The sequence below is a fragment of the Triticum urartu genome, chromosome 7A (genome assembly GCF_056163025.1).
Source record: "Triticum urartu cultivar PI428250 chromosome 7A, HENAU_Tu73, whole genome shotgun sequence".
Classification (NCBI taxonomy): domain Eukaryota; kingdom Viridiplantae; phylum Streptophyta; class Magnoliopsida; order Poales; family Poaceae; genus Triticum; species Triticum urartu.
In genome coordinates, this window is record NC_141879.1 from 443,126,011 (window position 1) to 443,270,189 (window position 144,179).

The window sequence follows — 144,179 nt, forward strand, 5'->3', positions numbered from 1 at the left end:
AATAGATATCAATGTGAGTGAGTAGGGATTGCCATGCAACGGATGCACTAGAGCTATAAGTATATGAAAGCTCAACAAAAGAAACTAGTGGGTGTGCATCCAACTCGCTTGCTCACGAAGACCTAGGGCATTTTGAGGAAGCCCATCATTGGAATATACAAGCCAAGTTCTATAATGAAAGATTCCCACTAGTATATGAAAGTGACAACATAGGAGACTCTCTATCATGAAGATCATGGTGCTACTTTGAAGTACAAGTGTGGTAAAAGGATAGTAGCATTATCCGCCCCCCTTTTTTTATTTGTCCTTTCTTTTTTTTGGCCTTTTTTGGGACAATGCTCTATTGAATGATGATCATCAGACTTCTATTTATTTACAACTCACTGATACAACTCGATAGTAGAACAAAGTATGACTCTATATGAATGCCTCCTGCGGTGTACCGGGATATGCAATGAATCAAGAGTGACAAGTATAAAAGAATCATGAACAATGGCTTTGCCACAAATACTATGTCAACTACATGATCATGCTAAGCAATATGACAATGATGAATGTGTCATGATGAACGGAATGGTGGAAAGTTGCATGGCAATATATCTCGGAATGGCTATGGAAATGACATAATAGGTAGGTATGGTGGCTGTTTTGAGGAAGGTATATGGTGGGTGTATGGTACCGGTGAAATTTGCGCGGTACTAGAGAGGCTAGCAATGGTGGAAGGGTGAGAGTGCGTATAATCCATGGAATCAACATTAGTCATAAAGAACTCACATACTTATTGCAAAAATGTATTAGTTATCGAAACAAAGTACTACGTGCATGCTCCTAGGGGGATAGATTGGTAGGAAAAGACCATCGCTCGTCCCCGACCGCCACTCATAAGGAAGACAATCAATAAATAAATCATGCTCCGACTTCATCACATAACGGTTCACCATACGTGCATGCTATGGGAATCACAAACTTCAACACAAGTATTTCTCAAATTCATAACCACTCAACTAGCATGACTCTAATATCACCATCCTCATATCTCAAAACAATTATCAAGCATCAAACTTCTCATAGTATTCAACACACTCATAAGAAAGTTTTATTATTAATCTTGTATACCTAGCATATTAGGATTTTAAGCAAATTACCATGATATTTAAGACTCTCAAAATAATCTAAGTGAAGCATGAGAGTTCATCTATTTCTTCAAAATAAAACTACCACCATGCTCTAAAAGATATAAGTGAAGTACTAGAGCATCGACAAACTACTCCGAAAGATATAAGTGAAGATCAATGAGCAATTTAATAATTATGCAACTATGTGAAGACTCTCTAACATTTAATAATTTCAGATCTTGGTAATTTATTCAAACAGCAATCAAAGCAAAATAAAATTACATCCTAAGAATGGCAAACATCATGTGAAGAAGCAAAAACTTAGGATCAACCGATACTGACCGATAGTTGTTGAAGAAGAAAGGTGGGATGCCAACCGGGCATCCCCAAGCTTAGATGCTTGAGACTTCTTGAAATATTATCTTGGGGTGCCTTGGGCATCCCCACTCTTGAGCTTTTGTGTCTCCTTAATTCCTCTCATATCAAGGTCTCCTTAAATCTCAAAAGCTTCATCCACACAAAACTCAACAAGGACTCGTGAGATAAGTTAGTATAAACCATTGCCAAAACCTTATCATACTCTACTGTAGCAAATCACTAAAATTATTATTCAACATTGCATACTAAATTCCTCTGCATATTTAATAGTCCTATCCTCAAATAGAATCATTAAAGAAGCAAACATATGCAAACAATGCAAACATAACAGCAATCTGCCTATACAGGATAGTCTGTAAAGAATGCAGCAACATCCATACTTCCCTAGCTCCAAAAATTATGAAAGAAAATTCCCACTGTAGTAAATTTATCAGAGCTTAATATTCAAAAGAATTCAACATTTTATCACATTCTGACTTTTCTAGGGAATTATTGCAACAGCGGTAAACTCTCTGTTTTCAAACAGCAAGCAAATCCTAACAAAATAAATTGACACTCCAAGAAAAACACATATCATAGTAAAGGCTATCAATGCCACTTTTATTGAAATAAAAGATGCAAAAAATTATTCTAAATAACAGCAAGCAAATCCTAACAAAATAAATTGACACTCCAAGAAAAACACATATCATGTGGCGAATAAAAAAATAGCTCCAAGTAAAGTTACCGATGAACGAAGACGAAGGAGGGGATGCCTTCCGGGGCATCCCAAGCTTAGGCTCTTGGTTGTCCTTGAATATTACCTTGGGGTGCCATGGGAATCCCCAAGCTTAGGCTCTTGCCACTCCTTATTCCATAGTCCATCGAATCCTTACCCAAAACTTGAAAACTTCACAACACAAAACTTAACAGAAAACTCGTAAACTCCGTTAGTATAAGAAAATAAAACACCACTTCAAGGTACTGTAATGAACTAATTCTTTATTAATATTGGTGTTAAACCTACTGTATTCCAACTTCTCTATGGTTTATAAACTATTTTACTAGCCATAGATTCATCAAAATAAGTAAACAACACAATGAAAACAGAATCTGTCAAAAACAGAACAGTCTGTAGTAATCTGGATCAAATGTATACTTATGGAACTCATAAAATTCTCAAATAAATTTCTGGACCTGAGGAATTTATCTATTAATCATCTTCAAAAAGAATTAACTAAATATCACTCTCCAAATAAAAATGGCAGCAATTCTCGTGAGCGCTAAAGTTTCTGTTTTTGACAGCATGATCAACAAGACTTTCCCCAAGTCTTCCCAAAGGTTCTACTTGGCACAAACACTAATTAAACACATAAAACCACATATAAACAGAGGCTAGATGAATTATTTATTACTAAACAGGAGTAAAAAGAAAATAACAAAAATAAAATTGGGTTGCCTCCCAACAAGCGCTATCGTTTAATGCCCCTAGCTAGGCATGATAATGACAATGATGCTCACATAAAATATAAGAATTGAAACATAAAGAGAGCATCATGAAGAATATGACTAGAACATTTAAGTCTAACCCACTTCCTATGCATAGGGATTTTGTGAGCAAACAACTTGTGTGGACAATAATCAACTAGCATAGGAGGGCAAAACAAGCATAACTTCAAAACTTTAAGCACATAGAGAGGAAACTTGATATTATTGCAATTCCTACAAGCATATATTCCTCCCTCATAATAATTTTCAGTAGAATCATGAATGAATTCAACAATATAACTATCACATAAAGCATTTTTTTCATGGTCTACAAGCATAGAAATTTTATTACTCTCCACATAAGCAAATTTCTTCTCATGAATAGTACTGGGAGCAAGCTCAACAAAATAATTATCATGTGAGGCATAACCCAATTGAAAACTAAAATCATGATGACAAGTTTCATGGTATCATTATTTTTTATAGCATACAAGTCATCACAATAATCATCATAGATAGCAACTTTATTCTCATAATCAATTGGAACCTCTTCCAGAATAGTGGATTCAACACAAAATAAAGTCATGACCTCTCCAAATCCACTTTCATAAATATAATCATCATAAATAGGAGGCATGCTTTCATCATAATAAATTTGCTCGTCAAAACTTAGGGGACAAAAAATATCATCTTCATCAAACATAGCTTCCCCAAGCTTGTGGCTTTGCATATCATTGGCATCATGGATATTCAAGGAATTCATACTAACAACATTTCAGTCATGCTCATCATTCAAATATTTAGTGCCAAACATTCTAATGCATTCTTCTTCTAACACTTTGGCACAATTTTCCTTTCCATCATACTCACGAAAGATATTAAAAAGATGAAGCGTATGAGGCAAACTCAATTCCATTTTTTTTTGTAGTTTTCTTTTATAAACTAAACTAGTGATAAAACAAGAAACTAAAAGACTCGATTGCAAGATCTAAAGATATACCTTCAAGCGCTAACCTCCCCGGCAACGGCGCCAGAAAAGAGCTTGACGTCTACTACACAACCTTCTTCTTGTAGACTTTGTTGGGCCTCCAAGTGCAGAGGTTTGTAGGACAGTAGCAAATTTCCCTCAAGTGGATGACCTAAGGTTTATCAATCCGTAGGAGGCGTAGGATGAATATGGTCTCTCTCAAGCAACCCTGCAACCAAATAACAAAGAGTCTCTTGTGTCCCCAACACACCCAATACAATGGTAAATTGTATAGGTGCACTAGTTGGGCGAAGAGATGATGATACAAGTGGTATATGGATAGTAGATAAAGGTATTTGTAATCTGAAATTATAAAAACAGCAAGGTAACAAGTGATAAAAGTGAGCGTAAACGGTATTGCAATGCGTTGAAACAACGCCTAGGGTTCATACTTTCGCTAGTGTAAGTTCCCTCAACAATGATATCATAATTGGATCACATTACTATCCCTCAACATGCAACAAAGAGTCACTCCAAAGTCACTAATAGCGGAGAACGAACGAAGAGATTATGGTAGGGTACGAAACCACCTCAAAGTTATTCTTTCCAATCAATCCGTTGGGCTATTCCTATAAGTGTCACAAACAGCCCTAGAGTTCGTACTAGAATAACACCTTAAGATACAAATCAACCAAAACCCTAATGTCACCTAGATACTCCAATGCCACCTCAAGTATCCGCGGGTATGATTATACGATATGCATCACACAATCTCAGATTCATCTATTCAACCAACACATAGGACCTCAAAGAGTGCCCCAAAGTTCTACCAGAGAATCATGAAGAAAACGTGTGCCAACCCCTATGCATAGGTTCATGGGTGGAACCCGCAAGTTGATCACCAAAACATACATCAAGTGAATCACGTGATATCCCATTGTCACCACAGATATCCACGGCAAGACATACATCAAGTGTTCTCAAGTCTTTAAAGACTCAATCCGATAAGATTACTTCAAGGGGAAAACTCAATTCATTACAAGAGAGAAGAGGGGGAGGAGAAACATAAGATCCAACTATAATAGCAAAGCTCGCGATACATCAAGATCGTGCCAAATCAAGAACACGAGAGAGAGAGATCAAACACATAGCTATTGGTACATACCCTCAGCCCTGAGGGAGAACTACACCCTCCTCGTCATGGAGAGCGCCGGGATGATGAAGATGGCCACCGGAGAAGGATTGCCCCCTCCGGCAGGGTGCCGGAACGGGTCTAGATTGGTTTTCGGTGGCTACGGAGGCTTCTGGCGGCGGAACTCCCGATCTAATCTCTGTTCTGGAAGTTTTAGGGTACGACGATATATATATGGGTGCAGGAAGTACGTCGGAGGAGCCACGGGGGCCCCACGAGGCAGGGGGCGCGCCCTAGGGGGGCGCACCCCCCACCCTCGTGAGCACCTCCCGTATCTCCTGACATGGAGTCCAAGTCTATCTGGTGGCTTTCGTTCCGAAAATAACTTCTCCAGTTGATTTCGTTCCGTTTCGACTCCGTTTGATATTCCTTTTCTTCGAAACACTGAAATAGGCATAAAACAGCAAATCTGGGCTGGGCCTCCGGTTAATAGGTTAGTCCCAAGAGTAATATAAAAGTGGATAATAATGCCCAATATTGCCTAAAACAGTAGATAATATAGCATGGAGCAATCAAATATTATAGATACGTTGGAGACGTATCAATGCGCCAGGCATCTTCCAATTATTCGCCGGCGTTGCCATGTCATTTGCTTGCGTGTTGCATCTTGTCATGTCATCATGTGCATTGCATCATCATGTATTCAAAACTTGCATTAGTCTGGGTCTCCTAGTTCCTTCCGTTGTCCGTTCTGAGCCCAGACACACTTGCACGCGCCCGCGGCATGTCCGAAATAGTATTTTATTAGTGGCCGGAAAATGTTCTTGGATTGGGTTGAAAATTTCCATGCGGTCTTATTATAGTGTAGATAGACCGCCTGTAAAGTTTCATCGCATTCGGAGTTCGTTTGATAGCCCAACCGTTAAACTATATCGGCATTATAGCCGGTCTAACGTCGGACGTTTTTGGTCTCCGAAAATAGTCGCCGGGCCTCCCTCCCTTCTCTTCTCTCAGCTCAAGACCATCTACACAGTCCACTACCTACCGCCAGGCCTAGCCGAAGCTCTCTCGTCAGCCCGCGGACCTCCTCGCGCGCGCGTCCGAAAGCTGTCCCGGACCCGACCCAGATAGTCGTTACCGTTGTGTTCGGATTATCCCCAAACATCTACAAAACGTCTCCATTTTGTTAATTGGACTTGCTAACATATTTTTTCCCGTCCGTCCAATTACGATCGGAGGGACGAGATAGCCCCTAGCCTAACCTACCCACTATATATACTAGTCTAAACTGAGACCAAATCCCTAATTTCTAGGGATCCTACCTAGCACCGCCGCCACTCTCTCTGGTTCCTCTCGGGATCACTAGCGAACCAACCAGCGCCTCCCCTGGTCTCCTCCTTGTTTTCCCCATCGACCCAATTCCCTAGCACCGCCGCCATCTTCCCCTTGTTTTCAGCGCCACCCAATCAGCAGTGCAGCCCGCTCCTGTCCGATCCATCCAATCAATCGAGCCGCCGCCGACCTCCTTCGTCTCGTCCCAACGTCGGACGTGGAGCCACGACTCCCGCCAGACCTCCTCACCGCCCGAGGCTGCTGCCTCCCCATTGTCTTCCTCGAGTAGGAGCTCACGCCCGAGCTCCATCGCCACCCGTTGCCCCTCGCCGGAGCAACACCACCCGGACCCCGTCCCTCTCTCGATTTCGCCATGGCCGTCCGTCCATGGAGATGAGTCGCGCCGTCCTGTTCACCTGCGACCACGGGTCGCCTCTGTGTCGTCCTCACCGCCCGCTGGAGCCGAGGCCGTTGCCTCCTCAGTTCGTCACGCCGCCTCCAGTTCCGCCGGATCTGCCGCCTCCAGGCCCTTCCTGGCCGGATCGCGCCGCCGCGCTGCCGCTCCTCGCCCACAGCTCCGCCCAGCCGCCGCCATCTTCTTCCCAGAGGTCCACCGACGTTGCAAGTCCCACTGCCGCCCGCTTCCTCTCGTTAGAGACGAACGAGCGCACGCCCGCGTGCGTTGACCGCGCCCGCGCGGACCAGGCCTCGATCGCCTCCAGCCCAGCAGCCCGCGTCCTGTGCCAGTAGACCAACCCAGTAGCGACCGGGCCAAGAGCCCATGGTGAGGCACTCACATCCTGTGCCCAGTCTACCCAACCAGATCCGGCCCGTATTGTGTCTTTTTCATAGAACACTTTACTATTTTTCCAGGGAACGTCATTTTTGCAAAAAAGCCCCTAGAGTCCATGCATTTAATAAATCACCAACCAGGCATCTTTTGTAAAGACTTAATTTATAAAACTTGCTTAGAATTTTGTGTAGATTAATAATTTGCAACTTTCATCTATGTTGAAAATGGTTAAAATGATGTTTGCCTATATTTTGCCATATTGCCAGGTAAAATGATTTAATTCATAACTAATTAACCGTAGCTCCGAACTTAATAATCTTTTTATGTAAATGGGGTAGAAAAATGCCTAGTTTATCATGGTGGTTTTACTTTGCATGTTTATTAACTCTAAAATTGTGTTTAGGGCAGAACAGTACCAAACCTAAAATATTGCACATGAGGTTTTCCCAGACTTGTTGCTTGTTGTTCCGGCCTCATTTAAACATGCCTAGATAGTTAGTTTCATTATGCTTCACCTCTTGCCATGCTAACAACTTTTAATATTGTTGGGTACATAAACAAGATCGAACTAAATAAGTCACATGGTGTTTCGTCAATATGCAACAGAGTTGCATATTGAGCTCCATTTAATTTGTAGGATTGTTTGTGCATTTTGCCATGCCATGCCTCATTAATCTGGACATGCATCATATTTGGTTGTGCATCATGTCATGCTTATGTGGTGGTTGTTCACTATGTTGTTTGCTTTCTTTCCGGTGTACTTCTTCTCGGTAATCCGGTAACGTTGCGTTTGTGAGGATATGTTGGCTACGTCCGTTTGTCTTCTTCATGGACTCGTTCTTCTTCCTTGCGGGATCTCAGGCAAGATGACCATACCCTCGAAATCACTTCTATCTTTGCTTGCTAGACGCTCGCTCTTTTGCTATGCCTATGCTACGATACCTACCACATGCCTTATCATGCCTCCCATATTGCCTTGCCAAGCCTGTAACCCACCTTGTCCTAGCAAACCGTTGTTTCGCTATGTTACCGCTTTGCTCAGCTCCTCTTATAGCGTTGTTAGTTGCAGGTGAAGATTGGAGTTGTTCCATGTTGGAACATGGATTGTTGTTGGGATATCACGATATCTCTTATTATATTAATGCATCTATATTCTTGGTAAAGGGTGGAAGGCTCGGCCTTATGCCTGGTGTTTTGTTCCACTCTTGCCGCCCTAGTTTCCGTCATACCAGTGTTATGTTCCTTGATGTTGCGTTCCTTACATGGTTGGGTGTTATGGGGACCCCTTGGCAGTTCGCTTTGAATAAAACTCCTCCAGCAAGGCCCAACCTTGGTTTTACCATTTGCCTCACCACCACCTACTTTTTCCCTTGGGAGTCACTCTCTCAAGGGTCATCCTTATTTTATCCCCCCCGGGCCAGTGCTTGTCTAAGTGTTGGTCCGAACCGGGTAGCCTGCGGGGCCACCTCGGGGAAACTCGAGGGCTGGTTTTACTCATAGCTTGACCTATCCGGTGTTGCCCTGAGAACGAGATATGTGCAGCTACTATCGGGATGTCGGCGCATCGGGCGGCTTTGCTGGTCTAGTAACCGGGATTCCGAGACTGATCGGGTCTTCCCGCGAGAAGGAATATCCTTTGTTGACCGTGAGAGCTTGTGATGGGCTAAGTTGGGACACCCCTGCAGGGTTTTGAACTTTCGAAAGCCATGCCCGCGGTTATGGGCAGATGGGAATTTGTTAATGTCCGGTTGTAGAAAACTTGTAACTTAACTTAATTAAAATGCATCAACCGCGTGTGTAGCCGTGATGGTCTCTTCTCTACGGAGTCCGGGAAGTGAACACGGTGTTGGAGTTATGCTTGAATGTAGGTTGTTCTAGGATCACTTCTTGATCATAGTTGCTCGACCGTGCCTTTGCCTTCTCTTCTCGCTCTCATTTGCGTATGTTAGCCACCAAATATGCTAGTCGCTTGCTGCAGCTCCACCTCATACTTTTACCCTTCCTATAAGCTTAAATAGTCTTGATCGCGAGGGTGTGAGATTGCTGAGTCCCCGTGACTCACAGATACTTCCAAAACCAGTTTGTAGGTGCCGATGAAACCGTGCAGGTGACACAACTGAGCTCAAGGAGGAGCTCGATGAAGTTCTTGTTCTTTGTGTTGTTTCATTCCAGTTGATCAGTAGTGGAGCCCAGTTGCGACGATCGGGGATATATGTAGCATTCGGGGTAGTCTTCTTTTATTTTGGTTCCGTAGTCGGACCTTGTTTGTATCTGGATGATGTAATGCTTTATTCATGTATTGTGTGACGTGGCGATTGTAAGCCAACTATGTACCTCTTTTCCTTATTCATTACATGGGTTGTGTGAAGATTACCTCACTTGTTACATTGCTTACAATGCGGTTATGCCTCTAAGTCGTGCTTCGACACGTGGGAGATATAGCCGAATCGTGGGCGTTACAAGTTGGTATCAGAGCCTTCCCCGACTTAGGAGCCCCCTGCTTGATCGAATCGTTGGCGTTGTTGAGTCTAGAAAAATGTTTTGAGTCATTTAGGATTATATATATTGGTGAGTAGGATTCTTTTTACTCCTCAGTCCCTTCGCCGCTCTGGTGAGGCATCCTGACGTAGAGTTTTGACTCTTCTCTTCTCAAATTTCACTAAAAAAATTTAGGATCACGCGGGTATCTTGGAATCGTTTCGATGGTTTTGTGACGAGAACATTGTTCTTGGTACATCCTGACATTTAGGGGTTGTGGCAGTGTCCCGGGGAGTTGAGCTCCGAGGTGTTGCTGTCACAATTTTATCGTTGCAGTTCTGGAATACCTGAGTTTCGCCGACATCGAAAATCTCTTTTATGCAGTTGTTGATGAGATAACCTCGACGCCACCCAGTACTGGGGCGGGAGTTCGGGAGTATTGCCATAACTTGTATAACGGATGCTTTTCGAAGGTTGAGGTAAACGATTTCCGAAGGTTTCTTGGTTATGTGTTGAAGGATGGATACAGCTGGATGTAGGATTTGCTAGTTTTGGGTGAGATATTATGCTTCCCCTGTATCCCCAACACCTGATTGCATAACCGGGAGAATTCTGGGAGTTTATAAGTGGGAATTCAAGTAGCTCTTAGGATATCTTTCCGACAGATGTATGATATGAAATTGGGGTTCGACGTCTAGTGGTCCGCCTATCCACGGTTGGTTTTACAGTGGTCTCGTTGTGTCTTAAAGAGTCCTTGGCTATGCTGACTCGGGGACGCTTCGTATGTCATGTGCACTGCCTTGTACATGATGGTGCTGTACGATCGAGGCCGTGTAGGCCCCACCACGAAAACTTCGGACAAAATCTCTATCATATGTTTATTCCGGCTTATTCTGCAAGCCAATCCTTGTTTTTTTTTTGAGTTGTGGTATTTGAGTTGCTTCGAAGTCAAGTGTTGATTCCATACCTTCCCTAAGCGGTGTTCTCATACTTCTTTGTGGATGCTAATCCTTCTTGATCATCGAGTTTGTCATTTCAATTTCTTCTCAACCGGTGTGCTCCTCTTCAAGTGGATCCGTTCATTTCAACATCCGCAAGATCAATTCTAAGTTTCTCAACGGTGTTCGTTTCATCCATTCCAAATTGTCTTTGTTTTCCCGCCCTCCCTCCCTTTGTTTCTTCAAGGACTCAGATTTCTTATTCAAGTATACTTTTATTGATGGGAACCCAATCCATTCTTTCCGTCAATGTTCTTATCCGGTGATTCTCAAGAAGATACTAACGGAGCTTCAAGTTATCACTATTCATTCTCTTTCTTCTCTGGTGGATTCAATTCAAGCTTTGTTGATCATATCCTTTCCTCGTTTCAAATATTTTCTCATGCCGGTGCACCTCATAATCATACATTCTCGCCATTCATTTGTTCTGGAGTGTTGAAGATATCTCAGAAGATTCACGTTTCCATTCCCGATTCATTCAAGTTATTTCGAGGTTGTTATCTCATTCAAGCCATCTAATTCATTTGGTGCAATCTCTATTTTCAAGAAATCGTTCAACGGTGTATCTTTTGAGTGGGCCCTAACCCACAGGTCTTTTTCCAGGATCTTACCTGACTCTTCTTATTTTACCGGAGCTTTTCTCAAATCTTTCAAAGTGTGACATAGGAATGAATTTTCATCAGTCATATGTGTTTCTCCAAGATCTCTCAATTTCTTTTCATCGTTGGCTCAACCTCTTCGCTTTTGATTATTCCGGAGTGCCTCAATAATTCATGGTGGTGTTTCTCGTCGTAATTCGCAGATTTTGAAGACCGAAGAAGAGTTTCTCTTAAATCTTCCTCCATTATCGTGAAGATTCATGGTGCTAGACTTATGCCATCCTCTCATAATTGTTTTTGATTGTGAGAATTCTTCTTACCCATCCGGTGCAATTCAGGAGTCTTTTCAGTTTGATTCTCCGGAGGCCATCATCTCATAATTATTCATTCCAGCTTTCAGCTCTCGTTCTCTAATTCTTACGGGTGATTCATCCCTTTACTTATTTTATTTTCAATTCCCATGGTGGTTCTTTCAAGATTTTCTTCCTTCGTTATCATATCAATTCATTTGTTCTTTCCAATTCTACCGGTGGATCGTTGAAGACCATCTCAAGTTTATGCGATATCTCTCTTAATCCTTTCCAACGAGATTAAGTAGTATGCAAATTCCGTTGCTTGGCATCAATTTGAATTGGTGAAGGATAAACATAATGTAATTCTTATTATTGTTTCATCGAGTTTATTCAATTTCTGCTTTCCGGAGTGGTTCATCATATCACATTCTCGGTTCGAGATGCTTTATCTTTCCTTCCAGAGTTCCAAGTTTCCACTTTATCTCGTTGCAAAGCTTCATCCAATCTTTTCACGGATTCACCTTATGGTTTCAACTTCTCTTTCCTTTCATTTGATCATTCTTTTGTTTACCGGAGTTCTTCATGAAGGTTCTACATGATGGTTCATCAAGGAGTTAATTCCTTCTCGAAGTGTTCATCAACATTATTTTCAGAGGAGCTCAAGCATTCTTCATCTTGCAATCCGGAGTGCAATTCCTTCTACCGTATCATTGTAGGTGGTATTATGTCATTCTTGATAATTTGAGTTCATGTTTCATGATTCACATGTTGTCAAGAATGAGATATTTAAATTCATCAACCTCTTCGTTGGAGTTATCTTGTGTCATGTTTCACCTAAAGCCTTCCCTAAGGATTGTTGCTATTTATGGTGCTTATAAATGATCCAAGTTCTTCATTTATCCTCCTGGCGAAATAAGTTTCTCGTCTCCTTGTTCATATCAATCCAATTCTTTTTCCCGTGAGTGGCAGGTTGTCACCTCATAATTGAAGAAGTATTCCATAAGACCATATCAAGCTTATTCTTTTCGTTGTTGGATTTCCAACAACTCCGTTCGACCCTTCTCCTAAAGATGCTTTTCAAGCTCATTTGAGGTAGAAGATGTTGCTTTCATCTCCGTTCTTTTGATTACATTCTTACATTCGTTCCGGAGGCATGGCATTGTTGCTATATTAAACCATCATCTCGTTTTGTCAAAGATCATGTTCTTTTTGTGCTTATCCATTTAACCGGAGTGTCATGCCCTCTTTTCAAGTTCTTCCCATTCTGTCAAGTTTTGGCTCCCTTCTCAACCGTAGTGCCGTCTGAAATCGTTCTTACCCATTGTGCCGTTCTTTCAATAGTTCCGGAGGTAATGTGTTGTTGATTTCATCAAGTATCATCCAATCTTCCCAAGATCATGCTCGATTCCTTCCATTTATAGTCGGAGTGCTGTCCAAATTACATCAATCTTATTCCTTCTCTATCTGGTTTTAACCGGAGTGTTATCGTAATTGATCCTTATTGTTCCTTGTACATCTCGTTTCTACCGGAGTGCTTGGATGTACTTCTTGTCCATTGCAACCCTTTTCTCATGTCTTTCAACCTACAGGGTTCTCATGATGTTCCTTGTTCCTCGTTTCCAACGGAGGTTTTCAACTTTATTCACCTTCGTTGTATTCTTTTCTCAAATTTGTTCAACCTCGCAAGGTTCGTGGTTTCACTCGTTTGTCAAATAAGCAACTTAGTTTTACCTCTTCTCTTTCTCTTCTGTTTTTCCCTCCGGTGCCATTCTAGATCTCGGGTCGAGATCCTCTCATAGTGGTGGAGTGTTGTGATGCCCCGAGACCGATGCGCCAGGTGTCTTCCAGTTATTCGCCGATGTTGCCATGCCATTTGCTTGCGTGTTGCATCTTGTAATGTCATCATGTGCATTGCATCATCATGTTTTCAAAACTTGCATTAGTCCGGGTCTCCCAGTTCCTTCCGTTGTCTGTTCTGAGCCCAGACACACTTGCATGCGCCCGCGGCATGTCCAAAATAGTATTTTATTAGTGGCCGGAAAATGTTCTTGGATTGGGTTGAAAGTTGGCATGGGGTCTTATTATAGTGTAGATAGACCGCCTGTCAAGTTTCATCGCATTCGGAGTTCGTTTGATAGCCCAACTGTTAAACTATAGCGGCATTATAGCCGGTCTAACGTCGGATGTTTTCGGTCTCCGAAAACAGTCGCCGAGCCTCCCTCCCTTCTCTTCTGTCAGCTCGAGACCGTCTACACAGCCCACTACCTACCGCCAGGCCTAGCCGAAGCTCTCTCGTCAGCCCGCGGACCTCCTCGCGCGCGCGTTCGAAAGCTGTCCCGGACCCGACCCGGATAGTCATTACCGTTGTGTCCGGATCATCCCCAAACATCTAAAAAATGTCTCCGTTTTGTTAATTGGACTTCCTAACATATTTTTTCCCGTCTATCTGATTACGATCGGAGGGACGAGATAGCCCCTAGCCTAACCTACCCGCTATACACAGTAGTCTAAACCGAGACCAAATCCCTAATTTCTAGGGATCCTACCTAGCGCCGCTGCCACTCTCTCTGGTTCCCCTCGGGATCACTAGTGAACCAACCAGCGCCTCCCCTGGTCTCCTCGTTGTTTTCCCCATCGACCCAATTCCCTAGCACCGCCGCCATCTTCCCCTTGTTTTCAGCGCCACCCAATCAGCAGTGCAGCCCGCTCATGTCCGATCCATCCAATCTATCCAGCTGCCGCCGACCTTCTTTGTCTCGTCCCAGCGTCGAACGTGGAGCCGCGACTCCCGCCGGACCTCCTCACTGCCCGAGGCTTCTTCCTCCCCATCGTCTTCCTCAAGCAGGAGCTCACGCCCGAGCTCCATCGCCACCCGTTGCCCCTCGCCAGAGCAACACCACCCGGACCCCGTCTCTCTCTCTATTTTGCCATGGTCGTCCGTCCATGGAGATGAGCCGCGCCGTCCTGTTCACCTGTGACCTCGGGTCGCCTCTACGTCGTCCTCACCACCCGCTGGAGCCGAGGCCGTTGCATCCTCAGTTCGTCGCGCCGCCTCCAGTTCCGCCGGTCCGCCGCCTCCAGGCCCTTCCTGGCCGGATCCCGCCGCCGCGCTGCCGCTCCTCGCCCATAGCTCCGCTCAGCCGCCGCCATCTTCTTCCCGGAGGTCCACCGACACTGCAAGTCCCGGTGCCTCCTGCTTCCTCTCGTCAGAGATGAAAGAGCGCTCGCCCGCACGGACCAGGCCGGGATCGCCTCCAGCCCAACAGCCCGCGTCCTGCGCCAGTAGACCAACCCAGCACCGACCGGGCCAAGAGCCCATGGTGAGGCACTCACATCCTGTGCCCAGTCTACCCAACCAGATCCGTCCCGTATTGTGTTTTTTCCATAGAACGCTTTACTATTTTTCCAGGGAACGTCAGTTTTGCGGAAAAGCCCCTAGAGTCCATGCATTTAATAAATCACCAACCAGGCATCTTTTGTAAAAACTTAATATATGAAACTTGCTTAGAATTTCGTGTAGATTAATAATTTGCAACTTTCATCTATGTTTAAAATGGTTAAAATGATGTTTGCCTATATTTTGCCATATTTCCATGTAAAATGATTTAATTCATAACTAATTAACCGTGGCTCCGAACTTAATAATCTTTTTATGTAAATGGGGTAGAAAAATGCCTAGTTTATCATGGTGGCTTTACTTTGCATGTTTAATAACTCTAAAATTGTTTTTAGGGTAGAACAGTACCAAACCTAAAATATTGCACATGAGGTTTTCCCGGACTTGTTGCTTGTTGTTCCAGCCTCATGTAAACTTGCCTGGATAGTTAGTTTCATTACGCTTCACCTCTTGCCATGCTAACAACTTTTAATATTCTTGGGTACATAAACAAGATCGAACTAAATAAATCACGTGGTGTCTCGTCAATATGCAACGGAGTTGCATATTGAGCTCCATTTAATTTGTAGGATTGTTTGTGCATTTTGCCATGCCATGCCTCATTAATCCGGACATGCATCATATTTGGTTGTGCATCATGTCATGCTTATGTGGTGGTTGTTCACTATGTTGTTTGCTTTCTTTCCGGTGTACTTCTTCTCGGTAATCCGGTAACATTGCGTTTGTGAGGATACGTTGGCTACGTCCGTTTGTCTTCTTCATGGACTCGTTCTTCTTCCTTGCGGGATCTCAGGCAAGATGAGCATACCCTCGAAATCACTTTTATCTTTGCTTGCTAGATGCTCGCTTTTTTGCTATGCCTATGCTACGATACCTACCACATGCCTTATCATTCCTCCCATATTGCCATGCCAAGCCTCTAACCCACCTTGTCCTAGCAAACCGTTGTTTGGCTATGTTACCGCTTTGCTCAGATCCTCTTATAGCGTTGTTAGTTGCAGGTGAAGATTGGAGTTGTTCCATGTTGGAACATGGATTGTTATTGGGATATCACAATAGCTCTTATTATATTAATGCATCTATATTCTTGGTAAAGGGTGGAAGGCTCGGCCTTATGCCTGGTGTTTTGTTCCACTCTTGCCGCCCTAGTTTCCGTCATACCAGTGTTATGTTCCTTGATGTTGCGTTCCTTACATGGTTGGGTGTTATGGGGACCCCTTGACAGTTCGCTTTGAATAAAACTCCTCCAGCAAGGCCCAACCTTGGTTTTACCATTTGCCTCACCACCACCTACTTTTTCCCTTGGGAGTCGCTCTCTCTCGGGTCATCCTTATTTTAGCCCCCCCCCCGGGCCGGTGCTTGTCTAAGTGTTGGTCCGAACCGGGCAGCCTGCGGGGCCACCTCAGGGAAACTCGAAGGCTGGTTTTACTCGTAACTTGACCTATCCGGTGTTTCCCTGAGAACGAGATATGTGCAGCTCCTATCGGGATGTCGGCGCATCGGGCGGCTTTGCTGGTCTTGTTTTACCTTTGTCGAAATGTCTTGTAACCGGGATTCCGAGACTGATCGGGTCTTCCCGCGAGAAGGAATATCCTTCGTTGACCGTGAGAGCTTGTGATGGGCTAAGTTGGGACACCCCTGCAGGGTTTTGAACTTTCGAAAGTTGTGCCCGCGGTTATGGGCAGGTGGGAATTTGTTAATGTCCGGTTGTAGAAAACTTGTAACTTAACTTAATTAAAATGCATCAACCGCGTCTGTAGCCGTGATGATCTCTTCTCGGCGGAGTCCGGGAAGTGAACACGGTGTTGGAGTTATGCTTGAACGTAGGTTGTTCTAGGATCACTTCTTGATCATAGTTGCTCGACCGTGCCTTTGCCTTCTCTTCTCGCTCTCATTTGCGTATGTTAGCCACCAAATATGCTAGTCGCTTGCTGCAGCTCCACCTCATATGTTTACCCTTCCTATAAGCTTAAATAGTCTTGATCGCGAGGGTGTGAGATTGCTGAGTCCCCATGACTCACAGATACTTACAAAACCAGTTTGCAGGTGCCGATGAAACCGTGCAGGTGACGCAACCGAGCTCAAGGAGGAGCTCGATGAAGTTCTCGTTCTTTGTGTTGTTTCATTCCAGTTGATCAGTAGTGGAGCCTAGTTGGGACGATCAGGGATATGTGTAGCATTTGGGGTAGTCTTCTTTTATTCTGGTTCCGTAGTCGGACCTTGTTTGTATCTGGATGATGTAATGCTTTATTCATGTATTGTGTGACGTGGCGATTGTAAGCCAACTATGTACCTCTTTTCCTTATTCATTACATGGGTTGTGTGAAGATTACCTCACTTGCAACATTGCTTACAATGCGGTTATGCCTCTAAGGCGTGCTTCGACACGTGGGAGATATTGCCGAATCGTGGGCGTTGGACCCCATGGAGAGGGCTGGTTGAACAGTAGCCAGTAGAGGAGCGGTGGAGGCTAGATGAACAGGAGCCCGTGGATGAACAGTCGCAGGTGGAGGCTGGAGCAGGTTGATGGTGGATGAACAGTAGCCCGTGGAGGCTGGAGGAGGTCGACGGTGGATATGAACAGTATCTTGTGGAGTCCCGTTTTGTAGTACGCCACACCCCTCCCGATGAAAAGGACCCCCGTTTTGACCATGGCACTCCAACACAAGTCCGTTTCCTCCGTTTTGCGGTACGCCAGACCCCTCCCAATGAACAGGATCCCATTTCGACTGTGGTCGGTCGAACACAAGGTTGTTTCCCCCGTTCTGCGGTATGCCAGGCCTCGTTTCCATTGGCTATTCCATCCAAGCCGGTTGGCTCCCGATGAACACCACGTATTCCGTTGCCTCCCTATGAACATGACGCATTCCGTTGCTCCCCATGAACACGACGATGACACAGTTTCTCCATTCTGACCCGGCGATGTACACCAGCCCTGGCCGTACGTATGTGCAAGTAGGCGTTCGAGACCCCACCCGTATGGACGTACGTGGCCGTATTTACTTTCTTGCACCCTGGCGCTGTACGTACGTGTACATGCTACGTGTGCGCCTTTACTATGACATGTGCCCTTCCTTACATGGCCACGGTTCATCGCTGCAGCCTGCAGACAGACCGATCGTATGTACGAACACATTCGCGGCCAGAATGACAACGCTACGTATGCTTCCACCAGGTGGGTCCTGACTGTCAGGCACTCCCTTCCATGCGAAGATGTAGCTGGTGGGTCCCAGCAGTCAGAGGGGAAACATTTTTTTCGTGAAAAACAGTGGCCCGTGCTGTGGGTCCCTGCTGTCAGGTGGAGGAATAATTATTTTGCACGTAATAAGGAGGCACTTCCTAGCTGCTGCCGTGGACCCAGCTGTCAGCCTCTCCATGTACAGTACTCTTCCGATGGAAGTCGTTCCTTGACCATGTTGACCACGCCACGCCGAGAGAACCAGGGCGGTAGACGACGGCGAGGCCCAGGAAGGGTACGATGTGGAGCCGGGGAAGACGTGATAGTGGATGCCGACGCGGAGGGGAGTACGTGGGTTGACTGCTTTGGCTGTGATGTGAGGCTGCCGTTGCCGGAGAATAACAGGAGGTGTTGGTGCGTATAGAGGGATGGCATGGCCAGTGGTGGCAGCACAGCCGGACATGGGAGACAGGAGCAGGCGGCACGGCCGATGCTTGTTTGGGCGGCTGGAGTAAGAAGACCAGAGATTGAAGAAGCACTACGGTCGTTGGATGGACATCGTACGGTCACTAGAGCTAGAATCGTTCATATTGACTAAGTTGACAAAGCCCTCCATCCACATCATCTTAGTAGGCCCACAAGTCAGCCTCCCACTATGGTGGGTCCCAGCTAGCAGGGGGAGTATTCATTTTTTTGTGCGTAATATGGAGGCACTTCCTTGCGTGCGAAGATATAGCTGGTGGGTCCGACCTGTCAGCGGGGGGAACGTTTTTTCGCCAAATACAGAGGCCCTTCCAGTGGGTCCCAACTGTCAGGTGGAGGAATCATTATTTTACGCATAATAAGGAGGCATTTCCTTGCGTGCAGCCGTGGACCCAGCTGTCAGCCTCTCCACGTACAGTCCACTTCCGATGCATGTCGTTCATTGACCACATTGACCATGCCGCGCCGAGAGCACCAAGGCGGTGGACGAAGGCGAGGCCTAGGAAGGGAATGACACGAAGCCAAGGAAGACTCGGCAGTTATTTCCCACGTGGAGGGGAGTATGAGGGTTTACTGGTTCGTCTGGCGTCGCCGGGATGGCTAGGCCAGCGATGGGAGTATGGTGGGGTGGTGAGGCCTACGCGGCAGCACAGCCGGCCGCGGGAGGAGGGAGTAGGCAGTCCCGGCGGCGCTTGTTTGAGCGGCTGGAGTAGGAAGAGCAGAGATTGTAGAAGCACGACGGCCGTTGGATGAACATCCAACAGCCACTGCATGTGCGTCAACCTTTTTTAGGAAAGCCTCAAATCTGTGGAAAATAGCATACAACCCATCTGCCATTATTTCTAATAATTTATAGCCCATTTGATAATTCTTAAGGTTTTTTTGGAGCCCATATTCTTTTTGTTAGCATTACAGCCCATATTGTGGCCACGGTTAAAAAATTATACGAAATTTTGCATATTTCGGTGCGGTCCGAACTGTTTTTAATCCCGAAATTTTGAGTCACATTCAAACTGATTTTTAAAATAAATGTATATCAATATAAAATCCAACAAATTGTCCACGCATAAAAATCAATGCAATTTAAAATCTCAAAATAAAAAAATAAATTTGAAACTAATTGCCAGTTTGATGTGTTTTAAAAATGTACAACCCATTTCTCATTACTGGTAGGCCATTTTCTCGGCCAGCCGAATGAAGCTCTCCTCGTCTTGAAAGATTTGCAGCCCAACAGGCCTGGCAAAGTGACTCACTTGACAAATCACAAAAAACTGGGCTAGCCATTTTCAAAAAGAAAAGGAACTACTGGGCTGGTCTGTGGTAAACATAAAAGAAAAGGTTGTCTAGACAGGCCAGAGTGCCCCGCAAAGCCCAGTTCACACCATGCTTCCGTCCCAAAAACAAATTAGATAAATGCCACTCCAATTATGGCGATTCATAAAAATGCCACTGCAATTTCCAAACTTTGAAAAATGCCACTCCATTTTTTACAAACTTTGAAAAACACCACTGTAATTTTTGCAAACTTTGAAAAACACCACTCCAAAATTCGAAAAATGCCACTGGAAATGGCATGAAATGGCATTTTTCAAAGTTTGGAAATTGCAGTGGCATTTCTCGGAATCACCAGATTTGGAATGGCATTTATCAAATTAACCCAAAACAAAAATAACTGGGTGAGCTACTGGGTCCCTGGTGTTAGCCGCTCATTGTGCAATTCTCTCGTTTATTGACTACGTTGACAATGGCATGGGACCCAGATGTCAGAAATCCATTAGGAGGAGCCATTTTTCCTATTGTTTTGAAATAAGGAGGCACTTGCTTGTGTACTGCCATGACCTTGGTGGGTCCCTGTTGTCATCCTCTCCACGTACAATCATCTCCTGATTGTGTACGCGTCAACCTGGTAGGCCCACAAGTCAGCCTCTAAACCCGTGGCGTACAAATACAACCCATTTAAAAAAATAACAGCCCATTCCATACGTTCGAACGGAAAGTTTAACAGTCAGAGCAAAGTAACAGGTCTGATCCAGATATAGAGTACTGAACTTCCACGTTGACAACCATCATAGCCAAGTTAACTATCTACTCCCACTAATACTCTAGTAGTGTACAAGTACTAACTTACTCTTACCTAACTAGACGATGCCGACTGCCATCTATGGTACACGCTAAACGCCAACACCGGCGTCCTCCGCCTCGCCTGACTTGCCAGAGGTGCGATAGGGCGCGTTGCTCGCGCGCGTTGGCCCTTTCCATGCCGGCGTGGTCCACCAAAGCTTCAGCTTCTAAGCGGGAAACCCACTTGACGAGCTGGTAGTAAAATTCAGCGTCGCGAACGCGTGCGTGCCCGACAGCCTCCAGGGCTATTTGCCGGGCGCCGGCCTCCACGTAGTCGGCCTAGTTGCGGGCGCTCTGCTCGCGACTCAGAGCGTCGGTGTGTTGCTACTCCATGTCCCGCTGGCGGCGCAAATCGGCGATATGCTACTCCTCCGCCAGGCAGTTGTGCTCCAACAACTCCTCATACTCCGCACTGCCATCTAAAGACCGATAGAATGCCTCCTCCCTCTGTATGCCTTCCGGTGAAAAACCGAACACTAGTTCCGATGATAACCGCCTCCGGCGTCGCCTATCGCGGACGGGCGGGGGCATGGCAGACGTGGCGAGAGTGAGGATAAGTGGCGAGCAACGTCGGGCCTATGGGGGCTTATGAGGATATGGCGAGTTGGGTGATGGTGCCACCGGAGAAGGCCGAGAAATAGTAATTATAGGCGGAAGGTAGGCGAACCAGCGTGTCGCGGGAAACGCAACTGTCATCGCGGTCATCAAAATTCAATGTCATCGCGGTGGAAAACTAGAAAAAGTGAAATTATGACTATGCCATCCCGTCCCGTCAGTGGTGCGTCCCGTCCGTGCTGGGTCGCATGCCGGCATGACGGTCAAACGAGTGCACTCGAATCATCCAGATGAGGTACTCCCTCTTTGCCAAATCGGAAAGGAGGTAGTATGTGCGTGATCCGCTATTTATCCCTGTAGGATCGAGTAGGTCGGATAGTGTACGTGTAGGATCAAGTAGGTCGGATGGTGTGCGTGTAGGATCGCATTAGCTGATGAACGTTCGCTGGGAGATAAGCCATTTGCCAACGTTTTTGCTGGCAGTTTCTTCAGATTTGCATGGCATTTTCTTCAGAGCAGCTTGTCAGTTTCTTCAGAGGTAGGCATTTTTATTCAAAAAACTGCCACTTCGGATCTTGCGTCGCAACTAAAACTGCTAGGAGCGCATTAGTAGGCTAGCTAGTGATCAATGAGTAACTTGTAAACACTGAGCGGACAGAAATAAGGAACTGTTAGTAACTTGTAAACATTGAGAACACGGAAATATGGATCATGTTGTGCACAACAGTAAGAGCCGATCCGTTCGAAATGTTCACACGAGACTCACAAGCCTGGCATTGTAATATGTTCACATTAGTAGCCCAAATTCAAAACCAACTAGTACGATTCCCATACATAAGATCAACATGTTAATGCATCTCAATGATTCACAGATCATATACAAATATGTAGCTCCAAAAGCAAAGTCCTGAAAAAACATATGTTCTTCCTACTAACATGGATGCTTCTCTCGGCCAACATTCAGTACAGAGTGAAAGACAAATTTGTTTGTGAAGTCTACAATTCCTCTTGCAAACGTTAGTGGTTTCACCAACAGCTGGAACCATGAGAATGAACCACACATGATGGAGGAACATACACTACAATATGATTTGGTCTGCTCTCGATCACACGGCGAGACTATTTTTGGAATACAAACTTTAACTTAGGCAAAATGATGCCCATTGTATAATCAGACCAAAGCAATGAAACACCTAGTGTTGGCCAATAAATAGTATAGTACTACTTTTCTGCAGTCCATGAAGTGACTATCCAATCTTTTTGTGTCAATTTTGAAATGGCACTACATGCAGTGACTATACTATTCTCCTGTGCAGTTCAACCAAAATTGTGGTCACTTTGTTTGTTTGCCAAATAGCAATGGGCAGACATCTCTGTCTGCAAAAATCTCAAGCAGCTAGTAAACATATACCCCACCTTGTATTTTCGGTTTAAACATGTCTCTTCCGCTTAGCATGTGTCATGTTTTGCACTGGACAATTTGATACAGTCATGTTTTGCCCTGGACAATTCCATACTGAATTGATTTGTTGGTCCAGTGTAGACGCATATTCTTCATTAGACCAATGATATCCATGTTCGCAGTGATGGAAGAGGTGAAATCGATACAACCAAAATTGAGCATCCAATCATTGAATCATGTCCTGCACCTCCAATGTAGGTCCACCCTGCGAATAAATTCACATGCAAACCACTAGTATTCCTATCTAATGACAGTACAAAAAGAGTAGCAAGATAGTAGCAAACCATGTACCTTCGTAATGAACAGCTCATAGTGCCACCAATTGGATATAAAGGTTTGGAAGAAAGCATGCTCCTAATGTTGAACCATTTGGACTTTTCGTGCAGTTCCACTAAAATTAAGCATCCCTGTTTGCATAGATATTGAAAGTGTGGTTACTATAAAAGTGGCACTAGTTGAAGCATAGACTCACAAATATAAGCATTCCAATTTCTTAATGGGAAAAGGTAGCAAGACTGTTTCTAACCACCTGTTTGAAGGAATAAATAAGGCAACAACGGCTGATGTGAGGAAGGCATACATAGTTTTTTCTGAAAAAATGAGCCATTCCTGACTTTTCCTCTTCTTTTAAGCATATTTTATGCAGTTTAACTAAAATAAAAATCCATCACCGCCTTGACAATTCAGTGACACTATACAAAAGGAAATGACTTAACATTACATCATGATGTCAGGTATGTAGTCGACAGGCATTATAGACAAACATACAGACCTCCTCTGATAACATAATGAACATTAATTTTAACAAAGATGTGACTAGCTTTACCGGGATAAGAGCATCTCCAATAGCATGTGTATATTTGGATGTCTATATATTCATATAGACAATGGTCTAAAAAGATTCCCTTATATACACGTCCAGGTTTGCATCAGAACATCTATATACAGGGACCATGACAGGTGGGCCGTCACTGGGGAGAGGAATAAATCATGACTACAGCTGAGTTTAGACGACGCCTTCATAATGTCCAGGCGTGGACATTGTCGAGGTAGATTTAGAGGATGTGTATATTTGGACGACCATATACACAAGTTGTTGGACGCCTGTTTTGGGCTCACGTCGTGGAAAACGAGTATAGACATCCATATAGACAAGCTATTGGAGATGCTCTAATTTGAGTGAACTCTACACCCTTTGTTCCTTAATATAAGACGTTTTCACAGCTCAATTTAAAGTACCCAAACGTCTAGTATTTAGAAAAATAGGTAGTAGTTTTCTTGAGCACATATCTGGGAAAGCTTGCCACACTTTATATATGTCTATACGCTAATGCAACACCATTCGTAGTACAAATATACACTAATCCAGTGGCTAGTGCAATAGTAAAGTAGTTATTTTATTACAGGGTACAGTACAATGGTTTTACTGAACATATTTCCATAAGCTCTAGCACTGGAAGATTTCTATAAGAATTAACAATACAAAATGTAAAGGTAACAAGTTTTAGCATTGGTATACTAGTTGTGCAAGAGCATTAAACCAAAAAAAAGTTTGAAGGTAACTAGCATTATTAACTAATGATAGTATAAAAAATTGCACACCATGTACCTTCAAGGTAAATATCATTTCGAACTCGAGGGGGCCTAAAAATTGTTATCCCAATCTTGATAATCGATCAAACATAAAAACTTGATCGAACAGATCAAGAGAACAGCCGGAGGAGGAGGTGCCCACTCTTGACCTTTCCTCTTGACACTGTACAAATTTTTTTGGCTTATCTCATGAAAGTGAGGTATGTAATCTATAAGCATTAACAATGCAAAAATCTGAAGGTAGTAACAAGATTCATCGTTGGTATACTGGTTGTGCAACATCATTAGAATGCCTTAGCTGAAAAATCTTTAATACATCCACAATCAATAGCTAACCCTGAAATAATCTAGTGAAATTAAATGGCAATGCTTAAATTTATCGGTGGCATTAGACTGAGTGCGCCATTAGTTAAATGTGGCATCACTTTAGCAGTAGCATTGCTTGACTTGACCGCTGGTGTTATACTAATAGCAAAAAAGTGGCAATAAGAGCATGGGAGGCCCATTCAGACAGTGGGTGCACTAGTACGATGTACCTCCACAGACAGATAGATTGGAGAGGGAGGTATGGTTGCCCAGAGCAACAAATATCCAGGCAGCATATGTGGATTACATCCCATTTTTGTTCTCTTTAGCCACCCTTTTCCTATGTGAGGACAACAAACTGATCAACCTGGTCTTTCTCTGTTGTGTTGTCATGCCTTTCTACCCTTGTTCAACCAAGAGACACGGGACTCGTTCCTTAGCTATTGATTTTCCCCTTTTCAACCTAGATGCGGGTTCGATGCCTAGTCTCTTGGACAGTACAGTCTGCCTTCCTTTCCTTATTCAACCCAGACATGGATTAGTCTTCATGAAGTAGGGTTTCCTTTAATAGTGCAAGTTAAGGTTTTCGTCTGCGTGACCAGCTGGGCAGAGGATAGCAAATTGGGAAGATGGTGGAGTGGAAAAAGATCCACATGCAGCAACGTGGCAGATGGGGCAATAGAACAAGGGTATGGTTCGAAAAGGGGTAGCATACCTGAGGGTCGGCGGGAAGTGGCTTCGCTCGTGGTCGTCGTCCTCTGCACACGCTATGGTAGCGAGCTTGGGGACGGAGGCCATCCTGCGCGGGCGCTAGGTCTGAGAGGACGGCCTTTTCGTTAGTGCGTGACCTCGCTCGCCACCGACGAGTGTGTCAACGCTGCACGCCCTTTTCTTCCCCGGCGGATCTGTGACCACCGGTGAGGAGGGAGAGAGAGGCCGTCTTTTTAGATCTGGAGAGAGGGTGATAGTGTGAGAAGCAAGTGGGCAGCCCTTAGCAAGAAAGTGTTGAAGCTCCGGCCTATATATCTTTTTTATACTACTAGTACTAGAGGTGGAGTAGTGGTAGAGTAGATTATATTTTCTCTGCATACAGTACCAGTTAGTCATGCTTCAAAACTGAATGGCATGGCATTAAAAAAATAAAGGTCGATAACTAATGCGGGACCTGTAGGATCGAAAGTATGTCTAGAGGGGGTGATTAGACTACTTGACCAAATAAAAATCTAGCCTTTTTCCAATTTTAAGTCTTGGCAGATTTTAGCAACTTAGCACAAATCAAGTAATCAACCTACACATGCAATTCTAAGAGTATAGCAGCGTAATGTAAAACAATTGATATTAAGGTAAAGGGAGGAGTTTGGAGGGAGCAAATGCAATGTAGACACGAAGATTTTTGGCGTGGTTCCGATAGGTGGTGCTATCGTACATCCACGTTGATGGAGACTTCAACCCACGAAGGGTAACGGTTGCATGAGTCCACAGAGGGCTCCACCCATGAAGGGTCCATGAAGAAGCAACCTTGTCTATCCCACCATGGCCATCACCCATGAAGGACTTGCCTCACTAGGGTAGATCTTCACGAAGTAGGCGATCTCCTTGCCCGTACAAACTCCTTGGTTCAACTCCACAATCTTGACGGAGGCTCCCAAGAAACACCTAGCCAATCTAGGAGACACCACTCTCCAAAAAGGTAATAGATGGTGTGTTGATGATGAACTCCTTGCTTTTATGCTTCAAATAATACTCTCCCCAACACTCAACTCTCTCTCATAGGATTGGATTTGGTAGAAAGATGATTTGAGTGGAAAAAAACTTGGGGAAGGCTAGAGATCAAGATTTATGTGGTTAGAGTGGAATATCTTGACCTCAACACAAGTGTAGGTGGTTCTCTCTCAGAAAATGTATGTTGGAAGTGTAGGCATGTTCTGATGGCTCTCTCCATGAATGAAGAGTGGGTGGAGGGGTATATGTAGCCTCCACACAAAATCTAACCGTTACACACAAATCACCAAACTCGGTGGGACCGAATTATAAAACTCGGTCAGACCGATTTAGTTCAAAATGTGAACGTTAGGATTTTCGGCGGGACCATATGTCAACTCGGTGGGACCGATTCCATTAGGGTTAGGGCATAACGTAATCTCGGTGAGACCGATTACACAAACTCGGTGACACCGATTTTGGTAATAAGAAAACAGAGAGTTGGTCAGGCAAACTCGATGGGACCAATGCGCTCATCTCGGTTAGACCGAAACGTTACGAAGGGGAAACAAAGAGTTTGCATTGCAATCCCGGTGGGACCGATCGCTCATCTCGGTTGGACCGAAACGTTACGAAGGGAAGCAGAGAGGTTGCAATCCCGTCTCAGTGAGACCGAGATCCCTATCGATGAGACCAAAGTGACTAGGGTTTGTGGCAGTGGCTATGTCAAGAGAACTCGGTGGCGCCGGATAGAAAGTTTTGGTGGGGCCGAGTTTGACTTTTGGTTTGGGACATATGTGGATATGAGAAAGTAGTTGAGGGTTTTTGGAGCATATCACTAAGCATTTTGAGCAAGTAACTCATTAAGCAACACCTCACCCCTTTTCAATAGTATTGGCTTTTCCTATGGACTCAATGTGATCTTGGATCACTAAAAGTAAAATGTAGAGTCTTGTGCTTTGAGCTTGAGCCAATCTTTTGTTCTTAGCATTTTAAGGGGTCCACTTTCTAATCCATGCCATGCCAATCATTGAGCTTTCCTGAAATATTTATCTTAAAATAGTATTAGCTCAATGAACTATATGTTGTTCAGAATTACCAAAACCACCCAGGGATAGTTGCACTTTCAATCTCCCCCTTTTTGGTAATTGATGACAACATATAGATCAAAGCTTCGACAAATGATTATAAGATTGAAATACATCATCGCTTTGAGAAGTATGTGATAAGCAAGAGCTCCCCATAAATTTGTGCATTATTTAAAATTTCCTTTTGAATGCAAATGCACAATCGATTAGGATCATGGGTTACTCTTCCATGTCACATACATCTTGGTGGAGCGCTCAAAATGATATAACTTAAAAGCATGCACTCATCACCAAGCAAACTGAATGATCATATAAGAATATAAGAGATAATATTATCCAAGCAAGTATTAAGGTAGCATCTAATCAAACAAGTATCTCACACATACAAAGACATAGTGTATCAACCAAGCGCATAAAAGGTTCAAAGAAAAAACAAGAGAGATAAAAAGCAACACTCTCTCTCTCCCTCGAAGCCTATGATCTATACATATTTCTCCCCCTTTGGCAACAAATTATCAAAAAGTTTGAAAATGCATAGTGCTATGCGTCTCTCAGGCTCGGTCTTCGGGAGGTGGTGTAGAGAGAACTCCAAGGACGAAGGCCTCCGGTGATGTAGTGGCTGCTGGAGGTGGTACTGAGGCTGTGGCTACTGGTGCTGATGTTGTAGCTCTAGAATCTGTCACTCGCACGGCCATAGACCTCTGTCCTCTAGGCACTCGCTGAAATGCATCTGTGGTTACCTTGCCTCGCTTCTCTTCTGCTTCCTCCTGGATCTGCTCGACGGCAATCTGTATCTCAGTTACCTTGAGGTCAAGATCATAGAATTTTGTCTCAACAATCCTCTCCAGTCTCTCTTGATTCTGAGTCAGGGTGGCCAAGCCCTTCTCAATCCTCAGTGTAGCTTGAATCATATAGCCTAATTGATCTTGTTTTGACTTGAGGGAAACTTGAGATGCTTCTTCTGCACTTGGCATCCTTGCAGCTTTCTCTGCCTTAGCTTTGGCTCTCTTCTCTTGTGCTTGGACTGAAGATGGTTCCTCCTCGTTCATCACAACTATGTTGTCTTCAAAATCAGGATGTAAGGGTAGATGCTCCTTATCCAATAGATATGTTCCTGCTCCCATCTTGGAGTTGATGAGCTTCTGAATGTGTGGAGCATACCCTCAACTTCTCTTCTGGTCAGCAGCAGTCCTCTTGATTGTCTCTACAATCAGACTCATGACCTTGAACTTCTGAGGGACATCAAAAAGCTGTAGTAGGTTGATAGAATGCCCTCTGTTCATCTTGTGATCTCCTGACTTGGGTAGCAATGTGTGCCAAAGGATCCAGTTGATGGTAGGAAGACCAGACAACAAGAAATGTACTGATCCAAGCTTGTGAGTCTCCAAAGCTTTATCTGGGATCTCATTGTACATGTTTGCCATAGTGTTATGGTCTTTCTTCTTCTTGGCATACACATCCAAGTCATCCTCGTGTTCCTCTGGGGCATTTATCAGCTTGGCCCACTCCTCAACTGTGGATTGGTACCTAGTACCTTCTGACATCCAAATGATCTTCCCATCTGGGTAAAAGCGAGGAGTGGAGTAAAACTGCATGATCAGCTCATCATTCCATTTTGTTAGCTTTTGTCCAACAAACTCATCTACTCCACATGCTTTGAAGCTGTCATAAACTCCTGGAAAGTGATCTTCATCCTCCTGGATGTATTCCCAATCAACCCATCTCATGTCACGCACAATGGGCTTCTTGTCAAGCAAAATAGTTTCATAGAAGTCTTGTTGTTCCTTTGTGTGAAACATGTAATCAACTGTTGTCTTCCTCCTCACAGCATAAGGATTAGACTGTCTCCACAATATCATTCCAACATCCTTTCTGATACGCATGTCTTCAGCTACTGGATGAGCATCATTATGGTCAGGAATCTTGGGCTTCAACTTCCTCAAAACAAGTGAATTATCTTCCTCTTCTTTAGCTTGAGGCACTGGGGCCTTGTTCTTTTCCTCAGCAGGTATACTTCTAGTGTTCCTCTTGGGCTTAGGAGGCTTCTGAGCTTAAGATTTTGGAGCAGCTTTGGGCTTTGATGTTGCAGCCCCTGACTTTAGAGCATCTCCCATAAGCTTCTGAGCTTTGGGTGCTGGAGCATCCTCTTCTTCTTCTTCTTCATCTTCTGCGGGATCCTTGAACATGGATGATCTCCCTAGAACTCTGGCAGTGGTCTTCTTGAGCCTCTCCTTTCTCTTCTTGCCTTCTCCAACCTCTTTGGGTTCAATAGTGAACTCCATAGTTTCTTCCAAGGCTGCTTTCCTAGGCTTGGATGTTGGCATTCTCTTGGCAGGTGCCTTCTTGTGCATCACTGGCTTTGTTGTAGCAGCTGAGCCATACTCCTTCTTCAACACTTTCTTCTTTGAGGTAGCCTCATCCTCAACAGCCACATAGTCTTCATCCTCAGAGTCTGAGGTTTTCTTCTTCCTTGTCATGTTGGCTGCCTTGGGCAAGTTACTAGGTGTGATCCTGCTGCCATCATCTGAGGTGCTTGATGGATCTGAACCCTCACTCATCTGCACCTATTCCTCTGACCTGTTCTGACTGTCACTTTGATCAGACATCTCTGCAAACTTACTGAAAGCAGACCCTATGAGAGCATCACAAAGTGCAGAGTTTTTGCAAAACAGATGACTTAAAAACTTAGTTTTAGTTCTCCACAGAAAGCATTTCGGAGCTACCGATTTGTAAACTCGGTGATACCGAAGCAGCTTTTGGAACCTAAACTAGTGAACTCGGTCAGACCGAGTCACAGTTCGGTGGCACTGAGACTGCTAGGGTTTCACAAAGAATCGAACTCGGTCACACCAATTTGCAGTTTTCGGTCAGACCGAAAGTGCAAGTGTAATGGCCTAAGCCAAATTGGTGAGACCAATTTCTACAATTCGGTCGGTCTGAGATGAGTTTGCTGGAGACCTAACCCTAAATCTTCAAATCAAATCTAACCTAAAGGATGTTTTCAATGGATAGAGTGTTTGCATACGTGGTGATGATCATGGCAAAACAATGTGCTACGAATCAGAGGTAAAAGAATAGCACAAAGGATCGAACTCGTACCCTAATTCAGAGCTGTTCGCTACGGTGGCAACAGAGGGGCAGAATTCCGTTGACGCTGATGGAAACCAGTGGCGGGAGGTCGCTGGCAGCGACAAGACGATCTGGAGACCTCAGGCGGCAGAGCAGGATACGCGCGGGCTGAGAGGTTTCGAAGAAATTTCCAAAATCTCACCTATGGGTTTATGTATCCCAACCCTGACGTTGTGACCGAGTGGAACAACTCGGTGGCACCGAGATGCAGAATCGCAAGTGGTTACTGCAACTCGGTGTGGCCGAAAAGTTCAAATCGGTTGCACCGAGATTGAAAACCTAGATCAACTTAGTGATCTTGGTGTGACCGAAATGGATGACTCGATCATACCGAAATACACAAAGACGTTTTGGAAGTTTAAGTCTATGATGAATCGGGGACTCCGAGTGCTCCTCACACAGAGTGGTTTGAATGTGACTTGATCAAACTTTGTGATGTAGCATGAATAGAGTTTGAGACGAGAAAAGCATAGATAGCTAGAGGGAGTTCTTAGGCACTCTTGTCCATCCATTTGGCAAAAGAGAAAAAGCCAAACAATCAAAGCAACAAATGGATGTCCTCGAATGAGTAAATTATGCATCCAACATGCTCACACAATAAAGTGACAAATGAAATATGTGACAAAGCATGCACAATCACTCTAGCATCTATCAAGCAATTTGCGATGACTAGGTCATCTATATATGAGTATATTGACTTAGGAGTCAAATGAGAACATTTGATCATAGGCCATACTCATCGTTTAAGCACGAGTGGGGTTGCCACTTTTACATAAAGTATTGTTGTGTTCACATCATTAGAGTTGATTTAGCTCAATTGATTAGAGTAAAGCTCCCCTAGATGTCATATCCCCCCTAAGAGGGATGAACTAACCTTCGGTTTTGTCGATGATGACTTCATGTAGGTGTTGAAGATGTAGATGCTCAATGTTGATGTATATCATTTGGAGCTATCCATTAGAGTGAGTTGAACTTTCAATACCTACACGGGTTAGTCCCACAAGGAACAAACAAGGATATCCATAGACATAGAGTGATGTTCACATAGGATGATGTCCATGAAGGCATTAGGTTACCTTGTCCCTTGTCTTACCAACAAGAGGGTTTGTGACTCCTTGAACTAGTGCAAGATGTGGAAGTTGTTTGCACCTGTCCTTGCCAAAATGATATGAGTGAAGTATGTTGGCGGAGTCACCCTCAAGAACTCTCTAATTCTTCTTCTTCGGGATCCACACCATCTTGATGGGAATCCTTGGAGTTGTAGTCATACTTGATGAAGTAGAACTTGATGTAGTCTTGGGAACCCACTTGACCAAGGCTTTGGGAGCTTCCTCAAATGCATCAATCTCCTCTTGAAGCTTGTCCTTGCCTTTTTGCTTGTGGTCTTGTGGTGGAAGATCATCTTGAGCTTGTGTCCCTTGGAAAGAAGTAGGATCATACTTCTCTTGTTGAGGAACAAATTTCATCATGGGGTATTGATCTTATTCCCACTCAACTCCATTGGCATTGAATTTTTGTTCAAAACCAACACCTTGATTCTTCCGGTGTCTTCCTTGCTTGCGTACAATTTCCTCAAATTGCTTACTTCCTGCAAGGCTCTTGTAAACACCTTTCTCTATAATTCCCTTCAATAAGCTATTTTCTTGCTCAAGTGTAACTTGGCTAAGAGAATCATTACTCGAATCAAGAGAACGACTAGAATCAACAACATTGGGTTTAGCATGAATATTGTTACTACTAGAAGAAGAATCTTTCTTACTCTTGTTGCTAGGTTTAACTTGTGGCATCTAAGTAGATAAGAGTAAACGCTTGGCAATGTAAGAAGAACTTTTCTTGCGAAGATCATCATTGATCGCTTTTAAGAGCCCATGCTCTTGCTCAAGGTTGAGATTTTCGAAGCGTAACTTCTCATGAGTCTTTAAAAGCTCTCGATGATTTTCCAAGGTAGTTTCATGAGCTAACTTAAGAGTGTTTACTTCTTTAGTTAGACACTCAATCGCCTTCTTATCATCGTCATTCGTTTTGTCTTGATTAGCATGATTAATAGCAGGTTCATCATAGTTTTCATCACTAGAATTGTCAGCAAGTAAATCATCATCACCTAGCAATTCATCTTCATCACTATTGAAATCAACATACTTGGGGGTGTGATACCTTTGGGCCTTTAGCCATGAAGCATCTTCCAATTCCTTCATTTGGTGACTTAAATATGTCGTAGGAGTTGGTTGACACAAGTGCTAGACCGGCAACACCTTCATCTTGAGTATATTCGGAGTTGGAGTGATAACTTCTTTCGGAGTGATTGTCGGAGTCGGAGCCGGATACCCATTCACCAACGTGAGCTTGATGTCTTTTTTTGTGTAGCTCCTTGATGATTTGTCCTTCCTTTCTGAATCCTTGCTTCTTCGTGATGTTCTTCGTTCATAACGGTCATCTCTACTCGTTCTCTCTCTCGGTGGTGATTCTTCTCTCCTACTCCTTCTTTTGGGAGAATCTTCTCTTCTTTTGTAGGGAGCCGTACACTCATTGGAGTAGTGTCCGGGTCTTCCACAATTGTAGCAATTACGTTCATGACTTGAAGATCTTTTGTCATTGTAGGACCTTGACTTGGAACTTCTTTCCTTGCTTCTACTCTTGTAGAACTTGTTGAAATTATTCACCATTAGGCTCAATTCTTCATTGAAGGCTTGTTTCTCACTTGATGATGTGGGAGCATCACATGAGGCTTTGTAAGCACCACTTGACTTGTTGTGAAGCTCTTCCTTATCCTTGAGTGACATCTCATGAGCAAAATTCTTCCAGTGACTTCCGTTGGCTTGAGATCTTTGTAATTGGGCATCATTTGGATTAATGTGCACACGGTATCATATTTTCCATCCAAGGCTCTTAGGATCTTCTTGATGATGAATCTATCGGTCATCTCTTCACTCCCTAAGCCGGCAATCTCATTTGTGATGAGAGCAAGCCTAGAGTACATTTCAGCAATACCTTTACCATCCTTCATTTTGAACTTGTCAAGTTGACTTTGAAGCACATCCAATTTGGATTCCTTGACGGAGTCGGTACCTTCGTGCATATCAATCAAAGTATCCCAAATTTCCTTTGCATTATCAAGACGGATGATTTTGTTGAATTCTTCGGGGCACAATCCATTGAATAGAATATCACAAGCTTGAGCATTGTATTGCAGCATCTTCAACTCTTCCACGGTAGCTTCACGGTTCGGTTCTCTCCCATCAAAGAACTCACCTTGCAAGCCAATACACACAATAGTCCAAACGGCGGGGTTATGTCCAAGAATATGCATTTTCATCTTATGCTTCCAACTAGCAAAATTTGTACCATTAAAATAAGGACCTCTACGGTGGTAATTACCCTCGCTAGACGCCATACTCTCCTAGGTTGTGAAACCAAGGCTATGATCACCAAAATCTATGGAAATCAAGGCAAATGGATACCAAAGCTCTGATACCACTTGTAGGATCGAAAGTATGTCTAGAGGGGGTGATTAGACTAGTTGACCAAATAAAAATCTAGCCTTTTCCCAATTTTAAGTCTTGGCAGATTTTAGCAACTTAGCACAAATCAAGTAATCAACCTACACATGTAATTCTAAGAATATAGCAGCAGAATGTAAAACAATTGCATATGAAGGTAAAGGGAGGAGTTTGGAGGGAGCAAACGCAATGTCGACACGGAGATTTTTGGCGTGGTTCCGATAGGTGGTGCTATCGTACATCCACGTTGATGGATACTTCAACCCACGAAGGGTAACGGTTGCGCGAGTCAACGGAGGGCTCCACCCACGAAGGGTCCATGAAGAAGCAACCTTGTCTATCCCACCATGGCCATCGCCCATGAAGGACTTGCCTCACTAGGGTAGATCTTCACGAAGTAGGCGGTCTCCTTGCCCGTACAAACTCCTTGGTTCAACTCCACAATCTTGACGGAGGCTCCCAAGTAACACCTAGTGTCGGTGTCAAAACCGGCGAATCTCGGGTAGGGGGTCCCGAACTGTGCGTCTAGGCCGGATGGTAATAGGAGGCAGGGAACACTTTGTTTTACCCAGGTTCGGGCCCTCTCGATGGAGGTAATACCCTACTCCTGCTTAATTAATATTGATGATATGGGTAGTACAAGAGTAGATCTACCACGAGATCAAGGAGGCTAAACCCTAGAAGCTAGCCTATGGTATGATTGTTGTGTATGGACTTGATTCCCTACAGACTACAACCCTCCGGTTTATATAGACACCGGATAGGGTTAGGGTTACATAAAGTCGGTTACAATGGTAGGAGATCTTGAATATCCGCATCGCCAAGCTTGCCTTCCATGCCAAGGAAAGTCCCATCCGGACATGGGACGAAGTCTTCAATCTTGTATCTTCATAGTCCAGGAGTCCGGCTGAAGGTATAGTCCGGCTACCCGAACACCCCCTAATCCAGGACTCCCTTAGTAGCCCCTGAACCAGGCTTCAATGACGATGAGTCCGCGCGCAAATTGTCTTCGGCATTGCAAGGCGGGTTCCTCCTCCAAGTCCTTCGTAGAAGATTGTAAACACCAAGAGTAGTGTCCGGCTCTGCAAAATAAGTTTCCACATATTGCCATAGAGAGAATAATATTGACACAAATCAAATTTGCCGACGTATTCCGCTGTGCGTCATCACACTACGGCCAAGTCCTTTACTCGAATCGTTTTTACTTTTCCACCTCAGCATGTTTTGCGAGGCGGTTTCCTTGGCACTTCTTGTCAAAGCAGAGATCGTGTACCCTTTTTACGGGATTCTCATCAATATGGACGTGGGTAACCCTAACCGCGCCATTTACCATGGCGCTTGGGAGGCAAGCGAGTTTTATTAGGCAGGTGGGGACGCATAACCGCATCCGCCCATATAAGGGGATAAGGATCCACCTTTTTACCTACGCCTTCTTCCTCCTTTGCCTATCCATCTCCTGCGCACTCGAGCTCCAGCGCCCAAGCCCGCACTTCCCACCTCAACCTTCTCCAGCAATGTCCGGAGCGGGAGGCAAGTGGATGGTCTCCTCCGTCACAGAGGGCCATGTTAAAAAGCTAAGGAAGGCCGGATACTTGTCCAAAGACATCGCGCACCGGCTTCCCGAGGAGGGGCAGCTTCTCCCCACCCCAAGGCCCCATGAGAGGGTAGTATTCCTTCCCCACTTCCTCCGCGGACTGGGTTTTCCACTCCACCCATTTTTCCGGGGGCTCATGTTTTACTATGGCTTGGATTTCCACGATCTGGCCCCAAACTTCGTCCTCAACATCTCGGCGTTTATCGTCGTGTGCGAGGATTTCCTCCGCATCCACCCCGATTTCGGCCTCTGGCTCAAGACCTTCAATGTCAAGCCCAAGGTGGTGCGCGGCAGCCAGGCGGAGTGCGGAGGCGCCATGGCGGGCAAGATAGCCAACGTCCTATGGCTCGAGGGCTCCTTCGTGGAGACCCTGAAGGGGTGGCAATCGTGGTGGTTTTACATCACCCAGCCGCGCGATCCGAACTGGATCGTAGCCCCCGAGTTCCGATCCGGACCCCCCACGCGGCTTATGTCCTGGAAAGAGACGGGCCTGTCGTGGGGTGACGAAAAAGAGGTGACCGGATTGCAAACATGCATCCAGTCCCTGGTGAACAAACCAATCCGGCTTGTTAATGTAATCCAGGTAATGCTCGTCCGCCGGATCCTCCCATGTCAACAACGGGACTTTAATCTGTGGGAGTTCGACCCGGCGCAGCACCGAACCCTTAACAGGCTCTTCGACACGACGTATGAAGACGTCTGGAGGGTGCTAACCAAAGGCGCCGAGGCTCCCACATCCGCTTCCAAGGATTGCGGATACAACTCGCAGTGTCACGCTATCAAGGTAAGCTAGTTTCACCTTTTACAGGATGTTAAGTTTTTTTCATAGTTTAACTCTATGCGGGATCTAAACTCCCTTACCTTTGACAGGCTTGGCGGGCGGTATCCGGACCGATTAACTGTCCGGCTCCGCTGCCCGAAGACCCAGCCCCAGCTCTACTAGTGAAGCTGCTGGCTCCGGCGCCATATGTGGTGCCGGAGAAGAAGGCCAAGAAGAAGAAGACCATGGGGACTTGAAAGAGTTCCCGGCATATGGTAGTGTCGGACTCGCCATCCGACGAGTCCGAGACGCACTCCTCCCGTGAAGACGAGGAGGAGGAAGAAGAAACCTCTCCCCCTCCAGCGGGGGGAGGAAAGAAGAGGAAGGCCGCCCTAGTAGGGGAGGCCGAAGGGTCCAAGAAGAGGAAAACCCCTCCACCGGACTACGCCCCCGACGCCGACGAGGACGAAGAGGAGTGGCCGGACAGGGCCAAGCGTCCGACGAAATCGTAAGTGTTCGGATATCAGAGTAACTCATGACGTTCCTTTGTCACACAGCTTTCCCTAATGTCGAATGTAATTATGCACTCCGCCCCGGGCCGAATTCAACGAGTCGTCGAGCGGCTCCCTGGATTCATTTGACGTGAACTTAGTTCCGCCCGCTGTCTCCCCCTGCACTGCGGACGACGCCGAAGTGGCGTCGAGGCAGGCTCCGGGGCAGGAGGAGGTGGTCCTGGAGGAGCCGCAAGGCAACCTCCCGGACTCCAGGAGTAAAGGGGACAAGACCCCCCAGGGCTCCAAGTCCGGCTTTGAGCCGGACACCATGCCGGAATCTTCAACAATTCCGGACCGCGGCAGGCGAACTCATTCCAAGAGGAGCAAGCCTTCTGAGCCGGCGGCCTCCGTCCAACCGGAGGCGCCGGACAATCTGCTGGAGGTGCTTGAAGGCACCTCCATCGACGAGGAGCACCGTACTATTATGAGTACGGTGATCCAGAAGGTTCAGTCCGCGAAGAGCGGACTGACTGAAGTTTGCGCTAGCCTTCTAACAGGCTTTGAGGTAAGTAAAAATATATAAAAATAGTACCGCATAGACAGTAGCCCCTGATGCTCTGTTTGGCGTTCGGAAAGAAAAGCCGAATAGAGGATCTAGTAAATTTCGCAGGAGTCTAACAATAAAGAGTCAATATGCGTGTGCAGGCTTCGCTGCTATCCATCGCCGCACTGACTGCGGAGGTGGGTGTCCTGAAACAGGACCTCAAGCGGACCGAGCAAGAGCTCGGCCTTGCCAAGCGGCAGCTCGAGGAAAAAGAAGGTAGGAAATACCTTACAGAAAAAGTGCCTATAGAGAGGCGTGATTGCAAAAAATAACAGGATTGCACTGCTTATTATAGGGGCCACGACTGAGGTGGCGACCCTCAAGCAGGCGCTGTTCGAGGCCGAAAAGAAAACGGCCGCGGAGCGCACCGAGCGAGTGAAACTTGGGGCTCAGGTCGGCGAGGTGCAGCAAGAGCTTCAGGCTCTCATGAAAAAACATGAGAGTTTGGAGCTTGAGTCAAAGACCCAAGCGTCCGAGCTCGCGGCGGCCCTTGAGACTGCCAAGTCTGCGAAGGCCGAAGCCCAAAAGGCCCTCCAAGAGTTGGAGGAGGTGAAGAAGATAGCAGCGGGTAAGGCATTCTTTATCCAAAGCAGAAATATAAGAGTAAACTACTTGTTACTTACCCGAATCCGGAGTTCTCCAGGGGCATTCGCAGATCTTCCCCGCAGCGTATCCGATGCCGCCGCATTCTACCGAGCTGAAGAGGGCAGTTCAACGGAGAAGGTGTTCTGGTCTCAGTATGCTGAGGCCGGACACCCTGTGCCCTTGAGCGACCAGCTGAAACAGCTGATCGAGCTCCACAAGGCGGCCGAACAGGCCATGAAGGGCTTCATAGTTCGGCTATGGCCCGGAGAGGCCCTGCCTGGGAGCTACTTCGGGCTGGTGCGGCGGCTGGTGGAGGCCTGTCCAAGGCTCGAGATCATCAAGCGCTCCGTCTGCATTGAAGGTGCCCGCCGGGCCCTTGCCCGTGCAAAGGTGCACTGGGGTAAGCTGGACGGTGAGAAGCTTGTGAAGGACGGGCCGCCGCCGGGGAAGGAGCATCGCAAGCCCGAGAACTATTACATGGATGTTCTTGCGGGTGCCCGCCTTGTGGCGGATGAATGTACCAAGGATGTAATTTTTGAATAAACTCGCTCGTTTTTATCCTGTGCGCTGAAAACTTGTTCATAGGCGCTTTAAGCAATGCATATTGAATTTAAAATATTATTTTCTGTGCGGCCGTTTATCAAAAATTGAGAAATGGCCAGTCGTCGGCTTCTGCCCCCATGCCACTAGTGCTAGGGTGTTCGGTGATAAACCTGAGCGCTCTTTTTCCCATGGTTGGGTCCTTCGAGGGAGGCGCTCAGCACGACGAACCAGGCAGTCGGACTATAATGCTTGAACACTCTCACTTAGCCATAGAACTTCATAATTTTAAATTTCGGCGAAGCCCCTAGTTCGGAAGACCGAGTTCGGGGCGCTATCCACGCCTTGGCCGGACAAAGCCAGCTCCTCGCTCGAAGCGGCATAAGCCTTTAAGGACTCGAAAAACCTCTCGAACAACGACCGGTCTCTCGCCACATCATGACAGTCAGTTTTAGCTTTCTCCACTGAGGTGCTTAACCCAGCACAACCGGGGCACAATCGCAGTGATTCTCCTAGTGCTACCTTAGCCGATAGAGTGGAACGTAAGGCACCAAAACATAGGAGCTGAGCAAACCAACTATTGACCCAAATCATGATTCGGAGCCGATGCATATAGTGCTATAAGTTCGGGGTGCCGCACTTGTGAAAGTGTACGGACTTCTCACGCCATATTGAAGGGTACTGAAGCCCCTGGCTTACTTGCCGTACCACAGTGTACGGGTGCAACATGTCATTAATGAACATATATAAAAGAGAGTAATGCAAAAAATAGACAAAAACTATGCATTGTTTATAGAGAGGCTATTTATCAAAGCCGAACGATACAAATGGTGCGGTAAGCAAAAGATATTGGACTATTCAGTATGTCCTGACCAGGGGCAGGTCGCGGAATTGTATTTAAAACAGGTATACTGCTCGTAATAGAGACCACCTGGGAGTTCCATAATGCGGCATGGCTTGTCAGCCTCCCTGGATCTTGCATCGTTTGTGCGGCAGTCGAATTGCCGAACAGGTCGTCCGAAGTATGGAGTCCTGAAAGTAAGCAAAAAATTAAAAAAAGAATCCGGCAGCCCCTAGTACGTTTTAAGCCGTATTTTGGGTGTGCCGTTATTGTGCCCCTTCCCCTATGCCCATGGTATTTCAAGGGCGTAGTTATGTACGCGAGGTACTGGTTTCGCTATGTCGCGAAAGCTGGGGTTGGGGCCGCATTGCTACGCTTGCTCAGAGTGTGCCAGGCGGTCCTGCTGTGGGTTACTCCGGGCGCACTTGGTAGTGTCTGGCTTTTTAATGGCCGGACTGGAGAATTTCCTGAGAAGGCTACTTTGTACCTCCGCTGCGAGAGCCGTCGTATGCTCCTCCGTACGGAGGGAGCGTTCGGTGTTTCCGTTGACCGTAATTACTCCTCGAGGGCCTGGCATCTTGAGCTTGAGATATGCGTAGTGCGGCACCGCATTGAACTTTGCGAATGCGGTTCGTCCGAGCAGGGCGTGATAGCCACTGCGAAACGTGACTATATCGAAGATTAACTCTTCGCTTCGGAAATTGTCCGGGGATCCGAAGACCACGTCAAGTGTTACTGAGCCTGTACAGTTGGCTTCTACACCTGGTATAACACCTTTAAAGGTCGTTCTTGTGGGCTTAATCCTTGAGGGATCTATGCCCATTTTCCGCACTGTATCCTGATAAAGCAGGTTCAGGCTACTGCCGCCGTCCATGAGGACTCTTGTGAGATGAAATGCGTCGATGATTGGGTCGAGAACCAATGCGGCAAAGCCGCCATGACGGATGCTAGTGGGATGGTCCCTTCGATCAAAAGTGATCGGGCAGGAGGACCATGGGTTGAACTTTGGGGCGACTGGCTCTATCGCGTATACATCCCGTAGCGCACGCTTCTGCTCCCGCTTGGGAATGTGGGTTGCCTGTATCATGTTCACCGTCCGCACTTGTGGGGGAAAGCCCTTCTGTCCATTGTTGTTCGGCGGCTTGGGCTCCTCATCGTCGCTGTGCAGCCCCTTGTTTATGTTTTCGTCCCTTAACTTGCCTGCCTGCTTGAACACCCAACAATCCATGTTAGTGTGATTGGCTGGCCTTTCGGGGGTGCCATGTATCTAGCACAAGCGATCGAGTATTCGGTCCAAACTGGACGGGCCCTGAGTATTCTTTTTGAATGGATTTTTCCGCTGACCGGATTTATAGCCTTTGAATCCGGCATTGACTGCCGTGTCTTCATTGTTGTCGCTGTTAACGCGGCGTTTTTGCTTATTCCGACGTGTCCTGCCACTTTTGTCCTTGGTATCCGAATTACCAGGGTTCTTTGATAAGTTGTTACTGCGGGCTAGCCAGCTGTCTTCTCCCGTGCAAAAGCGGGTCATGAGTGTCGTGAGGGCTGCCATGGATTTCGGCTTTTCCTGTCCTAGGTGCCGGGCAAGCCACTCGTCGCGGATGTTATGCTTGAAGGTTGCTAGGGCCTCTGCGTCCGGACAGTCGACTATCTGGTTTTTCTTTGTTAGGAACCGTGTCTAGAATTGTCTGGCCGATTCTTCTGGCTGCTGAATTATGTGGCTTAAGTCGTCGGCATCCGGCGGTCGCACGTAAGTGCCCTGGAAGTTGTCGAGAAATGCGGCTTCCAGGTCCTCCCAAGAATCGATTGAGTCTGCTGGCAAGCTGTTAAGCCAATGCCGGGCCGGTCCTTTAAGTTTGAGCGGGAGGTATTTGATGGCGTGTAGATCATCGCCGCGTGCCATGTGGATGTGAAGGAGATAATCCTCAATCCATACTGCCGGATCTGTTGTGCCATCGTATGATTCGATGTTTACGGGTTTGAAACCCTCTGCTATTTTGTGATCCATTACTTCATTCGTGAAGCATAGCGGGTGTGCGGCGCCTCTGTATTGGGCTATATCACGACGCAGCTCGGAAGAGCTATGTCTGTTGTGTTTGGCCCGGCCGGATTTGTTGTATCCGGAGTGAAGATCATTGTCACATGCCGTAGGGCGCCTGCGCGATCCGTAGATCGATCTTGTTTGTCTTGCCTTATCCTCCAGTATGTCTCGCAGGTCGGGCGCGTTTTCCCGTGCCTTACTTGAGCGGCGTCGGGGCATGGCTTGGGTGGAGGGCCGAGAGGCCTCTTTGTCGCGGCCGCGAGGTGGCCGGTCTGCCATGTCATGCCCTGGTGATGTAGGTGCTTCCTCCTCTGATCGGGGTAGCAGCCTGCGCTTCGGGTAACTCTTGGAGAGGCGTTCGAGTCCATACTCTTCGGCTGCAAGGACTTCAGTCCATCTGACAGCTAGCAAATCTTGGGCAGCTCTAAGCTGTTGCTGCTTTTTCTTGAGGCTGCTTGCCGTGGCTAAAAGCCTGCGTTTAAAACGCTCTTGTTCGGCGGGGTCTTATGGTATGACGAATTCGTCGTCATCGAGGCTTGCCTCGTCTTCGGAGGGAGGCGTATAGTTATCATCCTCGACCTCTCGGTCTGCCGCTCTCTCATGAGGGCTGGCTTCTCCATCTTCCTGTGCCGAATCTTGCTGAGGTGGGTGTTCTTCGGCGCTATCCGGGGTAGTATTATCTCCCGTGCCAGAATCACCATTTTTGCTTTGGCGGGATTTAGAGCGGCGCCGCTGACACCGGCGCTTTGGCTGTTTCTTGGGGGCGTCATCCCCCACTGTTCCATCGCCATCTCCATCTTTTGGAGTATCCACCATATATATGTCATATGACGAGGTGGCCTTCCGGTGCCCTACACGTGCTGGTTCTTGTTCGTCTCCTGCATCGTCGTCCATGCCGTCGATGTCTTCGGAGTCGAAGTCAAGCATGTCGGTTAAGTCATCGACAGTAGCTACGAAGTGGGTGGTGGGTGGGTTTTGAATTTCTTCATCGTCCGTATCCCAACCTTGCTGACCGTAGTCCGGCCAGGGCTCTCCTAATAAAGAGAGAGACTTTAGAGAATTCAGGATGTCGCCGAAGGGCGAGTGCTGAAAGATGTCCGTGGCGGTGAACTTCATTATCGGCTCCCAATCGGATTCAATCGGCAGGGGCGCGGGGGGCTCGGAGTTCGGAGAGGAATCCGGCTCGTCGGAGTCATGGGCCAAGCGGAGTGCGGGGCTGGAGTTCGGCTCGATCGCTTTTGAGATCGCAGCCCCTGAGGCAGCGTCCAACCGCTGATCCTCGATCGGTGTAGTAGGCTCTGAATCAATGGTCGGAACCGATGCGTGTGCGGCCTCCAAGGCGCTGTTCAGCAGCAGAGCTATATCATGCCCATCGAGATAGTGCGGCGCACCTAGCTGTGGCTCGAATCCGTCGAAGATCAAGTCCCCGCGGATGTCAGCCGTGTAGTTTAGGCTTCCAAACCTGACCTGATGGCTAGGGGCGTAGCTTTCGATCTGCTTAAGGTGGCCAACGAATTGGCCCGCAGTGCGAAGCTGCCGAAGACGAAGATCTGTTCGGGGAGAAAAGTCTCACCCTGGACTGCATAGTTGTTGATGATCGAAGGAGCCATCTGGCCTAAAAGCGATGACACAGAGGAACTCTCAATGAAAGCACCAATGTCAGTGTCAAAACCAGCGGATCTCGGGTAGGGGGTCCCGAACTGTGCGTCTAGGCCGGATGGTAACAGGAGGCAGGGAGCACTTTGTTTTACCCAGGTTCGGGCCCTCTCGATGGAGGTAATACCCTACTCCTGCTTGATTAATATTGATGATATGGGTAGTACAAGAGTAGATATACCACGAGATCAAGGAGGCTAAACCCTAGAAGCTAGCCTATGGTATGAGTGTTGTGTATGGAGTTGATTCCCTATGGACTACAACCCTCCGGTTTATATAGACACCGGATAGGGTTAGGGTTACATAAAGTCGGTTACAATGGTAGGAGATCTTGAATATCCGCATCGCCAAGCTTGCCTTCCACGCCAAGGAAAGTCCCATCCGGACATGGGACGAAGTCTTCAATCTTGTATCTTCATAGTCCAGGAGTCCGGCTGAAGGTATAGTCCGGCTACCCGAACACCCCCTAATCCAGGACTCCCTCACCTAGCCAACCTAGGAGACACCACTCTCCAAAAGGTAATAGATGGTGTGTTGATGATGAGCTCCTTGCTCTTGTGCTTCAAATGATAGTCTCCCCAACACTCAACTCTCTCTCATTGGATTGGATTTGGTAGAAAGATGATTTGAGTGGAAAGCAACTTGGGGAAGGCTAGAGATCAACATTTATGTGGTTGGAATGGAATATCTTGACCTCAACACAAGTGTAGGTGGTTCTCTCTCAGAAAATGTATGTTGGAAGTGTAGGCATGTTCTGATGGCTCTCTCCACGAATGAAGAGTGGGTGGAGGGGTATATATAGCCTCCACACAAAATCTAACCGTTACACACATATCACCAAACTCGGTGAGACCGAATTATAAAACTCGGTCGAACCGATTTAGTTCAAAATGTGAACGTTAGGATTTTTTGTGGGACCGACATGTCAACTCGGTGGGACCGATTCCATTAGGGTTAGGGCATAACGTAATCTCGGTGAGACCGATTACACAAACTCGGTGAGACCGATTTTGGTAATAAACAAACAGAGAGTTGGTCAGGCAAACTCGATGGGACCAATTCGCTCATCTCGGTTAGACCAAAACGTTACGAAGGGGAAACAGAGAGTTTGCATTGCAATCTCGATGGGACCGATCGTTTATCTCGGTTGGACCAAAATGTTATGAAGGGAAACAAAAAGGTTGCAATCCCATCTCGGTGAGACCGAGATCCCTATTAGTGAGACCGAAGTGACTAGGGTTTGTGGCAGTGGCTATGTCAAGAGAACTCGGTGGCGCCGGATAGAAAGTTTCGGTGGGGCCGAGTTTGACTTTTGGTTTGGGACATATGTGGATATGAGAAAGTAGTTGAGGGTTTTTGGAGCATGTCACTAAGAATTTTGAGCAAGTAACTCATTAAGCAACACCTCACCCCTTTTAATAGTATTGGCTTTTCCCATGGACTCAATGTGATCTTGGATCACTAAAAGTAAAATGTAGAGTCTTGTGCTTTGAGCTTGAGCCAATATTTTGTCCTTAGCATTTTGAGGGGTCCACTTTCTAATCCATGCCATGCCAATCATTGAGCTTTTGATACGTCCATTTTGCATCATGCTTTTATATCAATATTTATTGCATTATGGGCTGTTATTACACGTTATGTCACAATACTTATGCCTATTCTCTCTCACTTTACAAGGTTTACATGAAAAGGGAGAATGCGCCGGAATTGTGGGCTGGAAAAGGAGTAAATATTAGAGACCTATTCTGCATAGCTCCAAAAGTCCTGAAACTCCACGAGAGTTATTTTCAGAATATATAAAAAAATACTAAGCGAAGAAAGTACCAGAGGGGGCCCACACCCTGGCAACGAGGGTGGGGGGCGCACCCTACCCCCTGGGCGCGCCCCCTGCCTTGTGGGCCCCCTGGTGGCCCTCCCATGCCCATCTTTGGCTATATGGAGTCTTTCGTCGAGGAAAAAAATCATAAGCAAGCTCACGGGACGAAACTCCACCGACACGAGGCGGAACCTTGGCGGAACCAATCTAGGGCTCCGGCGGAGCTGTTCTTCCTAGGAAACTTCCCTCTGGGAGGGGGAACTCATCACCATCTTCATCACCAACGATCCTCTCATCGGGAGGGGGCCAATCTCCATCAACATCTTCACCAGCACCATCTCATCTCAAACCCTAGTTCATCTCTTGTATCCAATCTTTGTATCCAAACCTTAGATTGGTACATGTGGGTTGCTAGTAGTGTTGATTACTCCTTGTAGTTGATGCTAGTTGGTTTACTTGGTGGAAGATCATATGTTCAGATCCATTATGCATATTAATACCCCTCTGATTATGAACATGAATATGCTTTGTGAGTAGTTACGTTTGTTCCTAAGGACATGGGAGAAGTCTTGCTATAAGTAGTCATGTGAATTTGGTATTTGTTCGATATTTTGATGAGATGTATGTTGTCTTTCCTCTAGTGGTTTCATGTGAACATCGACTACATGACACTTCACGATTGATTGGGCCTAGAGGAGGGCATTGGGAAGTAAGAAGTAGATGATGGGTTGCTAGAGTGACAGATGCTTAAACCCTAGTTTATGAGTTGCTTCGTAAGGGGATGATTTGGATCCATATGTTTCATGCTATGGTTAGGTTTACCTTAATACTTCTGTTGTAGTTGCGGATGCTTGCAATAGGGGTTAATCATAAGTGGGATACTTGTCCAAGTAAGGGCAGTACCCAAGCACCGGTCCACCCACATATCAAATTATCAAAGTACCGAACGTGAATCATATGATCATGATGAAAACTAGCTTGATGATAATCCCCACGTGTCCTCGGGAGCGCTTTACTTCATATAAGAGTTTGTCCAGGCTTGTCCTTTGCTACAAAAAGGACTGGGCCATCATGCTGCACCTTATTTACTTTCATTACTTGTTGCTCGTTACAATTTATCTTATCACACTACTATCTGTTACCGATAATTTCAGTGCTTGTAGAGAATACCTTGCTGAAAACCGCTTATCATTTCCTTCTGCTGCTCCTCGTTGGGTTCGACACTCTTACTTATCGAAAAGCTACGATAGATCCCCTACACTTGTGGGTCATCAAGACTCTTTTCTGGCGCCGTTGCCGAGGAGTGAAGCGCCTTTGGTAGGTGGAATTTGGTAAGGAAAAATTTATATAGTGTGCTGAAATTCACTGTCACTTGTTACTATGGAGTATAATCCTTTGAGGGGTTTGTTCGGGGTATCTTCACCTCGTCATGAAACACAATTAGCTACCCCTCACCCTACTGAACCTACTGAAAATGTTTACTTTGAAATTCCTTCGGGTATGATAGAGAAACTGCTAGCTAATCCTTTTGCAGGAGATGAAACATTGCATCCCGATTTACACTTAATCTATGTTGATGAAGTTTGTGGATTATTTAAGCTTGCAGGTATGCCCGAGGATGTTATCAAGAAGAAGGTCTTTGTAGCGACCAAACCTCAAACGGTCCAATCTCTGTGCTCAGGTGTCATCCCTGGATCAGTAATGCTGACACCACACAGTACTTGAAGGATTTATAACAGAGTAGCAATCACACACTTATTACATCGAGTGTCTCAAAAGAGAACTTATTACAATAAATATGGCTTAAGGCCATCTAATGACAATAATAGCGGAAGGCTTGGAAGATAAGTGAGTCCATCAACTCCAACGGCATCACTGAGTATAGAACCACGACCTAAAAACTCCTTAATCGTCGTCTGAAAAGTCTGCAACATTAACGTTGCAGCCCGAAACGGGTCAGCACATGGAATATGCTGGCAAAATAACACATAGAGAGTAATGGAATGAAATAGGCTATTCTATATTCATATTTGGCTGGTGGAAAGCTCTATGGTTACAGTTTTGCGTAAAGCCAATTTTTCCCTACTGCAAAGGAATAAAATTTATTTAACTATCATGGTGGTTGTTAAACATTGAGAATGGTTGACAGCATTCTCAATCCCAATTAAGCATCATCATTAAACAAAACTCAACAAAATTATATTTTAGAGTAACATGTTGAGATTCACATGATAATCCAGGTACTAGATACTCAAGATGTCCATAACCGGGGACACGGCTAATCATGATTAGTTTATACACTCTGCAGAGGTTTGCGCACTTTTCCCCACAAGACTTGATCGCCTCCGTTTGGTTTCTCGCACTACATGGTGTTTGAGAAGACGGATGACCGAGACATAGTCTTTCAGAAGCGCTAGCACCTTACGATCGGGTAGACCGTTACACCTACTTTCCCCTACATCTGCTAGTCTACCACTATAAGAGTTCGCACAACTTAATCAACTATGCTAGAGCCCATAATAGCTTGTGGCTGCACATGGAAGTTTCTAGCATGAATAATCTCATGATCCCTTTGAGCCTGGGTGGCGGTCCATAAAGAAAAACAGGCAATCGCTAGAATACCCAGGTGCCTCAATCCACCCAGATGTGTATTTAAGTTGCCACCTTAAGTAAACCATTAATCAACAATCTCACATCTGTCATGGATACACTCACCCAATCCATGTCTACTAGCATAGCATGGCATAATAAGCAAACGTAAAAGAAAACTGGGTAATAACAGGTAATAGGTACTATCTCAACTATTTCCCAAACCCACAATTTAATTAGATCCTAATCATGCAATGTGTGAAGATAGATCTAATGCAATAAAACCGGGTAGTTTGAAAGCATGATCAAAGTGTTACTTGCCTTGCTGATGGTCCGGGAAACCTAGCGATTCGAAGTAGCAAGCGGCGCACTCCGGGTACTCTATCGCAAACAAACAAGCATACAATAAGTACTCAATTAATGCACAGGTAAAACTCAAATAAGAGATCTAACCAGAAAGTTCAACTTAAGAACTCTGGTTGGCAAAAAGAATCAAATCGAACGAAGCAACGAAAGACAAACGGCAAAAGAAACAAGCTTCGTTTACTATTCTGGATCTAGGGCAATTTTTACAGTGGCAAAAACTTGTGTAAGTTGGTTAAACGGAAAGAGGGTTTCGAGACGAAACTCCAGGCGCTTGAATCACCTGATTTCGATAAATGAGCGAAAAGTTAGACTAAAACGAAAATCAGATCACAAACCGCGATCTGGAAAATCGCGGATTTAATCCGAGAAAAAGAAAAATGATGAACGTTCGTTAAAACGAACGAACGGACGAATGCTCGGTAATTAAATAAACCGGAAAAACCAATCTATTTAAAAAAACTAAAACTAAAAAACGAACAAAACCATCAGAAAACCGAACGGTTTTTCAAAAAAAACGACGGCGGCGAGACAACCTCCGGCGGCGGATCCAGCGGCGGCGGGGCTCCGGCGGGCGGCGGCGGCGCGGGCGGTGGCGGCGGCGGCGGGCGACTAGGGTTAGGGTTTCGGGCGGGGGCGCGGCTTGGGCTTGGCCGGGGCCTCGGGGCACTTATAAGAAGGCCCGGCCAGGCGGAGTCCTGGCCGGTTACGGCCCAAGTTCGGTTCGGACTTTTTTTTAAATAGTTACGCTTGAAAAAAACCAAAAGGAATACTAAACGGACTCCAAAAATCCCAAAATAAAATTTCCCCGGCTTCTAAAATCAAGCCGCACGGGATGAACATTTATTTGGGGCCTAAATGCAATTTTGAAAAACGCGCATTTTTCCTAAATTCAAATAAAATAGCAAATAAAACCAGAATAAATCTGATTTGATTTTTTATTAAATCCTCAATATTTCTTTATTTTGGGAAAGTCATTTTATTCCCTCTCTCATATTTTTGTAATAGAAATAATTGAAGATAAAATAAACAAAATCAAATGATCATACTTTCAAAATTTGAGACAACTCAAATATGAAAATAATGAAATCCCCAACACTCTCCGAGGGTCCTTGAGTTGCGTGAAATTTTCTAGGATCAACCAAAATGCAATAAATATGATATGCAATGATGATCTAGTGTATAACATTCCAAATTGAAAATTTGGGACGTTACAGTCTTCCCTTTATCTTTGAAGGGAGATGCACTGACAGGGTATAGGCTATGTGATGATATGGGATCATGGGACTACAAACGATTGAAATTGGAATTTCATCAGAAGTTTTATCCTATGCATCTTGTTCATCGTGATCGTAATTATATATATATAACTTTTGGCCTCGCGAAGGAGAAAGCATCACTCAAGCTTGGGGAGGCTTAAGTCAATGTTATATTCATGCCGTAATCATGAGATCTCAAGAGAAATGATTATTGACAAATTTTATGCTCGCCTTTCTCCTAGTAATCGCTCCATGCTCGATACTTCTTGTACTGGTTCTTTTATGATGAAGACTATTGAATTCAAATGGGGCTTATTGGAGAGAATTAAACGCAACTCTGAAGATTGGGATCTCTACGAAGGTAAGGAGTCAGGTATAACACCTAAGTTTGATTATGTTAATCTTTTATGGATACCGATGCTTTTCGTGAATTTAGCACTAAATATGGACTTGACTCTGAAATAGTAGCTTCCTTTTGTGAATCATTTGCTACTCATGTTGATCTCCCTAAGGATAAGTGGTTTAAATATAATCCTCCCATTGAAGTAAAAGTAGTTGCACCTATTAAAATTGAAGAAAAGACTATCACTTATAATGATCCTATTGTTCCTACTGCTTATGTTGATAAACCACCTTTCCTTGTTAGAATAAAGGATCATGCTAAAGCTTCAACTGTAGTCAACAAAAGTAATATTAGGACACACAAACCCCCTGAGCAAGTTAAAGTTGAACCTAAAATAGCTATGGTTAAATATGTCTTGTCCAATAATATTGATGGGCATGTTATTTACTTCTGTAATGAAGCTGCTAGAATTGCTAGACCTGATGCTAAAAATAAACATAGACCTGTTGTAGGCATGCCTGTTATTTCTGTTAAAATAGGAGATCATTGCTATCATGGATTATGTGATATGGGTGCTAGTGCAAGTGCAATACCTCATTCCTTATACAAAGAAATTATGCATGATATTGCACCTGCTGAGATAGAAGATATAGATGTTACAATTAAGCTTGCCAATAGAGATACTATTTCACCTATTGGGATTGTTAGAGATGTTGAAGTCTTGTGTGGGATAGTTAAATATCCTGCTGATTTTCTTGTTCTTGGTTCCCCACAAGATGACTTTTGTCCCATTATATTTGGTAGACCCTTCTTGAATACTGTTAATGGTTAGATACACTGCAATAAGGATATTGTTTCTGTTGGTTTAGGGGATATGTCTCATGAATTTAATTTTGCTAAATTTAGTAGACACCCCCGTGATAAAGAATTGCCTAGTAAAGATGAAATTATTGCTCTTGCTTCTATTGCCGTGCCTCCTATTGATCCTTTAGAACAATATTTGCTAGGCCATGAAAATGATATGTTTATGAATGAAAGAAGGGAAATAGATGAAGTATTCTTTAAACAGGGACCTATTCTGAAACACAACTTGCATGTTGAAATTCTAGGGGATCCTCCTCCACCCAAGGGTGATCCCGTGTTTGAGCTTAAACCATTACCTGATACTCTTAAATATGCTTATCTTGATGAAAAGAAGATATATCCTATTATTATTAGTGCTAACCTTTCAGGGAAGGAGGAAGAGAAATTATTGAAAACTCTGAAGAAGCACCGTGCTGCTATTGGATATACTCTTGATGATCTTAAGGGCATTAGTACCACTCTATGCCAACACAAAATAAATTTGGAGAAAGACGTCGAACCAGTTATTGATCACCAACGACGGCTAAATCCTAAGATGAAAGAAGTGGTAAGAAAGGAAATATTAAAGCTCCTTGACGCAGGTATAATTTATCCCGTTGCTGATAGTCAGTGGGTAAGTCCTGTCCATTGTGTCCCTAAGAAGGGAGGTATTATTGTCGTTCCTAATGATAAAGATGAATTGATTCCGCAAAGAATTATTACAGGTTATAGGATTGTAATTGATTTCCTCAAACTAAATAAAGCTACTAAAAATATCATTACCCTTTACCTTTTATTGATCAAATGCTAGAAAGATTATCCAAACATACACATTTTTGCTTTCTAAATGGTTACTCTGGTTTCTCTCAAATACATGTGTCAGCTGAGGATCAAGAAAAGACCACTTTTACCTACCCTTTCAGTACTTTTGCTTATAGACGTATGCCTTTTGGTTTATGTAATGCACCTACTACCTTTCAAAGATGCATGATGGCTATATTCTCTTACTTTTGTGAAAAGATTTGTGAGGTTTTCATGGATGATTTCTCCATTTATGGATCCTCTTTTGATGATTGCTTGAGCAACCTTGATCGAGTTTTGCAGATATGTGAAGAAACTAATCTTGTCTTGAATTGGGAGAAGTGCCACTTTATGGTTAATGAAGGTATTGTCTTGGGGCATACAATTTCTGAAAGAGGTATTGAAGTTGACAAAGCTAAAGTTGATGATATTGAAAAGATGTCGTGTCGTAAGGACATCAAAGGTATAAGAAGTTTTCTAGGTCATGTCGGTTTTTATAGGAGGTTCATTAAGGACTTCTCAAAAATTTCTCGGCCTGTGACTAATCTATTACAAAAAGATATTCCTTTTGTCTTTGATGATGATTGTGTAGAGGCATTTGAAATACTTAAGAAAGCTTTGATTTCTGCACCTATTGTTCAGCCACCTGATTGGAATTTACCTTTTGAAATTATGTGTGATGCTAGTGATTATGCTGTAGGTGCTATTCTAGGGCAAAGAGTTGATAAGAAATTAAATGGTATTCAATATGCTGGTAAAACTCTAGACAATGGCCAGAAAAATTATGCTACTACTGAAAAAGAATTTTTAGCAGTTGTTTTTGCTTGTGATAAGTTCAGACCTTATATTGTTGACTCTAAAGTAACTATTCACAGTGATCATGCTGCTATTAAATACCTCATCGAAAATAAAGATGCTAAACCTAGACTTATTAGATGGGTTCTCTTGCTACAAGAATTTGATTTACATATTATTGATAGAAAGGAAGCTGAGAACCCCGTTGCAGACAACTTGTCTAGGTTAGAGAATGTTCTTGATGACCCACTACCTATTGATGATAGCTTTCCTGATGAACAGTTGGCTATCATAAATGCTTCTTGAACTGCTCCATGGTATGTTGATTATGCTAATTACATTGTTCCTATATTTATACCACCTAGTTTCACATACCAGCAAAAGAAAAGGTTCTTCTATGACTTAAGGCATTACTTTTGGGATGGCCCACATCTTTATAAAGAAGGAGTAGATGGTGTTATTAGACGTTGTGTACCTAAGCATGAACATAAGAACAGATCCTATGCAAGTGTCACTCCGAGGCTTATGGAGGGCACCACGCTGGAGATAGAACTCCACATAAGGTATTGCAATCCGGTTTTTATTGGCCTACTCTCTTCAAGGATGCTCGTAAGTTTGTCTTGTCTTGTGATGAATGTCAAATAATTGGTAATATTAGGAGACGTCAAGAAATGCCTATGAATTATTCACTTGTTGTTGGACCATTTGATGTTTGGGGCTTTGATTATATGGGACCTTTTCCTTCCTCTAATGGGTATACACATATTTTAGTTGCTGTTGATTACGTTACTAAGTGGGTAGAAGCTATTCCAACTAGTAGTGCTGATCATAACACCTCTATTAAGATGCTTAAAGAAGTTATTTTTCCGAGGTTTGGAGTCCCTAGATATTTAATGACTGATGGTGGTTCACATTTTATTCATGGTGCCTTTCATAAAATGCTTGCTAAGTATGATGTTAATCATAGAATTGCATCTCCTTATCACCCACAGTCTAGTGGTCAAGTAGAACTTAGCAATAGAGAGCTTAAATTAATTTTGCAAAAGACTGTTAATAGATCTAGAAAGAATTGGTCCAAGAAACTTGATGATGCATTATGGGCCTATAGAACTGCATATAAAAACCATATGGGTATGTCTCCGTATAAAATGGTTTATGGTAAAGCATGTCACTTACCTCTTGAACTAGAACATAAGGCATATTGGGCCATTAAAGAGCTCCACTATGATTTCAAACTTGCTGGTGAAAAGAGGCTATTTGACATTAGCTCACTTGATGAATGGAGAACCCAAGCCTACGAGAATGCCAAGTTGTTTAAAGAAAAAGTTAGAAGATGGCATGACAAAAGGATACAAAAGCGTGAGTTTAATATAGGTGATTATGTATTTCTATACAACTCTTGTTTGATATTTTTTGCAGGCAAACTCCTCTGTAAATGGGAAGGTCCTTACATCATCGAGGAGGTCTATCATTCCGGTGCTGTAAAAATCAACAACTTCGAAGGCACAAATCCGAGGGGGGGTGAACGGTCAAAGAATCAAACATTATATCTCAAGTAATCCTATAAATGTTGAAACTAATGTTATTGAAACCGTAACCCCAGAGGAATACATAAGAGACACTTTCCGGAACGTTCCAGACTTCGAAAAGGAATAGGTACGTGTTACAATAAGTAAACTGACTCCAAAACAGTTCTAATGGCAATTTTTCTCTGTTTTGGAATATATAAAAAATAGGAAAATAAGAAGCAGTCCGGAAAGGACACGAGGCTTCCACAAGGGTGGAGGGCGCGCCCCCTGCCTCGTGGGCACCTCGTGTGCCCTCCGGACTCCGTTTTATTGCACGATACTTCTTTTGGTCGGTAAAAATTCACTATATAATCTCCCGAAGGTTTTGACCACCGTATCACGCAAATATCTCCTATTTTTGTTTCGAGATGTTTTCTGCTAGGGTTGTCAAGGTCCGGCATCATGTCGTCTCCCTCCTCCACCAATAATGAGGACAACGATGCTTGGCTAATGAAGATAGAGCTGAAGAGAGAAGAACCCAGAGAGATCAACAAGGATGATGGGATCGAGAAGGCCATGAGGATCAGGTCCCGGTAGTAGCAGAAGAAGACAACCTTCAACCTCACCACAATCTCTTTACCCCAATGGATATTGAAGCTTTCAAGATGATTGAGTTAGCTCGCATTCAAAACAAGTATCTCACAAGTGAAAATATTTTGTTGAAGGAGCATATCATCGCACTCAAGGGCATTATCCGCAAATTGGAGGATCTCCTACGCTCGATGTGCGACTATCCATCATCACCAGCACCTTCTTCACCAACAAAGAAGAACTAAGCATCGGGCATGGGCACTGCCCTTGGCAACTGCCAAGCTTGGGGGAGTGCCCCGGTATCGTATCACCATCACAACTTTTATCTTTACCGTTTTTCTTAGTTCGATCCTTTTGGTAATATCTTGATCTAGTAGAATAAAGTTTTAGTATGATCTAGTTGTGAGTTTTGCTTTATGATCCTTCTATGTAATCGAGTCTGTGAGCTATATATAATAAAGATTAGTGTTAAGTCAAGGGCTTGATTATCTCGCTATGATCTTAAGGGAATAAAATAAAAGAGAAATAATAAAAATAAATAAAGAGATCACATGGATCTTATGGAGAGTAATGGCTTCACATATAAAAAGTGTGATGAATAAAAGTTGCTGAAAGTTGACAAACATAGTTTTGGTTATCGTTGCAATTAATATGAAGTAATAAAGAAAGAGATGTTTTCACATATAAATATACTATCTTGGACATCTTTTATGATTGTGAGCACTCATTAAAATATGACATGCTAAAGAGTTGACGTTGGACAAGGAAGACAACGTAATGGGTTGTGTTTTCTTACATCTGAGATAAATTATATTGTCATGGATCATCCAACATGTTGAGCTTGCCTTTCGCTCTCTGCTAGCCAAGTTCTTTGCACCAAGTAGAAATACTACTTGTGCTTCCAAATATCCTTAAAACCAGTTTTGCCATGAGAGTCCACCATACCTACCTAAGGATTGAGTAAGATCCTTCAAGTAAGTTGTCATCGGTGCATGCAATAAAAATTGCCCTCTAAATATGTATGATCTATTAATGTGGAGAAAATAAGCTTTATACGATCTTGTGATGTGGAAGAAATACAAGCGACGGACTGCATAATAAAGGTCCATATCACAAGTGGCAATATAAAGTGACGTTCTTTTGCATTAAGATTTTGTGCATCCAACCATAAAAGCGCATGACAACCTCTGCTTCCCTCTGCGAAGGGCCTATCTTTTACTTTTATCTTCTACCTTATATAAGAGTCATGGTGATCTTCACCTTTACTTTTTACATTTTATCCTTTGGCAAGCACAATGTGTTGGAAGGATCCAGATATATATAGCTAATTGGATGTGAGTTTTCATGAACTATTATTGTTGACATTACCCTTGAGGTAAAAAGTTGGGAGGCAAACCATAAGCCCCTATCTTTCTCTGTGTCCGGCTAAAACTTCATAACCATACATTTCGCGCGAGTGTTAGCAATTGTGGAAGACTAAATGATAGTTGAGTATGTGGACTTACTGAAAAGCTCTTATTGACTCTTTTCTATGTTATGATAAATTGCAATTGCTTCAATAACTGAGATTGTAGTTGTTAGTTTTCAATAAAGTTTATGATTCATACTTGAAATTATGATTGAATTGTTACTCTAGCATAAGAGATCATATGACAATATATAAGTATGTTGTTGTCCTAAGAATGATCATGATGCCCTCATGTCCGTATTTTATTTTATCGACACCTCTATCTCTAAACATGTGGACATATTTTTCGATTTCGGCTTTTCGCTTGAGGACAAGCGAGGTCTAAGCTTGGGGGAGTTGATACGTCCATTTTGCATCATGCTTTTATATTGATATTTATTGCACTATGGGCTGTTATTACATGTTATGTCACAATACTTATGCCTATTCTCTCTCATTTTACAAGGTTTACATGAAGAGGGAGAATGCCGGTAGCTGGAATTCTGGGCTAGAAAAGGAGTAAATATTAGAGACCTATTCTGCACAGCTCCAAAAGTCCTGAAACTCCATGGGAGTTATTTTCAGAATATATAAAAAATAATGAGCGAAGAAAGTACCAGAGGGGCCCACACCCTGGCCATGAGGGTGGGGGCGCGCCCTACCCCCCAAGGCGCCCCCTACCTCGTGGGCTCCTAGTGGCCCTCCGATGCCCATCTTTGGCTATACAGAGTCTTTCGTCGAGGAAAAAATCATAAGCAAGATCACGGGACGAAGCTCCGCCGCCATGAGGCGGAGCCATGGCAGAACCAATCTAGGGCTCCAGTGGAGCTGTTCTGCCAGGGAAACCTCCCTCTGGGAGGGGGAAATCATCACCATCGTCATCACCAACGATCCTCACATTGGGAGGGGGTCAATCTTCATCAACATCTTCACCAGCACCATCTCATCTCAAACCCTAGTTCATCTCTTGTATCCAATCTTTGTATCCAAACCTTAGATTGGTACATGTGGGTTGCTAGTAGTGTTGATTACTCCTTGTAGTTGATGCTAGTTGGTTTACTTGGTGGAAGATCATATGTTCAGATCCAGTATGCATATTAATACCCCTCTGATTATGAACATGAATATGCTTTATGAGTAGTTACGTTTGTTCCTAAGGACATGGGAGAAGTCTTGCTATAAGTAGTCATGTGAATTTGGTATTCGTTCGATATTTTGATGAGATGTATGTTGTCTTTCCTCTAGTGGTGTCATGTGAACATCGACTACATGACACTTCACCATTGATTGTGCCTAGAGGAGGGCATTGGGAAGTAATAAGTAGCTGATGGGTTGCTAGAGTGACAGAAGCTTAAACCCTAGTTTATGAGTTGCTTCGTAAGGGGATGATTTGGATCCATATGTTTCATGCTATGGTTAGGTTTACCTTAATACTTCTGTTGTAGTTACGGATGCTTGCAATAGGGGTTAATCATAAGTGGGATACTTGTCCAAGTAAGGGCAGTACCCAAGCACCGGTCCACCCACATATCAAATTATCAAAGTACCGAACGTGAATCATATGATCGTGATGAAAACTAGCTTGATGATAATCCCCATGTGTCCTCAGGAGCGCTTTACTTCATATAAGAGTTTGTCCAGGCTTGTCCTTTGCTACAAAAAGGACTGGGCCATCATGCTGCACCTTATTTACTTTCATTACTTGTTGCTCGTTACAATTTATCTTATCACACTACTATCTGTTACCGATAATTTCAGTGCTTGTAGAGAATACCTTGCTGAAAACCGCTTATCATTTCCTTCTGCTCCTCGTTGGGTTCAACACTCTTACTTATCGAAAAGGGTACGATAGATCCCCTACACTTGTGGGTCATCAACTTTCCTAAAATATTTATCTTGAAATAGTATTAGCTCAATGAGCTATACGTTGTTTAGAATTACCAAAACCAGTCAGGGATAGTTGCACTTTCAGCACCTCGGGCCAACACGGCCAGATCGCATTTTGCATGAGAAATTACACACCATGTTTCGTTGACATGTGGTCCCGTTCCAACATGTCAGTGAGACGACGGCGAGTCCTTTTGTACAATTTTCGAACGGACGTCTATGTAGGCCGGGGCGCCGCTTCGTGTACCGTGGCAACCGTCCATCGACTCTTCGCCTTTTTGTCTCGATTTGGAACTGTTATCGCACGCTCTTCCTCCCTCCTCCATTTTCTTTCACCCTTCCTTCTGCCATTGTTCGATCGTCTTCTCCATGGAGGGAACAGGTCGGAAACGACCCCGTTATTCTTGCCCCAATCTGAATGAGGACGTGGTGGAGGAACTCATTGATCGGTGCAACGTCATCACCTCGGCTAGCATGGCAGGTTCGTTCAAGACCATTCTTGACTCAACTAATAACATCATTACAATGAACCCAAGGGTCCAGGAGCGGTTTGATCTCCCCTATCTTCTTCATCGTGACCCTGCTCATTGGGGCGCAGACGACGGAGGCCTCGCCTTATGCAAGTTGGTGACGCTTGATAATGATACGTGTGATGTTAAGATGCCATCACTTGAGGGTAAGGCTTGGGCAGGCGCAAATGGAGATTGGGTTGTTTATATTGGGTCCAAGTGCGAGTGGGAACTTGTGAATGTGTACACTCGTCACAGGGTTCCACTTCCAAAAATCTCAGACTGCCCAGAGGTTGAGCACACCGGTTATCTACGTATGTTCAACTACGGTCATGGTGACTGTCGTCTACAGAATATAGCAATTTGTCAACTTCCCGACCGCTCTTGGGATTTAATGGACTATGGAGTTGTTGCTATATTCGACAAGCTTGTTGCCTTCCTTCATAGTTTGACTAGATGGATATTGCTCAAAAATCAGTTTCTATACACAGATGAGTACTGTGATGCAATTCAATACGAGGGTCTTGTGTTTGCTTCCACCACTCGTGGCACTGTTTTTGCATGGAAATCTTATGCTCTCTGTACGTTTGTCTTCCATCGTAATTATAATTGTTTCATCCACATCCATGCAGGTTAGTTAGTTTCCCTTTACTAATTAACCTTCTTGTGTTTCCAAGGTCCTGTGAACATTCCACCACCTATACTTGAAAAATTTTATAACCAAGGGGGAGATGACAATGATGATGATCACGAGCATGAGGACCCATATACTCAGTGGCGCCTGGCAACTTATTCTGATGGATCACCTCTTCTTGTCTGTATACAGGACACCGCTGATGTGACTAAGGAAGCAGGTGTTGTCTCCCATGGTCGCACTCTCCGGACCTATTCCAACATCTGTTGCAGGGTATTCGGGATGGATGCTACTGTGCTAGCGCCAACACCTTCTCCCTGGTTTAGTATTGATACTCTTGGAGGAAACTCGCTCTTCCTTGGACAAAACTATCCAATCATGATGAAAGGCGATCTAGCTGCTTGTGACACAACGTTACTACCATTTATGAGAAGCAACTGTATCTATACCTCGAACATTGCTATGCTTCCCTACCATGGCTATCACAATATGGGTCATGAAATAGGTTGCTTCAGCCTGGATGATCATTCCTGCATTGGTCTGGAGATTGACAGTAGCTGGCCCTTCCGAGAGAAACTCTTCTGGTTCAAAGCAAGCGTTTCCAATGCCGAGGATTGGTTGAGCTGAAGTTCATATCATTGCTTGTTATTTGTTGTGTGATGAAAACTTTAGTATTTACTAGAATGTTTTGTTGGAACTAATCTATAATCCAACATGTATCCTCGTTGTCGTTGTGTGTTGATGACTTGTTGTATGTAACGAATGGTCATTTGCATATGCATGCCATAAACTCAACTTATAAATGGTTTCCGACTCACTTCTTGGAGTGTTAGTGCCGTAGTAGTATAGCTAGCATCTGTAGTAGTATGAAGTTGCCACATCACATAGAGCCAACCAATAGTTAGTTCTAGTTAGATCAACTAGAGCTAGGTGTCGCACGGAGCCCGCAAATATGGTGATAGTGTGACTGCGTGAGGTGCGCTTGTACGTAGTATGATGTAGGCACAGGGCTTGCCGTGCTTCCTAATCCTCTGGTCTAAATTGGAGAAGATTTGGTTGAGTTCTTCTTCATTTTGCCGACACGTGGGACATCCAGCATCCAGGTCGTGTCATGCAAGAAAATGGAGTGGTAGTTGAAGCCACGTGATGTGCATCTTGGGTTAAACTATAAATAGAATCTTACTACTCTTGAGTTACTCCAAAAGCGGCCACCAAAGATCTTTATTGGGTTTGCTTTTCATCACCAGCACATCGAGGTGAAAGATGTGCAGGTTCAGTGGGTCCTCTTGCGTTTTCACTGACATGTGGGACCGCATGTGAGCAAACAGACGATGGGCTCTGCACATCTGCTAGCTGGCTGAGAAGAGAGATAGAGGAGGGCTGAGCACGGACTCCAGGAAATTTGTTCTACGTAACCAGCACCTCGATATAGGCTCGATATTGTGGGGTGGCATGGGCCATAACTAGCATTCATGTCTAGCAGTGCGGCACATGCCACCCACACGAGTCCCATCCAACACCAATGTTTCTTGGAGTCCGTGCTACAGCCATCTCTTCTCCCTCCTTTTTCTCAGCCATCATGCGGTGGGCGGGGTGGGGGTTTGCCGATAGTCGGTTTGCTCAACTGCGGTCCCACTTGTAAGTGAAAATGCAACACATCACGCATTCCTCCTTGAGTGGTGTGCCGGATCAACCGTGTGGAGGTGCGACACAAACATGGCAGACTTTTCCTTTTGAACTTGTAACTTGTAAAATTTGGTTCTCCTCCATGGCGCGACCGATAGATAGAAATAACAATTTTCCTTAGAGTAACGAGAAGTTTGGTTCTGGCGCGGTTCATCCATGGAGTATGTACGAAAATTATGAAGTTGATGTGAAAGGTAAGGTAATAACTAGTAGTACCATATACTAATACATGGATTTGACAAAAAGATAAAGATACATACAGATCCATCAACGACATCCTCACGCCCTAGTGTGCTGGGTCACCAACCAACGTGTGAGAAGCAGCGGCATTGGCGACGAGATCAATGTGCTTCTGAACAATGTCGTCCAAGGTTGCCCTGCAAATCAAGAAGGCCAGCGACCTATCGTCCTCCTCTGGAACATAGTAGTCCTTGTGGATGATTTGCGCATAGACGTGGGTGATTATGTCGACGGTGTCTTGCTGCGCCAGGCGCTGCGCGGCGAGCGCAACCTCGAGGTGGACATTCTCCGGTGCGACGGCGGGCAGTCGCAGGGTCACCAGTGCATCGAAGATGTTGTCACCATAGAGGCCGTTGAGGGTGGCGGGCATCGCAGAGCCTGGGCACGTGGGCTGGAGGCGTACGTCAAGGTCGTCCGCGAGCTTCTTGGCGATGGTGAACTTGTCGAGGAAGCCAATGAGGTCCTCGTCGAACAAGGAGATGAAGCTGTCATCCAAGCGGCCTCTCGCCCTGGCGGCCTCAAGCACGACCTGGAGACGTTCCTCGGTGCCGGGCCGCAGGCCGGTGTCGTGGACCATCTGGCACAGTCGGCTGATGCTCGTGCTCATCGCCTCCATGGGTCTAGCTTCTAGTCAACTGATCTTGCGATTGGAGTGATCACTCTTGCCCTTGGTTAGGGTTGTAGGTGCATAGGATTTCATAGATTGGACTAGCGGGGAGCCTTTATATGAGAAGTGCAGACTATGTTGCATTCACGTGTGTGTTGGCCATCTACTCCTCGACCCTCTACTGCACGTGCCTTTGGCTGTATGACAGATGGGCCAACCACCTGTTTGGCCCATGTGTCATTCATCCAAACGCAGGTATAGTAAGTCAATGAAGCTGCATCCCCCTCTGTGTCGGTGCAGTATAGTCATCTCACTAGACCTCTAGTTGGGGCCAAACAAGAGAACTTTGATGTTTAGTGTTTATTGGTCCCCTTTGCATTTTGCTGCAAGTTTTGACCTTTGATTTAACTAATAAAATGTTAATGCATGTAACCAAAAATGTTGTGTAAGTCACCTTACGAAAACCAAATAATCCCAAAACACTTAGGCACGGTACATTAACTCCCTCCTCGTTTCTTATTTCGTGACATATCAACCAATGAGAGATGTGGGCCGTGCATGCTTTCAATGACTTGAGACTACCAAACATGACATGCAGTGGTTAGTTCATTGCATGTAATCCTATTAATTAGTGAAAAGACATTAAGTTCTCTCGCTTTCCCCTTCATCTTGGTCACGGTGCACAATCTAAGGCTGGTTGTAATGGGGAGTATCATATACTAGTATCATGCATATGATACTAGTGTATGATACTACATCCGTAATGCATAGTATCATATCTTGATATCATAGAGGACCACATTTATTGCCATGCATGATACAAAGTAGCACATCATTTAATATGATATGGTATCATGATATGATACTCAAACATCTCTTTCTTCATTTAATTTCATGCCACCTCATCAAAATTGTTTACTTGGCAAGCATGATGCTACCTATGATACACCCATTACGGGCAGCCTAAGAACATGCTTAATAGTATAGCCAGCTACTGGCTATATGATGTTGCCATGTCATATAAAGCCATAACTTGTAGCCACTCATACAATAAGGTTAGCTATAAGGCCCCTCCCAATGCTCCACCTTGTACAGGTGCTAAGCATTCCATGTAGGCAAAAAAAATCTGATGTGGCAAGTTATTTAAGAGGAGAGAGATGGGTGTGGTGACCCAAGGAAGAAACAATGCAAAGCGCGTGAACCTCGACAAAACATTTAAATGAAGGAAGCCCACCAATACATGAAGAGCTTTAGTTGCTAAATCATTAAATGAAGCAAGCTTAGCTACCATAAGATAAGCACCTATGCATTGGGGAGTATAGTTGCTAAGCTATTTAATGTGCTTAGCACCTCATCTAAGCACCCATGCATTGGAAGCAGCCTAAGGCTGGCTATAAGAGTACTACTTTTTCTCATCTTCTCTCTCTCTTTCTTCATATTTATTGTATATCGGCCTAGGAATACGCATATAGCTAGGCTCTTGCATGAGAGCCCACGCCTCTTTTTCACTTGCTCTAAGATGACTTATACACCTAGACGGAGGGAGTAGTCTCAAGTCATTGGATGCATATGCACCCCACATCTCGTATTGAGTGATTTCTTTTTCGTGGCAAAAAACAGGGAATGAGGTGGGTAGTTAATGCACCGCGCCTAAAAGTTTTGGGATTAATATTTGGTTTTCGTAACGTGACTAATGCACTAGTACGGAGGGAGTACAATAATAGTCTTTGATTGCAATTTTTTGTTGGTAGCTTACAAAGCTGAGCGCTCGGTGAGTACAATAGTAGTCTGATTGATGAGACTTCAGATTTGAGCCATCTACCAGAAGGAATAAAACAATACACCATGTATTTATTTACAGAGGGAGTAGTACATTTTTTGCGACATGCATTACTAGATATTGCTAGTCAAATACTAAATCCAGATGGACGTGGTAGTACTACTAAATCCAGACGGTGGTGATAGTACTAGTAGTACTACCAATGTAGTAGTACTGTACTACCTGTTGGTCAAATTATTACGTGTTCCCTCCTCACAGTGAAGTGACAAGACCCTGCGCCGGAGATGACACCTGAGTATAAGCGCCGTGTTTGGCATACCATAGTCAGCCTCACTGTCTGCAGTCACTATCATCATGGTTGTAGAGCTAGCCTGCTTACAACTAGCCATGTTTGACATAATTTCCCGTGCATAGATGCCCGTGCATTGCACGGAACACCAAGATTGGGGGTGGACAGCGCCGGCAGCGGCCATCACGCCAGATTTTTCCATGGCCTTCTAGACGTGGTGGGGAGGAGATAAGGCTGATTGAGAGAGATAAGGAGTTGTTTGTAAATAGGGAACAAGTGCGGGCATCTTTTGTAAAACTGGAGAAGTTTGGTTTGTATGCGTCAGACCTAGATCCGACGGCTATCGGTGAAAGATGGCAGGCACAACATCATCACCAACTCAGGACCTCTTTGATTCACAGGATTTCGAAAACGCGGGAATAAGACACAGCAATATTACAAGTTTCAAACTGATATTACAAATGTTAGGAGTAATGTTGCACCTACAAAGAGGGAATTACTAGGACGTAAGAACTTTCATTAGTTTAGGTGGATGCAGCATTATCGTACAAACTAAAATCCACCTCCCTGACAAGTCACTAATGGGCAAATAAATTTTCGAGTCTCTGGCCACTTGATGTTTCAAAAACAAATTCAGCTTCTGCGGAGACTTTGTCATTTAGGCTTAGACTCTTGCGGTGATCACCACGCCATTCATTGTTGCGCCAGAGAACGCCAAACCTCATTACATTGAGCACACTTGCCTCCAGAACAAAGAACCTGGCCAATTTAATCTCAGATGTGCTGCCTCGGTAGTCGATCAAATCAATTTCTGTAATATGGAGATCAAGGCATTCGATGAGATTGTTATAGTGCAGCACATTTTTCACTTTCATGTCTTTTTTATCTGCAAAAGAAGAGAACATATTAGATCAGCTGGCTGTATAAGATTGTCGTGTCATCAAGAGGTACCACACCATTCGCTCATACGATAGGGTTGGCTGGCTAGTGATATTTTTTTTACTCTCTCTCTTTCTCTTTCCTCTCATTTACCTAGGAGCACGTGAAGAGCTTGGGCATTTTTTGCCTTCCACTATGTGGCTGATGCCATATTTCTCAAAAGTATGCCACATAATACGCACCGATGTCAAATCAAAAGATTTTGCCACCGCTCTCACGATGTGAGAGAGTTGGCACCGCTGTGTACACAGACCCACATGTATAAACAAATCAATCAAACTAACTACACCAGCCTCCCACTCTCCCAAACAAGTGTTTTTTTATTGCCTCGGTCCTCTCTCTCTCCCACGCAAGTGTTTTTTCATTGCGTGAGTTAATTTGGCACCGGAGCAAAGTAGGTGATCCAGATTGGGGCACCAGGTGAGCAATGGAGGGGCATCGATGCCAAATGCATCACAAGTGAATTTGGCACATGTTTTGGCCTACATAGTGGAGGGCTGTTATAGACCACTTTTTTACTACCTAGTATTTAGTGTAAAAATTTTACCATAGATTTACCTAAGAAAATGCCAATGCATGTCCCAAAAAAATATACCATTTGAAATTATGTTCAAATACGAATCCAACGATATAAACTTTAGTGACATGCATTAACATTTTGTCAGTTAAATCTATGGTCAAATTTTGATACTACAAAATAGGAAGAGTAAACCAGGACGGAGATAGTACTTGCTCTTAGGGTAACCATAGAGTTACTAGTCTAAGTTACTTTCCACTATGACTAGCCTAGGCTACTATAGTAGTACAACAAAAAAACAATGCAGGTCATCACTTGAGAAAAATAACTAACACATTTCTTTCGATGCAGCGCGTAGATGCAGTTTTGAACACTACACTTGTCATCGTAATTTGGGAAAAATACAAAAAAAATTGAGCTACTTGTGATTACCATTTACTAATAGGAAAGAAGTTTCACCTCGATGAGTAGCTTCTTCGTGCACGGAAAGCATGTAAGGAATCCAACAACTTGATCTAGATTGGGGTCGATAGATTTTATTGCCAAGATCTTCACTGTGCGCGTAGACTGGGTCAAGCTTGTGGGAATCATTTTCTGGAAGACGGTCATAAATACATGAAGAAGAAATTTGAAAATGTGAATTACAAGAAGACGAAGAAGAAGATGATTGATTTACCTGAACGATTACGGATCCAATAAAGAGTTTGGAGAATTTGGCAGACGAGTACATCAATGCTGTCAATTTCGACGCATCAATGACCCTGATTTTTGTTGGACCTTCTAGATCAGATACAAGCAATCTCTCAAGGAAAGGCGCATTCTCAATGACCATAACGTGGAACAGCTGGAGTGATCTCTTCCCAATTTATGTCTTGTTGCGGGGCTAGCAAGACACTTAAATCCATCAGAGGTTCATCGAGGCGATGTGGAGGCTAATGAACCCGTGGATCTGCTCAAGACGGAGGTACTCGAGCATAGTACAGCTGCGCAGCAGGTGCTCCATAGCCTTCTTCAAGATGAAAACGTCGAAGAGGTCGAGCTGCTTGAGTTGAGGGAGAAGAAGGGCGTGCGCGGCATTAATCTAGGAAAGATAGCAGGAGATGAAGCTGGTGCGGTGCAGGGTTGGCGTGAGGTGGAGCACGGACGGCGGCAGATAGCGACATCGTCCAGCTTCAAAGCTGAGCTCCTCAAGTTGATCTTGGGTGGGGGGTTAAGAACCACTCGTCGAACTTGGCTTGGACCTTGCAGTTGGTATTGAACATGCGGATGTCAAGGTGTCTAGCTGGCCCAGGGTGTGATAAAAGGATCTTGGAGACTGCGGCCATGCGCTTGTAATCCCCTTCGCAGAGGCAGCTGTCGACGGTGAGGTTGAGGGGGACGCGGCGCCAGAGGGGGCGCCACCGCCGGGAGAGCAGGGTGGTCCGCACTGTAGATTTGCTGGGGAGGAGGCCGATGATCACGAGCAACATGTCGTCGGGGAGGCTGCTGATGAAATCCAGGCTCGCCAGATGTGGTTTTGGCTCGAGCCGCCTTCGCTTGTTGGCTGCCTCGGCGTCCATCTCAACCGGCGGCGACGACGGTGTACATGTGTGCTGGTGTGTTGTGTGCTGGCCTACTGGGTGTGCGTGAGTGCGTCCTTCTGTGCATGCCACCGCACAGTGTTGAATTGTGCGTGAGTGCGTCCTTCACGTGGAAGAAGTGTGTCCTCAATGCGCCCTCAATTTACTAGCATGCGGGGTGCTACCCCGAGTGGTTTAAACTTTGTTTACTTCACCACGTGTCAGATGGGCCTCTAGTTTACTTATTTTCACCCACTGCCACATGGGCTAGCACACGAAGATAGAGAACACGAGCTGACAAGGCACCATGTGGACTGGTTGACCGGTCAACTTAACAATATACGAAGCTATACGCTGACACAGTTAGCATATAATCCATCGGTATAGAGAGTTCAAGTGAGAGGGGAGGCCCATGAGAGATAGCAAAGAGAGAAAGAGTTACTCCCTCCATTCGATAATGTAGTTCCAACATTTTTCTAAAAGTCAAACTTTTGAAACTTTGACCAAGTTTATAAAGAAATTACTTATATCTACAATACCAATGATAAATGATAGTATGAATTAAGTACATGTTGTGATGAATCTAATGATCGTTCCAGATGTAGATGTTTTTCTCCACATATACATGGTCTAACTTTTCTGAGGTTTGACTTTTGAAAACATCCATATGCTTATGGACGTGAGAGAGTACCTAACTAGAGAGAGTGTGTGTGAAATAGAAAGAGTGATTGAAAAAAGTGTGTGTGCGTGTGTGAAAGACACATGGACAGAACACGATAAAAGTAGAGAAAAAGTGCGTGTGTCTTATGCAAACATATCACACATGCATCTTCGACAGCGGAAGCAAGGTGAGGAGATAGTGCGTGGTTGTTTTCAACCGAGAGAGAAAGAACCCTAGCACGTGGCCAAGAGGGGTCTGACAAACAAGGGAGAGAGGTCGAGAGAGACGTACGGAGAAAATGCAGACATGGGGAGGAGAGAGTGTATGTTTGTCATAGAGAGATCCCCTGGAGATCGTGATGGGACTACATGGGTGGGAGATCGAGTGACAAGGTGTGTGCACGATAGAAGATACCCCGAGAGATATCAAGATAGACGTATGGATGGAAGGAGACAATACGTGTGTTCCTGATGGCTAGTGAGAGATAATCATACTTAGGGGGGAGTGTGTGCGCCTATGATGGAGTGAGGGATTATGGTACTTAGGGGGTGCGTGTCACATAGAGAGAGAACTGTTGGGATCGTTGCAGAAATTAAAAAAATTCTACGCATCACCAAGATCAATCCATGGAGAGACTAGCAACAAGAGAGAGGGGAGTGTATCTTCATACCCTTGAAGATCGCGAAATGGAAGCGTTACCAGAACGCGGATGAAGGAATCGTACTCGCAGCGATTCAGATCGCGGTTGATTCCGATCTAAGCGCCGAACAACGGCGCCTCCGCGTTCAACACACGTAGAGCCCAGGGACGTCTCCTCCTTCTTGATCGAGCAAGGGGAGAAGAGAAGTTGAGGAAGAGCTCCGGTAGCACAACGGCGTGGTGGTGGAGCTTGCAGTTCTCCGGCAGGGTTTCGCCAAGCTCAACTACGGAGGATGAGGTGTTGAGGAGGGAGAGGGTTGATACAGGGGAAGGGTGCGGCAGCCCTCCCACCCCCCTCTCTTTATAGGGGCAAGGGAGAGGGGGCCGCCCCCCTCTAGATGGATCTAGAGGGGGGCGGCGGCCAAGGAGGGTGGCTTGCCCCCCAAGCCAAGGGGGCACCCCCTTTAGGGTTTCCCCTAAACCCTAAGCGCATGCGCCCTAGGGGGGTTTGGCGCCCAGCCCACTTAGGGGCTGGTTCCCCTCCATATTCAGCCCATAGGGCCCTACGGGGCAGGTGGACCCCCAGAAACCTTCGGTGGTCCCGGTACAATACCGATAAACCCCCGAACACTTCCGGCGACCGAATAAGGACTTCCCATATATATATACATATATATATATCCGGGCAATTCCAGAACTCCTCATGACATCCGAGATCTCATCCAGGACTCCAAACAACATTTGGTAACCGCATACTAATTTCCACAACAACTCTAGCGTCACCGAACCTTAAGTGTGTAGACCCTATGGGTTCGGGAATCATGCAGACATGACCAAGACATCTCTCCGGCCAATAACAAACAGCGGGATATGGATACCCATGTTGGCTCCCACATGTTCCATGATGATCTCATCGGATGAACCACGATGTTGAGGATTCACAATCCCGTATACAATTCCCTTTGTCAATCAGTACGTTACTTGTCCGGGATTCGATCGTCGGTATCCTAATACCTCGTTCAATCTCGTTACCGGCAAGTTACTTTACTCGTTCCGTAATGCATGATCCAGTGACTAACTGCTTAGACATATTGAGCTCATTATGATGATGCATTACCGAGTGGGCCCAGAGATACCTCTCCGTCATACGGAGCGACAAATCCCAGTCTTGATTCATGCCAACCCAACAGACACTTTCGGAGATACTCGTAGTGCACCTTTATAGTCACCCAGTTACGTTGTGACGTTTGGTACACCCAAAGCATTCCTACAGTATCCTGGAGTTGCACAATCTCATGGTCTAAGGAAAAGACACTTGACATTAGAAAAGCTTTAGCAGACGAACTACATGATCTTGTGCTATGCTTAGGATTGGGTCTTGTCCATCACATCATTCTCCTAATGATGTGATCCCGTTATCAATGACATCCAATGTCCATGGTCAGGAAACCACGACCATCTATTGATCAATGAGCTAGTCAACTAGAGGCTCACTAGGGACATGTTGTGGTCTATGTATTCACACATGTATTACGATTTCAGGATAACACAATTATAGCATGAACAATAGACAATTATCATGAACAAGGAAATATAATAATAACCATTTTATTATTGCCTCTAGGGCATATTTCCAACAGTCTCCCACTTGCATTAGAGTCAATAATCTAGTTACATTGTCATGAATCGAACACCCATAGAGTTCTGGTGTTGATCATGTTTTGCTCATGGAAGAGGTTAAGTCAACGGATCTATGACATTTAGGTCCGTATGCACTTTACAAATATCTATGTCTCCATGTTGAACATTTTCACGAATGGAGTTGAAGCGACGCTTGATATGCCTGGTCTTCTTGTGAAACATGGGCTCCTTGGCAATGGCAATAGCTCCAGTGTTGTCAAAGAAGAGAGTCATCGGTCCTGCTACCTCTTGAGCTTGCGTTGGATTTCCCCGAAGAGGAAGGGATGATGCAGCAGAGTAGCGCAAGTATTTCCCTCAGTTTTTGAGAACCAAGGTATCAATCCAGTAGGAGGCCACACTCAAGTCCCTCGTACCTGCACAAAACGATAGCTACTCGCAACCAACGCGATTAGGGGTTGTCAATCCCTTCACGGTCACTTACGAGAGTGAGATCTGCTAGATATAATATTTTTGGTATTTTTGGTATAGAGATACAAGGTAAAAAGTAAAAGCAAAGCAAAAAGCAAAGCAAGATTAAAGTGATGGAGATTGATATGATGAGAATAGACCCGGGGGCCATAGGTTTCACTAGTGGCTTCTCTCAAGAGCATAAGTATTCTACGGTGGCTGAACAAATTACTGTTGAGCAATTGACAGAATTGAGCATAGTTATGAGAATATCTAGGCATGATCATGTATATAGGCATCACGTCTGTGACAAGTAGACCAAAATGATTCTACATCTACTACTATTACTCCACTCACCGACCGCTATCCAGCATGCATCTAGAGTATTAAGTAAAAAACAGAGTAACGCTTTAAGCAAGATGACATGATGTAGAGAGATAAATTCATGCAATATGAAATAAACCCCATCTTGTTATCCTCGATGGCAACGATACAATACGTGCCTTGCTGCCCCTTCTATCACTGGGAAAGGACACCGCAAGATCGAACCCAAAGCTAAGCACTTCTCCCATGGCAAGAACTACCAATCTAGTTGGCCAAACCAAACGGATAATTCGAAGAGACTTTCAAAGATAACAAATCATACATAAAAGAATTCAGAGAAGATTCAAATATTATTCATAGATAGACTTGATCATAAACCCACAATTCATCGGTCTCAACAAACACACCACAAAAAGAAGATTACATCGAATAGATCTCCACAAGAGAGGGGGAGAACTTAGTATTGAGATCCAAAAAGAGAGAAGAAGTCATCTAGCTACTAACTATGGACCCGAAGGTCTGAGGTAAACTACTCACACTTCGTCGGAGAGGCTATGATGATGTAGAAGCCCTCCGTGATGACGGCCCTCTCTGGCGGAGCTCCGGAACAGGCCCCAAGATGTGATCTCGTGGATACCAAAAGTTACGGCGGTGGAATTAGGTTTTTGGTCATGTTCTGATCGTTTGGGGGTACGTAGGTATATATAGGAGGAAGGAGTACGTCAGGGGCGCCCCCACCCTCGTGACTGCCTCTTTGACTCCTTGGAGTAGGGTCCAAGTCTCCTGGATCACGTTCGGTGAGAAAATCATGTTCCTAAAGGTTTTATTCCATTTGGACTCCGTTTGATATTTTGTTTCTCCGAAATACTGAAATAGGCAAAAAACAACAATTCTGGGTTGGGCCTCCGGTTAATAGGTTAGTCCCAAAAATAATATAAAAGTGGAAAATAAAGCCCAATATAGTCCAAAACAGTAGATAATATAGCATGGAGCAATCAAAAATTATAGATACGTTGGAGACGTATCAGGCATCCCCAAGCTTAATTCCTGCTCGTCCTCAAGTAGGTAAATGATAAAAAGAGAATTTTTGATGCGGAGTGCTACTTGGCATAATTTCAATGCAAATCTTCTTAATTGTGGTATGAATATTCAGATTAGGAAGATTCAAGACAAAAGTTCATATTGACATAAAGTATAATAATACTTCAAGCAAACCAACAAAGCAATTATGTTTTCTTAAAGTAACATGGCAAAGAAAGTTCATCCCTACAAAATCATATAGTTTAGTCATACTCCATTTTCGTCACACAAGAATGCTCTCATCATGCACAACCCCGATGACAAGCCAAGCAATTGTTTCATACCTTAATAATTTCAAACTCATAAACTTTCACGCAATACATGAGCGTGAGCCATGGATATAGCACTATGGGTGGAATAGAATATAATGGTGGGGGTTATGTGGAGAAGACAAAAAAGGAGAAAGTCTCACATCAACGAGGCTAATCAATGGGCTATGGAGATGCCCATTAATTGATGTTAATGCAAGGAGTAGGGATTGCCATGCAACTGATGCACTAGAGCTATAAATGTATGAAAGCTCAACAAAAGAAACTAAGTGGGTGTGCATCCAACTTGCTTGCTCACGAAGACCTAGGGCACTTGAGGAGGCCCACTGTTGGAATATACAAGCCAAGTTCTATAATGAAAATTCCCACTAGTATATGAAAGTGATAACTCAAGAGACTCTCTATATGAGGAACATGGTGCTACTTTGAAGCACAACTGTGGAAAAAGGAATAGTAGCATTGCCCCTTTTTATTTTCTCTTTTTTTGGGCCTTCTTTTTTTTCTTTGGCCTTTTTTGGGACAATGCTCTATTAAATGATGATCATCACACTTTTATTTATTTACAACTCAATGATTACAACTCGATACTAGAACAAAGTATGACTCTATATGGATGCCTCCGGCGGTGTACCGGGATATGCAATGAATCAAGAGTGACAAGTATGAAAAAATTATGAATGGTGGCTTTGCCACAAATACTATGTCAACTACATGATCATGCTAAGCAATATGACAATGATGGATGTGTCATGATAAACTGGATGGTGGAAAGTTTCATGGCAATATATCTCGGAATGGCTATGGAAATGCCATAATAGGTAGGTATGGTGGCTGTTTTGAGGAAGATATAAGGAGGTTTATGTGTGAAAGAGCGTAACATATCACGAGGTTTGGATGCACCGGCGAAGTTTGCACCAACTCTCGATGTGAGAAAGGGCAATGCACGGTACCGTAGAGGCTAGAAATGATGGAAGGGTGAGAGTGCGTATAATCCATGGACTCAACATTAGTCATAAAGAACTCATATACTTATTGCAAAGATCTACAAGCCATCAAAAACCAAAGTATTACGCGCATTCTCCTAGGCGGATAGATTGGTAGGAAAAGACCATCGCTCGTCCCCGACCGCCACTCATAAGGAGGACAATCAAATAACACCTCATGTTTCAAATTTGTTGCATAATGTTTACCATACGTGCATGCTACGGGACTTGCAAACTTTAACTCAAGCACTTCTCAAATTCACAATTACTCTACTAGCATGACTTTGATATTAATACCTCCATATCTCAAAACAATTATCAAGCATCCAACTTTTCTTAGTATTCAACACACTCAAAAGAAAGTTTCACAAATCTTGAATACCAAGCATGTTATTATTAAGCAAATTACCATGCTATTAAGACTCTCAAAATAATTTAAGTGAAGCATGAGAGATCAATAGTTTCTTTAAAACAAATCCACTACCGTGCTCAAAAAATCTAAGTGAAGCACATAGAGCAAAATTACTTAACTCAAGAAGATATAAGTGAAGCACATAGAGTAAAACTACATAGCTCAAAAGATATAAGTGAAGCACATAGAGTATTCTATCAAATTTTAATTCATGTATGGCTCTCTCAAAAGGTGTGTACAGCAAGGATGATTGTGGCATACTAAAACACAAAGACACAAATAATACAAGATGCTCCAAGCAAAACACATCTCATGTTGGTGAATAAAAATATAGCTCCAGGTAAATTACCGATGGAAGTGGACGAAAGAGGGGATGCCTTCCGGGGCATCCCCAAGCTTTGACTTTTTGGTGTCCTTCGATTATCTTGGGGGTGCCATGGGCATCCCCAAGATTAGGCTCTTGCCACTCCTTGTTCCATAATCCATCAAAAGAATTCACCCAAAACTTGAAAACTTCACAACACAAAACTTAAAGTAGAAAACTCGTGAGCTCCGTTAGCGAAAGAAAACAAAAGACCACTTCAAGGTACTGTAATGAACTCATTCTTTATTTATATTGGTGTTAAACCTACTGTATTCCAAATTCTCTATGGATTATAAACTATTTTACTAGCCATAGATTCATCAAAATAAGCAAACAACACACGAAAAACAGAATCTGTCAAAAACAGAACAGTCTGTAGTAATCTGTAACTAGCGCAAGATCTGGAACCCCAAAAATTCTAAAATAAATTGATGGACGTGAGGAATTTATCTATTAATCATCTTTAAAAAGAATTAACTAAATATCACTCTTCAAATAAAAATGACAGCAGTTCTCGTGAGTGCTAAAGTTTCTGTTTTTTACAGCAAGTTCAACAAGACTTTCCCCAAGTCTTCCCAACGGTTCTACTTGGCACAAACACTAATTAAACACAAAAAACACAAACAAAACAGAGGCTAAATAATTTATTTATTAAATAACAGCAAGGATAAATATTGGGTTGACTCCCAACAAGCGCTTTTCTTTAAAGCCTTATAGCTAGGCATAATATTTCAATGATGCTCACATGAAAGACAAGAATTGAAGCACAAAGAGAGCATCATAAAACACGTGACAAACACATTTAAGTTTAACATACTTCCTATGAATAGGCATCTTATAGGAAAACAAATTATCAAGGCAACCAAAAACTAGCATATGCAAGGAAGTGGAAAGAAACAATAGCAATCTCAACATAACGAGAGGTAATTTAGTAACATGAAAATTTCTACCACCATATTTTCCTCTCTCGTAATAATTACATGTAGGATCATAAGGAAATTCAACAAAATGGCTATCACATAAAATATTTTTCAACATGATCCACATGCATGCAAAGTTGACACTCTTCCAAAATAGTGGGATTAATATTAACTAAAGTCATGACCTTTCCAGACCCACTTTTATCAAAAATTTCATAAGATTGAACATTCTCCAAATATGTGGGATCTAAAGTTGACACTCTTCCAAACCCACTTTCAATAATATTGCAAACACTATTATCAATCTCATATTCATCATGGGGCTTAAATAAATTTTCAATATCATAAGAAGAATCACCCCAATCATGATCATTGCAACAAGTAGAGGACATAGCAAAACTAGCATCCCCAAGCTTAGGGTTTTGCATATTATTAGCACAATTGACATCAAGATATTTTATAGTAAAATCATTGCAATCATGCTTTTTATTCAAAGATCTATCATGAATCGCTTCATAAATTAATTCATCACACTTTTCAGATTCACGAATTTCAAGCAAAACCTCATAAAGATAATCTAGTGCACAAAACTCACTAGCAATTGGTTCATCATAATTGGATCTCTTAAAAATATTAGCAAGCGGATGAGGATCCATAGATCTTAGGTTCTCTATTTAGTAATAAATAAACAACTATTCCAACCATACGAGTAAATAAGAAACGGGCAAATAGAGAGGGAGGATAGAGAGAGAGAGAGGGTGAATAAAACGACAAGGGTGAAGTGGGGGAAAGGAAAACGAGAGGCAAATGGCAACTAATGTAATGCGAGAGATAGGGATTGTGATGGGTACTTGGTATGTTGACTTTTTGCGTAGACTCCCCGGCAACGGCGCCAAAAATCCTTCTTGCTACCTCTTGAGCTTGCGTTGGATTTCCCCGAAGAGGAAGGGATGATGCAGCAGAGTAGTGTAAGTATTTCCCTCATTTTTTGAGAACCAAGGTATCAATCCAGTAGGAGGCCACGCTCAAGTCCCTCGTACCTGCACAAAACGATAGCTACTCGCAACCAACGCGATTAGGGGTTGTCAATCCCTTCACGGTCACTTACGAGAGTGAGATCTGCTAGATATAATATTTTTGGTATTTTTGGTATAGAGATACAAAGTAAAAAGTAAAAGCAAAGTAAAAAAGCAAAGCAAGATTAAAGTGATGGAGATTGATGTGATGAGAATAGACCCGAGGGCCATAGGTTTCACTAGTGGCTTCTCTCAAGAGCATAAGTATTCTACGATGGGTGAACAAATTACTATTGAGCAATTGACAGAATTGAGCATAGTTATGAGAATATCTAGGCATGATCATGTATATAGGCATCACGTCCGTGACAAGTAGACCGAAACGATTCTGCATCTACTACTATTACTCCACTCATCGACCGCTATCCAGCATGCATCTAGAGTATTAAGTTAAAAACAGAGTAACGCTTTAAGCAAGATGACATGATGTAGAGAGATAAATTCATGCAATATGAAATAAACCCCATCTTGTTATCCTCGATGGCAACGATACAATACGTGCCTTGCTGCCCCTTCTGTCACTGGGAAAGGACACCGCAAGATCGAACCCAAAGCTAAGCACTTCTCCCATGGCAAGAACTACCAATCTAGTTCGCCAAACCAAACGGATAATTCGAAGAGACTTGCAAAGATAACCAATCATACATAAAAGAATTCAGAGAAGATTCAAATATTATTCATAGGTAGACTTGATCATAAACCCACAATTCATCGCTCTCAACAAACACACCGCAAAAAGAACATCACATCGAATAGATCTCCACAAGAGAGGCGGAGAACTTTGTATTGAGATCCAAAAAGAGAGAAGAAGCCATCTAGCTACTAACTATGGACTCGAAGGTCTGAGGTAAACTACTCACACTTCATCAGAGAGGCTATGATGATGTAGAAGCCCTCCGTGATGACGGCCCTCTCCGGCGGAGCTCCGGAACAGGCCCCAAGATGGGATCTCGTGGATACAGAAAGTTGCGATGGTGGAATTAGGTTTTTGGCTCTTGTTCTGATTGTTTGGGGGTGCGTAGGTATATATAGGAGGAAGGAGTACGTCGGTGGAGCACCGAGGGGCCCACGAGGCAGGGGGCGCGCCCTAGGGGGGTGCCCCCCACCCTCGTGACCGCCTCTTTGACTCCTTGGAGTAGGGTCCAAGTCTCCTGGATCACGTTCGGTGAGAAAATCACGTTCCCGAAGGTTTTATTCCGTTTGGACTCCGTTTGATATTCTGTTTCTCCGAAATACTGAAATAGGCAAAAAAACAACAATTCTGGGCTGGGCCTCCGGTTAATAGGTTAGTCCCAAAAAAATATAAAAGTGGAAAATAAAGCCCAATATAGTCCAAAACAGTAGATAATATAGCATGGAGCAATCAAAAATTATAGATACGTTGGAGATGTATCAGGGCCGGCGCATTGGGAATAACTCCTAGGTCGGTAATGAACTCCTTCATCCAGATTGCTTCATGTGCTGCCTCCGAGGCTGCCATGTATTCCGCTTCACATGTAGATCCCGCCACGACGCTTTGCTTGCAACTGCACCAGCTGACTGCCCCACCATTCAAAATATACACGTATCCGGTTTGTGACTTGGAGTCATCCAAATCTGTGTCGAAGCTAGCAGCGATGTAACCCTTTACGACGAGCTCTTCGTCACCTCCATAAACGAGAAACATATCCTTAGTCCTCTTCAGGTACTTCAGGATATTCTTGACCGCTGTCCAGTGTTCCATGCAGGGATTACTTTGGTACCTTCCTACCAAACTTACGACAAGGTTCACATAAGGTCTGGTACACTACATGGTATACATAATAGACCCTATGGCTGAGGCATAGGGGATGACACTCATCTTTTCTCTATCTTCTGCCAAGGTCGGGCATTGAGCCATGCTCAATCTCACACCTTGCAATACAGGCAAGAACCCCTTGGACTGATCCATATTGAACTTCTTCAATATCTTGTCAAGGTATGTGCTTTGTGAAAGACCAATGAGGCGTCTCGATCTATCTCTATTTATCCTGATGCCTAATATGTAAGCAGCTTCTCCAAGGTCCTTCATTGAAAAACACTTATTCAAGTAGGCCTTTATGCTTTCCAAGAATTCTATATCATTTCCCATCAATAGTATGTCATCCACATATAATATGAGAAATGCCACAGAGCTCTCACTCACTTTCTTGTAAACACAGGCTTCTCCATAAGTCTGTGTAAACCCAAACGCTTTGATCATCTCACCAAAGTGAATGTTCCAACTCCGAGATGCTTGCACCAGCCCATAGATTGAGCGTTGGAGCTTGCATACCTTGTCAGCATTGTTAGGATCGACAAAACCTTCCGGTTGCATCATATACAATTCTTCCTTAAGGAAACCATTAAGGAATGCCGTTTTGACGTCCATCTGCCATATCTCATAATCATAGAATGCGGCAATTGCTAACATGATTCGGACAGACTTCAGCTTCGCTACGGGTGAGAAGGTCTCATCATAGTCAACCCCTTGAACTTGTCGGTAACCCTTAGCGACAAGCCGAGCCTTATAGATGGTTACATTACCATTCGCGTCTGTCTTCTTCTTAAAGATCCATTTATTTTCTATGGCTCACCGATCATCGGGCAAGTCAGTCAAAGTACATACTTCATTTTCATACATGGATCCTATCTCGGATTTCATGGCTTCAAGCCATTTATTGGAATCCAGGCCCGCCATCACTTATTCATAGTTCGAAGGTTCACCATTGTCTAACAACATGATTTCCAGGACAGGGTTGCTGTACCACTCTGGTGCGGAACGTGTCCTTGTGGACCTACAAAGTTCAGTAGCAACTTGATCCGAAGTTTCATGATCATCATCATTAACTTCCTCTCTAGTCGGTGCAGGCACCATAGAAACATCTTGCCGAGCTGCGCTACTTTCCGGTTCAAGAGGCAGTACCTCATCAAGTTCTACTTTCCTCCCACTTACTTCTTTCGAGAGAAACTCTTTCTCTAGAAAGGATCCATTCTTGGCAACAAAGACCTCGCCTTCAGATCTGAGGTAGAAGGTATACCCAATAGTTTCCTTAGGGTATCCTATGAAGATGCATTTTTTTGATTTGGGTTCGAGCTTTTCAGGTTGAAGTTTCTTCACATAAGCATCGCATCCCCAAACTTTCAGAAACGACAGCTTAGGTTTCTTCCCAAACCATAATTCATATGTTGTCGTCTCAACGGATATCGACGAAGCCCTATTTAAAGTGAATGCGGCAGTCTCTAAAGCATAACCCCAAAATGATAGCAGTAGATCGGTAAGAGACATCATAGATCGCACCATATCCAATAGAGTGCGATTACAATGTTCGGACACACCATTACGCTGAGGTGTTCCAGGCAGCATGAGTTGTGAAACAATTCCACATTTCCTTAAGTGTGTGCCAAATTCATGACTCAGATATTCTCCCCCACGATCTGATCGTAAGAACCTTATTTTTCTGTCACGTTGATTCTCTACCTCACTCTGAAATTCCTTGAATTTTTCAAAGGTTTCAGACTTGTGTTTCATTAAGTAGACATACCCATATCTACTTAAGTCATCAGTGAGGGTGAGAACATAATGATAGCCACCGCGAGCCTCAACGCTCATTGGACCGCACACATCAGTATGTATGATTTCCAATAAGTTGGTTGCTTGCTCCATTGTTCCAGAGAACGGATTATTGGTCATTTTTCCCATGAGGCATGCTTCGAACGTGTCAAATGATTCATAATCAAGAGACTCCAAAAGTCCATCTACATGGAGTTTCTTCATGCGTTTGACACCAATGTGACCAAGGTGGCAGTGCCACAAGTATGTGGGACTATCATTATCAACCTTACATCTTTTGGCATTCACACTATGAATATGTGTAACATCACGTTCGAGATTCAATAAGAATAAACCATTGACCAGCGGGGCATGACCATAAAACATATCTCTCATATAAATAGAACAACCATTATTCTCAGATTTAAATGAGTAGCCATCTCGCAGTAAACGAGATCCAGATACAATGTTCACGCTCAAAGCTGGCACTAAATAACAATTATTGAGGTTTAAAACTAATCTCGTAGGTAAATGTAGAGGTAGCGTGCCGACGGTGATCACATCGACCTTGGAACCATTCCCGACGCGCATCGTCACCTCGTCCTATGCCAGTCTCCACTTATTCCACAGCTCCTGTTTTGAGTTACAAATATGAGCAACCGCACCGGTATCAAATACCCAGGAGCTACTACGAATGCTGGTAAGGTACACATCAATAACATGTATATCATATATACCTTTGGTATTGCCGGCCTTCTTATCCGCTAAGTACTTGGGGCAATTCCGCCTCCAGTGACCGTTTCCCTTGCAATAAAAGCACTCAATCTCAGGCTTGGGTCCATTCTTTGGCTTCTTCCCGGCAACTGGTGTAACACCCATGATCCAGCTATATCTCCCACGTGTCGGAGCACGACTTAGAGGCATAACCGCATTGTAGGCATGTCGCAAGAGGGGTAATCTTTACACATCCCATGTACTGAATAAGAAAGAGATACAGAGTTGGCTTACCATCGCCACTTCACACAATACATAAATATAGCATTACATCATCCAGATACAATCAAGGTCCGACTACGGAACCAAATAAAGAAAGACAACCCCTAATGCAATAGATCCCCGATCGCCCCAACTGGGCTCCACTACTGGTCAACTAGAAACAAAACAACACAACGAACACGATCTTCATCGAGCCCCCCTTGAGCTCGGTTGCGTCACCTGCACGGTTATCATCGGCACCTGCAACTGGTTATGGAGGTAATCTGTGAGTCACGGGGACTCAGCAATCTCACACCCTCGCGATCAAGACTATTTAAGCTTATGGGTAGGAAAAAGGTAGTGAGGTGGAGCTGCAGCAAGCACTAGCATATATGGTGGCTAACTTATGCAAATGAGAGCGAGAAGAGAAGCAAAGCACGGTCGTGAACTAGAAGCGATCAAGAAGTGATCCTGAAACTACTTACGTTCAAGCATAACACGAAACCATGTTTACTTCCCGGACTCCGCCGAGAAGAGACCATCACGGCTACACACGCGGTTGATGCATTTTAATTAAGTTAAGTGTCAAGTTCTCTACAACCGGACATTAACAAATTCCCATCGGCCCATAACCGCGACACGGCTTTTGAAAGTTCAAAACCCAGCAGGGGTGTCCCAACTTAGCCCATCACAAGCTCTCACGGTCAACGAAGGATATTCCTTCTCCTAGGACGACCCGATCAGACTCGGAATCCCGGTTACAAGACATTTCGACAATGGTAAAACAAGACCAGCAAAGCCACCCGATGCGCCGACATCCTGATAGGAGCTGCACATATCTCGTTCTCAGGGCATCACCGGATTGTCCAAGATTCCGGTAGGCTAGCCCAGAGTTGCCCCTGGTGGCCACCGGCTGCTGACAGGTTTGGACCAACACTTAGACAAGCACTGGCCCGGGGGGTTAAAATAAAGATGACCCTTGAGTCTGCAGAACCCAAGGGAAAAAGGCTAGGTGGCAAATGGTAAAACCAAAGTTGGGCCTTGGTGGAGGAATTTTATTCAAAGCGAACTGTCAAGGGGTCCCCATAACACCCAACCGTGTTAGGAACGCAAAATCAAGGAACATAACACCGGTATGACGGAAACTAGGGCGGCAAGAGTGGAACAAACCACCAGGAATAAGGCCGAGCCTTCCACCCTTTACCAAGTATATAGATGCATTGATTAAATAAGACATATTGTGATATCCCAACAATAACCATGTTCCAAACATGGAAAAAACTCCATCTTCACCTGCAACTAGCAACGCTATAAGAGGGGATGAGCAAAGTGGTAACATAGCCAAACAACGGTTTGCTAGGACAACGTGGGTTAGAGGTATGACATGGCAATATGGGAGGCATGATATAGCAAGTGGTAGGTATCGCAGCATAAGCATAGCAATAGAGCGAGCAACTAGCAAGCAAAGATAGAAGTGATTTCGAGGGTATGGTCATCTTCCCTGCAAAGTTCTCCAGGTTGACGTAAGCTTGATCCTCATAAACGTACTCAACGGGTTCCTCGAACACGAACTCGTCTCCCGTCTACCCAAAGCAAGAACACAAGCAAAGGAAACAACAATCAACCCTGGTGCAATGCGCAAGCAACATTATGCAAATGGCATGACATGCGGGATGTGATATGCAATGCATATGCGAGCTCTGGAAGGAAAAGATTGAACCAGGCCTCAACTTGGCAAACCAAGAGTGCCGCTGGAAAGATGATTTGATTTTGGTCGAAATCGATATAAAGATCACCGGAATTGGATGCACGGTTTGTAAATGGCAAGCAAAACAATAATGGCACTATTCTGCGATTAACAGCACGATGCCATATAAAATGCAACAAGAAACTAAGCTACTGCACTCTAACATAGCAACCAAGCACATGGTAGTGATCCACTCGAGATACTTGACAAAAGATGAACACTGAGCTACGCATAAATCACACATTAGCAGGCTCAAACGGGCATGGCAAAAGTGCAAAAGATATCAGCTTCTCAGACTTAGTGAAAATAACATGCCAGGATTTAACATCAGGAGCCAATGTTTAGAGCAAGATAACAACATGCTACAGGAACATATCATGGAAAATAAAGGAATGGCATGAAACTACTCAAAGCATATAACAAAAGTCCCTTACTGACCATAAGCCAAAAAGGATCAGAAGATATGATGGCACCCATGTAAACATAGCAAGTTTCGTTAACAGATTCAGACTAAGCAGAAAACTGGACATGGCAAAAACAGAGTTACGTAGGCATGTTTGCGAGCTCGATGCACTCACCACAAGGCATTGCATACCAAACTAAGCATACTCCCAGCAAGAAGACATGATCAAGTAGCTAACCATGGCAAGAACAATCTCATAGCATGCATGGATCAACTACAACAACCTTGGCAAAATTGATTAACACGTAACCAATCTGCCAGGAACATTTTATAGCAAAAGTAGAGCAAGATTGAGTCATGCTGGGGTACTCCATAAATGCAAACAAGGGCATGGATGGATAGAGCATAACAATATCTCAAAATCATCCTTACTGAACATACTCAAACAAGGCATGGATCTCTCTGTAGCAACATGAATACATGGCATAAAAATAACAGCAGACAAAGACTTGGTGAAATTCTAAGTCTCGGAAATCAGCAATATCACGAGAGCTACTTTGTATGCTTGTGCTAGTCACCACATTGATCACAAAAATACATGGCGTACACCCCTGTAAAGATGGCATGGCATAGCTAAAAACACATGTAGAGCTCATGCTCATATGCAACACACAATAATCATGGCAAAAATGACAAATGCTCATAAACTAATAAGAATCAGGAACTAACATTATGAAGCACTCTTGCAACAGCATTTTAGGCATCAAGATGGACTCAAACAAACATGGCACAATGGAACAAAATGAATAGAACATCATGATTAGCATTTTTATATATCATGCATGCAAAATGTCGCAGATCTGGGACTTAGAGAAAATTAGACCTCGCAGAAAGTCAACGCGGGACGAGGGCATCCGGGACGTGGGGACGTGTTTGGTTCATATCCAGGTGGATCTGGTCCACTTTGGCCGGATCTCGCCGGAGAAGTTCGCCGGAGACGGGGGAGACGGCCGGAGTTCGCGGGGGAGCTCGAGGATGTCAGGTCCGGTGGAGGAGGACGGCGGTTGGGGCCGGGGCATGCCCGGCGAGGCAACCGGCGACGAGGGGCGGTGCGAGGCGTGGCTCTGGCGCAAAATGGCGGCTGCGGCGCGCGGTGGCCGGCACGAGGCGGCGAGGCACGCGGGTGGCGGGGCAAGGCGCGCGAAGGCGGAGCGGGGTTGCGGGCGCGGGTTCTGGCGGCGTGGGGCACGATGAGCGGGGCGGCGGAGCGGGCGCCGGAGCGGGCGGCGATCACCGGCGAGGCATGCGGCGGCGAGCGGCAAAGCCAGCGTTGGCGGCGAACGGCGAAGACGGCGGCGGGACACGGAAGGACGCGCGGGCTCATCGGGCCCAGTCGCGCCCGGGGCGGGCCGGCCTCGGGCCCCGGCGGGCCGCGGTGGCGCTAGAGGAGGGAGAGGGAGGCGTCTCACTGAGGTGGCAAGCTTGGATTGGCTCAGGCGGCGGAGGAGGCGACGTGGTGCACCCTGATTCGTCAGGGTGACGCGTCCGGCGGACATGTCCGACGCGGGATGGACGTGTCCGGCGGCACGAGGAGGGAGATGGCTAGGGTTTAATCGCGAAAAATCGAAGGGAGACACAAATATATAGGTAGAGGGAGCTAGGAGAGTCCAAATGAGGTGCGGTTTTCGGCCACGCGATCGTGATCGAACGACCGAGAGGATGGAGGGGGTTTGGATGGGTTTTGGTCCACTTTGGAGGGGTGTTGGGCTGCAACACACACGAGGCCTTAACGGTTCCTCGGTTAACCGTTGGAGCATCAAACGGACTCCAAATGGCACGAAACTTGACAGGAGGTCTACCGGTAGTATACTAAGGCCGCATGGCAAATCTCATTCCACTCCGAGAATGTTTAACACCTGCACACAAAAATAGGAAAAAGGAGGCGCCGGTGGACATAGGTGCTCCGGATTGAGAAACGGACAACGGGGAAAATGCTCGGATGCATGAAACGAACACGTATGCAAATGCGATGCACGTGATGACATGATATGAAATGCATGACATGCAAACAAATGACAAGGCAAAAACAGCGAATAACTGGAAGACACCTGGCGCAACGGTCTCGGGGCGTCACAACACTCCACCACTACGAGAGGATCTCGTCCCGAGATCTAGGATGGCACCGGAGGGAAAACGGAAGAGGAAGAGAAGAGGTAAAGCTAGGTTGCTTCTTTGACAAACAAGTGAAACCACGAACCTTGAAAAGGCTAAACCATTTCGAGAAAGAATACAACGGAGATGGATGAAATTGAAAACACTCCGTTAGACATGAGGTACATTACGGGAACCTTATGGGTTGAAAGACATAAGAAAAAGTTACAATGGACAAGAAGTAGAAGCAAGCACCCCGATTGGAACAAGATGCAAGACTTGATAAGGCGAAAAGAACTTGAGCAGAGGACACAACACTCCGGTTAAATGGAAAATCACGAAAAGAACACAATCCTGACAAAACAAGAAGATGGGTTGAAGAGAGCAACATCACAATGCCTCCGGAAGAAAGAATAGAAGATAGTTCATTGAAGTAAAATAATGTAGAAGAAAATGCCAACTTCTGCCACCAATGAGCTTGGAGAGCACCCTTCCAAGAAGGTTATAACGGAATTGTTGGAAAACCAACAACGAAACGAATAAAATTGTAGTGGGCTTATGGAGAACATCTCAAAACTATGAGGTGAAATTCCGCCACTAACGGAAACAAAGGATTTGAATTGATATGAACAAGGAGACGAGGAAACTTATCTCACCGGTAGGATAAATGAAGAACTTGGGTCATTTGTGAGCACCATAAACAGCAATGACCCTTAGGGAAAGCTTAAGGTGAAATATAACCCCGGATAACTCCACTGAAGAGATTGACGGGTTTACAATACGTCATTCTTGATAACTTGTGAATCATGAAACACGAAGGAAAATTATCAAGAATGAAACACCGCCTCAAAAGATAAGGTAAAAAGAATTGCACTCCGGATTGCAAGATGAAGAATACTTGAGCTCCTTAGAAAAGAATCTCGATGAAAACTTTGAGAAGGAATCAAATCCTTTATGAAACATCATGTAGAGCCTCCATGAAGAACTCTGGTCATAAAAGGATGATATAAGGAAATTGAAGTTGAAAACACAAGGTGAATCCTTGCAATGATTTAGATGAATCTTTGCGATGAAATAATTGAGAGAACTTGGAACTCCGAAAGAAAAGATAAAGCATCTCGAACCGAGAATTTGATGAGCCTCCGGAATAAAGAATTTATCATTTGGGTGAATCAAGAATAAGAATTATGTTATGCTCATCCTTCTCCAATTTAGATTGATGGCAAGCAACGGATTTGGCAAACTACTTATTCTCGTAGACAGGATTAAGATAGATATTGCGCAAACTTAGAAAGGTCTTCAACGAACCTCCGGTAAGATTTGGAAAGCACGAATGCATAGATATGATAACCAAGGAAGAGAGAATCTTGGAAGAACCACCGTAAGAATTGAAAACGATTGAAGAAGAAAAAAATAAAGAAGCACCGGGAAGAATTAGAGAACAAATGAAGATACTTGAGGGGATTTAGATACCTGACAACGGAGAGATCATGAACTGATTAGAGGATATTTGAACGATTCACCGGTAACATTTGGAGAATGATAGCTGAAAATTTGAGTGAATAATTCTGAGATGATGGCCTCCGGATAATCACACTGAAAAATACTCCTGAATTATTTCAGATGGGTGAAAAGAATTCTCATAATCAAAACAATTTTGAGAGGATGGCATGAAGCTAGAACCACGAATCTTTGATAGAACGGATAAGATTTGGAGGAAAAACTCTTCTTCGGTCTTCATAATTCGAGAATGACGACGAGGAACACCACCTAGGGTAGTTGAGGCACTCCGGAATGGAAATTAGAAAGGTTGAACCAATGATGAAAAGAATGTGAAAGATCTTGGAGAAAGCATTTGACTGATGATAACTCATTCTTACGTCAAACTTTCAAATGAATTAGAGAATAACTACGGGGAGATTAGAAGAGTCAGGTAAGATCCTGGGAAAAGACCTATGGGTTAGGGCCCATTCAAAAGATACACCATTGAACGATTACTTGAAAGGGAGATTGCGCCGGTTGAATTAAGTTGCTTGAATGAGATAACAATCTCGAAATAGCTTGAATGGATTAGGAGTGAAAACACGAATCTTCTGAGATATCTTGAGCACTCTGGAACAATAGAATAGCGAGCGTGGAATGATTATGAGGTGCACCGGTCATGGGAAAAGCATTTGAAATGAGAAGAAGGATATGATCAACACGAAAGCTTGAATTGAAACCACCGGAGAAGAAAAAGAACGAATAATGATGAGCTAGTAGAACATCTTCATGAGAATCACCGGATAAGAACATTGACGGGAACGAATGGAGAGACTTCCCATCAATAAAGTGATACTTGATTCAGAAATCTGAGTCCTTGAAGGAAAAGGGTGGGAGGGTGGGAAAATAAGGACAATTTGGGACGAATGAAACAAACACCGTTGAGAATAGTTAGAGTTGGTCTTGCGGATGTTGAAAATGAACGGATCCACTTGAAGAGAAACACACCGGTTCAAAAGGATTGACATGACAATCTCGATTATTAGGAAGGATTAGTATTCACATAGGAATATGAGAACACCACTTAGGAAAGGTATGGAATCAACATTTGACTTTGAAGCAACTCGAATACCACAACTCAAAACAAAACAAAGGATTGGCTTGCAGAATAAGCCGGAACAACATATGATAGAGATTTCATCCGAAGTTTTCGTGGTGGGGCCCACACGGGCTCGATCGTACAACACCATCATGTACAAGGCAGTGCACATGACATATGAAGCGTCCCCGAGTCAGCATAGCCAAGGACTCTTTAAGACACAACGAGACCACTGTAAAACCAACCGTGGATAGGCGGACCACTAGACGTCAAACCCCAATCTCATATCATACATCTGTCGGAAAGATATCCTAGGAGCTACTTGTATTCCCACTTATAAACTCCCGAAACTTTCTGGTTATGCAATCAGGTGTTGGGGATACTGGGGAAGCATAATATCTCACCCAAACTAACAAATCCTACATCCAGCTGTATCCATCCTTCAACACATAACCAAGAAACCTTCGGAAATCATTTACCTCAATCTTCGAAAAGCATCCGTTATACGAGTTATGGCAATACTCACGAACTCCCGCCCCAGTACTGGGTGGCGTCGAGGTTATCTCACCAACAACTGCATAAAAGAGATTTTCAATGTCGGCGAAACTCGGGTATTCCAGAACTGCAACGATAAAATTGTGACGACAACACCTCGGAGCTCAACTCCCCGGGACACTGCCACAACCCCTGAATGTCAGGAGGCACCAAGAACAATGTTCTCGTCACAAAACCATCGAAACGATTCCAAGATACCCGCCTGATCCTAATTTTTTAGTGAAATTTGAGGAGAGAAGAGTCAAAATTCTACGTCAGGAGGCCTCACCAGAGCGATGAAGGGGACCGAGGAGTAAAAAGAATCCTACTCTCCGATATATATATATATATAATCCTATAAGGCTCAAAACATTTTTCTAGACTCAACAACGCCAGCGATTCGATCAAGCAGGGGGCTCCTAAGTCGGGGAAGGCTCTGATACCAACTTGTAACACCCACGATGTGGCAATATCTCCCACGTGTCGGAGCACGACTTAGAGGCATAACCACATTGTAGGCATGTCGCAAGAGGGGTAATCTTTACACATGCCATGTACTGAATAAGAAAGAGATACAGAGTTGCCTTACAATCGCCACTTCACACAATACATAAATATAGCATTACATCATCTAGATACAATCAAGGTCCGACTACGGAACCAAATAAAGAAAGACAACCCCTGATGCAATAGATCCCCGATCGCCTCAACTTGGCTCCACTACTGATCAACTGGAAACGAAACAACACAACGAACATGATCGTCATCGAGCCCCTCCTTGAGCTCGATTGCGTCACCTTCATGGTTATCATCGGCACCTACAACTGGTTTTGGAAGTAATCTGTGAGTCACGGGGACTCAACGATCTCACACCCTCGCGATCAAGACTATTTAAGCTTATGGGTAGGAAAAAGGTAGTGAGGTGGAGCTGCAGCAAGCACTAGCATATATGGTGGCTAACTTACGCAAATGAGAGCGAGAAGAGAAGAAAAGCATGGTCATGAACTAGAAGCGATCAAGAAGTGATCCTGAAACTACTTACGTTCAAGCATAACACGAAACCGTGTTCACTTCCCGGACTCCGCCGAGAAGAGACCATCACGGCTACACACGCGGTTGATGCATTTTAATTAAGTTAAGTGTCAAGTTCTCTACAACCGGACATTAACAAATTCCCATCTGTCCATAACCGCGGGCACGGCTTTCGAAAGTTCAAAAGCCTGCAGGGGTGTCCCAACTTAGCCCATCACAAGCTCTCACGGTCAACGAAGGATATTCCTTCTCCTAGGACGACCCGATCAGACTCAGAATCCCGGTTACAAGACATTTCGACAATGGTAAAACAGGACCAGCAAAGCCGCCCGATGCGCCGACATCCTGATAGGAGCTGCACATATCTCGTTCTCAGGGCAACACCGGATTATCCAAGATTCTGATAGGCCAGCCCAGAGTTGCCCCTAGTGGCCACCGGCTGCTGACAGGTTCGGACCAACACTTAGACAAGCACTGGCCCGGGGGGTTAAAATAAAGACGACCCTTGAGTCTGCAGAACCCAAGGGAAAAAGGCTAGGTGGCAAATGGTAAAACCAAAGTTGGGCCTTGCTGGAGGAGTTTTATTCAAAGCAAACTGTCAAGGGGTTCCCATAACACCCAACCATGTAAGGAACGCAAAATCAAGGAACATAACACCGGTATGACGGAAACTAGGGCGGCAAGAGTGGAACAAAACACCAGGCATAAGGCCGAGCCTTCCACCCTTTACCAAGTATATAGATGCATTAATTAAATAAGAGATACTGTGATATCCCAACAATAACCATGTTCCAAACATGGAACAAACTCCATCTTCACCTGCAACTAGCAATGCTATAAGAGGGGCTGAGCAAAGCGGTAACATAGCCAAACAACAGTTTGCTAGGACAAGGTGGGTTAGAGGTTTGACATGGCAATATGGGAGGCATGATATAGCAAGTGGTAGGTATCGCAGCATAGGCATAGCAATAGAGCGAGCAACTAGCAAGCAAAGATAGAAGTGATTTCGAGGGTATGGTCATCTTGCCTGCAAAGTTCTCCGAGTTGACGTGAGCTTGATCCTCGTAAACGTACTCAACGGGTTCCTCGAACATGAACTCATATCCCGTCTCTACCCAAAGCAAAAACACAAGCAAAGGAAAGAACAATCAACCATGGTGCAATGCGCAAGCAACATGATGCAAAACATGGCATGACATGCGGGATGTGATATGAAGTGCATATGCGAGCTTTGGAAGGAAAATATTAAATCAGGACTCAACTTGGCAAACCAAGAGTGGCGCTGGAAAGATGAGTTGATTTCGGTTGAAATCGATATAAAGATCACCAGAATTGGATGCACGGTTTGTAAATGGCAAGCAAAACAATAATGGCACTATTCTGCGATTAACAGCACGATGCCATATAAAATGCAAAAAGAAACTAAGCTGCTGCACTCTAACATAGAAACCAAGCACATGGCAGTGATCCACTCGAGATACTTGACAAAATATTAACACTAATCTATGGCTAAATCACACAATAGAAGGCTGAAACAAGCATGGAAAAAGTGCAAAAGATATCAGCTTCTCAGACTTAGTGAAAATAACATGCCAGGATTTAACATCAGGAGGCAATGTTTAGAGCAAGATGACAACATGCTACGTGAACATATCATGGCAAAGAAAGGCGTGGCATGAAACTACTCAAAGCATATAACAATAGTCCCTTACTGACCATAAGCCAAAAAGGATCAGAAGATATGGTGGCACCCATGTAAACATAGCAAGTTTCGTTAACAGATTCAAACTTAGCAGAAAACTGGACATGGCAAAAATAGAGTTACGTAGGCATGTTTGCGAGCTCTATGCACTCACCACAAGGCATTGCATGACAAACTAAGCATACTCCCAGCAAGAAGACATTATCAAGTAGCTAACCATGGCAAGAACAATCTCATAGCATGCATGGATCAACTACAACAACCTTGGCAAAATTGATTAACACGTAACCAATCTGCCAGGAACATTTTATAGCAAAAGTAGAGCAAGATTGAGTCATGCTAGGGTACTCCATAAATCCAAACAAGGGCATGGATGGATAGAGCATAACAATATCTCAAAATCATCCTTACTGAACATACTCAAACAAGGCATGGATCTCTCTGCAGCAACATGAATACATGGCATAAAAATAACAGCAGACAGACTTAGTGAAATTCTAAGTCTCTGAAATCAGCAATATCACGAAAGCTACTTTGCATGCTTGTGCTAGTCACCACATTGATCACAAAAATACATGGCATACACCCCTGTAAAGATGGCATGGCATAGCCCAAAACACATGTAGAGCTCATGATCATATGCAGCACACAATAATCATGGCAAAAATGACAAATGCTCATAAACTGATAAGAATCAGGAACTAACATTATGAAGCACTTTTGCAACAGCATTTTAGGCATCAAGATGGAATCAAACAAACATGGCACAATGTAACAAAATGAATAGGACATCATGATGAACATTTTGATATATCATGCATGCCAAACGGAGCACCGAGCACGAAGTTATGGCATGATGAAGTAGGCATGAAAGTGTCGCAGATCTGGGACTTAGAGAAAATTAGACCTCGCAGAAAGTCAACGCGGGACGAGGGCACCCGGGACGTGGGGAGGTGTCTGGTTCATCTCCTGGTGGATCTGGTCCACTCCGGTCGGATCTCGCCGGAGAAGTTCGCCGGAGACGGGGGAGACGGCCGGAGTTCGCGGGGGAGCTCGAGGATGTCGGATCCGGTGGAGGAGGACGGCGGTTGGGGTCGGGGCACGGTCGGCGAGGCAACTGGCGACGAGGGGCGGTGCGAGGCGTCGCTCTGGTGCAAAACGGCGGCGGCGGCGCGCGATGGCCGGCGCGAGGCGGCGAGGCACGCGGGCGGCGGGGCAAGGCGTGCGGCGGCGGAGCGGGGTTGCGGGCACGGGTTCCGGCGGCGTGGGGCGCGGTGAGCGGGGCGGCAGAGCCGGGCGCTGGAGCGGGCGGTGGTCGCCGGCGAGGCATGCGGCGGCAAGCGGCAGCGAACAGCAAAGACGACGGCAGGGCGCGGAAGGACGCGCGGGCTCGTCGGGCCTGGTCGCGCCTAGGGCGGGCCGGCCTCGGGGCGCGGCGGTGCGGGAGGAGAGAGAAGGAGGCGTCGCGCTGAGGTGGCAAGCTCGGATTGGCTCGGGCGGCGGAGGAGGCGACGTGGCGCACCCTGATTCATCGGGGTGACGCATCCGGCAGATATGTCCAACGCAGGAAGGACGTGTCCGGCGGCGCGAGGAGGGAGATGGCTAGGGTTTATCCGCGAAAAATCGGAGGGAGACACAAATATATAGGTAGAGGGAGCTAGGAGAGTCCAAATGAGGTGCGGTTTTCGGCCACGCGATGGTGATCGAATGACCGAGAGGATGGAGGGGGTTTGGATGGGTTTTGGGCCACTTTGGAAGGGTGTTGGGCTGCAACACGCACAAGGCCTTAACGGTTCCCCGGTTAACCATTGGAGCATCAGACGGACTCCAAATGGCACGAAACTTGACAGGCGGTCTACCGGTAGTATACCAAGGCCGCTTGGCAAATCTCGGTCCACTCCGAGAAGGTTTAACACCCGCACATGAAAAGAGGAAAAAGGAGGCGCCGGAGCACATAGGAGCTCCGGATTGAGAAACGGACAATGGGGAAAATGCTCGGATGCATGAGACAAACACATATGCAAATGCGATGCACATGATGACACGATATGAAATGCATGACACACAAACAAATGACAAGGCAACAACAGCGAATAACTGGAAGACACCTGGCGCAACGGTCTCGGGGCGTCACAACACTCCACAACTATGAGAGGATCTCGTCCCGAGATCTAGGATGGCACCAGAGGGAAAACAGAAGAGGAAGAGAAGAGGTAAAGCTAAGTTGCTTCTTTGACAAACAAGTGAAACCATGAACCTTGAAAAGGCTAAACCATTTCGAGAAAGAATACAACGGAGATGGATGAAGTTGAAAACACTCCGTTAGACAGGAGGTACATTACGGGAACCTTGTGGGTTGAAAGACATAAGAAAAAGTTACAATGGACAAGAAGTAGAAGCAAGCACCCCGATTGGAACAAGATCCAAGACTTGATAAGGCGAAAAGAACTTGAGCAGAGGACACAACACTCCGGTTAAATGGAAAATCACGAAAAGAACACAATCCTGACAAAACAATAAGATGGGTTGAAGAGAGCAACATCACAATGCCTCCGGAAGAAAGAATAGAAGATAGTTCATTGAAGTAAAATAATGTAGAAGAAAATGCCAACTTCTACCACCAATGAGCTTGGAGAGCACCCTTCCAAGAAGGTTATAACGGAATTGTCAGAAACCCAACAACGAAACGAATAAGATTGTAGTGGGCTTATGGAGAACATCTCAAAACTATGAGGTGAAATTCCGCCACTAACGGAAACAAAGGATTTGGATTGATATGAACAAGGAGACGAGGAAACTTATCTCACCGGTAGGATAAATGAAGAACTTGGGTCATTTGTGAGAACCATAAATAGCAACGACCCTTAGGGAAAGCTTAAGGTGAAATATAACCCAAGATAACTCCATTGAAGAGATTGACAGGTTTATAATACCTCATTCTTGATAACTTGTGAATCATGAAACACGTAGGAAAATTATCAAGAATGAAACACCGCCTCAAAAGATAAGGTAAAAAGACTTGCTCTCCGGATTGCAAGATGAAGAATACTTGAGCTCCTTAGAAAAGAATCTCGATGAAAACTTCGAGAAGGAATTAAATCCTTTATGAAACATCATGTAGAGCCTCCATAAAGAACTCCGGTCATAAAAGGATGATATAAGGAAATTGAAGTTGAAAACACAAGGTGAATCCTTGCAATGATTTAGATGAATCTTCGCGATGAAATAATTGAGAGAACTTGGAACTCCGAAAGAAAATATAAAGCATATCGAACCGAGAATTTGATGAGCCTCCGGAATAAAGAATTAATCATTTGGGTGAATCAAGAATAAGAATTATGTTATGCTCATCCTTCTCCAATTTAGATTGATGGCAAGCAATGGATTTGGCAAACTACTTATTCTCGTAGACAGGATTAAGATAGATTTTGCGCAAACTTAGAAAGGTCTTCAACGAACCTCCGGTAAGCTTCGGAAAGCACGAATGCATAGATATGATAACCAAGGAAGAGAGAATCTTGGAATAACCACCGTAAGAATTGAAAACAATTGAAGAAGAAAAAAAAATAAAGAAGCACCAGGAAGAATTAGAGAACAAATGAAGATACTTGAGGGGATTTAGATACCTGAGAACGGAGAGATCATGAACTGATTAGAGGATATTTGATCGATTCACCGGTAACATTTGGAGAATGATAGCTGAAAATTTGAGTGAATAATTCTGAGATGATGGCCTCCGGATAATCACACTGAAAAATACTCCTGAATTACTTCGGATGGGTGAAAAGAATTCTCATAATCAAAACAATTATGAGAGGATGGCATGAAGCTAAAACCACGAATCTTTGATAGAACGGATAAGATTTGGAGGAAAAACTCTTCTTCGGTCTTCAAAATTCGAGAATGACGACGAGGAACACCACCTTGGGTAGTTGAGGCACTCCGGAATGGAAACTAGAAAGGTTGAACCAATGATGAAAAGAATGTGAAATATCTTGGAGAAAGCATTTGACTGATGATAACTCAATCTTACGTCAAACTTTGAAATGAATTTGAGAATAACTCCGGGGATATTAGAAGAGTCAGGTAAGATCCTGGGAAAAGACCTGTGGGTTAGGGCCCATTCAAAAGATACACCGTTAAACGATTACTTGAAAGGGAGATTGCACCGGTTGAATTAAGTTGCTTGAATGAGATAACAATCTCGAAATAGCTTGAACGGATTAGGAGTTAAAACATGAATCCTCTGAGATATCTTGAGCACTTTGGAACAATAGAATAGCGAGCGTGGAATGATTATGAGGTGCACTGGTCATGGGAAAAGCATTTGAAACGAGTTGAAGGATATGATCAACACGAAAGCTTGAATTGAAACCACCAGAGAAGAAAAAGAACGAATAATGATGAGCTAGTAGAACATCTTCATGAGAATCACTGGATAAGAACATTGAAGGAAACGAATGGAGAGACTTCCCATCAATAAAATGATACTTGATTCAGAAATCTGAGTCCTTGGAGGAAAAGGGTGGGAGGGTGGGAAAATAAAGACAATTTGGGACGAATGAAACAAACACCGTTGAGAATACTTAGAGTTGGTCTTGCAGATGTTGAAAATGAACGGATCCACTTGAAGAGAAACACACCGGTTCAAAAGGATTGACATGACAATCTCGATTATTAGGAAGGATTAGTATTCACATAGGAATATGAGAACACCACTTAGGAAAGGTATGGAATCAACATTTGACTTTGAAGCAACTCGAATACCACAACTCAAAACAAAACAAAGGATTGGCTTGCAGAATAAGCCGGAACAAACATATGATAGAGATTTCATCCGAAGTTTTCGTGGTGGGGCCCACATGGGCTCGATCGTACAACACCATCATGTACAAGGCAGTGCACATGACATATGAAGCGTCCCCGAGTCAGCATAGCCAAGGACTCTTTAAGACACAACGAGACCACTATAATACCAACCGTGGATAGGCGGACCACTAGAGGTCGAACCCCAATCTCATATCATACATCTGTCAGAAAGATATCCTAGGAGCTACTTGAATTCCCACTTATAAACTCCCGAAACTTTCTGGTTATGCAATCAGGTGTTGGGGATACAGGGGAAGCATAATATCTCACCCAAACTAACAAATCCTACATCCAGCTGTATCCATCCTTCAACACACAACCAAGAAACCTTCGGAAATAATTTACCTCAAACTTCGAAAAGCATCCGTTATACGAGTTATGGCAATACTCCCGAACTCCCGCCCGAGTACTGCGTGGCGTCGAGGTTATCTCACCAACAACTGCATAAAAGAGATTTTCAATGTCGGCGAAACTCAGGTATTCCAGAACTGCAACGATAAAATTGTGACGACAACACCTCGGAGCTCAACTCCCCGGGACACTGCCACAACCCCTAAATGTCAGGAGGCACCAAGAACAATCTTCTCGTCACAAAACCATCGGAACGATTCCAAGATACCCGCCTGATCCTAATTTTTTTTGTGAGATTTGAGGAGAGAAGAGTCAAAATTCTACGTCAGGAGGCCTCACTAGAGCGACGAAGGGGACCGAGGAGTAAAAAGAATCCTACTCTCCGATATATATAATCCTATAAGACTCAAAACATTTTTCTGGACTTAACAATGCCAGTGATTCGATCAAGCAGGGGGCTCCTAAGTCGGGAAGGCTCTGATACCAACTTGTAACACCCACGATGCGGCTATCTCCCACGTGTTGGAGCACGACTTAGAAGCATAACCGCATTGTAGGCATTTCGCAAGAGAGGTAATCTTTACACATCCCATGTACTGAATAAGAAAGAGATACAGAGTTGCCTTACAATCGCCACTTCACACAATACATAAATATAACATTACATCGTCCAGATACAATCAAGGTCCGACTAAGAAACCAAATAAAGAAAGACAACCCCTGATGCAATAGATCCCTGATCGCCCCAAGTGGGCTCCACTACTGATCAACTAGAAACGAAACAACACAACGAACACGATCTTCATCGAGCCCCTCCTTGAGCTCGGTTGCGTCACCTGCACGGTTATCGTCGACACCTGCAACTGGTTTTGGAAGTAATCTGTGAGTCACGGGGACTCAGCAATCTCACACCCTCGCGATCAAGACTATTTAAGCTTATGGGTAGGATGTAGTGAGGTGGAGCTGCAGCAAGCACTAGCATATATGGTGGCTAACTTACGCAAATGAGAGCGAGAAGAGAAGCGAAGCACGGTCATGAACTAGAAGCGATCAAGAAGTGATCCTGAAACTACTTACGTTCAAGCATAACACGAAACCGTGTTCACTTCCCGGACTCCGCCGAGAAGAGACCATCACGGATACACACGCGGTTGATGCATTTTAATTAAGTTAAGTGTCAAGTTCTCTACAACCGGACATTAACAAATTCCCATCTGCCCATAACCGCGGGCACGGCTTTCGAAAGATCAAAACCCTGCAGGGGTGTCCCAACTTAGCCCATCACAAGCTCTCATGGTCAACGAAGGATATTCCTTCTCCCAGGACGACCCGATCAGACTCAGAATCCTGGTTACAAGACATTTCGATAATGGTAAAACAGGACCAGCAAAGCCGCCCGATGCACCGACATCCTGATAGGAGCTGCACATATCTTGTTCTCAGGGCAACACCGGATTGTCCAAGATTCCGCTAGGCCAGCCCAGAGTTGCCCCTGGTGGCCACCGGCTGCTGACAGGTTCGGACCAACGCTTAGACAAGCACTGGCCCGGGGGGGTGTAAAATAAAGATGACCCTTGAGTCTGCAGAACCCAAGGGAAAAAGGCTAGGTGGCAAATAGTAAAACCAAAGTTGGGCCTTGCTGGAGGAGTTTTATTCAAAGCGAACTGTCAAGGGGTCCCCATAACACCCAACCGTGTAAGGAACGCAAAATCAAGGAACATAACACCAGTATGACGGAAACTAGGGCGGCAAGAGTGGAACAAAACACCAGGCATAAGGCCGAGCCTTCCACCCTTTACCAAGCATATAGATGCATTAATTAAATAAGAGATATTGTGATATCCCAACAATAACCATGTTCCAAACATGGAACAAACTCCATCTTCACCCGCAACTAGCAACGCTATTAGAGGGGCTGAGCAAAGCGGTAACATAGCCAAACAACAGTTTGCTAGGACAAGGTGGGTTAGAGGTTTGACATGGCAATATGGGAGGCATGATATAGCAAGTGGTAGGTATCGCAGCATAGGCATAGCAATAGAGCGAGCAACTAGCAAGCAAAGATAGAAGTGATTTCGAGGGTATGGTCATCTTGCCTGCAAAGTTCTCCGAGTTGACGTGAGCTTGATCCTCGTAAATGTACTCCAGGAGTTCCTCGAACATGAACTCGTCTCCCAGCTCTACCCAAAGCAAGAACACAAGCAAAGGAAACAACAATCAACCATGGTGCAATGCGCAAGCAACATGATGCAAAACATGGCATGACATGCGGGAAGTGATATGCAGTGCATATGCGAGCTCTAGAAGGAAAAGATTGAATCAGGCCTCAACTTGGCAAACCAAGACTACCGCTGGAAAGATGAGTTGATTTCGGTCGAAATCGATATAAAGATCACCGGAATTGGATGCACGGTTTGTAAATGGCAAGCAAAACAATAATGGCACTATTCTGCGAATAACAGGATGATGCCATATAAAATGCAACAAGAAACTAAGCTACTGCACTCTAACATAGCAACCAAGCACATGGCAGTGATTGACTTGAGATACTTGACAAAAGATGAACATTGAGCTACGGCTAAATCACACAATAGAAGGCTCAAACAAGCATGGCAAAAGTGCAAAAGGTATCAGCTTCTCAGACTTAGTGAAAATAACATGCCAGGATTTAACATCAGGAAGCAATGTTTAGAGCAAGATAACAACATGCTACGGGAACATGTCATGGCAAAGAAAGGCATGGCATGAAACTACTCAAAGCATGTAACATCCCAAATTTTCAATTTGGAATGTTATACATTAGATCATCATGCATAGCATATTTTCTTGCATTTTGGTCGATCCTAGAAATTTCACGCAACTCAAGGACCTTCAGAGAGAGTTGGAGATTTCGTTATTTTCATATTTGAGAGTTTTCTCAAATTTTGAAAAGAGGATCATTTGATTTATTTATTTCATCTTCAATTATTTTTCCAATATCAAAAATATAAGAGAGGGAATAATATGACTTTCCCAAATTTAGGAAAAATGAAGATTTGATGAATAAATCAAATTTTGGTTTTGCTGGAGTTTTGTTTGCTTTTTATTTGGATAGGGAAAATGCGTGTTTCAAAAATTGCATTTTAGGCCCAGAGAAAAGTTCATTTTGTTCGACTCATTTTTAGGAGTCGGAGAAAATTTACTTTAGGAATTTTGGAGTTCGTTTAGATTTTATTTCTTTTGTTTTTCCTGCGCGCGTAACCGATTTAAAAAAAAGAGCAGTTCCCGCGCGCCAGGCCAGCCGGGCCAAGGCCCAGCCAGCCGCTAGCCCCGCCGCAAGCCGAGTCCGGCTTGGACTCCAGGCCGCCGCCGCCCTTGCCCCTTACCCCCTCCCCAAGCAACACCCCCCCCCTCCTATATAAATACCCAAGCCCCCCCCCTCTCCACCCCAAGCCACAGCCACCGCCGCCTCCCGCCCCGAGCCGCGCGCCAGCCCCGCCGCCCTTAGCCGCCGCCGCCTTAAGCCGCCGCCGCCTTAAGCCGCCGCCGCCGCCCTAAGCCGCCGCCCGGAGCCCCGCCTCCCGAGGTAGCCGCGCCGCCTTTTTCTTTCCCTGGTTCGGTTTTTCTTAAAAGAACCGTTCCGTTTCTTTTCCGTTTTCTTTTCCGGTTTCTTTCCGGTTTTTCTTTTTGGTTTCTTTTCCGAAAACCCTAGATCGGTTTTCATTCTTCTTTCGGACCGTTCGTCTCAACGAACGTGATCACCGATTTTTCCCGGTTAACGACGCCCGTTCGTTTAACCGTTCGTCTCTTTTCTTTTCGTCGGATTTATTCCGCGATTGTGATCTCAGATCCGATCTTCGTTCTAGTCTTTCTTCTCGCTCGTTTATCGGAATCAGGTGATTCAAGCGCCTGGAGTTTCGTCTCGAAACCGCCGTTCCGTCTAATCAACTTGAACAAGTTTTTTCTTCGGTAAAATTTGACCTAGTTTCAAACTTGCTAGAACCGAGTTGTTTTCTTCCGCCGTTTGTTTTCCGTTTCTTTGTTCAGTTCGTTCTTTCTTTGCAACCGGAGTTCTTAAGTTGAACTTTCTGGTTCGTTCTCTTGTTCGAGTTTTACCTATGCATTAGATGAGTACTTATTGTGTGCTTGTTGTTTGTCTGCGTTAGATCACCCGGATTGCGCCGCTTGTTACTTCGAATCCCTAGGTCTCACGGATCATCAGCAAGGCAAGTAACACTTTGATCATACCTTTTCTACAACCCATGTTTTATTGCATTAGATCAATCCTCTCACATTGCATGATTAGGATCTAATTAAATTGTGGGATGGGAAGTAGATGAGGTAGTACCTATTACCTGTTTATTTTGAAACCTTTGGGAGTTACTTCTACGTTTGCTTATTATGCCATGCTATGCTAGTAGACGTGGATTGCGTGAGTGATATCCATGACAGATGTGAGTTGATAATTTTAATGGTTTATCTAAGGTGGCAACTTAAACACACATCTGGGTGGATTGAGGCACCTGATGTCTATCAGGACTTGCCTGTTTTATTTTGGACCGCCACCGAGGCTCAAAGGGATCATAAGATCATTCATGCTAGTAACTTCCGTGTGTAGCCACAAGCCATTATGGGCTCTGGCATAGTTGACTAAGTCATGCGAACTCTTACAGTGGTAGACTAGCAGATGTAGGGGTTGTAGGTGGTACGGTCTACCCGATCGTAAGGTGCTAGCGCTTCTGAAAGACTGTGTCTCGGTCATCCGTTTCTCAAACACCCTGTAGTGCGAGAAACCAAACGGAGGCGATCGAGTCTTGTGGGGAAAAGTGCGCAAACCTCTGCAGAGTGTACAAACTAATCATGATTAGCCGTGTCCCCGGTTATGGACAACTTGAGTATCTAGTACTTGAATATCATGTGAATCTCATCACGTTACTTCTAATTAATGTTGTTGGGTTTAATTGTTCACTTAATTGGGATCGGAATGCTGTCAACCATTCTCGATGTTTAACAACTACCTTGATAGTTAAATAAATGTATTCCTTTGCAGTAGGGAAAAACTGGCTTTACGCAAAACTGTAACCATAGAGCTTTCCACCAGCCATATATGCATGTAGTATAGTTGTTTCATTCCATTACTCTCTATGTGTTACATTGCCAGCATATTCCATGTGCTGACCCGTTTTCGGGCTGCAACTTCTCATGTTGCAGACTCTTCAGACGATGAGTAAGGTGCTTTTAGGTCGTGGTTCTATACTCAGTGATGTCGTTGGAGTTGATGGACCCATTTATCTTCCGAGTCTTCCGCTGTTATTGTTATTAGATGGCCTTAAGCCATATTATTTGTAATAAGTTCTCTTTTAGATAACGATGTAATAAGTGTGTGATTGCCACTCTGCTATAAATCCTTCGATGTACTGTGTGGTGTCAGCATTACTGATCCAGGGATGACACCGGAGCACAGAGCACTTGATCCATTCGGGTCGGGTCGCTACAAAGCATATAACAAAAGTCCCTTACTGACCATAAGCCAAAAAGGATCAGAAGATATGATGGCACCCATGTAAACATAGCAAGTTTCGTTAACAGATTCAGACTTAGCAGAAAACTGGACATGGCAAAAGCAGAGTTACGTAGGAATGTTTGCGAGCTCTATGCACTCACCACAAGGCATTGCATGACAAACTAATCATACTCCCAGCAAGAAGACATTATCAAGTAGCTAACCATGGCAAGAACAATCTCATAGCATGCATGGATCAACTACAACAACCTTGGCAAAATTGATTAACACGTAACCAATCTGCGAGGAACATTTTATAGCAAAAGTAGAGCAAGATTGAGTCATGCTAGGGTACTCCATAAATGCACACAAGGGCATGGATGGATAGAGCATAACAATATCTCAAAAACATCCTTACTGAACATTCTCAAACAAGGCACGGATCTCTCTGTAGCAACATAAATACATGGCATAAAAATAACAGCAGACAAAGACTTAGTGAAATTCGAAGTCTCTGAAATCAGCAATATCACGAGAGCTACTTTGCATGCTTGTGCTAGTCACCACATTGATCACAAAAATACATGGCATACACCCCTGTAAAGATGGCATGGCATAGCCCAAAACACATGTAGAGGTCATGCTCATATGCAGCACACAATAATCATGGCAAAAATGGCAAATGCTCATAAACTGATATGAATCAGGAACTAACATTATGAAGCACTTTTGCAACAGCATTTTAGGCATCAAGATGGACTCAAACAAACATGGCACAATGTAACAAAATGAATAGGACATCATGATGAACATTTTGATATATCTTGCATGCAAAATGGAGCACTGAGCACGAAGTTATGGCATGATGAAGTAGGCATGAAAATGTCGCAGATCTGGGACTTAGAGAAAATTAGACCTCGCAGAAAGTCAACGCGGGACGAGGGCATCCGGGACGTGGGGAGGTGTTTGGTTCATCTCCTGGTGGATCTGGTCCACTCTGGTCGGATCTCGCCGGAGAAGTTCCCCGGAGACGGGGGAAACGGCCGGAGTTCGCGGGGGAGCTCGAGGATGTCGGATCCGGCGGAGGAGGACGGCGGTTGGGGCCGGGGCACGGCCGGCGAGGCAACCGGCGACGAGGGGCTGTGCGAGGCGTGGCTCTGGCGCAAAACGGCGGCGGCGGCGCGCGATGGCCGGTGCGAGGCGGCGAGATACGCGGGCGGCGGGGTAAGGCGTGCGGCGGCAGAGCGGAGTTGCGGGCGCGGGTTCCGGCGGCGTGGGGCGCGGTGAGCGGGGCGGCGGAGCCGGGCGCCGGAGCGGGCGGCGGTCGCCGGCGAGGCATGCGGCGCCGGCGTCGGCGGCGAACGGCGAAGACGGCGGCGGGGCGCGGAAGGACGCGCGGGCTCGTCAGGCCCGGTCGCGCCCAGGGTGGGCCGGCCTCGGGGCACGGCAGCGCTGGAGGAGAGAGAGGGAGGCGTCGCGCTGAGGTGGCAAGCTCGGATTGGCTCGGGCGGCGGAGGAGGCGACGTGGCGCACCCTGATTCGTCGGGGTGACGCGTCTGGCGGACATGTCCGACGTGGGATGGACGTGTCCTTCGGCGCGAGGAGGGAGATGGCTAGGGTTTATCCGGGAAAAATCGGAGGGAGACACAAATATATAGGTAGAGGGAGCTAGGAGAGTCCAAATGAGGTACGGTTTTAGGCCACGCGATCGTGATCGAACGACCGAGAGGATGGGTGGTTTGGATGGGTTTTGGGCCACTTTGGAGGGGTGTTGGGCTGCAACACACACGAGGCCTTAACGGTTCCCCGGTTAACCGTTGGAGCATCAAACAGACTCCAAATGGCACGAAACTTGACAGGCGGTCTACCGGTAGTATACCAAGGCCGCTTGGCAAATCTCGGTCCACTCCGAGAATGTTTAACACCCGCACATGAAAAGAGGAAAAAGGAGGAACCAGAGGACATAGGTGCTCTGTATTGAGAAACGGACAACGGGGAAAATGCTCGGATGCATGAGACGAACACGTATGCAAATGCGATGCACATGATGACATGATATCAAATGCATCACACGCAAACAAATGACAAGGCTGTTCGGGAATGTAGTAATTTCAAAAAAATTCCTACGCACACGCAAGATCATGGTGATGCATAGCAACGATAGGGGAGAGTGTTGTCCACGTACCCTCGTAGACCGAAAGCGGAAGCGTTAGCACAACGCGGTTGATGTAGTTGTACATCTTCACGATCCGACCGATCAAGTACCAAACGCATGGCACCTTTGAGTTCTGCACACGTTAGACTCGATGACGTCCCTCGAACTCCGATCCAGACGAGTGTTGAGGAAGAGTTTCGTCAGCACGACGGCGTGGTGACGGTGATGATGTTCTACCGACGCAGGGCTTCACCTAAGCACCGCTACGATAAGATCGAGGTGGATTATCGTGGAGGGGGGCACCGCACACGGCTAAGAGATTAAGATATCAATTGTTGTCTCTGGGGTGCCCCTTGCCATGTATATAAAGGAGTGGAGGAGGGGAGGGGTCGTCTCTCTCTATGGCGCGCCCTAGGGGAGTCCTACTCCCACCGGGAGTAGGATTCTCCCTTTCCTAGTAGAACTAGGAGCCCTTCCAATTAGTAGGAGTAGGAGAGAAGGAAAGGGAAAAGAGAAGAGAAGGAAGGAGGGGGCGCAGCCCTTCCCCCTAGTCCAATTCGGACTAGGCCTTGGGGGGCGCGCGGTCTGCCTCTCTCTCTTTCCCCTAAAGCCCAATAAGGCCCATACACTCCCCGGCGAATTCCCGTAACTCCCCGGTACTCCGATAAATACCTGAATCACTCAGAACCTTTCCGATGTCCGAATATAGTCGTCCAATATATCGATCTTTACGTCTCGACCATTTTGAGACTCCTCGTCATATCTCCGATCTCATCCGGGACTCCGAACTACCTTCGGTACATCAAAACACATAAACTCATAATATAACCGTCATCGAACTTTAAGCGTGCGGACCCTACGGGTTCGAGAACTATGTAGACATGACCGAGACACATCTCCGGTCAATAAACAATAGCGGAACCTAGATGCTCATATTGGCTCCTACATATTCTACGAAGATCTTTATCGGTCAAACCGCATAACAACATGCGTTGTTCCCTTTGTCATCAGTATGTTACTTGCCCGAGATTCGATTGTCGGTATCTCAATACCTAGTTCAATCTCGTTACTGGCAAGTCTCTTTACTCGTTCCGTAATACATCATCCCGCAACTAACTCATTAGTTGCAATGCTTGCAAGGCTTAAGTGATGTATTACCGAGTGGGCCCAGAGATACCTATCCGACAATCGGAGTGACAAATCCTAATCTCGAAATACGCCAACCCAACAAGTACCTTCGGAGACACCTGTAGAGCACCTTTATAATCACCCAGTTACGTTGTGACGTTTCGTAGCACACAAAGTGTTCCTCTAGTAAACGGGAGTTGCATAATCTCATAGTCATAGGAACATGTATAAGTCATGAAGAAAGCAATAGCAACAAACTAAACGATCAAGTGCTAAGCTAACGGAATGGGTCAAGTCAATCACATCATTCTCCTAATGATGTGATCCTGTTAATCAAATGACAACCCATGTCAATGGCTAGGAAACTTAACCATCTTTGATCAACGACCTAGTCAAGTAGAGGCATACTAGTGACACTCTGTTTGTCTATGTATTCACACATGTATCATGTTTCCGGTTAATACAATTCTAGCATGAATAATAAACATTTATCATGATATAAGGAAATAAATAATAACTTTATTATTGCCTCTAGGGAATATTTCCTTCAGTCTCCCACTTGCACTAGAGTCAATAATCTAGTTCACATCGCCATGTGATTTAACATCAATAGTTCATATCACCATGTGATTAACACCCATAGTTCACATCGTCATGTGACCAACACCCAAAGGGTTTACTAGAGTCAATAATCTAGTTCACATTGCTATGTGATTAATACCCAAAGAGTACTAAGGTGTGATTATGTTTTGCTTGTGAGGGAAGTTTAGTCAACCGGTCTGCCACCTTCAGATCCATATGTATTTTGCAAATTTCTATGTCAACAATGCTCTGCACAGAGCTACACTAGCTAATTGCTCCCACTTTTAATATGTATCCAGATTGAGTCATCTGGATCAATGTCAAAACTTGCATCGACGTAACCCTTTACGGCGAACCTTTTGTCGCCTCCATAATCGAGAAACATATCCTTTATTCCACTAAGGATAATTTTGACCAATGTCCAGTGATCTACTCCTAGATCACTATTGTACTCCCTTGCCAAACTCAGGGCAGGGTATACAATAGGTCTGGTACATAGCATGGCATACTTTATAGAACCTATGGCTGAGGCATAGGGAATGACTTTTATTCTCTCTCTATCTTCTGCCGTGGTCGGGTCTTGAGTCTTACTCAACTTCACACCTTGTAACACAGGCAAGAACTCCTTCTTTGACTGTTCCATTTTGAACTACTTCAAAATCTTGTCAAGGTATGTACTCATTGAAAAACTTATCAGGTGTCTTGATCTATCTCTATAGATCTTGATGCTCAATATGTAAGCAGCTTCACCGAGGTATTTCTTTGAAAAAATCCTTTCAAACATTCCTTTATGCTTTGCAGAATAATTCTACATTATCTCCGATCAACAATACGTCATTCACATATACTTATCAGAAATGTTGTAGTGCTCCCACTCACTTTCTTGTAAATACAGGCTTCACCGCAAGTCTGTATAAAACTATATGCTTTGATCAACTTATCAAAGGGTATATTCCAACCCCGAGATGCTTGCACCAGTCCATAGATGGATCGCTGGAGCTTGCATATTTTTTTAGTACCTTTAGGATTGACAAAACCTTCTGGTTGCATCATATACAACTCTTCTTTAATAAATCCATTAAGGAGTGCAGTTTTGTTTATCCATTTTTCAGATTTCATAAAATGTGGCAATTGCTAACATGATTCGGACAGACTTAAGCATAGATACGAGTGAGAAACTCTCATCGTAGTCAACACCATGAACTTGTCGAAAAAACCTTTTTTGCGACAATTCTAGCTTTGTAGATAGTAACACTACTATCAGTGTCCGTCTTCCTCTTGAAGATCCATTTAACCTCAATGGCTCGCCGATCATTGGGAAAGTCAATCAAAGTCCATACTTTGTTCTCATACATGGATCTCATCTTAGATTTCATGGCCTCAAGCCATTTCGCGGAATCTGGGCTCATCATTGCTTCCTAATAGTTCGTAGGCTCGTCATGGTCAAGTAACATGACCTCCAGAACAGGATTACCGTACCACTCTGGTGCGGATCTCACTCTGGTTTACGTACGAGGTTTCGGTAGTAACTTGATCTGAAGTTACATGATCATCATCATGAGCTTCCTCACTAATTGGTGTAGTAGTCACAGGAACAGATTTTTGTGATGAACTACTTTCCAATAAGGGACCAGGTACAGTTACCTCATTAAGTTCTACTTTCCTCCCACTCACTTATTTCGAGAGAAACTCCTTCTCTAGAAAAGATCCATTCTAAGCAACGAATGTCTTGCCTTTGGATCTGTGATAGAAGGTGTACCCAACTGTCTCCTTTGGGTATCCTATGAAGACGCACTTCTCCGACTTGGGTTTGAGCTTATCAAGATGAAACTTTTTCACATAAGCATCGCAACTCCAAACTTTAAGAAACGACAGCTTAGGTTTCTTGCTAAACCACAGTTCATACGTTGTCGTCTCAACGGATTTAGATGGTGCCCTTTTTAATGTGAATGCAGCTGTCTCTAATGCATAATCCTAAAATGATAGTGGTAAATCGGTAAGAGACATCGTAGATTGCACCATATCTAATAAAGTACGGTTACGACATTCGGACATACCATTATACTGTGGTGTTCCAGGTGGCGTGAGTAGTGAAACTATTTCACATTGTTTTAACTGAAGACCAAACTCGTAACTCAAATATTTTATTTCTGCGATCATATCGTAGAAATTTTTATTTTTTTACGATGATTCTCCACTTCACTCTGAAATTCTTTGAACTTTTCAAATGTTTCAGACTTGTGTTTCATCAAGTAGATATACTAATATCTGCTCAAATTATCTGTGAAGATCAAAAAATAATGATACCTGCCGCGAGCCTCAATATTCATCGGACCACATACATCAATATGTATGATTTCCAACAAATCTGTTGCTTGCTCCATTGTTCCGGAGAATGGAGTCTTAGTCATCTTGCCCATGAGGCATGGTTCGCAAGCATCAACTAATTCATAATCAAGTGATTCCAAAAGTCCATCAGCATGGATTTTCTTCATGCGCTTTACACCAATATGACCTAAACGGCAGTGCCACAAATAAGTTGCACTATCATTATTAACTTTGCATCTTTTGGCTTCAATATTATGAAAATGTGTATCACCACGATCGAGATCCAAAAAACCATTTTCATTGGGTGTATGACCATAGAAGGTTTTATTCATGTAAACAGAACAACAATTATTCTCTAACTTACATGAATAACCGTATTGCAATAAACATGATCCAATCATATTTATGCTCAATGCAAACACTAAATAACATTTATTTTAGGTTTAACACTAATCCCGAAAGTATAGGGAGTGTGCGATGATGATCATATCAATCTTTGAACCATTTCCAATACACATCGTCACTTCACCCTTAAGTAGTCTCTGTTCATTCTGCAACTCCCGTTTCGAGTTACTATTCTTAACAACTGAACTAGTATCAAATACCGCGGGGTTGCTATAAACACTAGTAAAGTACACATCAATAACATGTATATCAAATATACCTATGTTCACTTTGCCATCCTTCTTATCCGCCAATTACTTGGGGTAGTTTCCGCTTCCAGTGACCAGTCCCTTTGCAGTAGAAGCACTCAGTTTTAGGATTAGGTCCAGACTTGGGTTTTTTCACTTGAGCAGCAACTTGCTTGCCGTTCTTCTTGAAGTTCCCCTTTCTTCCATTTGTCCATTTACTTGAAACTAGTGGTTTTGTTTACCATCAACACTTGATGCTTTTCTTGATTTCTACCTTCGTCGATTTCAGCATCACGAAGAGCTTGGGAATCATTTCCGTTATCCCTTGCATATTATAGTTCATCACGAAGTTCTACTAACTTGGTGATGGTGACTAGAGAATTCTGTCAATCACTATTTTATCTGGAAGATTAACTCCCACTTGATTCAAGCGATTGTAGTACCTAGACAATCTGAGCACATGCTCACTGCTTGAGCTATTCTCCTCCATCTTTTAGCTATAGAACTTGTTGGAGACTTCATATCTGTCAACTCGGGTATTTGCTTGAAATATTAACTTCAACTCCTGGAACATCTCATATGGTCCATGATGTTCAAAACGTCTTTGAAGTCCCGATTCTAAGCCGTCTAAGCATGGTGCACTAAACTATCAAGTAGTCATCATATTGAGCTAGCCAAACGTTCATAACATCTGCATATGCTCCTGCAATAGGTTTGTCACCTAGCGGTGCATTAAGGACATAATTCTTCTGTGCAGCAATGAGGATAAACCTCAGATCACGGATCCAATCCGCATCATTGCTACTAATATTTTTTAACTTAGTTTTCTCTAGGAACATATCAAAAATAAAACAGGGGAGCTAAACGTGAGCTATTGATCTACAACATAGATATGCTAATACTACCAGGACTAAGTTCATGATAAATTAAAGTTCAATTAATCATATTACTTAAGAAATCCCACTTAGATAGACATCCCTCTAATCATCTAAGTGATCACGTGATCCAAATCAACTAAACCATAACCGATCATCACGTGAAATGGAGTAGTTTTCAATGGTGAACATCACTATGTTGATCATATCTACTATATGATTCACGTTCAACCTTTCGGTCTCAGTGTTCCGAGGCCATATCTGCATATTCTAGGCTCGTCAAGTTTAACCTGAGTATTCTGCGTGTGCAAAGCTGGCTTGCACCCGTTGTAGATGGACGTAGAGCTTATCACACCCGAGCATCACGTGGTGTCTGGGCACGACGAACTTTCGCAATGGTGCATACTCAGGGAGAACACTTTTATCTTGAAATTTGGTGAGAGATCATCTTATAATGCTACCGTCATAACTAAGCAAAGTAAGATGCATAAAAGATAAACATCATATGCAATCATAATATGTGACATGATATGGCCATGATCATCTTGCGCCTTTGATCTCCATCTCCAAAGTACTGTCATGATCTCCATCGTCACCGACATGACACCATGATCTCCATCATCTTGATCTATATCAATGTGTCATCTCATGGTCGTCTCGCCAACTATTGCTCTTGCAACTATTGCTATCGCATAGCGATAAAGTAAAGCAATTATTTGGCGCTTGCATCTTATGCAATAAAGAGACAACGATAAGGCTTCTGCCAGTTGTCGATAACTTCAACAAAACATGATCATCTTATACAACAACTTATATCTCATCACGTCTTGACCATATCACATCACATCATGCCCTGCAAAAACAAGTTAGACGCCCTCTACTTTGTTGTTGCAAGTTTTACATGGCTGCTACGGGCTGAGCAAGAACCGTTCTTACCTACGCATCAAAACCACAACTATAGTTTGTCAAGTTGGTGTTGTTTTAACCTTCTCAAGGACCGAGCGTAGCCACACTCGGTTCAACTAAAGTTGGACAAACTGACACCCGCCAGCCACCTGTGTGCAAAGCACGTCGGTAGAACCAGTCTCGCGTAAGCGTACGCGTAATGTCGGTCCGGGCCGCTTCATCCAAAAATACCGCCGAACCAAAGTGTGACATGCTGGTAAGCAGTATGACTTATATCGCCCACAACTCACTTGTGTTCTACTCATGCACAACATCAACGCATAAAACCTAGGCTCGGATACCACTGTTGGGGAACGTAGTAATTTCAAAAAAATTCCTACGCACATGCAAGATCATGGTGATGCATAGTAACGAGAGGGGAGAGTGTTGTCCCCGTACCCTCGTAGACCGAAAGCGGAAGCGTTAGCACAACGCGGTTGATGTAGTCGTACGTCTTCATGATCCGACCGATCAAGTACCGAACGCACGACACCTCCAAGTTCTGCACACGTTCAACTCGATGATGTCCCTCGAACTCTTATCCAGCCGAGTGTTGAGGGAGAGTTTCGTCAGCACGATGGCGTGGTGACGATGATGATGTTCTACCGACGCGGGGCTTCGCCTAAGCACCGCTATGATATGATCGAGGTGGATTATCGTGGAGGGGGGCACCGCACACGGCTAAGAGATCACGAGATCAATTGTTGTCTCTGGGGTGCCCCCTGGCCACGTATATAAACGAGTGGAGGAGGGGAGGGGCCGTCCCTCTCTATGGCGCACCCTAGGGGAGTCCTACTCCCACCGGGAGTAGGATTCCCCCTTTCCTAGTAGAACTAGGAGCCCTTCCAAGTAGTAGGAGTAGGAGAGAAGGAAAGGGAAAAGAGAAGAGAAGGAAGGAGGGGGCGCAGCCCTTCCCCCTAGTCCAATTCGGACTAGGCCTTGGGGGCGCACGGCCTGCCTCTCTCTCTTTCCCCTAAAGCCCAATAAGGCCCATACACTCCCCAGCGAATTCCCGTAACTCCCCGGTACTCCGATAAATACCCGAATCACTCGGAACCTTTCCGATGTCCGAATATAGTCGTCCAATATATCGATCTTTACGTCTTGACCATTTCGAGACTCCTCATCATATCTCCGATCTCATCCGGGACTCCGAACTACCTTCGGTACATCAAAACACATAAACTCATAATATAACCGTCATTGAACTTTAAGCGTGCGGACCCTACGGGTTCGAGAACTATGTAGACATGACCGAGACACGTCTCTGGTCAATAACCAATAGCGGAACCTGGATGCTCATATTGGCTCCTACATATTCTACGAAGATCTTTATCGGTCAAACCGCATAACAACATACGTTGTTCCCTTTGTCATCGGTGTGTTACTTGCCCGAGATTCGATCGTCGTTATCTCAATACCTAGTTCAATATCGTTACTGGCAAGTCTCTTTACTCATTCCGTAATACATCATCCCGCAACTAACTCATTAGTTGCAATGCTTGCAAGGCTTAAGTGATGTGTATTACCGAGTGGGCCCAGAGATACCTATCCGACAATCGGAGTGACAAATCCTAATCTCGAAATATGCCAACCCAACAAGTACCTTCGGAGACACCTGTAGAGCACCTTTATAATCACCCAGTTACGTTGTGACGTTTGGTAGCACACAAAGTGTTCCTCCGGTAAATGGGAGTTGCATAATCTCATAGTCATAGGAACATGTATAAGTCATGAAGAAAGCAATAGCAACAAACTAAACGATCAAGTGCTAAGCGAACGGAATGGGTCAAGTCAATCACATCATTCTCCTAATGATGTGATCCCATTAATCAAATGACAACCCATGTCAATGGCTAGGAAACTTAACCATCTTTGATCAACGAGCTAGTCAAGTAGAGGCATACTAGTGACACTTTGTTTGTCTATGTATTCACACATGTATCATGTTTCTGGTTAATACAATTCTAGCATGAATAATAAAAATTTATCATGATATAAGGAAATAAATAATAACTTTATTATTGCCTCTAGGGCATATTTCCTTCAAAGGCAACAACAGTGAATAACTAGAAGACACCTGGTGCAACGGTCTTGGGGCGTCACAACACTCCACCACTACGAGAGGATCTCGTCCCGAGATCTAGGATGGCACCGGAGAGAAAACGGAAGAGGAATTGAAGAGGTAAAGCTAAGTTGCTTCTTTGACAAACAAGTGAAACCACGAACCTTCAAAAGGCTAAACCATTTCGAGAAAGAATACAACGGAGATGGATGAAGTTGAAAACACTCCGTTAGATAGGAGGTACATTACGGGAACCTTGTGGGTTGAAAAACATAAGAAAAAGTTACAATGGACAAGAAGTAGAAGCAAGCACCCCGATTGGAACAAGATGCAAGACTTGATAAGGCGAAAAGAACTTGAGCAGAGGACGCAACACTCTGGTTAAATGGAAAAGCACGAAAAGAACACGATCCTGACAAAACAAGAAGATGGGTTGAAGAGAGCAACATCACAATGCTCCGGAAGAAAGAATAGAAGATAGTTCATTGAAATAAAAGAATGTAGAAGAAAATGCCAACTTCTGCCACCAATGAGCTTGGAGAGCACCCTTCCAAGAAGGTTATAACGGAATTGCTGGAAACCAAACAACGAAACGAATAAGATTGTAGTGGGCTTATGGAGCACATCTCAAAACTATGAGGTGAAATTCCGCCACTAACGGAAACAAAGGATTTGGATTGATATGAACAAGGAGACGAGGAAACTTATCTCACCGGTAGGATAAATGAAGAAATTGGGTCATTTGTGAGCACCATAAATAGCAACGACCCTTAGGGAAAGCTTAAGGTGAAATATAACCCAAGATAACTCCACTGAAGAGATTGACGGGTTTACAATACCTCATTCTTGATAACTTGTGAATCATGAAACACGAAGGAAAATTATCAAGAATGAAACACCGCCTCAAAAGATAAGGTAAAAAAGAATTGCACTCCGGATTGCAAGATGAAGAATACTTGAGCTCCTTAGAAAAGAATCTCGATGAAAACTTCGAGAAGGAATTATATCCTTTATGAAACATCTTGTAGAGCCTCCATGAAGAACTCCGGTCATAAAAGGATGATATAAGGAAATTGAAGTTGAAAACATAAGGTGAATCCTTGCAATGATTTAGATGAATCTTCGTGATGAAATAATTGAGAGAACTTGGAACTCCGAAAGAAAAGATAAAGCATCTCGGACCGAGAATTTGATGAGCCTCCGGAATAAAGAATTAATCATTTGGGTGAATCAAGAATAAGAATTATGTTATGCTCATCCTTCTCCAATTTAGATTGATGGCAAGCAACGGATTTGGCAAACTACTTATTCTCGTAGACAGGATTAAGATAGATATTGCGCAAACTTAGAAAGGTCTTCAACGAACCTCCGGTAAGATTTGGAAAGCACGAGTGCATAGATATGATAACCAAGCAACAGAGAATCTTGGAAGAACCACCGTGAGAATTGAAAACGATTGAACAAGAAAAAAATAAAGAAGCACCGGGAAGAATTAGAGAACAAATGAAGATACTTGAGGGGATTTAGATACCAGAGAACGGAGAGATCATGAACTGATTAGAGGATATTTGAACGATTCACCGGTAACATTTGGAGAATGATAGCTGAAAATTTGAGTGAATAATTCTGAGATGATGGCCTCCGGACAATCACACTGAAAAATACTCCTGAATTACTTCGGATGGGTGAAAAGAATTCTCATAAACAAAACAATTATGAGAGGATGGCGTGAAGCTAGAACCAGGAATCTTTGATAGAACGGATAAGATTTGGAGGAAAAACTTTTCTTCGGTCTTCAAAATTCGAGAATGCCGACGAGGAACACCACCTTGGGTAGTTGAGGCACTCCGGAATGGGAATTAGAAAGGTTGAACCAATGATGAAAAGAATGTGAAAGATCTTGGAGAAAGCATTTGACTGATGGTAACTCATTCTTACGTCAAACTTTGAAATGAATTTGAGAATAACTCCGGGGAGATTAGAAGAGTCAGGTAAGATCCTGGTAAAAGACCTGTGGGTTAGGGCCCATTCAAAAGATACACCATTGAACGATTACTTGAAAGGGAGATTGCGCCGGTTGAATTAAGTTGCTTGAATGAGATAAGAATCTCGAAATAGCTTGAATGGATTAGGAGTGAAAACACGAATCTTCTGAGATATCTTGAGCACTCTGGAACAATAGAATAGCGAGCGTGGAATGATTATGAGGTGCACCGGTCATGGGAAAAGCATTTGAAATTAGGAGAAGGATATGATCAACACGAAAGGTTGAATTGAAACCACCGGAGAAGAAAAAGAACGAATAATGATGAGCTAGTAGAACATCTTCATGAGAATCACCGGATAAGAACATTGACGGAAATGAATGGAGAGACTTCCCATCAATAAAATGATACTTGATTCAGAAATCTGAGTCCTTGAAGGAAAAGGGTGGGAGGGTGGGAAAATAAAGACAATTTGGGACGAATGAAACAAACACCGTTGAGAATACTTAGAGTTGGTCTTGCGGATGTTGAAAATGAACGGATCCACTTGAAGAGAAACACACCGGTTCAAAAGGATTGACATGACAATCTCGATTATTAGGAAGGATTAGTATTCACATAGGAATATGAGAACACCACTTAGGAAAGGTATGGAATCAACATTTGACTTTGAAGCAACTCGAATACCACAACTCAAAACAAAACAAAGGATTGGCTTGCAGAATAAGCCGGAACAAACATATGATAGAGATTTCATCCGGATTTTTCGTGGTAGGGCCCACACGGGCTCGATCATACAGCACCATCATGTACAACGCAGTGCACATGACATACGAAGCGTCCCCGAGTTAGCATAGCCAAGGACTCTTTAAGACACAACGAGACCACAGTAAAACCAACCGTGGATAGGCAGACCACTAGACGTCGAACCCCAATCTCATATCATACATCTATTGGAAAGATATCCTAGGAGCTAATTGAATTCCCACTTATAAACTCTCGAAACTTTCTGGTTATGCAATCAGGTGTTGGGGATATAGGGGAAGCATAATATCTCACCCAAACTAACAAATCCTACATCCAGCTTTATCCATCCTTCAACACATAACCAAGAAACCTTCGGAAATCATTTACCTCAACCTTCGAAAAGCATATGTTATACGAGTTATGGAAATATTCCCGAACTCCCGCCCCAGTACTGGGTGGCGTCGAGGGTATCTCACCAACAACTGTATAAAAGAGATTTTCGATGTCGGCGAAACTCAGGTATTCCAGAACTGCAACGATAAAATTGTGACGACAACACCTCGGAGCTCAACTCCCCGGGACACTGCCACAACCCCTGAATGTCAGGAGGCACCAAGAACAATGTTCTCGTCACAAAACCATCGAAACGATTCCAAGATACCCGCCTGATCCTAATTTTTTAGTGAAATTTGAGGAGAGAAGAGTCAAAATTCTACGTCAGGAGGCCTCACCAGAGCGACGAAGGGGACCGAGGAGTAAAAAGAATCCTACTCTCCGATATATATATATAATCCTATAAGGCTCAAAACATTTTTCTAGACTCAACAACGCCAGCGATTCGATCAAGCAGGGGGCTCCTAAGTCGGGGAAGGCTCTGATACCAACTTGTAACACCCACGATGCGGCAATATCACCCACGTGTCGGAGCACGACTTAGAGGCATAACCACATTGTAGGCATGTCGCAAGAGGGGTAATCTTTACACATGCCATGTACTGAATAAGAAAGAGATACAGAGTTGCCTTACAATCGCCACTTCACACAATACATAAATATAGCATTACATCATCTAGATACAATCAAGGTCCGACTACGGAACCAAATAAAGAAAGACAACCCCTGATGCAATAGATCCCCAATCGCCTCAACTTGGCTCCACTACTGATCAACTGGAAACGAAACAACACAACGAACATGATCTTCATCGAGCCCCTCCTTGAGCTCGGTTGCGTCACCTGCATGGTTATCATTGGCACCTACAACTGGTTTTGGAAGTAATCTGTGAGTCACGGGGACTCAACGATCTCACACCCTCGCGATCAAGACTATTTAAGCTTATGGGTAGGAAAAAGGTAGTGAGGTGGAGCTGCAGCAAGCACTAGCATATATGGTGGCTAACTTACGCAAATGAGAGCGAGAAGAGAAGCAAAGCATGGTCATGAACTAGAAGCGATCAAGAAGTGATCCTGAAACTACTTACGTTCAAGCATAACACGAAACCGTGTTCACTTCCCGGACTCCGCCGAGAAGAGACCATCACGGCTACACACGCGGTTGATGCATTTTAATGAAGTTAAGTGTCAAGTTCTCTACAACCGGACATTAACAAATTCCCATCTGCCCATAACCGCGGGCACGGCTTTCGAAAGTTCAAAACCCTGCAGGGGTGTCCCAATTTAGCCCATCACAAGCTCCCATGGTCAACGAAGGATATTCCTTCTCCCAGGATGACCTGATCAGACTCAGAATCCCGGTTACAAGACATTTCGACAATGGTAAAACAAGACCAGCAAAGCCGCCCGATGCGCCGACATCCTAATAGGAGCTGCACATATCTCGTTCTCAGGGCAACACCGGATTGTCCAAGATTCCGGTAGGCCAGCCCAGAGTTGCCCCTGGTGGCCACCGGCTGCTGACAGGTTCGGACCAACACTTAGACAAGCACTGGCTCGGGGGGGTTAAAATAAAGATGACCCTTGAGTCTACTGAACCCAAGGGAAAAAGGCTAGGTGGCAAATGGTAAAACCAAAGTTGGTCCTTGCTGGAGGAGTTTTATTCAAAGCAAACTGTCAAGGGGTCCCCATAACACCCAACCGTGTAAGGAACGCAAAATCAAGGAACATAACACTGGTATGACGGAAACTAGGGCGGCAAGAGTGGAACAAAACACCAGGCATAAGGCCGAGCCTTCCACCCTTTACCAAGTATATAGATGCATTAATTAAATAAGATATATTCTGATATCCCAACAATAACCATGTTCCAAACATGGAACAAACTCCATCTTCACCTCCAACTAGCAACGCTATAAGAGGGGCTGAGCAAAGCGGTAACATAGCCAAACAACAGTTTGCAAGGACAAGGTGGGTTAGAGGTTTGACATGGCAATATGGGAGGCATGATATAGCAAGTGGTAGGTATCGCAGCATAGGCATAGCAATAGAGCGAGCAACTAGCAAGCAAAGATAGAAGTGATTTCGAGGGTATGGTCATCTTGCCTGCAAAGTTCTCCGAGTTGACGTGAGCTTGATCCTCGTAAACGTACTCAACGGGTTCCCCGAACACAAACTCGTCTCCCGGCTTTACCCAAAGCAATAACACAAGCAAAGGAAACAACAATCAAACACGGTGCAATGTGCAAGCAACATGATGCAAAACATGGCATGACATGCGGGATGTGATATGCAATGCATATGCGAGCTCTGGAAGGAAAAGATTGAACCAGGCCTCAACTCAGCAAACCAAGAGTGCCTCTGGAAAGCTGAGTTGATTTTGGTCAAAATTGATATAAAGATCACCGGAATTGGATGCACGGTTTGTAAATGGCAAGCAAAACAATAATGGCACTATTCTGCGATTAACAGCACGATGCCATATAAAATGCAACAAGAAACTAAGCTACTGCACTCTAACATAGCAACCAAGCACATGGCAGTGATCCACTCAAGATACTTGACAAAAGATGAACACTGAGCTACGGCTAAATCACACAATAGAAGGCTCAAACAAGCATGGCAAAAGTGCAAAAGATATCAGCTTCTCGGACTTAGTGAAAATAACATGCCATGATTTAATATCAGGAAGCAATGTTTAGAGCAAGATAACAACATACTACGGGAACATATCATGGCAAAGAAAGGCATGGCATGAAACTACTCAAAGCATATAACAAAAGTCCCTTACTGACCATAAGCCAAAAAGGATCAGAAGATAAGATGGCACCCATGTAAACATAGCAAGTTTCGTTAACAGATTCAGACTTAGCAGAAAACTGGACATGGCAAAAACAGAGTTACGTAGGCATGTTTGCGAGCTTGATGCACTCACCACAAGGCATTTCATGACAAACTAAGTATACTCCCAGCAAGAAGACATGATCAAGTAGCTAACCATGGCAAGAACAATCTCATAGCATGCATGGATCAACTACAACAACCTTGGCAAAATTGATTAACACGTAACCAATCTGCTAGGAACATTTTATAGAAAAAGTAGAGAAAGATTGAGTCATGCTAGGGTACTCCATAAATGCAAACAAGGGCATGGATGGATAGAGCATCACAATATCTCAAAATCATCCTTACTGAACATACTCAAACAAGGCAACAACAGCGAATAACTGGAAGACACTTGGCGCAACGGTCTCGGGGCGTCACAACACTCCACCACTACGAGAGGATCTCGCCCCGAGATCTAGGATGGCACCGGAGGGAAAATGGAAGAGGAAGAGAAGAGGTAAAGCTAAGTTGCTTCTTTGACAAACAAGTGAAACCACGAACCTTGAAAAGGCTAAACCATTTCGAGAAAGAATACAACGGAGATGGATGAAGTTGAAAACACTCCGTTAGACAGGAGGTACATTACGGGAACCTTGTGGGTTGAAAGACATAAGAAAAAGTTACAATGGACAAGAAGTAGAAGCAAGCACCCCGATTGGAACAAGATGCAAGACTTAATAAGGCGAAAAGAACTTGAGCAGAGGACACAACACTCCGGTTAAATGGAGAAGCACGAAAAGAACACGATCCTGACAAAACAAGAAGATGGGTTGAAGAGAGCAACATCACAATGCCTCCAGAAGGAAGAATAGAAGATAGTTCATTGAAGTAAAAGAATGTAGAAGAAAATGCCAACTTCTGCCACCAATGAGCTTGGAGAGCACCCTTCCAAGAAGGTTATAACAGAATTGTTGGAAACCCAACAACGAAACAAATCAGATTGTAGTGGGCTTATGGAGAACATCTGAAAACTATAAGGTGAAATTCCGCCACTAACGGAAACAAAGGATTTGGATTGATATGAACAAGGAGACGAGGAAACTTATCTCACCGATAGGATAAATGAAGAACTTGGGTCATTTGTGAGCACCATAAATAGCAACAACCCTTAGGGAAAGCTTAAGGTGAAATATAACCCAAGATAACTCCACTGAAGAGATTGACGGGTTTACAATACCTAATTCTTGATAACTTGTGAATCATGAAACACAAAGGAAAATTATCAAGAATGAAACACCGCTCAAAAGATAAGGTAAAAAAGAATTGCACTCCGGGTTGCAAGATGAAGAATACTTGAGCTCCTTAGAAAAGAATCTCGATGAAAACTTCGAGAAGGAATTAAATCCTTTATGAAACATCATGTAGAGCCTCCATGAAGAACTCCGGTCATAAAAGGATGATATAAGGAAATTGAAGTTGAAAACACAAGGTGAATCCTTGCAATGATTTAGATGAATCTTCGCGATGAAATAATTGAGAGAACTTGGAACTCCGAAAGAAAAGATAAATCATCTCGAACCGAGAATTTGATGAGCCTCCGGAATAAAGAATTAATCATTTGGGTGAATCAAGAATAAGAATTATGTTATGTTCATCCTTCTCCAATTTAGATTGATGGCAAGCAACGGATTTGGCAAACTACTTATTCTCGTAGACAGGATTAAGATAGATATTGCGCAAACTTAGAAAGGTCTTCAACGAACTTCCGGTAAGATTTGGAAAGCACGAATGCATAGATATGATAACCAAGGAAGAGAGAATCTTGGAAGAACCACCGTGAGAATTGAAAATGATTGAAGAAGAAAAAATAAAGAAGCACCGGGAAGAATTAGAGAACAAATGAAGATACTTGAGGGGATTTAGATACCTGAGAACGGATAGATCATGAACTGATTAGAGGATATTTGAACGATTCACCGGTAACATTTGGAGAATGATAGCTGAAAATTTGAGTGAATAATTCTGAGATGATGGCCTCCGGATAATCACACTGAAAAATACTCCTGAATTATTTCAGATGGGTGAAAAGAATTCTCATAATCAAAACAATTTTGAGAGGATGGCATGAAGCTAGAACCACGAATCTTTGATAGAACGGATAAGATTTGGAGGAAAAACTCTTCTTCGGTCTTCATAATTCGAGAATGACGACGAGGAACACCACCTAGGGTAGTTGAGGCACTCCGGAATGGAAATTAGAAAGGTTGAACCAATGATGAAAAGAATGTGAAAGATCTTGGAGAAAGCATTTGACTGATGATAACTCATTCTTACGTCAAACTTTCAAATGAATTAGAGAATAACTACGGGGAGATTAGAAGAGTCAGGTAAGATCCTGGGAAAAGACCTATGGGTTAGGGCCCATTCAAAAGATACACCATTGAACGATTACTTGAAAGGGAGATTGCGCGGGTTGAATTAAGTTGCTTGAATGAGATAACAATCTCGAAATAGCTTGAACGGATTAGGAGTGAAAACACTAATCTTCTGAGATATCTTGAGGACTCTGGAACAATAGAATAGCGAGCGTGGAATGATTATGAGGTGCACCGGTCATGGGAAAAGCATTTGAAATGAGGAGAAGGATATGATCAACACGAAAGGTTGAATTGAAACCACCGGAGAAGAAAAAGAACGAATAATGATGAGCTAGTAGAACATCTTCATGAGAATCACCGGATAAGAACATTGAAGGAAACGAATGGAGAGACTTCCCATCAATAAAATGATACTTGATTCAGAAATCTGAGTCCTTGAAGGAAAAGGGTGGGAGGGTGGGAAAATAAAGACAATTTGGGATGAATGAAACAAACACCGTTGAGAATACTTAGAGTTGGTCTTGCGGATGTTGAAAATGAACGGATCCACTTGAAGAGAAACACACTGGTTGAAAAGGATTGACATGACAATCTTGATTATTAGGAAGGATTAGTATTCACATAGGAATATGAGAACACCACTTAGGAAAGGTATGGAATCAACATTTGACTTTGAAGCAACTCGAATACCACAACTCAAAACAAAACAAAGGATTGGCTTGCAGAATAAGCCGGAACAAACATATGATAGAGATTTCATCTGAAGTTTTTGTGGTGGGGCCCAAACGGGCTCGATCATACAACACCATCATATACAAGGCAGTGCACATGACATACGAAGCATCCCGAGTCAGCATAGCCAAGGACTCTTTAAGACACAACGAGAACACTGTAAAACCAACCGTGGATAGGCAGACCACTAGATGTCGAACCCCAATCTCATATCATACATCTGTCGGAAAGATATCCTAGGAGCTACTTGAATTCCCACTTATAAACTCCCGAAACTTTCTGGTTATGCAATCAGGTGTTGGGGATACAGGGGAAGCATAATATATCACCCAAACTAACAAATCCTACATCCAGTTGTATCCATCCTTCAACACATAACCAAGAATCCTTCGGAAATCATTTACCTCAACCTTCGAAAAGCATCCGTTATACGAGTTATGGCAATACTCCCGAACTCCCGCCCCGGTACTGGGTGGCGTCGAGGTTATCTCACCAACAACTTCATAAAAGAGATTTTCGATGTCGGCGAAACTCAGGTATTCCAGAACTGCAACGATAAAATTGTGACGACAACACCTCGGAGCTCAACTCCTCGGGACACTGCCACAACCCCTGAATGTCAGGAGGCACCAAGAACAATGTTCTTGTCACAAAACCATCGAAACGATTCCAAGATACCCGCCTGATCCTAATTTTTTAGTGAAATTTGAGGAGAGAAGAGTCAAAATTCTACGTCAGGAGGCCTCACCAGAGCGACGAAGGGGACCGAGGAGTAAAAAGAATCCAACTCTCCGATATATATATATATAATCCTATAAGGCTCAAAACATTTTTCTAGACTCAACAACGCCAGCGATTCGATCAAGCAGGGGGCTCCTAAGTCGGGGAAGGCTCTGATACCAACTTGTAACACCCACGATGCAGCAATATCACCCACGTGTCGGAGCACGACTTAGAGGCATAACCACATTGTAGGCATGTCGCAAGAGGGGTAATCTTTACACATGCCATGTACTGAATAAGAAAGAGATACAGAGTTGCCTTACAATCGCCACTTCACACAATACATACATATAGCATTACATCATCCAGATACAATCAAGGTTCGACTACAGAACCAAATAAAGAAAGTTACCCCTAATGCAATAGATCCCCGATCGCCCCAACTGGGTTCCACTACTGATCAACTGGAAACGAAACAACACAATGAACACGATCTTCATCAAGCCCCTCCTTGAGCTCGGTTGCGTCACCTGCACGGTTATCATCGGCACCTGCAACTGGTTTTGGAAGTAATCTGTGAGTCACGCGGACTCAGCAATCTCACTCCCTCACGATCAAGACTATTTAAGCTTATGGGTAGGAAAAAGGTAGTGAGGTGGAGCTGCAGCAAGCACTAGCATATATGGTGGCTAACTTACGCAAATGAGAGAGAGAGAAGAGAAGCAAAGCACGGTCGTGAACTAGAAGCGATCAAGAAGTGATCCTGAAACTACTTATGTTCAAGCATAACACGAAACCATGTTCACTTCCCGGACTCCGTCGAGAAGAGACCATCACGGCTACACACGCGGTTGATGCATTTTAATTAAGTTAAGTGTCAAGTTCTCTACAACCGAACATTAACAAATTCCCATCTTCCCGTAACCGCGGGCATGGCTTTCGAAAGTTCAAAACCCTGCAGGGGTGTCCCAACTTAGCCCATCACAAGCTCTCACGGTCAACGAAGGATATTCCTTCTCCCAGGACGACTTGATCAGACTCGGAATCCCGGTTACAAGACATTTCGACAATGGTAAAACAAGACCAGCAAAGCCGCCCGATGCGCCGACATCCTAATAGGAGCTGCACATATCTCGTTCTCAGGGCAACACCGGATTGTCCAAGATTCCGGTAGGCCAGCCCAGAGTTGCCCCTGGTGGCCACCGGCTGCTGACAGGTTCGGACCAACACTTAGACAAGCACTGGCCCGGGGGGGTTAAAATAAAGATGACCCTTGAGTCTGCTGAACCCAAGGGAAAAAGGCTAGGTGGCAAATGGTAAAACCAAAGTTGGTCCTTGCTGGAGGAGTTTTATTCAAAGCGAACTGTCAAGGGGTCCCCATAACACCCAACCGTGTAAGGAACGCACAATCAAGGAACATAACACCGGTATGACGGAAACTAGGGCGGTAAGAGTGGAAGAAAACACCAGGAATAAGGCCGAGCCTTCCGCCCTTTACCAAGTATATAGATGCATTAATTAAATAAGAGGTATTGTGATATCCCAACAATAACCATGTTCCAAACATGGAACAAATTCCATCTTCACCTCCAACTAGCAACGCTATAAGAGGGGCTGAGCAAAGCGATAACATAGCCAAACAACGGTTTGCTAGGACAAGGTGGGTTAGAGGTTTGACATGGCAATATGGGAGGCATGATATAGCAAGTGGTAGGTATCGCAGCATAGGCATAGCAATAGAGCGAGCAACTAGCAAGCAAAGATAGAAATGATTTCGAGGGTATGGTCATCTTGCCTGCAAAGTTCTCCGAGGTTACGTAAGCTTGATCCTCGTAAACGTACTCAACGGGTTCCTTGAACACGAACTCGTCTACCGGATCTACCCAAAGCAAGAACACAAGCAAAGGGAACAACAATCAACCACGGTGCAATGCGCAAGCAACATGATGCAAAACATGGCATGACATGGGGGATGTGATTTGCAATGCATATGCGAGCTCTGGAAGGAAAATATTGAACCAGGCCTCAACATGGCAAACCAAGAGTGCCTCTGGAAAGATGAGTTGATTTCGTTTGAAATCGATATGAAGATCACTGTAATTGGATGCACGGTTTTTAAATGGCAAGCAAAACAATAATGGCACTATTTTGCAATTAACAGCACGATGCCATATAAAATGCAACAAGAAACAAAGCTACTGCACTCTAACATAGCAACCAAGCACATGGTAGTGATCCACTCGAGATACTTGACAAAAGATGAACACTGAGCTACTGCTAAATCACACAATAGCAGGCTCAAACAAGCATGGCAAAAGTGCAAAAGATATCAGCTTCTCAGACTTAGTGAGAATAACATGCCAGGATTTAACATTAGGAAGCAATGTTTAGAGCAAGATAACAACATGCTACGGGAACATATCATGGCAAAGAAAGGCATGGCATGAAAATACTCAAAGCATATAACAAAAGTCCCTTACTGACCATAAGCCAAAAAGGATCAGAAGATAAGATGGCACCCATGTAAACATAGCAAGTTTCGTTAACAGATTCAGACTTAGCAGAAAACTGGACATGGCAAAAACAGAGTTACGTAGGCATGTTTGCGAGCTCGATGCACTCACCACAAGGCATTGTATGACAAACTAAGCATACTCCCAGCAAGAAGACATGATCAAGTAGCTAACCATGGCAAGAACAATCTCATAGCATGCATGGATCAACTACAACAACCTTGGCAAAATTGATTAACACGTAACCAATCTATCGGGAACATTTTATAGCAAAAGTAGAGCAAGATTGAGTCATGCTAGCGTACTCTATAAATGTAAACAAGGGCATGTATGGATAGAGCATAACAATAGCTCAAAATCATCTTTACTGAACATACTCAAACAAGGCACGGATCTCTCTGTAGCAACATGAATACATGGCATAAAAATAACAGCAGACAAAGACTTAGTGAAATTCGAAGTCTCTGAAATCAGCAATATCACGAGAGCTACTTTGCATTCTTGTGCTAGTCACCACATTGATCACAAAAATACATGGCATACACCCCTGTAAAGATGGCATGGCATAGCCCAAAACACATGTAGAGGTCATGCTCATATGCAGCACACAATAATCATGGCAAAAATGACAAATGCTCATAAACTGATAAGAATCAGGAACTAACATTATGAAGCACTCTTGCAACAGCATTTTAGGCATCAAGATGGACTCAAACAAACATGGCACAGTGGAACAAAATGAAGAGGACATCATGATGAACATTTTGATATATCATGCATGCAAAATGGAGCACCGAGCACGAAGTTATGGCATGATGAAGTAGGCATGAAAATGTCACAGATCTGGGACTTAGAGAAAATTAGACCTCGCAGAAAGTCAACGCGGGACGAGGGCATCCGGGACGTGGGGAGGTGTTTGGGTCATCTCCTGGTGGATCTGGTCCACTCCGGCCGGATCTCGCAGGAGAAGTTCGCCGGAGACGGGGGAGACAGCCCGAGTTCGCGAGGGAGCTCGAGGATGTCGGATCTGGTGGAGGAGGACGGCGGTTGGGGCCGGGGCACAGCCGGCGAGGCAACCAGCGAAGTGGGGCGGTGCGAGGCGTGGCTCCGGCGCAAAATGGCGGCGGCGGCACGCGGTGGCCGGCGCGAGGCGGCGAGGCACACGGGCGGCGGGGCAAGGCGCGCGGCGGCGGAGCGGGGTTGCGGACGCGGGTTCCGGCAGCGTGGGGTGCGGTGAGTGGGGCGGCGGAGCCGGGCGCCGGAGCGGGCGGCGGTCGCCGGTGAGGCATGCGGAGGCGGAGACGGCGAGCGGCGGCGCCGGCGTCGGCGGCGAACGGCGAAGACGGCGGTGGGGCGCGGAAGGACGCGCGGGCTCGTCGTGCCCGGTCGCGCCCGGGGCGGGCCGGCCTCGGGCTCCGGCGGGCCGCGATGGCGCGGGAGGAGAGAGAGGGAGGCGTCACGCTGAGTTGGCAAGCTCGGATTGGCTCGGGCGGCGGAGGAGGCGACGTGGCGCACCCTGATTCGTCGGGGTGACGCGTCCAGCGGACATGTCCGACGCGGGATGGACGTGTCCGACGGCGCGAGGAGGGAGATGGCTAGGGTTTATCCGCGAAAAATCGGAGGGAGACACAAATATATAGGTAGAGGGAGCTAGGAGTGTCCAAATGTAGCGACCCGACCCGAATGGATCAAGTCTCTGTGCTTATGTGTCATCCCTGGATCAGTATGCTGACACACACAGTACTCGAAGGATTTATAACAGAGGTAAATCACATGTATAAAGTAACGTAAATACTATTACCTCAATCCAATATAGCGGAAGCAACAAGGTTATGGATTCCCATCAACACCAACGGCAAAGTTGAGTGTAGAAATCGTAACCCTAACGTAACACTTACTCGTCGTAAGAAACCTGCAACATAAGACGTTGCAGCCCGAAACGGGTCAGTACATTGAATGTACTGGCAAATTCACACCATAGAGAATGATGAATAATGACTATCACTACATGCATATTTGGCTGGTGGAAAAGCTCTATGGTTATAAGGTTTTTGCGTAAAGCCAATTTTTCCCTACTGCAAAGGAATAAATTTATTTAACTATCATGGTGGTTGTGTAACATTGAGAATGGTTGACAGCATTCTCAATCCCAATTAAAAATAATTAAAACCCAACAACATTAATTAGAAGTAACATGTTGAGATTCACATGATATTCAAGTACTAGATACTCAAGATGTCCATAACCGGGGACACGGCTAACCATGATTAGTTTGTACACTCTGCAGAGGTTTGCACACTTTTCCCCACAAGACTCGATCGCCTCCGTTTGATTTCTCGCACTACATGGTGTTTGAGAAGACGGATGACCGAGACATAGTCTTTCAGAAGCGCTAGCACCTTACATGTGGGGTAGACCGTACCACCTACAACCCCTACATCTGCTAGTCCACCCCGTAAGAGTTCGCACAACTTAGTCAACTATGCCAGAGCCCATAATGGCTTGTGGCTGCACACGGAAGTTTCTAGCATGAAAGATCTTATGATCCCTTTGAGCCTGGGTGGCGGTCCAAAAAAAATAGGCAAGTCCTGATAGACATCAGGTGCCTCAATCCACCCAGATGTGTGTTTAAGTTGCCACCTTAGATAAACCATTAAAATTATCAATCTCACATCTGTCATGGATATCACTCACCCAATCCACGTCTACTAGCATAGCATGGCATAAATAGCAAACGTAGAAGTAACTCCCAAAGGTTTCATAGTAATACAGGTAATAGGTACTACCTCATCTACTTCCCATCCCACAATTTAATTAGATCCTAATCATGCAGTGTGAGAGGATTGATCTAATGCAATAAAACATGGGTTGTAGAAAAGGTATGATCAAAGTGTTACTTGCCTTGCTGATGATCCGCGAGTCCTAGGGTTTCAAAGTAACAGGCGGCGCAATCCGGGTGATCTATCGCAGACAAACAACAAGCACACAATAAGTACTCATCTAATGCACAGGTAAAACTCGAACAAGAGAACGAACCAGAAAGTTCAACTTAAGAACTCTGGTTGCAAAGAAAGAAAGAACCGAACAAAGAAACCGAAAACAAACGGCGGAAGAAAACAACTCGGTTCTAGCAAGTTGAAACTAGGTCAAATTTTACCAGGGCAAAAACTTGTTTAAGTTGATTAGACGGAACGGCGGTTTCGAAACGGAACTCTAGGTGCTTGAATCACCTGATTCCGATAAACGAGCGAGAAGATAAACTAGAACGAAGATCGGATCTGAGATCGCGATCGCGGAATAAATCCGACGAAAAGAAAAAGAAGAACGGTTAAACTAACGGACGTTCGTTAACCTAGAAGAATCCGGTGATCACGTTCGTTAGGACGAACGGTCCGGCGAACGGTCCAAAGGCAACTAAATCGGAAAAGAAAACGAATCCGATCTAGAGTTTCGGAGAAGAAAACCGAAACGAAAAACCGATCTAGAAAACCGGAACGGTTTAGAGAAGAACCGGAAAGAAAACGAATCGGAAAAGAAGAAAAAGAATCGGAACGATTAGAAGAAAACGATCCGAGGAAAAGAGACGCGGGGCAACCTCCGGCGAGGTCTCCGGCGAGGGGCTCCGGCGGCGTGGCGTAGGGCGGCGGCGTGGACAAGGTGCAGCGGCGGCGGTGACGCAGGGCGGCGGCGGCGCGGGTGTGGGGTGCGGTGGAGGGCTTGGGGTTTTGATTTGATGGGTTTGGAGGGGGGGTGTTGGGGTATTTATATTGGGGAGGGGAGAGGTTACTTGGGGTAGGGGGCAAGGAATTAGACTAGGAATAGGAATCCTAGATGAAAAAGAAAACGGAATAAAGGAAAGAGGGGGGCTACCGACCTAAAAGGATTCCTCCTGGGAATCGGCCTGGGAGGCGGCGGCTGCCGCTGGCGCTGCCTGGGGCGCAGGGGCTGGGGTGGCCGGCCGGCTGGCTGGGCCTTTGGCCCGGCTAGCCTGGCTTTTTCTTTTTTTTTAAATAGTTTCGCGCGTAGAAAACAAAAGAAAAGAAAATCTAAACGAGCTCCAAAATTCCTAAAGTAAATTTTCCCCGACTCCTAAAAATGAGCCGAACAAAATGAACTTTTCTCCGGGCCTAAAATGCAATTTTTGAAAACACCCATTTTTCCCTATCCAAATAAAATGCAAATAAAAATTCCGGCAAAACCAAAACTTGATCTAATTATTAAATCTTCATTTTTCCTAAATTTTGGGAAAGTCATATTATTCCCTCTCTCATATTTTGACACCGGAAAAATTATTGAAGATAAAATAAATAAATCCAATGATCCTCTTTTTCAAAATTCGAGAAAACTCTCAAATATGAAAATAACGAAATCTCCAACTCTCTCCAAAGGTCCTTGAGTTGCGTGAAATTTCTAGGATCGGGCAAGATGCAAGAAAATATGATATGCATGATGATCTAGTGTATAACATTCCAAATTGAAAATTTGGGATGTTACAAACCTACCCCCCTTAAGATGAATCTCGCCCTCGAGATTCGGGTTGGCTAGAAAATAGGTGAGGGTGGTCTTTGAGCAAATCTTCTTCTCTCTCCCAGGTGGCTTCATCCTCTGAGTGGTGGTTCCACTGAACTTTGCAAAACTTGATAACCTTACTGCGGGTAACTCTACTGGCAAACTCGAGAATCTTGACTGGCTTCTCCTCATATGTTAGGTCATCCTTTAACTGAATCGCTTCGAGTGGCACGGTATCTCTTAGCGGTATCTCTGCCATCTCGGCATGACATCTCTTCAGCTGAGAAACATGGAATACATCATGAACTCCTGACAGTCCCTCTGGTAATTCCAACTTATAAGCGACTTCTCCCATACGTTGCAAGATCTTATACGGTCCAACGAAACGCGGTGCTAACTTTCCCTTAACTCCAAAGCGCTTAACTCCTCGAAGTGGGGATACTCGGAGATAAACTCTGTCTCCGGTTTCGTAAACTCTCTCCTTGCGTTTAGAATCTGCGTCGCTCTTCTGCCTGGACTGGGCTACCTTGAGCCTATCGCGAATCAACTTAACTTTCTGTTCAGACTCCTTAATCAAATCTGGTCCAAAGAATTGACGGTCTCCAACTTCGTAACTATTGTCATGGGACGAAACTGTTATCTGATACGATACTCCTCGGAACTCCATGCAAACAAATGATCCTAGTCATGTATATCTTCGCCAACTTAGCACTGGTGTAAGTGGTCTTAACTGGAATAAAATGTGCTACCTTCGTCAAACGATCAACTACTACCCATATCGAGTCATAGCCTGCTTTCGTCCTGGGTAGTCCTGTGATAAAATCCATGCCTATCTTATCCCACTTCCATTCAGGTATCGGCAATGGTTGTAACAATCCTGCTGGCTTCTGATGCTCTGCCTTTACTCTCTGACATACATCACAAACTGCTACATATGCTGCAATATCCTTCTTCCTTCTGGTGTGGTAAGAAAAATTGACTTACTAGCACACTCAATATTCCCTTCATACTTTGATAACCAATCCATGCCTAATATCACATCCAATCCTTGAGATTCCAATACTATTAGGTCTGAGGGAAACACATAGTTACCAATCCTTAATGGTAACCGATCACACCATCGTCTAGCCATAAACTCCGCTCCTGGTGAGCTTACTAACATGGGTGACCTAAGGGCTTGGGTTGGCAGGTTATATTTATCCACAAATCCCCTTGATATGTATGAATGCGATGCACCAGTGTCGAAAAGAACGAGTGCGGTAAATGACTTCACCAGAAACTTACCGATTACTGCATTAGGCTGATCTTCAACCTCCTCCACACTAATGTGGTTCACCTGTCCCCTGTTGAAAGGGTTCGGCTTCTTCCCAGAGCTTCCATTGCCATTTCCATTCTGGCCTTCGGGACATTCATTGGCATAATGTCCGGTCTTGGAACACTTATGGCAAGTGACGTGGCTCAGGTCCTTCTTGGCTGGGGTGGATGGGGTGGTCCGGTTCTGGACGTTGCTTCCTCCATCCCCATTACCATTCTTGTGGCCATTATGGTTGTGCGAGCTACCTCCTCCATGGGTGTGCTGAAACTGAAATCCCGGTTTAGGGGCAAAACGGGGCTTCTGCTGGGCTCCAGAGTTATACTTCCCCTGTCCATACTTCCTCTTACAGTTCTCAATCTGCTGTTGCTTCCCTTCAATCATGATGGCACGAAATACCAACTCCTGGTAGTTGTTGAAACTCGCTACCATCAACTGCATGCTTAATTCATCATTCAGTCCCTCCAGAAACTTCTCCTGCTTAGCTGCATCCGTAGCAACGTCATCTGGGGCATAACGTGCTAACTTGCTAAAATCGTCAACGTACTGGCCAACTGTCCTTCCTCCTTGGCATAAGTTGCGAAACTCACGCTTCTTTATGGCCATAGCTCCTGCTGAAACATGGGCAGTGCGGAAAGCTTGCTGAAACTGATCCCATGTGACAGTGTCTACTGGGTAAGTGGCTGTGAAATTCTCCCACCATGCTGCCGCGGGTCCGTCAAGCTGATGTGTGGCAAACTTCACTTTCTCACCATCCGTGCATCCTGCAGTGGTCAACTCCCTTCCTATCTTGCGGAGCCAATCGTCTGCTACTACCGGCTCGGTGCTACTAGAAAACACCGGCGGATTCAGCCTAAGGAAACGGGCTAAGTGGTCAACAGGTGGTGGTGGTGGTGGGTTCTTGTTGTTGTTCTGCTGGTTCTGGACTAACATCTGCATCAATTGATTCCGCTGCTGGATCAACTGAGTGAGCTCCGGTGGGAATCCATTGTCATGTCTCGGAGGCATCTGAGGGTTTTAGAAAAGACGAGAATTGAGAATAGAGGGGGTCTAAAGGGAAAACACTACCCATATGCACATGAGAAAATGCACACAAAATCACTTCAATCAATCAAACAAGGGCTTACAAACGGTCTAAAACTATCGTAAAAGTGCTCGACTATAATGTTTACATGGGGGAAATACTACTACTATCTGGTGGTCATCTAGAAATTTGAACCGGTGGAAGACTCCATGATATCTGCTCCAGCTTCGTCTTCAAAGTCGGGTTCACTTGGATCCGAATCGGTGTCGTCGATGATGATGTAGTTGTCCGGACAGGCGACGTACTCGTCGTCCTCCGTGGATGCTAACTTCCTTTTGAGTTCTTCAATCTCCTGCTTAAGATCGACATTGTGCCTCGCTAGAGCTACGATCTCGTCCATGTAGTCCTTGCGTGTAGACCTCAGTTCTCCTTCTAGCTCGATGATCCTTGCCTTTGCATTCTTCAACTCTATCGCATCATTGCACATCTGGTTCTCGTGGCGTCGAATGTGCTGGTTTAACTCCTGGATGAAAGATGCAATGGATCTATCCTTCTTGGTGCTGACTAACTCCCATTGTTCATCTCGGCGTCCGCAAATCTGGTAGATAGTGTCCTTGAGGTCTTCTTGATAAACTTCTCCAATGCGTCCTATGGTGATATGAGCTGCCATGCTCTTTCCCAAACTCCAAGTTGGTGCATTGAAAACGCTATCTATGGGCTTCGTGATTGGCGCGAATGTTCTTCCCGGAACGTGAGCTTGAATCTTCCAGCGCTCCTCTTCAGGCAGAGTGGCGTTGAAGGTTCCCGTGAAGCTTGGTAATCCAATGTTCAGGTACTTGGTGACTTCCTTCAGGTGAAATCCAAATGGTGTGCCTTCATCCGGTTGAGCGTACTTAATCTTCGCGTGCGTCATCCTAAAAGAGTAGAAAAGATGAGGAGTTAGAAAATGAGAAGAGAATGGTGATCTATGGCTTTAACTTAGTGGTCATGTCCTACAGTCAACGTGTGCTCTGATACCATCTTGTAGCGACCCGACCCGAATGGATCAAGTCTCTATGCTTATGTGTCATCCCTGGATCAGTATGCTGACACACACAGTACTCGAAGGATTTATAACAGAGGTAAATCACATGTATAAAGTAACGTAAATACTATTACCTCAATCCGATATAGCGGAAGCAACAAGGTTATGGATTCCCATCAACACCAATGGCAAAGTTGAGTGTAGAAATCGTAACCCTAACGTAACACTTACTCGTCGTAAGAAACCTGCAACATAAGACGTTGCAGCCCGAAACGGGTCGGTACATTGAATGTACTGGCAAATTCACACCATAGAGAATTATGAATAATGACTATCACTACATGCATATTTGGCTGGTGGAAAAGCTCTATGGTTATAAGGTTTTTGCGTAAAGCCAATTTTTCCCTACTGCAAAGGAATAAATTTATTTAACTATCATGGTGGTTGTGTAACATTGAGAATGGTTGACAGCATTCTCAATCCCAATTAAAAATAATTAAAACCCAACAACATTAATTAGAAGTAACATGTTGAGATTCACATGATATTCAAGTACTAGATACTCAAGATGTCCATAACCGGGGACACGGCTAACCATGATTAGTTTGTACACTCTGCAGAGGTTTGTGCACTTTTCCCCACAAGACTCGATCGCCTCCGTTTGATTTCTCGCACTACATGGTGTTTGAGAAGACGGATGACCGAGACATAGTCTTTCAGAAGCGCTAGCACCTTACATGTGGGGTAGACCGTACCACCTACAACCCCTACATCTGCTAGTCCACCCCGTAAGAGTTCGCACAACTTAGTCAACTATGTCAGAGCCCATAATGGCTTGTGGCTGCACACGGAAGTTTCTAGCATGAAAGATCTTATGATCCCTTTGAGCCTGGGTGGCGGTCCAAAAAAAAATAGGCAAGTCCTGATAGACATCAGGTGCCTCAATCCACCCAGATGTGTGTTTAAGTTGCCACCTTAGATAAACCATTAAAATTATCAATCTCACATCTGTCATGGATATCACTCACCCAATCCACGTCTACTAGCATAGCATGGCATAAATAGCAAACGTAGAAGTAACTCCCAAAGGTTTCATAGTAATACAGGTAATAGGTACTACCTCATCTACTTCCCATCCCACAATTTAATTAGATCCTAATCATGCAGTGTGAGAGGATTGATCTAATGCAATAAAACATGGGTTGTAGAAAAGGTATGATCAAAGTGTTACTTGCCTTGCTGATGATCCGCGAGTCCTAGGGTTTCGAAGTAACAGGCGGCGCAATCCGGGTGATCTATCGCAGACAAACAACAAGCACACAATAAGTACTCATCTAATGCACAGGTAAAACTCGAACAAGAGAACGAACCAGAAAGTTCAACTTAAGAACTCCGATTGCAAAGAAAGAAAGAACCAAACAAAGAAACCGACAACAAACGGCGGAAGAAAACAACTCGGTTCTAGCAAGTTGAAACTAGGTCAAATTTTACCGGGGCAAAAACTTGTTTAAGTTGATTAGACGGAACGGCGGTTTCGAAACGAAACTCTAGGCGCTTGAATCACCTGATTCTGATAAACGAGCGAGAAGATAAACTAGAATGAAGATCGGATCTGAGATCGCGATCGCGGAATAAATCCGACGAAAAGAAAAAGAAGAACGGTTAAATGAACGGACGTTCGTTAACCTAGAAGAATCCGGTGATCACGTTCGTTAGGACGAACGGTCCGGCGAATGGTCCAAAGGCAACTAAATCGGAAAAGAAAACGAATCCGATCTAGAGTTTCGGAGAAGAAAAACCGAAACGAAAAACCGATCTAGAAAACCGGAACGGTTTAGAGAAGAACCGGAAAGAAAACGAATCGGAAAAGAAGAAAAAGAATCGGAACGATTAGAAGAAAACGATCCGAGGAAAAGAGACGCGGGGCAACCTCCGGCGAGGTCTCCGGCGAGGGGCTCCGGCGGCGTGGCGTAGGGCGGCGGCGTGGACAAGGTGCGGCGGCGGCGGTGACGCAGGGCGGCGGCGGCGCGGGTGTGGGGTGCGGTGGAGGGCTTGGGGTTTTGATTTGATGGGTTTAGAGGGGGGGTGTTGGGGTATTTATATTGGGGAGGGGAGAGGTTACTTGGGGTAGGGGGCAAGGAATTAGACTAGGAATAGGAATCCTAGATGAAAAAGAAAACGGAATAAAGGAAAGAGGGGGGGCTACCGACCTAAAAGGATTCCTCCTGGGAATCGGCCTGGGAGGCGGCGGCTGCCGCTGGCGCTGCCTGGCGCGCAGGGGCGCAGGGGCTGGGGTGGCCGGCCGGCTGGCTGGGCCTTTGGCCCGGCTGGCCTGGCTTTTTCTTCTTCTTTTTTAAATAGTTTCGCGCGCAGAAAACAAAAGAAAAGAAAATCTAAACGAGCTCCAAAATTCCTAAAGTAAATTTTCCCCGACTCCTAAAAATGAGCCGAACAAAATGAACTTTTCTCCGAGCCTAAAATGCAATTTTTGAATACACGCATTTTTCCCTATCCGAATAAAATGCAAATAAAAATTCCGGCAAAACCAAAACTTGATCTATTTGTTAAATCTTCATTTTTCCTAAATTTTTGGAAAGTCATATTATTCCCTCTCTCATATTTTGACACCGGAAAAATTATTGAAGATAAAATAAATAAATCCAATGATCCTCTTTTTCAAAATTCGAGAAAACTCTCAAATATGAAAATAACGAAATCTCGAACTCTCTCCGAAGGTCCTTGAGTTGTGTGAAATTTCTAGGATTGGGCAAGATGCAAGAAAATATGATATGCATGATGATCTAGTGTATAACATTCCAAATTGAAAATTTGGGATGTTACACCAAATGAGGTGAGGTTTTTGGCCGCGCGATCATGATTGAACGACCGAGAGGATGGAGGGGGTTTGGATGGGATTTGGGACACTTTGGAGGGGTGTTGGACTGCAACACACACGAGGCCTTAACGGTTCCCCGGTTAACCATTGGAGCATCAAACGGACTCCAAATGGAACGAAACTTGATAGGCGGTCTACCGGTAGTATACCAAGGCTGCTTGGCAAATATCGGTCCACTCCGAGAATGTTTAACACCCGCACACGAAAAGAGGCAAAAGGAGCGGATTGAGAAACGGACAACGGGGAAAATGCTCGGATGCATGAGACGAACACGTATGCAAATGCAATGCACATGATGACATGATATGAAATGCATGACACGCAAACAAATGACAAAGCAACAACAGCCAATAACTGGAAGACACCTGGCGCAACGGTCTCGGGGCGTCACAACTGGCTTACCGGGCGCGGCAACTCCCTTGCCGTCCTTCTTGAATTTCTTCTTACCCTTGCATTTCTTGAAACTAGTGGTTTTGTTGACCATCAACACTTGATGTTCCTTTTTGATCTCCACCTCCGCTGATTTCAGCATTGAATATACCTCAGGAATGGTTTTCTCCATCCCCTGCATATTGAAATTCATCACAAAGCTCTTGTAGCTAGGTGGGAGCGACTGAAGGATTCTGTCAATGACCGCGTCATCCGGGAGATTAACTCCAAGATGAGACAAGCGGTTGTGCAACCAAGACATTTTGAGTATGTGCTCGCTGACAGAACTATCTCCGCCATCTTACAACTATAGAACTTGTCGGAGACTTCATATCTCTTGACCCGGGAATGAGCTTGGAAAACCATTTTTAGCTCTTGGAACATCTCATATGCTCCGTGTTGCTCAAAATGCTTTTGGAGCCCCGGTTCTAAGCTGTAAAGCATGCCGCACTAAACCAGGGAGTAATCATCACTATGCGACTGCGAGGCGTTCATAACATCTTGAGTTGCTGGGAAAATGGGCGCTTCACCTAGCAGTGCTTCAAGGACATATGCTTTCTTGGCATCTATGAGGATGATCCTCAAGTTACGGACCCAGTCCGTATAGTTGCTACCATCGTCTTTCAGCTTGGTTTTCTCTAGGAACGCGTTGAAGTTGAGGGCAACATTAGCGTGGGACATTTGATCTACAAGACATATTGTAAAGATATTTAGACTAAGTTCATGATAATTAAGTTCATCTAATCAAATTATTTAATGAACTCCCACTCAGATAGACATCCCTCTAGTCATCTAAGTGATACATGATCCGAATCGACTAGTCATCAACGGTGAACATCTCCATGTTGATCGTGTCTACTATATGAATCATGTTCGACCTTTTGGTCTCTCGTGTTCCGAGGCCATGTCTGTACATGCTAGGCTCCTCAAGTCAACCTAAGTGTTTTGCATGTGTAAATCTGGCTTACACCCGTTGTATTCGAACGTTAGAATCTATCACACCCGATCATCACGTGGTGCTTCGAAACAACGAACCTTCGCAACGGTGCACAGTTAGGAGGAACACTTTCTTGAAATTTTAGCGAGGGGTCATCTTATTTAAGCTACCGTCGTTCTAAGCAAATAAGATGTATAAACATGATAAACATCACATGCAATCAAATAGTGACATGATATGGCCAATATCATTTTGCTCCTTTTGATCTCCATCTTCGGGGCGCCATGATCATCATCGTCACTGGCATGACACCATGATCATCTCCATCATTGTGTCTTCATGAAGTTGTCTCGCCAACTGTTACTTCTACTAGTATGGCTAACGGTTAGCAATAAAGTAAAGTAATTACATGGCGTTATCATTGACACGCAGGTCATATAATAAATTAAGACAACTCCTATGGCTCTTGCCGGTTGTCATACTCATCGACATGCAAGTCGTGATTCCTACTACAAGAACATGATCAATCTCATACATCACATATATCATTCATCACATCCTCCTTTTGGCCATATCACATCACACAGCATATGCTGCAAGAACAAGTTAGACGTCCTCTAATTGTTGTTGCAAGTTTTTACGTGGATGCTATAGGTTTCTAGAAAGAACATTTCTTACCTATGTCAAAACCACAACGTGATATGCCAATTTCTATTTACCCTTCATAAGGACCCTTTTCATCGAATCCGATCCGACTAAAGTGGGAGAGGCAGACACCCGCTAGCCACCTTATGCAACTAGTGCATGTCAGTCGGTGGAACCAGTCTCACGTAAGCGTACGTGTAAGGTCGGTCCGGGCCGCTTCATCCCATGATGTCGCCGAATCAATATAAGACTAGTAACGGCAAGTAAATTGACAAAATCGACGCCCACAACATCTTGTGTTCTACTCGTGCATAGAAACTACGCATAGACCTAGCTCATGATGCCACTGTTGGGGATCATTGCAGAAATTAAAAAAATTCTACGCATCACCAAGATCAATCTATGGAGAGACTAGCAATGAGAGAGAGGGGAGTGTATCTTCATACCCTTGAAGATCGTGAAACGGAAGTGTTACAAGCACGCGGATGAAGGAGTCGTACTCGCAGCGATTCAGATCACAGTTGATTCTGATCTAAGCACCGAACAACAGCGCCTCCACGTTCAACACACGTACAGCCCGGGGACGTCTCCTCCTTCTTGTTCCAGCAAGGGGGAGGAGAAGTTGAGGAAGAGCTCCGGCAGCACGACGGCGTGGTGGTGGAGCTTGCAGTTCTCCGGCAGGGCTTCGCCAAGCTCAACTATGGAGGAGGAGGTGTTGGGGAGGGAGAGGGATGCGCCAGGGGAAGGGTGCGGCAGCTCTCCCACCTCCCCTCTATTTATAGGGGCAAGGGAGAGGGGGTCGGACCCCTACAGATGGATCTAGAGGGGGGCGGCCAAGGAGGGTGGCTTGCCCCCCAAGCCAAGGGGGGTGCCCCCTTTAGGGTTTCCCCTAAACCCTAGGTGCATGGGCCCTAGGGGGTTTGGCGCCCAGACCACTTAGGGGTTGGTTCCCCTCCATATTCAGCCCATAGGGCCCTCCGGGGCAGGTGGACCCTCCCGGTGGACCCCCGAAACCCCTTCTGACGACCGAATAAGGACTTCCCATATATAAATCTTTATCTCCGGACCATTCCGGAACTCCTCGTGACGTCCGGGATCTCATTCGGAACTCTGAACAACATTTGGTAACCGCATACTAATTTCCATAACAACTCTAGCGTCACCGAACCTTAAGTGTGTAGATCCTACGGGTTCGGGAATCATGCAGACATGACCGAGACATCTATCCGGCCAATAACCAACAGCGGGATCTGGATACCCATGTTGGCTCCCACATGCTCCACGATGATCTCATCGGATGAACCATGATGTCGAGGATTCAATCAATCCCGTATACAATTCCCTTTGTCAACCGGTACGTTACTTGTCCGGGATTGGATCGTCGGTATCCTAATACCTCGTTCAATCTCGTTACCGGCAAGTCACTTTACTCGTTCCGTAATGCATGATCTCGTGACTAACTACTTAGACATATTGAGCTTATTATGATGATGCATTACCGAGTGGGCCCAGACATACCTCTTTGTCATACAGAGTGACAAATTCCAGTCTCGATTCGTGCCAACCAAAAGCATTGTGATGTTTGGTACACCCAAAGCATTCCTACAGATACCTCTTTGTCATACGGAGTGACACTTTCGGAGATACCCGCAGTGCACCTTTATAGCCACCCAGTTACATTGTGATGTTTGGTACACCCAAAGCATTCCTACAGTATCCGGGAGTTACACAATATCATGATCTAAGGAAAAGACACTTGACATTAGAAAAGCATTAGCAGACGAACTAGACGATCTTGTGCTATGCTTAGGATTGGGTCTTGTCCATCACATCATTCTCCTAATGATGTGATCCCGTTATCAATGACATCCAATGTCCATGGTCAGGAAACCACGACCATCTATTGTTCAACGAGCTAGTCAACTAGAGGCTCACTAGGGACATGTTGTGGTATATGCATTCACACATGTATTACGATTTCCGGATAACACAATTATAGCATGAACAATGGACAATTATCATGAACAAGGAAATATAATAATAACCATTTTATTATTGCCTCTAGGGCATATTTCCAACAAGAACAAGGGCGGACAATGTTAGATGGGTCTATGTAGCGCGAGCGAGACATGTGTATGTGTGAACCAGTGAGATATAAAGTTTGAGAGAGATAGAGGAGCCCCGATAAGGCTGAGTGGTGCGTCAGAGAGCTGAGAGGGGGAAAGAGATATTCCATCCGCTCAATCATGTAGTGCATGTAAATTTTTTAGAAGTCAAATTTTGGAAACTTTGACCAGGTTTACGCAAATGTTATTTATATCTACAATACCAAAGATACATCATACGGAACTACATCTCATGATTAATCTAATGGTATATGTTCGCCGTTCTAGATGTAAATGTTTTTCTCCACGTACATGGTCAAACTTTGTGATGTTTGACTTTTCAATAAATCTATATGCTATGGACCAAAGAGAGTGCCTAAGTCGAGAGAGATCAAGTGCGTGTGGAGGAGAATGAGTGAGTGTGCAAAAATAGTATGTGTGTGAAAGAGAAAGGGAAAACAAATGATAAATAAGAGAGAGTGTGTGTGTTTTCGTTTCTTATGCAAACATATCACGCATGCATCTCCGAGATAGAAAAGCGGGGTGAGGAGATACACGAAGATAGCTAGTGCGTGATTGTTTGCAATGGAGAGAGACACCCCTATAGCACATGTCCAATAGAGGTCTGGCCAACAAGGAACAAAGGTCGAGAGGGACACATGGATAACATGGACACATGGGGAGGGAAAGAGGGTGTGTTTGTGATAGAGAGATCCCCTCGAGATCGTGAGGAGACTATATGGGTGGGAGATCGAGGGAGGTGCGTGCGCGATAGAAAGATGCCCCGAGAGAAATTGAGATAGACCATGCACATGTTTGTAATGGAGACTAAGATTAGCTAGTCATTTACATATAGGGGGGACTGCGTGTGCCTACAATTGAGTGAGAGACCATCATACTTGGCTAGGCATGAGATTGTGTGTGTGTGTGCATGTGAGATGGAGAGAGAACGAGGGAGAGAGATAGAGTTTTAGATGGGTCTATCGAGTGCAAGTGAAATGTGCATGTGTATGTGTGACCCAGGGAGATGGAGAGTTTGAGAGAGAGGGAAGAGCTCCAAGACAACAGAGTGGTGCGTGAGAGAGTTATGGGCAACGAGCCAAGGAATTTGTGTGCGTACGATGAGTGCACCCAAGATATTTATCTTGGACTAGAGAATCATACATAGTGTGTGACAGAGACCTATAGATGGAGTATATATGCATGCGAACTAGAAAGACCCCCCCCCCCCCACACACACACATACACACAAAGAGAGAGACAGAGATTGAGAGAGAGGGAGAGGGAGAGGGATCAACAAGGTTTGTGTGTTGGATGTGTGCGACAGAATTGAGGATTGTCGGCGAGAGAGGGAGAGCAAGAGTCCAGGAGAGGGGGAGGTCACGTTTTATGCATCAAAGACTGATATAAACCATGTTTCGATATAAACTTGCATTCAAATATTTAAATTGGAGAACATGTTGTCTGTAATCCACACATGAACGGAGATATGCGTATATCAAACAAGTTCATTAATTTTACTTTCAACATGTTCATGGAGTATTATAATACTGTACAGCATGCTACTCGATTGAGGTGTTCAATTTTGGATTTAGTTCACTATTTTGACCTGGTGAACGAGCTATTTCATTGAATCAAGATATTTCATTTTGGGTTTGATTCCCGTTCTTGAGTGGGTCAACTATTTGTCATATAGTAAATCGTTAGCAACGAGCATGTAAAAACACATTACTCCCGAGCATCATATCTCCATTTTAAAAAGAAGTGGCAAGCTAATATTTCAAAAAATTATTCGAATCGACTTGGTAAGGTAGACGTGGATGCTCGTTCTCTGAAAATTTGAATGAACCGTTAAACACCCTCTGGTCGATGGAATTCGCCCGAGCAAATAAATGGGAGACATGAAATTACCGGCCTATGTGGAACACACATCAATTGGCCCATTGTACATCAAGGGTAGGTTCGTAACTTCATCCAAGCGCGCCTTCTCCTCGGCCGAAATGACATGTGCCGAATAATTCATAAACCATGGTCGGCAAAACACCCTCTCCTCGCCCGAAATAGCTCGCGCCCACTATTTCAAAACACGCTCACCTCGCCCGAAATCGCTCGCGCCCACTATACTTCAAAACACGCCCTCCTCGCACGAAATCGCTCGCGCCCACTATATTTCAAAACATGCCCTCCTCGGCCAAAATCGCTCACGCCCACTATTTGGGAGAAGCAAAATTACTCTAGTATCCCCGACCCTCAGTACACAAACCCAAGCCGAGAAGCCTAAAGGCAGGGGTAGAACTGTAACCCCCCCCCCCACACACACACACACACATTTCAGACAAATGCGTCCGTAAGACATGGTTACCCCTCCCAATTCCCCATTCATACCTCGTGGGCGCCAAATCACCTTCTCCCCGGAAGCTCCCTTCTCCCGAGCCGCGAAACCTTAGCCCCTCCTCCATGGTGCCCCCCACCGCACCAAATTCATGGCCGCCCTCCTCTCTAATCCCGGAGACGTTGTCCATTTGCCGTCGTGCACTGGGTCGTGTGCCTCTTACTCAGTGCTGCCAGAGCTGCCTCGACGCCGGCTACGTGAATCGTACCGGAGCCGATTCACCCTCGCCGTTGTTCACGGCGCCGGAGCGGCTCCAACTTTGGATCCGTCCAGAACCCCGGCGCTGCTTCCTTGTAGCCGTCGACTATCGCGACATCTATGCTTCCCTGCCGCCGGTAGCCACCGCAACCGCGTCGGCCTCACTGACTCGGTAGCTGGAGCTGCCTACTTCACCGGGCCACCAGATAGGTCGCACCCTCATCTCAAATCACTTTATTTAGGTGTTAGTTGTCTGAATTTTTATTTTGGGCCAATCGATTCCCAATGGGAAGCAACACCCCTCGAGCCGGCGGAACTCCTAGGCTGTTGGTTGGCTGGTGTCTAACGTAAGGGTGTGGGGGCGCAAGTTCGCCGCAGAAGCAGCGCTTAGATGGCTATCTTAGAGTTGCGTGGGTTGAAGGTAATGCCGCCGCTGGATCTGGATGACGGCGAGTCTTTGTGGATTGGCCCGGGGGCGGCGCAACCACGGCAGTGTGGTGGGGCGGGGAGCGAGGTTTTGGTCGGGGCCATAGACGGCGGAGGCAGGCTGCTCTACGGATGGTCGCTGGCTCTTCGGGGAAGATTCTGAACAGTGTCAGCCAAGAGGCACAAGATGGCCATCAAGCCATCCGGCGTAGATCGAACAGTACCAAATAAAATAAAATCGTGTGACCCCAATTTAGTGTTCAGTCAACACACGTGTGACCACTCTCGTACCTTGCTGTTGATCTTTTAGGGTATTTCTTCATATCAGAGAGATGTGTCATTCTTAACATTATACATTTTATGCATCTTCAGCCACACCGTCTTCCGACTCACCGCAGCTGCTCCAACAAGGGAAGCATACACCATAAGGGAGCTATAGTCCCCACTCAACAGTTCCCTGCATCGAATGCGCGTGCCCGGCATGGATAGCCACAACAACTGCAGGGCCATCGACAAGTCAGCACATGATGCTCACTCCTATGGATGGCGGCCAGGTAGGTTGTACCCTCATCTTACTTGTGTGCAACATTTATGGCTTTGTTATTCATCTCAGCATGGAAGATAGATTATCACATTTCACTCTATATTCATGTTGATCTCTTACGGGTCTTGTTTAGGAGTTAACGTTGTTCCATAGTTTAGCTAAGCACTAGTAGAAAACAGGGCTTTGGTTGGAGCCTGCCAAGCCCATTAGTCCCGGTTCAGTCAAGAACCGGGACCCATGGGGGCATACGTCCCGATTCGTGCGCCCAAGGGCCCGGCCGGGCCTCGGGAGGCATTTGTCCCGGTTTATGTGGACCCATTTGTCCTGGTTCTAGGCACGAACCGGGACCAATGGGCCTCGCTCTTGGCCCATAGCCATTGGTCCCGGTTCGTGCCTAGAACCGGGACAGAAGGGTGGCCTTTAGTCCCGGTTCCAGCCACGAACCGGGACAAATGAGTTGCCTATATATACCCCCTCGCCGGCGAGCAGATCAGTCCACACTGCTCTATTTTTTTGGCCGGCGAGGGGAGGGCATTTGGGTGCTCTAGCTCACCTCCTATGCACATGAGGTGTTCGATGAAATGCCCCAGCCATGCTAGTTAAGTTTTCTCCTCTCGAAGCTCGACCTCCAAGCTCCATTTTCCTCGAGATTTGCATAGGTTTAGCGGTCCATCATGTCCCGTCCTCGTCTTCACCGCCGTCGATCGCCCGCGCTGATCTCGTCGCCGACACCACCGTGGTGAGCCTCTTGTTCTTATATTCTTTCTGAAAGAAAAACAATTCTTGCTTTAGATAGATACTTATCAAATTTTCTTACTTTTGACACACATGATTATATGTAATGCACGCAGATGAACCGGCAATGGATGTACGGTGACAGACACACCTCCAAGTACATTAAGGGCCTGCATAATTTTCTTGAAGTGGCTGAGGCAAACAAGCAGAATGGTTTTATGTGTTGTCCATGCCCTATATGTGGGAATACGAAGTCTTACTCTGACCGGAAAATCCTTCACACCCACCTGCTTTATAAGGGTTTCATGCCACGCTATAATGTTTGGACGAACCACAGAGAAATAGGGGTTATGATGGAAGACATCGAAGAAGAAGAGGACAATGACAACTATGTGCCCCCTGAATATCATGATGCTACAATGGGGGAAGTTGATGAAGATCAAGAGGAACCAGACGATGTGCCCGATGATGATGATCTCCACCAGGTCATTGTCGATGCAAGGACACAGTGCGAAAGTCAAAAGGAGAAGCTGAAGTTCGATCACATGTTAGAGGATCACAAAAAAGGGTTGTACCCCAATTAAGAGACTTGTTCTTTAAGTAACGATGTTCCATAGTTATCATCCATTAGCCAATGCTATCCCACATGCCTGTGATTATAGTATTATACCACTTCTAGTATAACCTATGTTATTCTTTAATACGTTTGTATGCCATCTAGTTAATCTCGAGTACAAATGATACATATTCTATAGCTTTCATCTGTGTTCTCCCTTTAGTTTTTCAAACCTGTTGCTGACCCCAGTCCTACTACTTATGTCGTCTCCTACAGGCACTCATTACATAAATCTAACTACTAGTTGTCTTCCATGCATGTCAGATATAATTGCACACACTGATTTATCCACAAGAACCTCACGGAGCAATGTAACGGCCAACAAACTTGACGTCAATGATACCCAATATGATGGAACATGTAAAGGCAGTTCTTCTCAAGACTATGATGAATCCTATTCAGCCCACAAGGTCCTTGCTCTAACTTGGCCCTTGATATGGGTACAACATGCATATAATGTCCTGGAGTGCATCTACTCTGTTGCAATGCCTTGTGCTTAGCCTGCTGATCATGCATATAAATATGGCATGCCTTCCTATTTTTCAGTACCTATTCCATTCATGATAACATGTTTTCAAATTCAAGTATTGTCATTCTACTCTATCACAATGCCATCTGCTTAGTTTGGACATCATGCTTCTCAATATCTTATGCATTGTTATTCATCAGTATGTACTTCATCTGTCTACCATACCATGTTCTTTTTTTTACATTGAAGTGTTGTTCTAGTGGTCTCTTGCAATGCCATCTTAGTTTCCCAATCATACACGCATATGTTGCCTTAGTGTTTTTCTGTATGTATTCTGCTAGCATACAGTTTTATATTCAAGTAGTGTTTTTTACATTGTTGTCCTGTCGTATCCCTAGCTCTTACATCATACTCCCTCCGTCCGGATAACATGTCGCAGAAATGGATAAAGGTGGATGTATCTAGAACTGAAATATGCCTGGACCCATCCATTTATTTCCGGATGGAGGGAATACATGTCAATATTTCATGCCTTTCTAT